This window comes from Pelodiscus sinensis, chromosome 16, assembly GCF_052426305.1.
Source record: "Pelodiscus sinensis isolate ZL-2025 chromosome 16, ASM5242630v1, whole genome shotgun sequence".
Lineage (NCBI taxonomy): Eukaryota > Metazoa > Chordata > Testudines > Trionychidae > Pelodiscus > Pelodiscus sinensis.
The window spans coordinates 24003590-24147313 of record NC_143067.1 but is presented as its reverse complement, the minus strand read 5'-3'; the positions used below and the strand labels follow the sequence as shown (position 1 = coordinate 24147313).

The following is a 143724-nucleotide window of genomic DNA, read 5'->3' as shown; positions in this document are numbered from 1 at the left end:
CATCACTTTAAAAAGCCACTTTGATATTGGTTTAAACTGCTATACAGAGTGTTTACAATATTATGTATAAGCCCCAGTGATCTCATATAAAAAAAACTTGTTTCTAGCCCTTAGAGTTGTAGCTAAACCTTTATAATGAACCCCTTAGAGTTGTAGCTAAACCTTTATAATGAACAATAAAGGTTCAAAAACCAGATGGGAAATAAAAAGAAGCAAAAATGTATTATTTTTACAGTGTCATGATTTTAAGTCAATGTTGAGGGATCCTAACTTGTGATTTTGAATACTCAGTAATGCAAAATTTTTTGGGGGGGAATGGGTTCACCACTGGCTATTTGCCAGGATGATCAGGTATGCAATTGCATGTTCTGGGTGTCCCTAGCATCTGTTGCTAGAAGCTGGGAATAGGTGAATCACTTGATGATGACTTGTTCTGTTCATTCCCTCTGAAGCACCTGGTATTGGCCACTGTTGGAAGACAGGATACTGGGCTAGATGGTCATTTGGTCTGACCCAGTAGAATCATTCCTATGCTCTTATGTTTACACTGAGTTGCAGCTCAGTCTGTGAGTACTGTACTCCATTTACATAATGGCTACGTCTACACTGGCCTCTTTTCCGGAAGGGGCATGTAAATTTCACTAGTCGTCGTAGGGAAATGCGCGGGGGATTTAAATATCCCCCGCGGCATTTAAATAAAAATGTCCGCCGCTTTTTTCCGGCTTTTAAAAAAGCCGGAAAAGAGCGTCTAGACTGGCCCCGATCCTCCGGAAAAAGTGCCCTTTTCCGGAGGCTCTTATTCTTACTTTGAAGTAAGAATAAGAGCCTCCGGAAAAGGGCACTTTTTCCGGAGGATCGGGGCCAGTCTAGACGCTCTTTTCCGGCTTTTTTAAAAGCCGGAAAAAAGCGGCGGACATTTTTATTTAAATGCCGCGGGGGATATTTAAATCCCCCGCGCATTTCCCTACGACGACTAGTGAAATTTACATGCCCCTTCCGGAAAAGGGGCCAGTGTAGACGTAGCCATATAAAGTGATGTTCAATAATAATTTTAGCTGAGGTTTCATGAAGAATAATCTTGCTCAAGGGCCTCTCTCCATGATTACGTGATTTTCTCCATAATTAAGTCTGTTGCAATTTCTGTCTTCCACTCAGGCATCCTTTTATTTTTAAACACACAATGTGAAACTGATCAGATATTATTGTTGAACTTACTTTTCTACTGAAACATCAGAACCAACTTGCATATCTCTAGCTTTTAGGCTGCCTGCTAGGGTCACAGGCTGTGGTGTTGTGATGAGAATCATTTTGCTCTGCATTTGGTGTCAGTTTCTGCATGAAAGGAAAATGCCACTCGGCTGTTCTGAGCCTTGGCTGGTGATAATGCTGCATGTGTCCCTCTGTTCCTTTGATAAGCGCCCAAAGGGCAAGCATAGAGAACGTCTCCTCAGGGATCAGTACACACCAGGCCCTATAGATAGAACCACATATATATAGAACAACATGAAAGCTTTTCACTTTCTTCTTTTCAACAGCATCATGGTTAAATATCACATTCAGTGACGCTTTTTAATCTGACCCAGAGGTCTGGTCTTTCTGTATCCACAAGTCCTCCAGTAAACATTATCCTAAATTAGGAGAGGGGGAGAGGATGCATATTTGAAAATGATATTGACATACACTGCAAATGCACTTGTTTTGTAAACTTGGTAAATGTACTTGTCAAGAGACAGTTGGGCTACGTCTAGACTGGCATGATTTTCCAGAAATGCTTTTAATGGAAAAGTTAAAAGCATTTGCGGAACAGAGCGTCTAGATTGGCACGGATGCTTTTCCGCAAAAGCACTTTTTGCGGAAAAGAGTCTGTGGCCAATCTAGACGCGCTTTTCTGCAAAAAAGCTCCGATCGCCATTTTCGCGATCAGGGCTTTTTTGCGGAAAACAAATCTCAGCTGTCTACACTGGCCCTTTTGCGCAAAAGATTTTTGCCTGAACGGGAGCTGCATAGTATTTCCACAAGAAGCACTGATTTCTTACAGTAGGAAGTCAGTGCTTTTGCGGAAATTCAAGCGGCCAGTGTCGACAGCTGGCAAGTTTTTCCGGAAAAGCGGCTGATTTTCCGGAAAAACTGGCCAGTCTAGACACAGCCCTGTAGAAGGATTTCTCTTTATCTTCAAAATGCAGTTTCTGCTAGGACTGTTGTCCTTTAAAAGACATCACAAAAGGTAGAAAATAAGCAACTAGCCTTTACTTCTATCTGTCTAGATATTTATAAAGACACTAGTCTCTGTGGTATGTAGGTGCTAATATTAGTGCAAGGTCATCCACAGTTAGCACAATCAGATCATTGAGCAATGCTTCTAAGAAAGGTGAAGGACATCATCATGAATCTGGTCTCTTGTACAGTATTGCACATTTTGTTTTGGAAAAAGGGAGAATGTTTTCCCAACCGTTGTTCCTTGAAGCTCTTTTTTTTTTTTGTCTTAGGATGTATAAGTACAAATGCTGTTAAGGGTCATAATGTTGTTATGCTTTTTAAAACTAAAGCCATAACATTTGAAAACACCGGGAGAGAAAATATGGACAGCTAAGTCTTGGCTTCTCCAGGCATTCATTGGGTAAGTTATTTCTGCCACCAGTCTGCTTGCTTGTTAACAAGAAATTTAAAAAAAATTAAAAGGGATGACAACACTTCATTTCTCTTTTCCCTTTGTTTAAAATACCTCTTGTCAGAGTTACCAATTCCTGGGGCTCTCTGGGGCAATTCCTGCACTTAGGCCTTGGTCTTACAAAAACTGACACCCTTGTTTAACGTGAAGCCTACACGGGTGAACATTTAACTCAATGGGACCATGCACACACTTAAAGTAAAGTATTGGGAATTTATACTCCCTCAGTACATGGAACTTCATTATCTTTAATATGCATAGAAGGATAGTCGGCACTGAATTTGGACCTCTGTATTTAAACAAAGTTTTAACACCCCCCTCCCCAACACCAATCTTCTCTTCCTATTCAGATATTTTCACTGTGAGATCCTGAAGAAGATTATGCAGAGATTTAAAATGCTAATAGCTAAAACAATAAGCAGAAAATCCCCAGCCAAATAAATGTTTAACTCTTGACTAATGTTTAGCTTCTGCGGCTGCAGAGACCAGGAAGGCAGTGGCGAAGTTATTTGTTGTGGATTAAAGCCAACATATACTAACAGTCCTTTTTAGAGTGGCCTATAAAACTTAGTCTCAAGACCAATAACCAGGCTATTTATTGTTCATTGAAATATCTGAATCCATTTCTTCCTATGAGACATCTTGTCCATGGCTTAGAGAGGAAGAAAGTTCCTCTGAGTAAATAAAGCTGCTTTATATTCACACAGTCCCATGACCCCTCATAGCTACAGTAGCTGCACGATGCCCTATCTGCCTGCTGGGCAGTTTAGTCCGTTAGGTAACATACATAAGGAAAATTTATGATTAGATTTGAGATCAATTCCTTTTAACCCTGCAGAATGATGGCATCGTATGAAAATTACATCAGGGATTAATTCACACGAGAGAAACATCCTTGGTAATTATTAAAATACATCAAGTGGATCCTGATATTTCACTTATCAGCAGGAGATTATCTGTCTTAATGTTAAGTGTTATTGTCATTATACAAATGTTGCCATTGCCAAACTGCTGTCAGCCATTGTCTGTCTATTCATTTATATATGAATATGTCAGTATACAATTACTAATAATACTTAGCACTTTTCATCTGTAGCTCGCAATATATTGACACAGGAAATTGAAACACAGAGTGCTGAAGTGACTCACTGACAGCGCACTTCAGGTCAGAGAAAATTAGAACTCCTGCATCTTGACTCATCGTCCTCCCTCTAATATGCCTCTGATGCTTATGAAAGATTATCTATTGCTGCTTCTGGCTGTTCTGATGTCCACTATGATGCAGGGGTTGGGGGTTGAGTATGTTGTACAGGTGCATATTAGGCAATGAGAAATATTTTGGTTTGATTACACATGTTCTTATGTTTTTCCCTCCGATGTGCAGCAACTTAAATACAGTAGTTTCCATTCTTCCCAGGCAACTCTAACCATTCACCAGATTTAGACTCGTCAAGTGGGATATTTGTATTGAGTTTTTATGTTGCGTGTATTTATTGGACAGATGATGTTCTTAGCATAGAAACCAGTAGGTGGCACTGCAAAATAAAGTTCCAAACAATCCCACAAGACATTAATACTTGACTTTAATGCTTGTCTCAGCCCATCAGAACAAAAAAGACTTGTTGGGATCTCCAAATTCCTGAATTAACATAGTGCATAGAGAAAGTACAAACATACACACATAATAAAGGACTATATTTTTATTAAACGTCCTCTAATGTTGTGTCCTTAGTTAATTGCAAAGCTGTTAATGGTAGGTGCATAAGTAACTATTCAGGAATTAGCTGTGTAAGGCCCCAATTCAACAAGGTGTTCTCAGACACCTCATATGCTCAAATACCTGTCATTTTAGCTGACAGGACACTGTGATTATAGTTGACTGCAGACACTAAATTAAAGGCAAAGTTAAGGCCTATTACATATAAATGATTAGGCTTCATGCTTTCATTCTGACATCTCATTAGTATAAATGAAATATACTGCACTGATTAATTTATTGAACAGAATTCCTATAACAAGTCGTCTTTCTCTGAGAATTGTCCATGTGGAAAGCCTCTGTTTACAGGAAGATAGTTTGATTTGGTTTGTAAACAGCGTATAGTCAAACTGATATATTCCTGTCTCACATCAGTTTTCAAATCTATTTTAGTTTCCGACGTGTATATTTGTATATAGCATCAGACTTATTCCCTGTCAGATACTTATACTTAAGGGATTTATTTTATTTCTCATTTCATTTTTATTTCTGATTTTGATTTGACTTGATCTACAAAGAAATTTGCACATTTTCAAGGCAGACTGCCCCAGTGAACTCCGTCATAAGTCGAGATAATAATGGGATTCAATGTTATGTGGAACAAAATGTTCAAAAGTAGTCACTTATCTTATGGGCCTAGGGATACTGATTTTCAGAAGTACCTGCCACCCATTGCTCCAGCGTGCAATTGTGATGCTCAATAACTAGTGACAATCAGGCTGGAATTAGGGGTGCCAGAGGTGCTGCTGCATTCCCAGGCTCAAAATATTTCTATCATATACAGGGTTTAGAGTTTGGTTTAATGCCTCTCAGCAGACAGCAGGCACATGCCCATAAAAACTGTTTCAGCCCTGATTAGGCTCAATGTATCTCATCCTGGGCACTCAGTCTCCTTGGATACTTTTGAAAAAAATAGTCTAAGTGGGGAGGCAGGAGGATAGGGTCTCAAGACATAGATTCCATTCCTGGCTCTGCCATTGACTTTCTTTATGACCTTGAGCAACAATTTCCCCATCTGGAAAAGAGTTTTGTTCATTACAAAGAGAGTGGTAAGCTTACTGGGCTACTGTTAGTATGGTGTATCGGAGGAGGGGGGGGGACACCTTAAGGAACAAAGGTGAGGTATTTGTATTAAACAATACAAATTGTTAGTCAAAATAGCTCCCAGAGAGCATTAGCCTGAAGGTCCCTGGTTCAAGCCTGGATTTTGGCAGATGAGTTTTACTTACGAAGAGAGGCTGAGGGATTTGGGCTTATTTAGTCTACAGAAGAGAAGATTGAAGGGGGGATTTGATAGCAGCCTTCAACTACCTGAAGTGGGGAGGGGGGTCCAAAGAGGATGGAGACAGCCTGTTCTCCGTGGTGACAGATGACAGAACAAGGAGCAGTAGTCTCAAGTTGCAGTGGGGGAGGTGTAGATTGGATATTAGGAAAAACTCTTTCACTAGGAGGGTGGTGAAGCACTGGAATGGGCTACTTAGGGAGGGAGTGGAATCTCTGTTCCTAGAGGTTTTTAAGTTCTGGCGTGACAAAGCCCTGGCTGGGCTGATTTAGTTGGGATTGGTCCTGCTTCAACCAGGGGTTGGACTTGATGACCTCCTGAGGTCTCTTTCAACCCCATGATTCTATAATTCTGTGTATGGGGACAAATAGCTAGTCCCCTGAAGTTACACACTATGGCTGTGTCCAGACTCAGGGGTTTTTTCGAAAAAAGTAGCCTTTTTTCGAAAAAACTTCACCTGCGTCTAGACTGCAGCCACGTTCTTTCAAAATTAAATCGAAAGAATGCGGCTTTTCTTTCGACGGTGGTAAACCTAATTCCACGAGGAAGAACACCTTCTTTCGAAAGTGCTCTTTCGAAAGAAGGCGTTCTTGAAAGCAAACAGGCTTTTTAGAAAGAGAGCATCCAGACTCACTGGGTGCTTTCTTTCGAAAAAGCGGCTTGCTTTTTCGAAATTCCGCGTGCAGTCTAGACGCTCTCTTTCGAAAGAGGCTTGCAGTCTAGACATAGCCTGAGTTATGCTGAAAGAAACTGTTATTAGACTATGTTATTTTCTACTGGCAGGATTTTAATAACTTGCTGTTTTAATCTTCTTGTATGGTTTGTAATCCTGGTTTACAGGAAATAAAGTTGTGGCATCACCTGTTGCGCTACATTTGCTTGTCAGCACTTACTGTGGTAGTCACTTTATCTTATCTAGCAACTTTTATACCATCTGCAAGTAAGTTATATGGTATTTTCATCCCCTGAGGACTTATAGTGACTTTCCAGGGGCCTTTATCATCAGATCAATACACTTCTGACACCTATAGATCAACATAAACTTGACCTCTGGTCTCAACTGATCTATCACTAGACTGCTCCTTTTGAGGAGCATGGTTTGAGATGGAAGGAAGTAGTATTAGTGGCAGGGCATGTCAGATGGCCATTTCAAGGTCAAAAGTCAAAGAGATAAAACAAAAATGCATCTGTGTCACATTGGGCTATAATTCTATTATTGATTGGTGTGGCAGGTAGATTGGCCCAGGGAGGGGAAGCACTGCCCCTTGTGGGGAGAGAATTGGTCCCCTGGTGTGTTTTCAGGACTCCTTGGAATGGACTAATGATTTATCTCATTATCTCACCAGTGATTTACAGCACTATGCAACAGCTTCACCCCTTCAGGAGATCACCTGTTTTATGATGAAAAGCAAATCTAAACTTCTCTACTGTGTATTACTTGTGGGATGTGTGGTATTTTATTAAAATATAATATTTGGTAATGTTACAGCTGATGATGGCTCAAACTAAAAACTACATGAAACATTCTATACAGTAAAAGTCGATTCTGTATTCTATTTACTACTGTCAGTTGCTTAATAAGATATTTGCTTCTTTAAAAAGTTGCAGTTGCTTCTGCTGCCACTCTCTCCTTCCTCCTTCTCATGACAGATCCACTTTCTGTTCTTTCAAAATTTCTTTTTTCTCTGAATCAGACACTAAACCACATTTACCCATCCACCACCACAAATAAAAATAGGGTGTGCTCTAACATAGACCCTATGACTGGATTGCCCAGAGCTTTTCGTTTTGTTTATGTATGTAGATTGCCTGCACCTTGGAATAGGGCTGGTGTCTACATCTGTGTTTTGTGCACTCTCAAGCACACTGCTTGTATTTAACAGAGAATAATGAATATATTAATTCCTCAACTGAAGTTACCAAACTTTGCTTGTGTCATGACAATTAAGGTTGAGTTGCCCCAAAAGTAATGACTAATTCCAAGCCAGGATTAGAACTTTGAACTTTGCACCTTCACTGAATCCATGCTGAACCCTCACTGCCTCAGGATGGACTTTCAAAAACAATACCATGACAACATCAAAATCAGAAACAGAACACAAAGAAAGTGTATTCTGTACGAGCAGGTTTGTTTTTGAATGGAATGATTTTCAAAGTTTTCCACAGGACATCAGCCACTCCTTAAAAGTATTCCAAACTGAAAATGGGCTAGTCTCTGTTACAGGCAGATTTCTTTCATGAAGGGCTTTGTGCTGGTTATGTGATTCTTCCCACCTGATTCTGAACCTGTGCTGTTAAGTATTTTCATTCTCCTCTAGAGACCAAATGGTATTCTAGTAGTTTTGTTGATACAATGGCAAAGGAAATGGTCTCAAAGGAGACCTTTGATTTGAAAACATCTGACTGTCTAATGCATTCTTAAGAGGATGATGTTCTTCAACTGGCACACACTGAAATCTGCAAAGTTTCTGATATAATGCTTTTGAACATAAAAAGGAACAAGATGGTGTAAGTGGGAACTAATTGCTTGCATGGCCTCTCCTGCCCCAGACACCTGTACCTCAGCCTAAACTTGACTCCTGTTGTTTATGCTCTCTCAACATGCCACATTGATTTCTGGATGAAAGAATAGAGTAGAGCTAATGAGTTCCAACATCTTGATTTCAGCTGCAGTTTGGAACAGCTGTATACAGAACTAACCTGCTCAGAAAATGAAAGGAATGGCCATCTGGAGTTGGGGGGATGGGAGAGAGAACAGTTATGAAGCCTTTCCTTATACAATATACTTAAGATAGGCTTTCTGCCTTTCAGGATGATTCCTTGAAGGGCCAGCTAGCTAACTTTCCTGGGAAGATTCCTTAAACATATTGTTCTTGCTTCTGTAATAAGGACAGATTTTATTATTAGAAGCAAATGAATGTCAGATTTTAACAGCATAAATTTAACTCCCTTTTTGTTGTGAGTACTCACAGGAGATCTCCTCTTCAGCAAACAGCAAAATTGGTTTTCCATGCAGTACAAGCTAATTATAGTGAATCCATTTTTCCCAGAACAGCTTCACTCTTTGCAGAGTAATCACTATAGCTAAGATTTTAGATTGCTTGCTGGTGCAAAACTAAACGTGGGTCCTCTAATTTCTTTTGTCCATGGGCAGAATAAATTTTGTTATGTGCACCAAGGCATGTGCAGATGTGCACCATCAATAAAACATATGCTGCCTGCTGTGGACAGCTGTGGGTGTGCTCAGCTGGGTGCCTCCTAAATTTCTCCTGGGTGGCTGCCCAAACACTCAACTTACAGGGAACACTGGTTCTGAATTAAAGTTCTAGGTCCAAACTCCCATTGCTTTTGAAAAAGTTAGAGCTGGATCTAAACTTCACTTGCCAGGTCCACTTGCTCTCTTTGTATCATAGACTTTTAAGGCCAGAAGAGACCATTACAATAATTCTATCTGACTTCCTATTTATCACAGGCCAAGACATCTTTCCCCTTTCTGTTCTCTTTACACTTACCTGTTACCAAGGGACTTGTAATGTGACAATCCAGAGGCCAACTGGTCTGCATTGAGGATTTTCCCCATCATGACCTATATTTGATTCCAGGCCTAACCAGAAACTAAGCAAGATTGGTATGATGCCTTTTTCTCTCAGATTATCTTATGTATTGTGATGGGGTGGAGCATCCACACTCGCCCAACTTTAGTGTAAGTACATACAGAGCGTGAATGTGACCAAATCCAACTTACTGGATGTGGCTGGCAGCACCATCAAAGAAGTATCATCACCCAAGAAAGCCTAAAAGTGGCTCTGTGCGTGCACTCATGCTTGCATGTAAGGGGCAAATGTCTGCTCCCTGTTCTCCTTTTTTTCCACCTCACCAAAGGTTTGAATTCAAAACAGTTACTTGAGTGGGGGTCCTGTTACAGGTATGTAAAATAATAACAATGAGCTCTGAAATAGACATATATTCTCTCCTGAAACACTCAGCCCAGTGGGCTCAGGGGCTAATGCTTGGACTTCTGGGTTTTATTCCTTGGTCTCTCAGAGTATGTTGACACTGCATGGCTATTTTGGGATACCAGAGGTATTTTTCAAAATAACGGGCGCTCTATTTTGCCAACCTCGTTGCACGAGGGTTAAGGGATGGCTGGAAATAGCGTGTTGTTTTGAAATTAGGCTCTATGTAGATGCGCCAAATTTCAAAATAAGCTATTTCAAAATAGATCTGAACTAAGATATGCAAGTTGCATAACGCAAATTGCATGTCTTATTTCAAGGTTAGGGTGCTGTGTAGATGCATCCTCACAGAGTAGCCTTGGGCCGGTCCTTTAGGCTCTCTCTGGCTACGGGTACATCTACACAGCTACATTATTTTGAAATAACTAGCATTGTTTCAAAATAACTTAGTCTGCATCTACACAGCTGGCAGTTATTTTGAAATAATATTGAAATACTGTCAAGCTGAGGGACTTCTTACTCCGACTCCTGCAACCCTCATTGCACGAGGAGTAAGGGAAGTTGGAGGAAGAGTGCTCTATTTCGAAATACGTGCTGTGACGTAGCTCAATTTGCATAGCTTATTTCGGGCCCTGCTGTGTAGACGCACCTTAACTTTTCCCATCTGTAAAAGGGTGATAGTGATAGTACTTCTCTACCTTCCATGGATGCTTTGGTACTCAGTTCATTAATGTTTGTCTGGTGCTTTAAGATCCCATAGTTGGAGAAGGGCAGAATACTATTGTTTTCCATTTGGGTTTGAAATAGCTGCAGTTAAACTGTTCTATGTTTGGTGGACATGGCCATTGGGTATTATGCATGTGCAGCTGACCTTACAATGCTCTACAGATTGCTGCCTCGGAGGCTGATTTAAGTGTGTGTAATCTGGACATGAAATGCCAAAAGTCATCCATCATCCCCTGGTTTGACCTTGTAACACTGCCTGTCCTGTGCAAGGCCAGCGGTTAGAATGTAAGCTAATGAAGACAGCAGGACATGAAAAGGCTTTTCATTAGCTGATCAAAGGGTGGAAAATAGTGTTTTTATAGCCAGAATATTGAGACAAATAAGACCAAAAAAGTGATTCGGTTTGAAGAAGAAAAAGAGATAATTTGAAAACTAACCTAAATTGTCTCTGAAGTTTGTATCTTACAATGTGGTGTTTTTGTACTGTGGGCTGTTAAATAGTTGATATGTTACACCCAAGAAATGGTTACATTCCATTGCTGGATGAAGTAATCCTTGTGCATATATAGGGAGGCAGTTGTGCTTAGCAATTAGAGCTGGGAACTTCATCAGGAAACTTGAGCACTATTCCTGAGTGATTCTTTGTGTAACTTGAGGCTAGGCACTTAGGTCCAAAGCTTCAGAAGTGGACACTGATTTTGGAAGCCTCTTTTTTTGGATGGATAAATTAAGACATCTTAATTGAGACCTGCTTCTCTGAGGTTCTGAGCACCCACAGCTCCCCGCTGATTTCACTGAAAGCTGCATATGTGCATCTCAAGGCAGAATTTAGTCCTTAGATCATAAATCAGTGGTGTTGAGTACCTTGTGATCGTTTGATGAAAGGAGCTGTATAAATATGATTTTCAATTGTAGTAACTGCCCATTGGTGTTTTCAAAGGCACAATTAGGCAAAACAGTTTGCTTTTATGTGACTTTAAAAGCCTGTCTAAAGAAAAGGGACATGAAGGGTGGAGCTTAACTACTGAAGTCAACAGGACTTCTGTACAAGGAATGGCTGCAGGGTTGGACCTTTTATTTACTATTCTACCACTGACAATTTTTGTATATGTGTTCAGACTTGAAATTGTTGGAGCTTCTTCATACAGAGAAACTGGAAGAAGAGTGTCAAACATAGCTAGACAAATCCAAACAGATCTCAAAATCCTCTTTTTGCCCAACAGCCAGAAATAAATAAAATGAAAATAAAGCCTCCCCCAGAAGAATGTTATAGACTGGTGTCAGGATGTCTGCCTGCTTGTCTTCCACTGATTTTTCTCTTTGATCCATAATATATTCTAACCACTGTTGGTATGAGAATATTCTCTGCAGCCCCTCCCACTTGGAACATCTCCCTATATATTTTCACTTCATCAATTCTCCATCTTATTTCAAATCTCAGATGACATCTCAGCATCTCTTGTTGCTCTGTACCACTTCATTTTTCTCCTTTTCTTCTATCATATGATTGTCTGATGCTGTAAGCCTTCTGTCAGTGGATTGATTCTAACGGGAGTTCTGAGTGCAAAGGGCTTTCAGGATCGGGAGTTAATTTCAGAACTATTATTTATTTCCACAAACTATTTTGGGATCTTGTTTGTAAGAACGCCAATATAAAAAATAAAGCCCAGACCATGGAGTTACTCTTAGGCATAAACAGCCCCATTGATTTCAGTGGAATTAGCCATGTGCACAAAGTTAGATGTGGTGTACCTGTGTGCAAGTTCTGGGCCAAAGTGTGTGTGTGTAAGGCAAGCAGTTTCACAATGTGCCTACTAATCCACTGAACCCATGTCAGGAAGAATCAAGTCCTGCTATTGTCACTCACACAATTTGTGTCATTGACATAAATCAATCATCAGGACTATCATCATGAGCTTGGTGGTCACTTTCGGCTCTAAAGTTTTGTTAATAGTTTTACACTTTCTGGCAACTTATTTGACTGAAAGTTTTTGATAGCCTGTTTCTGAAATCTTCTTAATGACAGACTCACAGCCTGGCTGGTGCACGTTTGTATTCTGCAGCCTTCTCAGACTGCAAAGGGCACTCTGAAAGCTGCTGTTATCTCTTGCAGATAAAAAGCGATATATAAAATACTGGCCAGGAAGATGGGAGTTGAGGCCAATTTCTAGGAACTGGTACTGGATCTTATTCAAAGCTTATGCTGAAACATACAAAGGATAGTGCAATCTGTTTAGGAAACATCTGCTGTTCTAAAATAAACCATGGTATATTCTTGGGATAGAAGGTCTATACATTGTTTCTGAACATCAAACTTTAAAAATGTTATAAGTATTGTTAGTGGTTAAACTGAATAGTTGGAGCTAAGACAAAAAGCATTCAAATGTATTTTTAAATTCCATTTCTCTTAATAATTAATACTTAGCACTTACTGCACTTTTCATTCACAGCACTTTTCAAACATGGTTTCCTAGCCAGATTGAATTTGCTAGCATCTCCCTTTACCAGTCTATAGCTCCACCCAAGGAGCTAAAAGTTTCGCAAATAGTAATTCAACTTCACAAAATCCCTATGGGTATGTTTACACTGCAGGCTAAAGCTGAGTTAAGATACTCAGCTTCAACTACGTTAATTGCATAACTGAAGTCGAAGTAACTCGGCTTTTGGCGCTGTCTACACAGTAGGAAATTGAAGGAAGAACTCTCTTCCTTTGACACCCCTTACTCCTCATGAAATGAGGGTTACAGAAGTCAGAGTAAGAAACCCATTATTTTGAAATTATTTTGAAATAATGGGCTTGCTGTGTAGACGCATACTCTGTTGTTTCGAAATACCGTGAGTTATTTTGAAATAAACGTGCAGTGAAATAGCCTATGCGATTGACAGTGTTATCCCCATTTTAGAGGACGGGAACTGAGGCTCTGAGCACTGGAATGACTTGGGCCACACGGCATGATCCTGACCCCGACCACACTTAGGCATCTGTTTAACTTTACACTCAAGAGCAGTTCCATTCAGCTCAGTGGGACTTCTCAGATGTGTATAGGAGCTTTAGGGGGTAGCCGAGTTAGTCTGTTACAGAAAAAAACGACAAATGGTCTGGTAGCACTTTATAGACTAACAAAACATGTAGATGGTATCATGAGCTTTCGTGGGTAACTCTAGTCATCTGAAGAAGTGGGCTGTGCCCACGAAAGCTCATGATACCATCTACATGTTTTGTTAGTCTATAAAGTGCTACTAGACCATTTGTTGTTTTTTTCAGATGTGTATAGTTAAGTTTGTGAGTAAGTTTTACAGATGTCATGTGAACAAACTCCTGCACCCATATGGAGCTCCACTGAATTCTGTGAAGATACAAGGGTTTTCCCTCACTGATCCAGTTGCAGGCATGAGGGGACCTACACAGGTAGCAAAACTGGGAAAACTACCTCGATCTCCTGAATCCTAATCCTGTACTTTAGCCATTAGCCAAGGATGGTACCAAAAACTATTATTATTTTTAAGCAAGGGTGGCCTAATAGATATTTCTCACCTGGTCCAATTCGTCATTGGTTCAGAATGTAGAGCTGCTTTGTTTCTCTGAATTTTGATTCTTTTTCTGGACCTCCATAGCTATTCACTTCACTCTGTGTTCCAGAAATAGTTTTTTTTAAAATGGAGATTGCCTATCTCCTAGAACTAGAAGGGTCCTTGAAAGGTCATCAAGTCCAGTCCCCTGCCTTCACAGCAGGGCCAAGTACCATCCCTGACAAATTTTTGCCCCAAATCCCTAAATGGCCTTTGCAAGGATTAAACTTACAACCCTGGGTTTAGCAGGCCAATGATCAAACCACTAAGCTATCCCTCTCCTTTTAAAAGTTGATTTTACAAGTTTTACTGTGTCTAAGTTCAGGAACAACCAGCATAATTTCACTCCCACAAAGTTTTCAGTTGCAGAATCCCTCTCTTTTGTCATGACAAAGATGTGCTGGTGGCCACCATCAGGAAAAATAGCGTAAGATTTGCCTTACTAGACTAGACAATTGGTTCATCAAATCTAGCACACTGTCTCTGACAATGGCCAATAGTAGGCACACACCTGATTAGAGTGAGACCAGGAAAAACTGGCCAGCTGCAGGGGCATTCTTCTCTGAAAGTCAGCCAAAAATGTGCTGGCAATATCAGGGATATTTTAAAGGTGTCTGTTATGACGGGGGCAGATGGTTCTTAGGGCAACTGTCAGAATCAGGAGTATCAATTTAATCTATTTTACAGTTGGTACCTCTGTTTGTTAAAAAAAAATCCTTGTAATACTGATTGCATTTCATAGAATCATAGAATCATAGGACTGGAAGGGACCTCAAGAGGTCATCGAGTCCAGCCCCCCGCCCTCAAGGCAGGACCAAGCTCCACCTACACCATCCCTGACAGATGTCTATCTAACCTGTTCTTAAATATCTCCAGAGAGGGAGATTCCACCACCTCCCTTGGCAATTTATTCCAATATTTGACCACCCTGACAGTTAGGAATTTTTTCCTAATGTCCAATCTAAACCTCCCCTGCTGCACTTTAAGCCCATTACTCCTTGTCCTGTCCTCAGAAACCAAGAGGAACAAATTTTCTTCTTCCTCCTTGTGACACCCTTTTAGATATTTGAAAACCGCTATCATGTCCCCCCTTAATCTTCTTTTTTCCAAACTAAACAAGCCCAGTTCATGAAGCCTGGCTTCATAGGTCATGTTCTCTAGACCTTTAATCATTCTTGTCGCTCTTCTCTGTACCCTTTCCAATTTCTCCACATCTTTCTTGAAATGTGGCGCCCAGAACTGGACACAGTACTCCAGATGAGGCCTAACTAGTGCAGAGTAGAGCGGCAGAATGACTTCACGAGTTTTGCTTACAACACACTGTTGATACAACCTAGAATCATATTTGCTTTTTTTGCAACAGCATCACACTGTTGACTCATATTCAACTTGTGGTCCACTATGACCCCTAGATCCCTTTCTGCCATGCTCCTTCCTAGACAGTCGCTTCCCATCTTGTATGTATGGAACTGATTGTTCCTTCCTAAGTGGAGCACTTTGCATTTCTCTTCATTAAACCTCATCCTGTTTACCTCTGACCATTTCTCTAACTTGCTAAGGTCATTTTGAATTATGTCCCTATCCTCCAAAGAAGTCGCAACCCCACCCAGTTTTCTCGGAGCTAATGTCGAAGCAGCAATGCAGAAGAAAATAAATGAGTTTAGTGGATCCTCAAAGATGTTTCCTTTCTTGGTGGATGGAAGGAGTAAACTGCACAGGACAACATGTCTGGCACAAGTGGTAGCAATACTGTGATCTGACTTGAATGCCTTTGTTTGCAGTCAAATAACAAGCTTTTTGATAGAAAATAATCAGTGAGACTAATTAACAATATTCAGATTCCTTTCCCTATGGAGAAAGAGAGCAAGACAGGAGACTGGGATGGAGATGCGCTTTGGATGATTGGTCCTGTGCCTGACGAGCCTGTCATTCAGCAGAGCCTGCTGATTGCGATAATGCAGGACTTAAATTTTTATGGGAGCTTGCTGGTGGCTGTTGAATAGAACATATTGTTTTATTAAACACTATTCAGTGTTCTCACACTGGGACACTTTGCTAAAACTTGGTTGACTTGATTAATTTTCACATGTCCAGTAGTAGTGTTCAATCTCTCTTCAATAGACCTCTTCATCACTCTGGCTATGTCTATACTGCTGGGGGGCGGTTTCGCAAAAAAGTGCAATTTACGTACTTTTTTCCAATCCTTTTTTCGGAAGAGGCTTTTCCAACATTTGGCCCGTCCACACAGAGCCAATGTAAGAAAAACCTTCTCCTTCAGAAGAGCCCTTGTACCTCATAAAATGAGGAATACAGGGCTTCCAAAAGTGCACATCTCTTCTTCTGAAAAGAATTTCGGAAGAGCAGACGCGTTCCCTGGATGTGGTGGAGTTTTTTCGGGATCCCTCTGGTATCCCGGATAAACTCTGGAGTGTAGATATAGCCTTCGTCTCTAAACTGTGCATGAGAGAGCATAAAAATCCTAATAGGCTCTGGATTGGCTTAGGGGATACAGCATTTTGCCTGGGGAGTTCAGGGTAGTGGGCTTGACTCCATCCCCATCCACCCACCCAGGCAGCAGCCTGGTAGCCAACACCAGTTGCCCCAGGGATGGAGCTGGCTCCCACATTAGGAAGGCAGGATAAGGGATACTCTGAAGGTAAGGAGGTGGGATGGGTGCTGGAGTGGCCCATGGGATACAGCATTGGCTGGGGAGCACAAGGTGATGGTCTGGAGTCCAGTCTCCCCTCAGCAGCGTAGGTCCTGCCCCCCACCCTCCACCCACCCTGGGAATGACCAGACAATCAACACAGGATAAGGTACCCTCTCAAAGTAGGGAGGTGGGTTGGGTCCTTGAGTGGACTACAGCATTTGTCTGGGGAAGGCAGCCAACACCAGTTGCCCCAGGGATGGAGCTGGCTCCTGCATTAGGAAGGCAGGATAAGGGACCCTCTGAAGGTAGTGAGGTGGAGAAGGAATAATCACAGCTCTAGATCTGCTGACAATGCTCCTTCTAATGCAACCTAGTATGCCATTAGCCTTCTGGGCTACAAGGGCACACTGTTGACTCATATCCAGCTTCTCGTCCACTGTAATCCCCAGGTCCTTTTCTGCAGAACTACTACTTAGCTGGTTGGTCCCCAGCCTGTAACAATGCTTCCTTGGGATTCTTTCGTCCCAAGTGCAGGACTCTGCACTTGTCCTTGTTGAACCTCATTAGATTTCTTGGGCCCAATCCTCTAATCTGTCTAGGTCAGGTCACTCTGGACCCTATCCCTGCCTTCTAACATATCTACCTCTCCCCCTAGCTTAGTGTCATCCATAAATTTGCTGAGGGTGCAATCCATCCCCTCATCCAGGTCATAAATAAAGATGTTGAATAAAACCAGCCCTAGAACTCATCCTTGAGGCACTCTGCTTGAAACCGACCGCCAACAATTCTTGGGGCACTCCGCTTGAAACCAGCAGCCATTGATCACTACCCATTGGGCTCAACAAGCTAGCCAGATTTCTATCCACCTTACAGTCCATTTATTCAATCCATACTTCCTTAACTTTCTGCAAGAATATTGTGGGAGACCATATCAAAAGGTTTCTAAAGTCAAGATATATCACATCCACCAACTTCCCCACGTCCACAGAGCCAGTTACTTCATCATAGAAACAAATCAGATTGGTCAGGCATGACTTGCCCTTGGTGAATCCATGTTGACTATTCCTGATCACATTCCCCTCTTCCAACTGTCTCAAAATGGATTCCTTGAGGATCCCCTCCATGATTTTTCTGGGGACTGAGGTAAGGCTGACTGGGCTGTAATTCCCTTCTTCACTTTTTTAAAGATGGGCACTATACTTTGCCTTTTTCCAATCATCCGGGATCTCGCCACGAGTTTTCAGAGATAATGGTCAAAGGCTTTGCAATGACATTTGCCAACTCCCTCAGTACTCTCAGATGCATTAAATCCAGACCCATGGGTTTGTGTGTGTCTAGCTTTTATAAATTGTTCCTAACCTGTTTTTTCTTCACCAAGGGCTGCCCACCTCCTTCCCATACTACATTGCCGCAGGGGCGGCCCGTGGACCTAGGCAAACTAGGCAGTTGCCTAGGGTGCTATGGGCCTGGGCGCCCAGTGATGATGTCACAGGGAGCCGGGGTGCCCCATGATTATGTCATGGCCATTGACAGCTGTGCAGGCGGCGGCGCAGATCACGCCTTCCGCCTAGGGCGCCAACTGCCACAGCCGGCCTCGGGCCGCTCCTGCATTGCCTCATGCATTTGTCTGGGAGCTGACCTTGTCTGTGAAGACAGAGGCAAAAAAATCATTGAGTACTTCAGCTTTTCCCACATCATCTGTCACTAGGTTACCTATCTCATCCACTAAGGGCCCCCACCCTTCCTGATCACCCTCTTATTGCTAACATGCCTGTAGAAACCTTTCTTGTTCCCCTTCACATCTCTTGCTAGCTGTAATTCCAATTGTGCTTTTGCCTTCCTGATTACTCCTCTGCATTCTCAAGCAATATATTCATACTCCTCCCTAGTCATCTGTCCAAGTTTCCACTTCTTATAAGCTTCCTTTTTGTGCTTAAACTCACCAAGGATTTTCCCAGTAAGCCAATCTGGTCTCCTACCATATTTGCTTTTCTTACTGTGCATCGGGATGGTTTCTTCCTGTGCCTTTAATAAGGCTCCTTTAAAATACTGCCAGCTCTCCTGGACGCCTTTCCCCTTCATGGTAGCAACCCAGGGGATCCTGCCCATCAGTTCTCTGAGGGAGTCAAAGTCTGCTTTTCTGAATTCCAGGGTGTGTATTTTGCTGATCTCCTTTCCTCCTTTGGTCAGGATCCTGAAATTTACCATCTCATGATCACTGCTTCCCAGGTTGCCACCCACATCTACTTCCTGTTTGTGAGCAGCAGGTCAAGCTGCGCATGGCCCCTGATTGGTTTCTTCAGTACTTGTACCAGGAAGTTGTCCCCAACATTCTCCAAAAACTTCCTAGATTGTCTGTGTACTGCCGTATTGGTCTCCCAGCAGATGTCAGGGTGATTAAAATCCCCCACGAGAACCAGGGCCTGTGATCTCGAAGCTTCGCTTAGTTGTCTGAAGAAAACCTTGTGTACCTCATCCACCTGATCTGGTGGTTAACCCAAAGGGTATGTCTAGACTACATGCCTCTGCCGACAGAGGCATGTAAACTAGGCTACCCGACATAGTTAAAGAAGCCGGGATTTAAATATCCCTGGCTTCATTAAAATAAACATGGCTGCCACGCTGTGATGGCTCAGCTGATCGACACAGCGCGTGAGTCAAGACGCGGATCGGTCAACAGGGGAAGCCTTTGTCGACCGCTCCTGTAAACCTTGTTTCACGAGGCATAAGGGAGCTGTCGACAAAGGCTTCCCTTGTCGACCGATCCGCGTCTTGACTCTTGCGCTGTGTCAACAATCAACTGAGCTGGCACAGCGTGGCGGCCATGTTTATTTTAATGAAGCCAGGGATATTTAAATCCCGGCTTCTTTAACTATCTCGGGTAGCCTAGTTTACATGCCTCTGTCGGCAGAGGCATGTAGTCTAGACATACCCAAAGATTCTCAACAGGCTTTTCTCCCTCTATATACTGGAGCTCTGAGCAATCATACTGCTCTCTTACATACAGTGCAACTCCTCTTCCTTTTCTCCTGTCTGTTCTTCCTGAATAGTTTATACCCTTCCATGACAGTGCTCCAGTCATGTGAGTCATCCCACCAAGTCTCCATTATTCCAATCAAATCATAGTTCTTTGACTGGGCCAGGGCTTCTAATTCTTCCTTTTTGTTTCCCAGGCTTCTACATTAGGAAGGCAGGATAAGGGACCCTCTGAAGGTAAGGAGGTGGGGTGGATCCTGGAGTGGCCTAAGGGCTACAGCATTGGCTGGGGGAGTGCACAGTGGCAGGTGGCAGCCTTGAGTCTGGTCCCCCCTCGACAGCCAAGGCCCTTCCCCCACACCATCTGCCCACCTTGTTAGTGACCAGACAGCCAACACAGGAGAAGGGACCCTCTGAAGGTGGTGAGGTGAGGTGGGCTCTGGAGTGGCCTAGGGGGTCAGGGCATTTGGCTGGGAGAGGGCAGGGTTTGTAGGTTCAAGACCCCACCCTGTAAGTGGCCAAATGGTTGCTCCAGGGATGAAGCAGTGGAGTCAAGGCAGGCTTACTAGTGCCCCTAGCCCTGCACCACTCCTGAAAGCAGCTGCCCCTCATCTATAGGCACTGGCTTCACAGCTTCTCCATTATTGAGAGCTGCAGGAGTGGACAGCGTGTGAAGACCCCCTGCTCTGACTTTCTCAGGGGATGCAGGGACATGCCAGCTAGCCACTTCCAAGAGCATAATTACTCCAACCATGACAGGCATTTTAGAACTCACCCTCAAAGAACTAAATTTAAGCATAAGAGAGAAATGAAAGTTATGAAATGCACAGTCCAGTCAAACACTAAAACTAACCCACTTTGGAAGCAGTAAAAGTAGTAACAACCCCCCATGTACGTGTTGGGTCAGGAGATGAGTGAAGGACAGAGTGTGTCTGTGAGAATGACAGAGACACACACAGTGTGTGAGAGTGACAGAGATTTGCATTGCTGAGCTCCCTCTATCCCCTTCTCTCTGATTGGAGACAGTGTACAGGAGTGGGGGGAGGAGGGACACCCTGACATCAGCACCCACCCCCATTTTCCCTTCCACATCCTGCACAGCAAGTAGGAGGCTCCCAAGGGGCAGCTCCAAGGCAGAGGTCAGGAGCAGCATGACAGTGGGTGGAGGGGCAACTGAAGTGCCAGCTCTTGAGAGCTTCCTGGCAAAACCAGTCAGGATCACCTGTCAGAGGCGCCAAGATCTACAGAGGCAGATCCTGATCTACTGGTTGATGACCACTGTCCTATGAAGTCAAGAGGTCCCTGAGAAACCCTTGGTCCTGTTGATTTCAAATTGAGAAGTGGATGCTCAGTGCCCCTGAAAATCTGGCCTGAAATGTACAATGAAAGAGGAATAGGAACTTCATATCCAAACTCCAGTCATGTCTCCACTTGTTGCATTCCTTGCCCTGCCAGCAGTCCACAACATTATTAGAGTAGCTGGAGTGTGGAAAGTCTCAGTGGAAATCTGCTACCCTTCACTCTCCTCTAAAATAGTGTATTATAGGTACAGAGGTTTGTTATAATAGGATGTAAAATGATGCTGACTCACACCAAGAAACCAGTTTATCCAGGTACATCACAATTTTCACAGCTGACTAGTCCTTACAGGGAATGGGAACTGGGTGTTGAAATACCCTAAATCCATTTTGAGAAATGCCACCATAGTCCTTGCAAGTATCAGACGGGTAGCTGGGTTAGTCTGAATCTGCATAAACAATGAGAAGTCCTGTGGCACCTTATAGACCAACACATTTATTGGAGTATAAGCTTTCGTGGGCAAAGCCCCACTTAGTCAGACGCATGTGATGACGTGGGTCTTTGCCTACAAGTGCTTATGCTCCAATAAATCTGTTGGTCGATAAGGTGCCACAGGAATTCTCATTGTTTACCATAGTTCTTGTCACAGTTCAGAGACATCCATCCAGATTGATGCTCAGTGCCATTCCACTGGCAGCAGAAGCGTGACAGTTGAGATAGGTTTGGCTTGGACCTGGCTGAACTAGAAGCAAGGTGACTCAACTCCTGGGCAGAGGGGCAGTGAAGGCTCTCTCTTGGTCCCTGCCATCTAAGAAAGAATCAAGTTTAAAAAAGAATCCCTGTAATAGATTGTGGATTACACTCTGTGGATCCCTGATCTGCTCCCAGGTTCAGTCCAGAGTACTGGAGTTGTTCCTGTCAGCTGTAGTTGTGTCCTCTGCCTAAACTGAACCCACTCCAAGGTTCCGGTCGCTTTTCCAAGTCCCTATGGGTATGTCTACACTACCCTCCTAGTTCGAACTAGGAGGGTAATGTAGGCATACCGCACTTGCAAATGAAGCCCGGGATTTGAATTTCCTGGGCTTCATTTGCATAAGCTGGGCGCCACCATTTTTAAATCCCGGCTCATTCGAACCCCGTGCCGCGCAGCTACACGCGGCACGGACTAGGTAGTTCGGACTAGGCTTCCTAGTCCGAACTACCGTTACTCCTCGTGGAATGAGGAGTAATGGTAGTTCAGACTAAGAAACCTAGTCAGAACTACCTAGTCCGTGCCGCGTGTAGCTGCGTGGCACGGGGTTCGAATGAGCCGGGATTTAAAAATGGTGGCGCCCGGCTTATGCAAATGAAGCCCAGGAAATTCAAATCCCGGGCTTCATTTGCAAGTGCGGTATGCCTACATTACCCCGCTAGTTCGAACTAGGAGGGTAGTTTAGACATACCCTGTCTTATCTCAAGTTGCATCTGTTTGTGATGCAATTCCCACAGGAGTTGGGAAGTAAGGGGAGGAGGAAGGACTGCGAGGGGCTTAGTAGGCAGAGTAGAAATACATGGCATACTGCTTCTTGCACGGATCCCTGGGGTAGGGCAGTGCTAGGAATCGGCCCCAAAGACTGGGCCAAGCATTGGCTTTGAAGAATCAGAGGGAAATGCCATTTGACTGGGTAGTAGTAGGCACCTGCTCCTGAGCAATTTACAAGCACAACCAAGAAAGCAGGAGAGAGTGAGGATCCCATGCCCTCAGTGTGTGAAGGCCATTACCCCCAGAGCACTGCTGCTGGAGTGGGACTCCCATCATGGGCTGTTGCTTTGGGAACCCTCTTCCCACTTTGCTCCCTATGGACTGTTTTTCCTGCCTTAGAGAAGAGTGTGGACCCTGGGAGACCCATTAAGGTGCAGTCTTCACTAAGTCAAACTCCTGCTGCCTTTGCCTTGGGTTCTGCAGCTCAGGCCGTGCCCTTAACACAAATGCTGAGGATTTCCCTGTGCTGGGGGTCCCCATTCTGCCTGGGCTGTGGAAGGTGCAGGAGCCCTGAGTTGGCTGCATGTGCGTTAGAGCCCGGTGCACTTGTCTGGCTGAGGAGACCCAAAAGAAACACCCAGGGACGCTTTGCAGTGGAACCCTCTGTCATTAAACTGCTGCTCCTCCCTGGGGAAAACTCCCGTGACGATTGGGGGAGTTTTGCCTGCGAAAAGCCGTCAAGCGCTGTCCTGCTGAGAATAAGTGTCCATGTGGGGTGCAGCCATGGCGGGCGGGGGAGGGCCTTGTCCCTGCCAGGAGAGGCGCATCCTTTGCTGCTTCGGCTCAGAATGGCTGGGATTGTCCTGCTCTGACCGGCTCCCCCAGGGCCAGGCGCTCTCGGCCTCTCCGCGCTCCTTACAGGCCAGGCAAGGCGGCGGCTCGCTGCAATCGGGGCAGGATTCCGAAACCGCCCTGCGCCGTCTGGGGCAATGAGAACAGACTGATGGCCCAGAGCAAGAGCGAGTCCCACGGGCGCTTTCCAAGGGGGGAGCCCCGCCCCGAGGCCCGGGCAGGTGGATGCATGAGACCACCAGGCTCTCGCGCTGCAGCGCTGATTGCAAACAGAAACCACCCCCGCTCTCCTTATCTCTGCAACCCGACCTGCGGAGGGGGGGGGGGGGACGTTGTGGGGGAGGGGAAGCAGCCCCCTTCCGAGGTGGGGGAATTAGTGACGGCGGAAGAGCTCCATTTATTGGCTGCCTCTCCTCCTGTGTCCCAGGGCCACAGCCACCCTGTCTCCATCCCTGTTTACTGATGGGGCCGATAGGCCGAGCCCGGGAGAGAGGCGGCAGGTTCCCCTAATTGCCTTAGCCACAACCGGCACAATCGCAGACACTTGGAGGATGTTTTGACTGCGCCGAATTACAAGGTTTGTTGTTTCTCGCGCCAATCAGTGACATTCGATAGCAGCGACTACTGCAAATCGCCCAGGTGGACGGCGCAGCGGCCCGCCCGAGCCGTGCGGCCCGTCGCCCTCGCCCGTCTTGAGCGCCCAGGGAAGAAGCCTCCAGGTTGCTTGCCCTGGATTCACACGCGAGCCCGGCGGCTCCCTTCTGTACCGCCAGTTTGAACAGAACGGAGCCTTGACCGCCCAATGGGGGGAGGCCGCCGCACCCTGCCGCGGTCCCACCAAAGCGCATTGCGCGTCCCTTGTACAGCTCGCCTCTGTGTCCTGGAAAGCAACCGAGCGCCAGCGAGAAGAGGGCGGGGGAGGCAGTGAATGGGAAGTGACTAGTCTGGGAGCCTTGCTAGGGATCGTGTCAGTATCCAGGCGAGACACGATGGGAGCCCCACTGGAGCTCGCTGCGTGTTATTTACAATCCCCGCCTTCGCGACACGCCGCGGCCCGAGCGGTCTGCGCGGCTCCGGTTCTGTAAAATAGATTTTTTCTTGGCTTCAATTCTCTCTCTAGTTCCCCGGGCCTACGTCATGGCTAGAAAATGGGTTAGCAACCGAAAGCCATTTGCGCGCCCGCGGAAGCTATTAGCACTTTGAATAGCGCCAGTCGCCCCAGAATGAAAAGGGGTTTAAAATGTTCCTGTAGCTACGTCCGCGGTGTGATCGCTCCGATATACCCCAGAACAGATGCGCTGTCTAGTAACGCGTCCATGTGTCACACGGAGATTTTAAGAATTGAACAGTGACATTAGATGGATTTGTATAGGGACTCAGATACTTTACATCTCTCCTGGCTTTATCTCCTGGGTCGCTGGAAACACAGATGCAGTCTTAAAACAGGTAAAGTGGAAATGGGGAAGGGAGGCACCCGGAGAACTAGTCCTGCTGAGCCCTAGGATACTCGGAGCTAAATCCGGTTGGTGTCACTCACTGATATAGCCCCTACAGCTTCGCTGGGCTAAAACTCAACCGAGCGCCACTCCACACTCCAGACGAATCTGGCCCAGTGAATTAACTGGGCAAACAGAGCACGAGTGGGCCTCAGCCTCTTTACTGGAGTGCCTGTCACTTGAGCACAGCGGGGCCCTATACTGGTGGACCCGCCCGGCTGCAGCGCCCAGCAATGTCTCTTCTGGACATCCCAGAAGTACTGAACTAGCAAAGAGAAAACCCCCTGCGAGAATAAAAGCGAAGGAGCCGTGCAACATTCAGCCACTCTCTTTAATGACAAGTCACCGCGTTCCACCGGCCTGCGCATACAATCCGGCGGCTGCACAGGGACAGTGAATTTAAATACTAAATCACGTTTTAGTGCATAACCCTCCGCGGATCGGGCATGTAACAGCATCTGACTCCCTTAGTTTCTGGGCTTTGTCTTTTGCCTTTGTGTGCTGGTGAGATCTACAGACACGATATACTTCTCCCACTCTATCTCTGGCCTAGGCCATTACATCTTAAATAAAATAGCAGATCGCCTGATCTAGGAAGGCAGCGTTTGAAGATCTAGGACTAGCGATACACTTAGTATAGCTTGAAGGACTCTTCAAAATCTGATGTCCATAGAGGAAGTGCAACATGAAACACGTATCTTGAGTTTTAAAATAAACCGAGGAATCGGCCTCGGCACTATTGTTCCGCTGGTTTAGAAAGAGCCATTTCTTTAGCGCAAACCGGGCTAAGGACGCAAGAGCTCAGAGCTGAGCTTTTCAGTGTGTAGCTTTGCAATTTTCTGGTGGGAAAAGTGCTTTCTGGAGCACCGGGCGTCTGGTCATTTCAGCATAACCCCGCCTGTAACAGAATGTGATTTTTGCGCTTTAATTTACGTGGGGCAGAGTAATTCGGAGAAGGACCTTTTGTAACTTCCAGCGGGAGATGCCGACAACCGTACTAGTGAATTTCTTGATGCCACGTACAAGAGTTTTCCTTTCCAGTCCTTCCAGCAGTCTGAAAATCTATCGGGACACTTGCTGATTAGCTTCTCTGCGGGATCCCAGGCCGAGGTGAACCCTGTCTATTCCCTTAGCCTCAAGTACCGGTCGGTCCATTGGTCGGTTTTCCGTCCCCGTGAAACGATGCCCCCATGTTATTGTTGCGGGAATACGGATGCGGGAAGTACATCTACCAGGCTCTGATCCCATGCAATGTGGAAATCCCCGCGTTCCCCTGCGGAATTGGCGTTTGCACCGAATTCAAGTCCCCAACGCTGAAGTTCATGAAATTGTTGCTGGCTGCAGCGGGCTGCATGGTCTGCATGGAAGGGTAGTTGCAATTGTAGTTGGCATTGCAGGCCGAGCCGTTGTAATTAGTGTAGGCGGGGTAGGCGTTGTAGCTATAGGGGTTAATGCTGACATTGTAAGGGGAATTGTAGGGCGAAGATTCCCCCAAGCAGGGCTTTCCATCTCTCACCAGCACAGGCACTGCTATCCGCCTGGGTGGAGGGATCCCGACCATCTCTAGGGTCTGATCCTGCCTTTGCCTTTTGCATTTATACCTTCTATTTTGGAACCAAATTTTGACCTGGGTAGAGGTGAGCTTTAGCACGTTCGCTAAATGGTCTCTCTCGGGGGCCGAAAGATATTTCTGTTGCTTGAACCTTCTCTCCAGTTCATAGACTTGAGCTTGAGAGAAGAGGACGCGAGGTTTCCTCCTTTTCCTTTGTCTGGGACGCTCCGGATCCTCCAAGCCCCCTTTCTCCTGCTCCAGGCTCTTGTGAAGGGAGCACAGCTCTGAAGCAAAACAAAGAAACCAGCACGCAACAATCAATGTTTTGAGTCGCTGTAACCCTGTAAAGGGGAGTAAGGGACTTTCTAACTAAATGTTGCTTCAGTTCGCGCTACGGACTACGAATAGCTTTCAAACTCCGGTCGTTGCCCCCAGGATGTTATTTCCATTGTAGAGTTCTCGAGGTAGCTTATTAAATGTTATCAAATTTTTTAAATGAGCAATTAAATCAATGCGTAATTACAAATAGGAAGGGAGATTTCAGTCTTTAATCTCTGTATCACGAAGAGTTGATTCGTTTTATACTTAATTTCTAGCGAGTTGTGTCCTTCGACCGCATGGAAACCTCCTCAGCTATTTCCTAATTGTGCAGAAATAATGTCTGTCGCTTCTTTTTGGTAGTAATTAAAATGGTACGGGCCTGAAAAGTAAACCACACCACTAGGGACACCCCTAACCGGTGCTGTCGACGTTAAAGAGCAGCGACCGGCTAATATTCTTTTAGCAGAAAATGTGTTGGGTGAGTGCTAGACTTTAGTTTAGACTTACTCTCCCGCATTAGTTGCCAGTTTGCAATTCAGTGTGATTCCCTTTTGAGCATTGTTTCCCGTTTGCCATCATTAACTCTGGCTCGCAATTTATACCGAGCAGTTTAATTTTTCCTGTGGTGCCAAATTTCTTCCCGTTAACGAGTTTGGAAACAAGTTACAGGTAACAGGAAACTTCTCTGCAACATCCTTTCCTCGTCCTGCTCCCCCACCCCAAAACCTCCAGCCGCTTCAGTCCTGTAGCAAACAGCTCGATCGGAGGGGTCAGCTCGCTAGCAAACGGGAGTCACTAAAGCCCTGGCGGATCCCGGGGCCGAAAGGCTCTAGCGCAATGAAACGGGGGGGCAATAGTTGTCGGGTGTTATCTTCTGGCCTCTCCTTCCCAGTTACCATCTTACAGGCCCCATCCCTCTGAGCGGCGGGGCTGGCCCTGTCCCTCCGTCCCAGCTGGGGCCTGCTGGCGGAAAGAAGTGCGGTGGGAAAACAAAAGGGTGTTTGGAGGCGCAGGGAGGACGCTCTTCCCCTTGTATCGCCTCGGAGCATGTAAAGAGCCTCCAGCGCCCCAGTCACCTTCTAGGTAACAACCCCCAAGCAGCTGCCCGGGGAGGCCCTTGAGTTGCGCTTTCCAAAGAGCCCCCCCTGCGCGCTGGCATTTAAACCGCTCCCAGCGCGCTGCCCCTTTACCTTTCTTGTCCGTCTTGGAATCCTTGGCCGAGTCCATCTGCATGTAGCTTTTAGCGTAGAAGGGGCTGGGGAAGGTGGCGGCGTTTTTGGAAGGGTGCGTCTGAGGCAGCTCCTCGCTAAGGTCAGGCAGGGCTGTGGGCTCGGCCGCGAACGCCTCCTGTTTGAAGGTTGACAGCATGCAGGAGGAGGAGGCCAGCGTGGAGAGCTCCATGGAAGGCAGGCCTGGCTGGTGCTGTTCCAGATTCAAAATATCCTTGACAGAAAAGGGCGTAGTGGTCACGGGGCTAGGAAACATTGTGGGGGCAAGTGAGGCAGCGACCAGAGCCCAGCTTCATGTAAAGGGGAATTGGAAACAACCAACCTGCGGCGGTGGTGACTCCTGGGCTCTCCAGAAGAGCACATAGCATTCCAGCAAGGAGCCTGGCCGTGTGGCCTGAAGGCAGGTAGAACCGGACCCTAAGGGGAAAAGAAGGCGGGACTAGGCAGTTTTCGGGTGACTTTAGCTTTCTATTGGCCAACAGAGCAGTGATGGAATGAGAGATGCAAAGTTCCAGGTCACCTAATATAGTAATGCAACTAAAAAAACATCCTCACTCATTTAAAGGGGCAGCATTGTATTTATCCAGCCTGCCCCCGCAGAGTTTGTTGATCCTTTAAAAAAAATCCGAAAGGCCTAATGTGTACAAACCCCCTATCGGATGCCATCTATCACACAGGCAGATTAAATAAACAGGCCTGGAGGAAACCATCAAGCAAATATGCGCTGAATTCAAGTTAAAAACGAGAAAGGACGAGTCGCATTCAGTAACCTGCACTATGGGATCCAAGTGATAATAGAAGAGCCTTCCCCATTCATTGGGACGCTTTTAAGGGGAAATGTACGTCTAAAAAGTCATGGTGTGCACAGCATATGGCCTAGAGTCGTGCAGCCAAACAGGCCAAACGTGGTTCTCTTTTTCATCTGCTCGATGATCTGCTCTGTTCAGCATAAAAGCCACCAAAACGCTGTTCCTCTTGTAAAAACGATTGTTTTAAAATTAATCTCTTGTAATGCAGGTCCCCCGGCGTCCTGCAAAGCAGGACCCAGGCAGGGAGAACATGAGAGGTCCAAAGCATTTACAGAGCGGGTTAAGAAACAAATAAGCAATCGTGTGCACGTCTGGGGGTGATTGTGGAGAAGAGAGGCAAAACCAGTTGCAGAAGCACTAAAGCCAGCAACAGTTCAGGAAAACATTTTGCTCGGCTTGGCTAACACAAACAACCGCCCATCAGCGAAAAACTGAACTATTGGCTCTTTGCAAAGACACATTGAAAAACGAATCTCTATTATCAGCCTCGGAGCCTGGCTTTCCATAAGCGGAAGGCTAGGAGTGTGGATAACCGCAGCTCCTTCTAGTCAAGGACCAGAAGTGGGAGCTCATTAATTTAACGCACTTATTGCCACGAACACAAACCCGTAGCAGCAAATCCCTCCGAAGGACTCAGCTTGGGGAAGGGGCGTTGTGATGCTTTCAATTACACACACACACACACACACACACACACACACACACACACCGAACCCCACAACTTGTAAGTAATTTATTGGGGGAGGTATTTGGTGGGGCGCCCCCAGAACTGCGTGGCGCAAGAGTAAGCTCGAAAAGGCAGCTGGGGAGTGGCTCTTCCAGGACACCATCTCCTTAATGACCGCTCAGTAAGAGATAAGGGAAGGGGCTTGTGGCTCCAGGTGGCAAGGTGGAGCGGAAAAGAGTCTTCGGGCGATCCGGTGAGTTTGCCTGGCCTTTGACAGCTCCTTCCGGGGCAGGGATGCAAGTCAAGGGGCCTTTATCTTCTAATGCAGGGCCAAAGTTTCTGGGAGGCGGCGAGGGGTAATGTGCGAGATGCTGGGCAGCGGCAGAGCCATTGGGAATATGGACCGTTTGTTTAAAACCTCACTCCCCGGCCTGACCTAGCATCGTCCCTTCTCCGGATTAGCCTGCCGGCCAGGCTAACCCGCCTGACACTTCTGGTCCTGAAGCTGCCCATGCGGAACCCACTGATGCTAATGCGGGTGCCAGGGCGCGTTAGAGGAATTCAGCTTCCCGGACGGGGTCATGGGGGACGAGCCAGAACCAGAGCCAGCTGTGCAGGCTCACGGGCGGCAAACCAAAGCGCACCCACGAGCACCTGTCCCTGTGTAAACCTGGGTTTTCTCTCCCACGAGCTAGCCTGGATCGCACAGACATTGGCAGCCTCGTTGAGTTTCAGAGGCCCTCGTTGGGTTTCCCCGCCACCTTCAGCTGCAGAGCTGCCTCGTGTCTTCTGTTTCCCGCGGGACCTTTACCGATCCTTTACCGCCTCTCCTCCTGCCCCCTTTTCTTTCGCGGCTCCGAGCCGCTTAAGCGGAAATGTAACTTTCTCTCGAATCAGAGCGTGCGGGGGAATGATTAGCTCGCTACAGCCTGCTGGGCAGCGGGCTCGCCGGGAGCTCCCGGGGCGGAGTTCGCTTTATCTCCCTAGCTGCGGCTATCCGATGAAGTAGGAACATCCGATTCAATTAAAATTCTTGCTGCAAACGACTGCTACAGGCCTGGTACCTTGCCGGTGGGGAATCGAATCTGGAGCTCGCGATGACAGTTTTAAGAGATTAGAGTGTCCAGAGAGGCCTGAAATATTGCTATTTAATGGAGGGAAGTGCAGCGATTACCCTCACTTCTTCTCAGCTCTTAGTTCTCCGAAAATGTTGGCACTTCTCTAGTAAATGCGTAGGAGAAATTAAGATCAACTCGATCGATTAGTCCAAAATTACGGTATGGGCAGTGTGTGTGTAAACAAACATACTGAGAGACTCTAGACGCCTACATCGATTGGCTGCATCTAGGATTTATAAACCGGGGCTTCCTGTGCACTGTGTGAAAAAATACCCCCGCTAGTTCACCGGATGGCGGCTTGGGAGATCATGCAAACTCCATACTCAGGGAGCGGCCATCCAAATATCTGCACATCTAGCAGCTCAACACCCGCACAGGAATACAGGAGTTGGCAGGACTAGTCTCCTATCCTAGGCTATGACTATACAATTTAGCTCGGCGATAATATCGACGCCCCCCTGCCCTTCTCCCTCTTCTGCCTGCAGCTGTGGGGGGTGAAGAGCTTCCCCACGCTAACCCCTTTTCTTATTTAGGGGGCAAAGACTCTGTACCTTCAGAACACAGCGGGCTAGGTCCGTGCAAAACTCCCCTCCCGCCCTGTCCCATGTCAGAATGAAGCATTTTGTCTTCACCTGGCCTTGCATTTCCTTTCCCATGTGCAGAAGGCTCTTCCAGGGAGCTCTCACTGAGCCCAGCTCCCCCTCTCTCCACGCGCTGCGTTAATGGCCCCGTTCCACCCATTCCTTGTATGTGTAGATGGTGAGAGATGGGGGACAGGGATCCCTGCTGAGTGTCTGTACAGCGCCTAGCACACTGGGGCTCTGCTCTGGGCTGGGCTGGCCAGATGTCATCGCCCTTTTTACACCTTCTGGGCTTCATGCCCCCTCTCTGGATCTAGTCTGTGCGCATTGCGATAGATGCTGCCTGCATATAAAATAGCATTAATTGGAAGCGGGAGGATGCCTAGCCGGGCGGAATCACACCCTCCCTCCCAATCGATAGGCCCGGCTGCAGAGGTAGCTGTGATTAATTGAAAGATAAGCCGGAGCTATCATTTGGAATGTCATTAATGCTCCGGGGAGACATTCATTGGAGACAGACAGCGTTATCCTGAGCTTTATCTTCAACAACGCGTCCCTTTTAATACGGCGGGGTAGAAACAAATGGGGGCTTTCGGCTCAGCCCTGCCCTGCCGTGTTTATATTTTTGGGAGAAGCACAAGGAGTGGGAGTCCCGGGCTCGGCCCCCTGATAAATGAACATTAGCACTTTTTAAAACTACTGTATCAACAAAAAGAGCTGCAGGGCCGCAATAATTGGTGAAAAAGCAAACACTCCGCAAAGAGAGGCCAGGTCTGCTCTGTGTCCGACTGATGGATGAATAAGCCAGGGACATACATTAGCTCATCACCCTCCCCAACACCGCCCATCCCGCTGAAATAATTACCGGGCCACTAAGAAGGCCTGCGGCAGGAGGAGAGGGTATGTTGGGGGGAGGGGGGGAGGGCAAAGCCCCCCCCCCCCGCCGTCTTGCTCCTGCCTTTCAGGAGAGCTGCCTTCAGGCAGATGGCAGCAGAGCCCAGCCCATGGCATAGCCCTGCTCTCAGCCAGGGAAGTGGGACTGGGCCTAGCCTGGCAACCAGCCCTTCCGTGGGAAAACACCCACGAGCCACTCTGCCTCAGCCAAAGCGCTCTGATACAGCAGTGGGCCTGAGGGTAGGACAGGGACCCGCATACCCCCGCCTCCAGGCAGCGGAACAGAGCGTGGGTGTGCAGTGGGCTGTTCTTGCTGTAGATTCTCTGCTATTTCCGGTGTGCCCATCCTCCCACTCCCCAGTATTTAGGCAGGAAACAGCATTGGAAGTGGCATTAATCTACCCCTAGGAGCTCCTGGTCTGCGACAGTCAGCTGCTTCCCCAGAGTGTGTTCTTCCTGGGCTTGCCGCCAGTATTTCAGGCTTGATCTTCATTCTTGCTCCATTGGAAGGACCTGGTCCTGAGGAGCTGTCCCTGCCTTGGGTAGGAGAGAGAGGACTTAAGGAACGCAGGTGGTGACCCAAATATGATTGATCTAAGATCAGTTTCCTTATTCACAGGGTCTGGTGTTCTGCCAAAGGATATGGTACTTACTGCTCCAGCTATGTCTACAAAGCAGCCTTATTTCAGAATAACAGTTACACGTCTACACAGCAAGCCCATTATTTTGAAATAAATTCTGTCAAGCCGGAGGACTTCTTACTCTGACTCCTGTGACCCTCAGGCTACGTCTACATTGCAAGGTTTTTGCACAAAAATCCCTGGTGTGTCCACACCTCAAATGCACTTTTGCGCAAGAAAATCAACAGTTAAACAGCAGAACAGAGGGCTTTTTGACCTTAAAAGTAGGTAAACCTCTTTTTAAGAGGCATAATTCCTTTTTGCGCTATAGCTATTGCGCAAAAAGGCGAGTGTGGATGCGCCTATGGGAAAAAGCACAGGTACTCTGATGGCCATTCTGTGAATGGCCATCAGAGATTTCTTGCGCAAGAGCGTCCATGCAGGTGTGGACATGCTCTTGTGCAAGAAGTTTTTGCGCAAAAACTCTTGCGCGAAAGGCTTTTTGTGCCAGAAGCATGTAGTGTAGATGCAGACTCATTGTAGGAGGAGTAAGGGAAGTAAGAGGAAGAGTGCTCTATTTCAAAGTAAGTGCTGGATAGATGCTCCCAATTTCAAAATAAGCTATTTTGAAAAAAGCTAAGCACTTGATGTAGCTCAATTTGCATAGCTTATTTTGAGTTAAGCCCTGCTGAATAGACACACCAGAAGGGAAGTCAATGGAAGAGTCCTCTATTTCAAAATCACTGCTGTGTAGACAGTGCCAAAAGTAAAAATAAGCTATTTAGACTTAAGCTACCCAATTAATGTAGCTCAAGTTGCCTAGCTTATTTCGAGGTTAGCCCTGCTTTGTAGACATCTCCTCATCACAGACTACCAGGCTATGTCTAGACTGGCATGATTTTCCGGAAATGCTTTTAATGGAAAAGTTTTCCATTAAAAGCATTTTCAGAACAGAGCATCTAGATTGGCATGGACGCTTTTCTGCAAAAGCACTTTTTGCGGAAAAGTGTCCGTGGCCAATCTAGACGTGCTTTTCCGCAAAAAAGCCCCGATCACAAAAATCTGGCCCTTTTGCGCAAATTTTTGCACAAAAGGGACTTTTGCCCAAATGGGAGCAGCATAGCATTTCCGCAAAAAGCACTGATTTCTTACTGTAGGAAGTCAGTGCTTTTGCGGAAATTCAGGGGGCCAGTGTAGACAGCTGGCAAGTTTTTCCAGAAAAGCAGCTGATTTTCCTGAAAAACTGGCCAGTCTAGACACAGCCCCAGTGTTCTTACTGCAGCCTCACAAATTGGCTTAGTTTTTACTCCTATTCAGCTTTATAACATCTGTCTACTTTGTAAAAAGCCAACAATGGGCAACATTAGCCATGGGTTCATCTACGCTGCACCCTAATTCAAGATATGCAATTTGAGCTATGGAAATTGTGTATCTGATGTCAATGCTATTTCAAAATAGCTTATTTCCAATTTAGAAATAAAGTGATATTCTGAAACATCCCTTATTCCTCATAGAATGAGGTTGATGAGGATGTCAGAATAGCCACCCTGAAATAATGGGCTTGCTGTGAAGATGTGGGATAGCTATTTTGGGATACTCCAGTATCCTGAAATAACATTGCAGAGTAGACATACCCATGCATGGTTACACCTAATCCGGATTTCTTAAAAGTCTGGTTCTGATCCCAAGTATGCAAGTTTGATCACTGCCGGGCTGACTTCACATGACAACAGAACAGTCTGTACAGAATAACTAAGAACACAGAATCTGATCAATATTCTGTAGCAGTTTCTCATTCGGAGTACAGCAGAAAGCAGCCACACAGAATCAATTCTGGGGAACTTTAGGGGGTAGGGGGAATGAGTAAAACAAAATCCGCCCCCCTCCACCAAACTAAAGCCCAACAGAATATGTGGGCTCTCATTGCTCAATCAAAGGTGTCCTTTATCGGGACCTTGGTATAAACAGGAGCCAGACCGTTCCGCCTTATAATACATATACTTAACGGTCTCACTTGTTCGTCTGCAAGCCGTCTGTGTGCCGCATAAAACAATTTCGAGGCTTGGTTTTAAATAAACTGATTTTTAAAAGCCTTCCTTTTAACTTTTTTTTACTGCGGCTAGTTTAAAAAATAAACATTTCTCTGTAGTGCTTTTTAAAGAAAAAAAAACTGCCTTCTCATTTTAGACCGTTGATTTTATTTCGGTTTTAATCCCAGTTGGTGAAAATGTCTGACGCTCGTGTTTCTCTCTCCCTTTGAATTTGCTGCTATCTGTTGGAGGGCTTTGTTTATACCTAAACAGTAAACGCTGGGGGGTTGAAACTTAATTGAGTGCTAACACTTAAAGTGCTGTATATTTATTAAGAGCTAGTATTCCAGAAATAGGCTATTAGGATTTCCTCGAGTAAACTTTTGCAAACCTCCTCCTTGTTGGCTGTAGACGCTACTGGAGAAGTTGTCCTGGGGTCTATACAGATCAACACGGCTACCTCTCTGAGACTTTCTGGCTTTCTGACTTTGTAATTAGTTTTCTATTTTACACCGTGAAAGAGTTTTCTAAAATACTGGAAAGAACTTGATATAAAGTAATAGTTTTACAATTATAACTTAAATTATCATGTCACGTGTGTGTCTTTCAATGATTAACGTATATGTTTTTCTATTAATTTCATGTTCAATTGGCAATTGAGATAGATAGGCGAAGGGGGGGTGCTAAGGTGTATTTAGGGTTTGGGAATTGGGAACATTTGCGGTCTGTTACCAACTGATTCCAGGCAGGTCTCTCTGCCTCTGTAAAATGGGGGTATTGCCATTTGAGGGTGAGGATTCATTGGTTACTATTGTGCTCAGCTTACCGAAGATGTGAAGTGCTATCTATATTAATTCAAAACGCAAATGATGAAGGTAGGACCAGTCAAAGAAAGCGGTGGAAGTTCCCCCCTTTGCAGAGGGGTTAGGTATCTAAATCTGAAATTAAGTGCCTAACCTTAGGAACCCCAACTTGAAATTTTGGCCTGCATGCTTAGAGCCAGGAAGAGAGAAACTGGCATTTTGGGGCTTCCAACGCAGACTTCCAACAGGTACAGCCACATGTATAAATCCTTAAGCTTTATGTCCCCTAACTTTGTGATCCTGACATTGACGTTAGGGCAGTGGGATCCCTCCATGGATTATGAGCTGTTGTGTGGATCCCTTTGTCCAGGGCTGCCCCCCATTCACGTGTGCACATGCTACAGTTCTACACACTCTACATAGTGCAGACTCTGCAATTCTTCCATGGACCTACCTATTCCAGAGGGTTACTAACCACATGACCCAGGCTCGTATTTTTTCACATCTGCCCTCAGCAAGGTAGGTAGGTGGATCTAATTTTTAAATATGCCAGGTTTTAAGACACAATGGAGCTGTACTCTCTCAAAATACAAACGAGGATGCTCGCAGAGATAAGCAGGACATCCGCTGCTGGGTGTAGCTGATGGCTTCATTGTAAAAGAATAGAAGTCATTGTCTACCATGGCTGGGATCAGGCCGTCAAGCTGCTTTGTGCACCATTTCTGAGGCTGATCACAGTACTCATGACAGTTGAGGCAGGACAGGAGTCAGCCCTACCCTTCCATAGCTGCCTGCAGTGCAGTGCAAACAATAACAGAAACTTGTTTTTCTTGGTGAAAGGAAATACAGCGGAGAGGGGGGTCAGCTGAGTCAAAGGCCTGGTTTTTAAATGCCATTTTCCTGACGGTCATTGCACCGCACTAGCCTCGTGTGGGGAGAATAAGGATGGGGGCAGAATGATCTTGTAACTGTCTTCCTGCATTTTTTTAAAGTGAAGTCCCAGTAAGGCACTTGCCCATCCCTGTGTTTAACAGCTATTTCAATGCATGAAATGCCCTGGAGCCTGGGCAGCTTATTAAAAAAATAATTATCAGTTTCAAATGGAAACACACAAGGGTGAGAAGAAATAGTTATTCCTGGGACCAATAAAAACCGAATAAAGGAGGGGATTCTCACAGTGGTTGGATTAAATGAAAACGGGAAGGGCAGCAACTGCTGGAAAGAAAAGTCCAACTTGTAGGATACACCTGTTTTGGTGGAGGCGGGGGGAAATGACTGGAAATGAAATACCTCTCAAAGCATCTTAGCGGGGCTCGTTTTGAAGGAGAAAGCTATAGACCCGTCAGGCTGCAAGATTATGAGGCGGGTTTCAAAACCATCCCCTCCGCTCTTGCCTGATCTAACTCCCTGCCGGGGAATGACTCCCATTAGAGTTCAGTGGGATTTAGCTCAGGCGCTTGGCTGGGAAGCCTGATGTCTGGGCAACGGGTTAGGGGGTTTGCAGCTTGTCTGTCCACACGATGTTTTCCAGAGGAGATAAAGGCCTGGCCTTTGGCTGCTTCCTTCTGGCCTTGCAAATCCGATCGGCCTGGCGATGTCACAACGGGCGCGTTTCCAGAGGAGGGACTGAGCCCGGCTCCTGAGGGTCCCTGCCGTGAGTTCCAGTCAGCAGCCCAGGAAACCGCAGGCAACTGGCCGCGCAAACCCAGGGGAGCAGCCGAGGCTGACAAGCAAGATGCCTCAGCGGCCCCGACCCTGAGAGCACAAAGCTCCCTGCGTCCGGCTCAAAGGAAGCCAGGCGCGCAGGGTGCGGCGAGGCGGACAGCCACGGCCACCACAAGCTGTTGATTAGTCTCTGCTAGTCCGGATCTTTCTCCTCCTAAAAGCGGCTCCCCACCCCGGCAGATAAAACACCCGATAGTGCTTCTTAAATAACCGCCCTCCCCCCACCCCAGCCCCGCTTGGCGGAGTTATCAGCGCCAGGGGCTGAGATCCGGGGGGCTAGGTCATGTTATCTCTCCTCTCTGCTGCTGTCCCGGACGCTGCCCTGTCACGGCAGACGCCACCCGCATTAGGACCAGACTGGAACCTTTCTGTCCTCAGTCTCTCTCAGAATCCCGGCGCGCTCCCCCAGGGTGCTAGCAGGCGGGGCTGAGCGGGGAGGGGGAAATCCGGGCGCGCGGTTACACGGGGGCCTAGACCTCGAAACACTTTTCCTGCGCGGGGGTCTCTCTGTTCCCCCCATTCCCTCCGCGCGTCTCCACGGTAGCGGGGAAAGCGAGCGGTCCCCTGAGCCAGGCTGGATCGGAGCAGCGGGAATCCGGCTGCGGAAGAGAGAGCGAAAACCTGTTCTTCGGTCCGCACAAAACAGGCACTGAAACCCCCGCCGCGCCGGGTTTGCTGCGGGGAAGCTGAAATGCAGCGACATTCCTGTGCTGGCTTCATCTCCCTCTCTGTGCGGTTGCGCCCGATGTGTTGGTACACTGGGCCAGTTTCTCTGGATGGGGAAGACATGTTCCCGCCACCATGATTAATGGTGCCAGGCAATTGTAATTAACTGCCCCTCGTTCCGTTTTGGCTGGCACGCAACCCTGCCAGGGTCCGAAGACTGAATTTGAATCAACATGTAGCTAGAAAAGCGCGTGTGGAAAGTCTTGGTTTGTGTCAGCGGAGGCGCCTGGCTGTGAATTGATTTATGACTGATTCTTCGCGGTTGCGTGCAATAAATACAGGTGTCCCTATCAGCGTGTCACAACGGGAATACGTGTTTGTATATTTGCGATTACAGCTAGGGGCATTGGATAGTGTGTGCGCGCCTAGGAAGACTCAATCTCCCGCTTGCTGGTGTCTGTGTTGGGGTCAGCATTTGGGGTTAGACTTTCCGATCCCGTTTTGAAGCGCTCGTGGTTTCCCGTAGTGTTTGTTTCCGTGGCGAACTGAACTTTGCACGGAGGACGGTGACACCACCGGGGGGAGAGGGGGAGACATCACAGCGGTTGATTAGCCCCCAATTTAAATCCGGTGCCTTTGAAAACCCTCCCTTGAGAGAAAAAAATCCAGCGCCAAGGATGTCACTGCGAGTTGTTTCCCGGGTGTAAATGGCCCTCGCTTTCCGAGCGCCGCTTCTGTGAGACCAATTGAACTGAGAGGAAATGCAGGGAGTTGGATCTTTGGGTTTTGCCCCTTCAATTTGGATAGAAAGGGTGGTTCAGGTGTCTAGCTCAACCGGAGGCCTTATTTTTTATCTCCCTTCACATTTGAAAATAGGATTAACAAAGAGGATTCTTTTGTTTTTATGGGAGGGGGGAGAGGAACAAATTATGGAAACGGAGCCTCCTAGCAAGTGGGAAAACGAGTTACACCAGGGTGGGAGACATGCCCCCCAGTGTCTGCAACTGAGCGGCAAAACCAAGCCGCCGGACAGTGCCTGGAGCCACTGGGCGCGTGTGAAACTGACCAGCGCTTTTAAGCGTCCTTGTAAAATAAAATAATAAACAACCGGGTGGGGCAAGGATCCGACCACCGGAACTGGGGCCTGGGCAGAGCTGCCTCCCCTGCCCAAGAAAGGGTCAAGTATAAAATAAACGCGATCGGTAAGCGTATATAAAGAGAAACCGGTGCCCTCTCGCCCAACCAGGTTTATAGGGCTTGCAATTAGTGCCTAACGCCGCATCTTTGAAACCCAGAGGCGTTTTATCGTGGATTTTAACAGGAGCAGGCTCAGTTAAACAATCACTGTTTGTAAAAGGGCTCAAAGAGGAAGTAGCAGGGGAGATTATTTAATGTGGACGCTGAATTGAGACCTTGAGAACTGCACAAGCATTCAGGGTTTGATGGTCTCTAATTTAGAGGACCGGCAAAGCCCCGAAGTATTCTAAGGCGTCTTTTCTTGCGTTCAGCAAACCAATTACAACGAAAACAGTTCGAAGAGAGAAGCTTACAAAAGTAAATGTTTTGGGAGAGAGTTTTCCAGGCATCCGGATCAATAAGACTATATTTTAACAAAACCCCTTGCACGCGGGGTTCGGTGAAGGTAACGTGAGAGTGAAAGGATAAAGGTGATTTTAAGAGAGTATTAAAGAGGGCGAAAAGAAACAGAACCTGCGAAAAGTCTTGTAGATGGTTGTGTTTTCTTCAGGACAGAATTTCCCAGTGACTGGGAATTTTGGCAGGTTTCTTTTTAAGATGCAGAAATGAAGTTAAGATAAATACAAGTCAAATGCATAGTTAGTTAAATGGCTTCTTAATTGTATCTGGCTTTTTTCGTGATGGATGCGGACATGCAACAGCTACATCAAGAAAAGACACAGCGGAACGGCAAACACCATCCTACAGCTGCCTTCTTTGTACTTACTTGGTGACTAACCAGCACCATGTCGTAGAATAAGCGTCCGGGACGATCTATATCTATACGGTCCTTTTTGCACATCTGTGAAAATTAAAAATCGTCTGCACTTTATAAACCTACCAACCGTTTGAAAATGAAAATAAACCAGAGCAAAATGTCTGCAAAGTCGAGCCACCTTAATTTGTGTGTGATTAATAATCCCTCTTGTAAACAGAAACGCGAGCTTCTAATTTTATTAGGAACATTGTTTTCCCTGATGTGTGTGTGTGTGTGTGGGGGGGGGGGGCGGTTACTGGAATTTTGTTTTTAATCACAAATATTCTTCTACGATTAAAAACTGAAGTGACCGGATGAGCACTTGGCAAAAGAGCACCGTGCAGATTTGGATTCTTTTATTGTCTATAGGACAGAAGGAGGGAGAGATTAATGAGGGCCAAATTAAACTCATATGCAAGCTAAACCCCGTTCAAGTCAATTGGGCACATTGTGCCGTCAGTCTTGGGACAGGACCAAAGGTGCTTGCTGTTTCCTTAACGCCTTATGTTACATTCTCGGGGACCGGGGAGTGAAGCCGGTGGGAATCTTGAGTAGTGGCTGCGGAATTTGGCTCTTCACAGAGAGAACTGAGTACAGGACGCTGGCAGCTGCCTGCACTGGCCCTGGGCTTTGAGTGCATTACCTAAACCGGGGCAGAAGAAACCTGCACGCCCGAGCCGCCAGGAACACATCACTTCGTCTCCTGGAACAAAAGAGGGGCTTCTGCCCACACCACCCGAGAGGACGCTGGAGGCGACTGGATCCTTAGACCAGGGAGTCGTGACCTTTCCCGGATTCACACCGGAAGGCGGAGATTCGGATTCAATGGGGAGTCGAGTTCTGCCAGGCTGGACGGTCCCGCGGAAGGGGGGATCTCGATACATTTACCCTTTGCCTCCCCCAAGCTGTTGCAAGCCCGGGGCCCCACAAGGCAAATGACACGAGTGACTCTTTGCTGTTGCCCGTTTGTTTCTAGCAGCCCACGGGGACTGCAGCTGCCCGCTGCCTGCTCCGCCGCTGCTGTGGGGGAGGGGAAGGGTCAGGGCGGGCAATGAGGGAGCCTGCCCCCCTTTGCAGGGCTCCTCACCCCTCGGGCACAGTCACCCCAGGCCCTGGGGTTCCTCCTGCTCTGCAGGGTGCGGGGGCGTCTCCAGCTGATTTCACGGTGACTGTCCGGGTCCGGGGGAGGCGTCTGACCTGCAGCGTCCTCAGCAAGTTGCGCCGGGCAAGCTCGGGCGGTGGCAGGGGATGGCAGGTACCAGGGGGCAGACCAAGGTCTCGGCCTCAGCCAGCACTTTCTCCTCGCTTCCCGCAGCGCGGATTTCCTTGCGGCGCAAAGTTCGGCGCAGCCTGTCAGCTGTTTGTCCCCGGGCCTGAGCGGAGGGGAGCGGGCCGGGGGCCCAACATCCCCAGGGGAGCTGTTCGCTCGGGGCTGCTGTTCTCTCTCACGCACACTCCGGGATTTCCGTCCCCTTTGTGCTAAAAGTTACAGGCGCGCTCAAGCTCCTTGCTGAATCGGGGCCACAGAAGGAGCCCTCTGTCGGGGCGGGGGTTAGAAAAGAGCGTCGGGGCAGCAGGTTAACTCGGGACTCACCTCAGTAAACTCACTGCCAGGTCCTACAGGCGCTACCATCCCTGGCCTAGGAAATAATCCCATTTGCAAAGGTGCCACTGACCTCAGCTGGGAGCAGGCGCAAGCTCACCAGGTCTGTAGTTCTGGCCTCAACCCCCCGCAGAAATACAGACGGGCCTTTGGAAGCGAATTCCTGCTGGGGAGCTAATTTCTATGGCACCGAAAGGGACCTGCAGGTGCGTACACAAACACGCGCATACCCGTGTGCTCCGACTGCTACAGCAAGGTGGACAATTCGGACCCGCGCTGGAGTCCGGGTGGTCTGGAGCCTGGGCGTCGGCAATTTCAGTGCTGGCTTTGGCACAGCCGTGTGTGACCTTAGTAAGTCAAGTTAGTGCGCCGTGCCTCAGTTTCCCAACCTGTGAAAGGGCGGTGTCAGCGTTGCAAGGGCTAACTTGTTGGCACAGAAGCGACGCGTTGTGTGTCACTACAGCAAACGGCTTTCATCGGAGGGAGGTTTTTTTTCATGTGTGAGGACAGGGCTGCCTGTTTCATTTCTTTCTGGCTATCTGGGTTCCCCCCCCCCCCCCCCCCCACTGCAGGCTGAAGTAAGAAACAACTATTAAGTAGCTAGAGAGCAACCGCGAATATTCCCTACTGGGCTCCGATGCTTTCAAGGCTGAAGTAGAAATAACAAAACCCCCTTTATTTTATTTTCTTCTGGATTTATCGGAGCCTGTCTAGCGAGGCCAGTCTCGTCCTGAAGCGCAAAGAGATTTGCTGCTCCATGTGGAGTCATTGGCCCGGCTCTGAGAAAGTGAGGGCTGCAGAGAGTTAACTGCAAAAGGAGCAGCCCTCTCTCTCATCTTATGGTCCGTCTGGGTTTTGATGTCCAGCCCTAATTAGAACTGAAGAGGATATTTCCTCTCCCCGCGCTTCTCTGGGCAAAGAGGCACCAACAGATTTTCAATAATGATGAAAACATCTGGACAGATCTTTAACTTATGCATGGAGCTGCTTCCGCGGAGCCTGCCTCTCACCTCTTCGGTCAGCTGTCACTGCCCCCTCCACCCCGGGCTGAGTCGCTAGGGAGGGGTTGGTATCTGGCCTGGGCATTAACAGCCACATAATGGCTCTTCCTACGGAGGGGAAATGTTCGAAAAATGTTGCATTGTTGCTAATTTAAACACTGGATGCACTGGATTAGAGGACAGACGTCAAAACACACGAAACTCGTCTGTGCTGGTGCTTCTGCAATTCATACAACGCAACGCAATGTAATGCAATACAAATAATATAATAAATAAAAAACAACAAATAGTCTGGTAGCACTGTATAGACTAACACAACATGTCTGGTGCACAACAGAGGTGAGGGATTTGACCAAAAACCTCTGTGTACTGTAGACAAAGTTGAATCCTGTGACACCTTAAAAACGAACAAGATTTATCTGGGCATAAACTTTTGTGGGCAAAGATCCACTTGGTCAGATGCAACCTTGTTTTTGCAAATACAGACTGACAGGGACTCCTATACTTGTGTAGACAAAACCTGTCAGGCTGGAGGGGAAACAAGTTCTAACCTATTGCCCACCCACTCTCCTTGCTCTTGTCCTGTTGTTTGTTCTCCTCTGTACTGATACAAGCAGAAATTAGGGGGAATATACTAGTAAAAGTTAGTTTCTATAATAGGTCTAGGCTTTTTATTTTACATAGTGAAAGGAAGAGGCAGTGGACATTTTCAGTGCTAGTAGAGCCAGCATCAGAGAATTTTCATGTTGTCCCCTATGTATCTATATAAAAGCGAAGATACCTTGGTAAGAGTGTGACTTCTGTTTTGGCATACCCTGACATTCGACATATAGAACTATTAAAGTGGAAAACATGCAAATACTGGCAGTGATTCAGCGGATACTGGGGTAGGAACCAAATTTTAAGCATTCCAGTATAGACATGTTGATTAGTAAAGGGAGGCATATACTTCAGTACATTGCTGAATTGGGTCCAGAACAAGCATCCTAGAATCTGGCTGAAGGCTCATGGCTGATCTGTGATTTTTTTTTTATTAAAACTGAATGATTTTTACAAAATGAAAAAAAAAATTAAAAGCAACATTTGGAAAAATGAAAAATTACTTATGCGGAAGGACACAAGTGTTCTTTATCCCAGTGTTTCTCAACCTTTTTTTTCAATAAAGTACTCCTTTTTTTAAAAAAATGTAACTGCCTCCAGTACCTACAGTTTTCAGATACACACAATTTTTTTCTACCATTGCAACACATTTGTTTAAAGAACTTAATCGTAGCTAGGCAGGCAATGACATTTTTGGGTGTAAAAAGTACAAAAATAATAAAGCACTATAAAATTTAAAACAAAAATTCAGTTTTCTTCAAATTTCAGTTGTGTTGGCATACCCCCCAGACTTCTCTCAAGTACCACTAAGGGTACTCATACCAAGGGGCAGATGACCGTTTTGCGGGGCCCCAGGCAGCATAATTCCGCGGGGCCCCCCCTTTGCCACGGCACATGCGCAGTGACGCCATGAGCATGCGTGGTGCCGCCATCACGCATGCGCGGGGCTTTTTGAAGCGCGGGGTCTGGGGCGGCTGCCCCATTCGCCCTGCCCTATATCCACCCCTGCTCATACCACTGGTTGAGAAACACTGCTTTATCCCATTAAGGATCCAATCAGTTGAAAACATTGTCAGAGCAGCCCAAGATGCATTGAGATATGTGTCAGAATTTTCAATATTTGAAAAGGAAATCAAGAAAATCTTATTATGTTTAAATTGTGATTTTTCCCAGTAAGATATAAATAAAGCAAATGGCAACCCCCCCAAATGCTTCTAGAGAAAAAAAATGTGCTTAACCACATTTCTAAACTTTCAGTCTTTCTGGTTTTGACATATAATATCTACAATGGAAACCAATGACTTATATTCAAACACCCATGGCATCTTGCATTAATGCCAAAGTCCAGCACACAACACCATAACAACAGTATTCACAAAATAAGCACCCAATCCTGCAGTCTTTACTCAGGCAAAACTCACCACTGAAATTGAGGGGAGTTTAGCCTCTGGAATGGAGGCTCAGATCCTATGAAAATGAGACACACAGTTATAACATTACATTCAAGATGGGCATGGTGTAAAAGTCACTGCTAGATCTCTATCTATCTGTGCAATTTCTGGAACAGTTTTCAAACTGTACTGGAGTTCTAACAAAGCAATATCTTACCCATCTGCATGGAGCAGGAGCTCTCTCTCTCGCTCTCTCTCATTCTTGTTCCAACTGCATTTATTTTGAAAGAATTGTTAGCATTTGCTGAATCAAAATTCTAGTGGGATAGAATGTCTTGAAATACAGATTTACATCTTCCACTCTGATGTGAGCAACTGATGTTGGCTCTGTGTATATTTGAATGAAAAGTCCCAGCATATCAGGAATAAATCTGCATTCTATACTCAACATCTGAAATGACTGGTGATTGGAGCCAATCTAGAATATAAGAACAGCCCATCTAGCTCAGTAGCCTGTCTGCCAACAATGGCCAATACCAGGTGCCTCAGAGGGAATGAAAAGAACAGGTAATCATCGAATGATCCATCCCATGTTGCCCATTCCCAGCTTCTGACAAACACAGCCCAGGGACACCATTCCTGCCCATCCTGGCTAATAGCCATCCCTGAACCCATCCTCCATGAATATATCTAGCTCTTTTTGAGCCGTGTTCTAATCTTGGACTTCACAACATCCTGTGGCAAGGAGTTCCACAGTTTGAGTCTGTGTTATGTGAAGAAATACTTCCTTTTGTTTGTTTTAAACCTACCACCTATTAATTTCATTGGATGACCCCTAGTTCTTGTGTTATGGGAAAGAATAAATAACTCTTCTTTATTCACTTTTTCCACGTCAATCATGATTTTATAGACCTCTGTTATATCCCCCCTTAATCTCTTTTCCAAGCTGAAAAATCCCCGTCTTATTAATCATTCCTTATATGGCAGCTGTTCCATACCCTTAATCATTTTTGTTGCCCTTTTTCTGAACTTTTTCCAATTCCAAGATATCTTTTTTGAGATGAGGAGACCACATCTGCATGCAGTATTTAAGATGTGGGCGTGCCATTTATCTAGTGTCAATAAGATATTTTCTGTCTTATTCTCTATTCCCTTTTTAATGATTCTTCATATTCTGTTTGCTTTTTTGACTGTCACTGCACATTGAGTGGATTTTTCAGCTAATTTAGTCCCCATCATATTATCCATATGTTTGGGATTGTATTTTCTAATGTGCATTACTTTGTATTTATCAGCATTAACATTCATCTGCCATTTTGTTGCCCAATCACTTTAGTTTGGTGAGATCTTTTTGAAATTCTAAGTGAACAATTTTGAAATTCTAAGTGAACAATCCACTTAGTTTGGTGAGATCTTTTTGAAATTCTTCACAGTCTGATTTGTTCTTAACTAACCTGAGAAATTTAATACCATCAGTAAATTTTGCCACCTCAGTGTTTACCCCTTTCTCCAGATCATTTATGAATATTTTGAATAGGTTTGATCCCAGTACAGACTCCTGGGAGACACCTCTAGTTACCTCTCTCCATTCTGAAAACTGACAGTTTATTCTTACCCTTCGCTTCCTATCGTTAACCAGTTATCAGTCAACAAGAGGAACTTCCCTCTTATCCCATGATATCTTAATCTAATTGATTACTATAATAAAATAATGATAAAAAGAATATTCAGGTTGCAGACTCAAGAAGTTAAAAGTTAGGAAGTGCTAGAATTAAGGTTGCCCTGGAAACCTTAATTTATCCCTCTCGCACATCTGCATTGTGATAGCTTTGAATTACATGGTCATATGCTGAATGTTGCCTTTAGTGATTTATAATACTTAGACACAAGGGAAGTTTGAGATTCTCTCTGAATTTCCTTTGCCCTTGTTGGCTCAAGTCAGATACTTCATATGATCAGATCTCAGTTGGTGGTTTGCTGTACAAACAGTCATTTTGGGTGCCCCGATGTAGCTGATGGTGCAGGACCCAGGCACTGTATTGCTTGCTACATGTATGCTTATAATTCAAATGTAAGTGACATGCTAAATCCCTGAAGAGCTGAGATCTTCACTCAGCTGCCTCTTTGAACATTCTGCCTCTCCACAATTTGAATAAATACTGGAAGGGCCAGGGATTAAAGCCAGAAGCAATCAAAACCATGTTTGTTGTAGGTGTAAATGACACACTGGCCCCTGGTGTGGAAACTGGACTGGGCAGTGAAAACAGATAAGGAGATCCATGGTGTAACAGCAATGAAAGCATTCCATACAACTGAGTCAAAAGCCAGATCATTTATTTCTACTATTTGACGTGAAATTTGAATACTTTATTTTGCCTGACATAATGATTTTATAATTCAGGTAACAACTGGATCTGTCTGACGGAGTGAGAGAGTTTTCAAGCCCATGCTCAGTTCTTATTTTTCCTTGCTAAGTCTAATTTCCCACTTCATAATAATTAAGATTCTCCATATCTTCTTGGAGTGAAGAGACCTTTTATAGAATTCCTTCTGCCTACTACACTGCCACAGAATAGCAGGCTGATCATATCTGCTTGTTTCAGTGTTAACTCTGTAAATACCTGCATGTAGGGCCATTCAAGGGCTAGTAGTCCATTAGGAACTTGATTGAGGCCACTACCTCATTTCATCTAGTCTATCAAAAACTTGTCAGATGGGACCAACTTTGGCTACTTACCAACCTGGTCTGGATTTGAACTGGATTACAATCTAGATGTTAATGTTTCCCTGTCCCTTCATTGATATATTCCCCCATCTCCTCTGTGCTCTAATTTTTGTGCTTAGTTTTTGAAACAAGCATAACAAAGATTTCTGCAAAGTGAGCCTGTATTGTAAGCATGAGGCTCTGCCCAAGGAGCACAGCATAATATATTTTATATAATTTTTGCCTGTGTGAAAATTTAGGGTTGACAACTTCCCTCATGCAATTGTAGAGCTCAAGCTCTATCCTATCAGGTGGCAGCTGGTTGGTAGGGTATTTATACCATTGCTGACTGGAAAGGATATGAATCTGTCATCCTCCATGTTATTGCGACACCATGCACTTAGGTTGATGATGCCAGTAGCTATTTTTGATCTTTTTTGGCAGTAGCTTAACATGCAGTTCTCAGCTGCTGAACAAATCTCGTTCACTGAGAAAGACTGATGCCAAGATAAAGGGCTGCCCGATTCTTCCTCTTCTCCCACCACAACACACTCTCTGAAGTTTGACGTGGTCAGTAGGTTGTAGACCAATTGTGGCCAAAGCATCTCCTGCAGATCCAGTGTACTCTGTAGAGTTGCAGAGTGCAACCCACAGCTTCTTACCTTCTATAATGCAGAGGTGCAGCTTGTGCAATTTTCTGTTTTGATCTTCACATCCATATTGAAGCAAAGGGTTGGAGAATGATTGGGAATTATTCTGTTTTAAACAAATTAAATGCAACTCTCTGTCTTCTGTCACCACAGAAGCCCCCATGTGGGCAAGGTTTGGCTGATATCTCTACTCCATCTGTCCATTGCTCTGTGCTGTATTTTACCCCTGAAAGAGGTTAATCTGATACCAAAACAAAGCTGCCCAGGAAAATAGTCCCTGAAATGGATGCTTGAGTTTCAGTGTCACATGGGAATCCACTGGGAAATGGAAGGCTGTTTTGGGTCAGGATTTCAAAGGTCACTGAAATGCTCCTCTGGTTTTTGGGGAGGAGTCTCAGTGCTGTGACTTAAAACCTCCAACAAAAATTTAAAGACATTTTTGGGCAATAGCTGCCTTATTTTCTTCTTTAAAACTGATTGTGATTCTCAGGAAGGTAAAGACCTAAAATCCCAGGCTGATTCAGCATGGTGTTTGCATAGGTTTCCCCCACCTCAACACTTGGAAATGCTGTGTGGGCTTGCTAAATGCCTCTACTAGCTGTCTGTTTTTTAATGGCTCAGACATAGCTAGGTAGCTAGATATAGTTGCTCATCACTATGGCATTTGAGTGCTAGGCTAACTACTGATTTTACTTTGGAGGCTCAGCAGCCTCAGCCTGGCTTCTTTCCATCTGACTTGGCTGTTTCTAACATCTGCCAGAGAACAAATGTTATTTGTGTGACAACAGTGATGTGCATGTGGCCTGAGCCTATTGGAGGCTTACCAATTCAAGCCTGGCAGGAAGAAAAGCTAATTACATTGGATTGCTCCTCTCAAGCTAACCAAGGTACCAGAGCTATCCAACTGACCCCTCCCACCAAAATTCATCCTCTTCTCTTTGCCCGTTGTCTGTATCTGGCTGCATTTCATAATCCAATCAGTACATGAATTCAGATCCACCTTCATGTTTCCACCTGATTAAGATGAACATCATGTTATCTGAATGGTCCTTTGCTTTATGCTTTAGGTTTTGCCTGAGTTAAATGTGATTTATATCAATAGCATTCCCCTATATGCTCTCTGGACTCTCTGTGTGCATCCTACATGCTACCATAGCTGAGATACCCGCTAGCTGATTTGCCATAGTTAAAACTTGAGTTCAAGAGATGCCTAAACTGATAACTCCTCTTGACGCCTTGCACCCACATGGAAGGCAGCAGTCTGCTGACCAAATGGTGTATCCCAATGTTTCTCAACCAGTGTTACAAGTACCCTTAGGGGTACTTGAGAGAAGTTTGCGGGATATGTCAACACAACTGAAATTTGGAGAAAACTGAATTTTTGTTTTAAGTCTTATAGCGCCTTATTATTTTTGTACTTTTTACACCCAAAAATTTAATTGCCCACCCAACTACAATTAAGTTGTTTAAACAAATGTGTTGCAATGGTAGAAAAAAATGTCTCTGAAAACTGTAGGTACTGCGGGTACTTACAATTTTTTTTTTAAAAAGGGGTACTTTATAAAAAAGGTTGAGAAACACTGGTATATTCTGTTAACACATAGTGGCTAACAGAAAAAGAAATGCTCCCTAACAGCTAAAATCTAGTGTTCCCATTGTGTCTCCTCTTCTGGATGCACAGAACAAGGCCTGCCCCTGCAAATCTGTGGATCTGTTGCAGAGAAAAGTTCCAGGATACTGTACCTATTGTGGTTGTTGAGGAATCTGTGATTCAATGTGATGGCATATGTGACAGTGTGAGGGAAAGAATGACTGCTAGGTAAGGCCTCTAGGAGTGCGATTAGATTACAGCCTATCTGGCAGGGAGACATAACAAGCTACTATTAATTTTGGAGAAGGGAGTAGCCTTTATTTACTCTTTGGCAGTAGATACCCACATCAGCTGCAAAAGGCAGCAGCAACCATTTAAGAAGTGGTCAGAAAGCCAACTTCACAGCCTGTTTGCTTTCTTGATGGCCAAGTCCAGCAGCTGTTTATATATATGAGTAGGTTTGCCAGGGTTAAGGGGAAAATGCAAAACTGAAACCATTAACAATTCCCCCTTTGAAGGAGGAAATTTAAATTGGGAGAAAGATTTACACTGAAAAAACACAGCCCTTTCAAGCTGCATGCATGGCTAAAATCTATACCTCTCTCTACAGGTGATGCTAGCTAGTGGGAGCAGCTGCCCTGCAAGTCAAAGCTCTGTCTCTCCAGTTTAATGCTCTGTGATTTTGCTGCTGCTATCTAGATTCTAGGTTTACTCTTGCTGCACTATAATGCTCCCTAGTGGAGAAGCAGCATCTTTCCTGCAGATCCAAGTTATTCAGCTCCCCTAGCCTTACCTAAGTTGTCTTGGTCAGGGACTCGGCAAGGCTTTTGGTCTCAGCTCATCTACATGTATAACTCATGAAGTATTATTAAAAATCACACATTTCTTCCCTCTGTGTCATGAGCATAACAGATGGAGGTGGAATTGAACCTGGCACCTCCAGAGCTTAAAACATGAACCTCTAACACATGAACTAAAAGCTTGCTAAAGAGCCAGCTCATTATTTTCTCCATAAGTGGTCCTGATGCCACTACATTGGCCAGTACAGCACATCCAGCACATGTGTGGGTTACACCACATTAGTAATTAAGGAACTAGGGTAGGTATTCAGGAGGGTTGGGTTTAGTTCCCAGCTCTGACACAGACTTTGGCAAATCGCTTCCCCTTCCTGTATCTCAGATCCCTGTTGGTAAAACAGGGGTAACAATACTTTTTTTGTCTCTCTTGCCTATTCACATTGCAGGGAATATTTCTTCATATGTGTTTGTACAGATCCTAGCACAATGGACCCCCCCAAGCCTGTAATGCCCCTAATAAATCATAAAAACATCTGGTCAAAAACTTTAACTATTCAATAGATCTGTTTGGCAAATCTTTTCAGTATTTTTCCTGAAAATATCTCACTGGTTTCCAACAGTTACAGAATGATGAGAATTTTTTAAAGTTCAGAAGATAGACAACAATATTCATGATAAATTTTGACCACCTCTGAGTTAGATGAAAACAAGCAAAATATTTTAGTGAAAAATAGTGATTTTTCATCCTTTCAAAATCCCATATTTTGACCAGCTCCAACACATAATAATAAACATTGAAATGATAACATCTGAAAAGAGTTTTAAAATGTAGACAACTTTTCACTGTTTGTGCTATTTGCTTTGCATTTCATTCAACCTTGCTACTGCAAAAGGATTCCACTTTCACTCCTCATGTACTAGCCATCGATGCATATTTTGGATAGAGATACTTGTTTAAATCCAAACAATAAAAGCCCAGATGTTTCATTGTAATTTATACATTTTGGACCTAAAAAATACAGGGCCTTAAAAAAAAAAGAGGGAGAATGTAGATTGCTTCATTGAGACCCCTCCCTGGAGAAATAGTGAGTGGCTGGTTGGTCTCCAGAGAAACTCTGCCTGTTCCTTTTCTAATCCTCTGAAGTCTTGCTGTCTAAAAGCCTGAGCACCCCCCTCTTTCCCATGCACTGTCTCTCAGTGTTTATCCTGTTATGTTGCCTACTGCCGTGCTTGTCATTTGTGCCTCCTGGTCAGACAGAAATGTGCAATTTTCAGAATTCTCCCCCAAATGCCTGGGGACGTTTGAAGAAATTTAATATGATTTGTCAAAACAGGCTTTGGATTTATCAGCCTCACTGTCATGAATTGACTCATATGAGCCCAAACAAAATGAAACAAAGACTCCAGAAAAGGCCCACAATTCTTGTTTGTGAGTCACTCCTGTGTTGCAACTAGATTATTGGTTTAGCTCTGTCTGTCTCTCTGGATCAGGGATAGGTAACCATGAACAGTAGGTTCTTCACCTCAGTGGCCTTCAGCAGCTCACGGCCTACTGGGATTCCCCCTGCGACTTCATGGCCCCCTTGTCAGCACCCCCCCCACACGTGTTTCTTGTGCACCAGAGCCCTGCACTTACCTGCTTCTCCCCCCCCCCTCGTCTCTCCCTCCCTTCTAGCACTTGTGGAGCCCATGAACTGCCTGGTTTGTGCTCTGTCCCTGCTCCTCCTCCTCTCTCCCAAACCTGCAACACTGTGAACAGCTGATTTGTGGCGTTCCAGCTCTGGGAGGGAAGGACAGCAGTGGGGAATGGAGTGCAAATTGGGTGATTCATGACTTGGAATGGAGTAGGAAATGTGGGGCTCTGGAGCCCTGGGTGTGTAAAAGGCACCTGGGGGTCTGTGGGCCACAGGTGGAACCCCGGCTGGAGGTTGCTCACCACTGCTCTAGATTCTTATACTTGTGGTTGTACAGGAGCACTTGCATTACACTGCAGTTTTCACAAAAGTGAAGCTCTCCTCTCACCAGGAGCTTCCAGACTCTCTCTTCCTTCAGCAAAGTCTCAGAGGGGTAGCCATGGTAGTGTGTAACTTTAAAAAAATGGGTAGTGCTGTAGCACCTTAGGGTATGTCTACACTACCACCCTAGTTCGAACTAGGGTGGTAATGTAGGCATACCGCACTTGCAAATGAAGCCCAGGATTTGAATTTCCCGGGCTTCATTTGCATAAGCCGGCCGGCACCATTTTTAAATGCTGGCTTGTTCGAACCCCGTGCCGCGCGGCTACATGCGGCACGGGGTTCGAACAAGCCGGCATTTAAAAATGGCGCCGGCCGGCTTATGCAAATGAAGCCCGGGAAATTCAAATCCCAGGCTTCATTTGCAAGTGCGGTATGCCTACATTACCCCGCTAGTTCGAACTAGCGGGGTAGTGTAGACATACCCTAAGAGACTAACAATATATATATATATATATATGTAGTATCATGAGCTATCGTGGGCAAAGCCCACTTCACTCATTTGACAACTCCAAAGACGACCAGATGCCTAAGACTTCGCATGAAACTTAAGTCTGGTTTTAATAATACTTATTTTAGGTAAGCTTAATTTCTCCATTTATGAGTAGTAACAGTAGCTAATGTGAGTGATTAAGTCTGCACGTGAGAGACTGAATATGGATGAAAACTTTCAGTCAAGTCTTTTTCATATGATGCATGGCATGTGCACACAGAAAACTTTATCTTGATCCAAACAATACTTCACAGCTGGATTTGGCTTCATGAATATCAATGTATCAGACAAGAACCACATTTTGCATTCCTAAAGTCACATTAACTTCTGGAGACTTTGGCACAAAATATCCCCAAACAGAAACTAGAGCAAAGGCTCCATTCCAGGAGTTTTTTCGCCAGATGGTTATTTTGAGCAAATGGAAAAGAGCAAAATGTCAAATTTGATTTGACTTTGAAAAGTAAATTAGTAAAAATGATATTGTGAGCTGCTGTGTTAATGGCTATTATTTTCAAAATGTTATGGGAGATTTAATGATGCAGCTTCCATTTAGGTTAATATTTATAGTGTAGTTGTAGCCATGTTGGTTTCACTGGAATATTAGGGGACATTGCCTCTTTAATTTAATGGAAGAAATGTGTCTCAATGACTCAGATCAGACCTGTTCACTTTACAAGGGAAAGGATGGTTTTTGAACTGTGAGCTCCATAAAAATGGAAATTGGGATCTGACAGTAAATGAAGTTTAAATCAACAATGAATTTGTCCCAAAGAGCTTTTCCTGCTGTCCTACATGCAGGATAGGCAGGAAGGGGTTTTGCTGTCCCATCAGAATTTTCAAGATACAACCCCAGGAAGCTCCGAGCCTCATCAACCCATCAATCCCATCAACCCCAAGCCTCATCAACCCATGCAAGATGGGAGCAAGGCCAAAGCTCAACCCCACCACCCCACGTGCAAGGGCCAAAACTCAAGTCCAAGGGCTTCAGCCCCAGGCATGGGATCTGTAACCTGAGCCCCCTCACCCAGAGCTGACGCTAAAGCCTGACCCCGCCATCCAGGCATGAAGCCCTTCAGCTTTGGTCCTGGACCCTAGCAAGTCAAACACCAGCCCTGGAGACCCCATTAAAACAGGGTTATGACCTACTTTGGGATGCTGCCCCCAGGTTTGAGAACGTTTGGATTAAACCACTGCTATGTTCTACCCCAGCATGGTCTGCATTTTAATGATGGATGGTTTGATTTCTGGATATGTATGGCTCAGCATGCTTTGGGGTCCTTTGGGGTGAAAGCCTGGAGATAAACATAAGATGTAATTGTTGGCTTACATGTTGTGTCCTGAATGGAAGCAGCAGAGTGAAGAAATGAATTGATCCTTTTCATGGCATGCTCCTTCCTCTCCCGCCCCCTTGCTGAATCCACTGTGTGGGTATTTTGCAGTGTTTAAGAAAGGGATTGTATGAAAAGACGGTTGCTTAGTACAATGTTATTATTATTATTATTATTATTTGAGTTGCTGGAGTGCCATTGTGCTAGGTGATGTACAAACAGACCAGAAAGACGGCCATGGCCCAAAGAGCTTATATCCTCTCCGCAAACCTGCATGTCAACTTAACACATTCCTCACAGCAGTGTGTGCTGCTGCCCTGCCCCCCTTCCCCTGCAAACTGTTTCTAGGGGCAAGGGCCAGTGGGGCTGGCCCTGGTACCACAGTCTCAGGTGAATGGCAAATCTCACACTGCTGCAATGGGAAGGGGTAGGTGGCAGATCATCCCTTATCCTGAGAGGAATGAGGAAAATTCCAAACTTTATTTCCCATTGCCTTTTGAGGAATAATTCACGTAGCAGAGCATACACCTACTATGATTAACAAGTGCCTCTCTGAATTACTCAGGGGAAGTATTGGCCAGGTCCGCCTAGTCTTAGAAGAATGGTGGCTCAGATGTGTGGCCTTGAAGCAGAGTGGCTGTAACAGGGGCCTCTTCTGTGCTAGGAACACATAGCCATTTGTCAGAGGCTGAGGTGTGTGTGTGTGTGTGTGTGGGGGGGGTGGTTGCTATTCCTATCAGTGAATTTTTCTCTCATCCCTTCCCCACCCTGCCTGAAGCTGTCTCTTTCTGCCTGCAGACGAATGGATTGGATTCTGAATAATGTGGAATAATACTCCGGGAAAGAAGTGCTGGGTGTTTTCTTTTGCCTGCCTAGTTCTCTCTAAAAATGTGTGGTGCAATGTTGCCTTCAAGTGAAAAGAGAGGAGTACTGCAGGGGAGGGAGAGCCAGAGACTGAGCTTCATAATTGATGGTGGCAGACCTGGGAACTATTTTTAGAATGAAAATGAGGACAGGCAAAATCCTGAGCAGAAGTGGGAGCCAGTGAACACAAACAAACTGGGGACCAATGATACGGACGCACTAGCTCTGGCATATCTGCAGCCCTAATAATCTCCATGCCTTTTGAGGCCTCTCGAGATCTCTCACAGAGCAGACTGAGATTAGAAGCAGTTTAGACTCCTCTCCAATCCCTTATTTATGCATTGACTGGGGCTTTGAAGGGTTGGGGTTACCAGGATGAGATCAACCATGTTTTATTGTCATCTTCCTACCCAGACCTACAACTAACGAAGTGAGATGCGATGACTCTCCACATCTCACAGATTTTTACTGAGAGCATTTTTCTTTGTGCTAACACTAGTGATTTACAGCATAGAGGAAGAAAACACATCCCAAGTAATAAGAATTACAGGAGCTTTTCTTCCAGTTACAACTGCTCATCATCCTGTTGTTCTTTCAAGACAGATATTTAAAACAAAATCAGTAATTAGAACTAAATTAGAGATAAATATTTTTATCTTTCAGAATCATTTCTCTCTTTAAAAAATATGACGTGCCTTGGAATTAATAGTTAGAATGTATCTTCACAGAACCTGCCACTTCTTAAATTAACTTTATCTTATTAAAGAGACAATTGGGAAGTTACAACCCAGTTGTTTTTTAAAAGAGATAAAAGTTATTTCAGGTCATACACTTGTCGCTCTATCTTCTGGCCACTTTTTATGGTTTTGCAATCATATTTCTCTCTTTAAAAATTTAATTTTCTCTCCCTTATTTCTGTGTGAAAAATCCACACAAAAAAGAAGGAAACTGATACTACAGGAGAAATAGTGACACTGACTATGCACAAAGTGCTGTCAAATATACACAGCAAATACATTGAAAAAAACAGGGAAACATCTTTTCTCCTCTCAGATCTCTTTCAGTCCTAAGAATGTCAGGTGCTATTTGTAGCAACAGGAAATAAAAGCATTCACACGGAAGTCAGATTTTTAAGCAGAGTGCTGTCCTTTCTAAAAGGTGATTTATTTTTGTCATGGTAACAGTAAGGAGTTGGCCATTCCCTCTGCACTTGATTTGCATGAGGGGAGGAGAGAGTGCAGATGGATTTTGACAACTAAGAAGATGGTTTATCCTAGCAGATGTGGGAGGATTTAGGGAGAAAGTGGGGGACATGACTCTTAACCCTGGGTTCTAATGTCCTGTTGATGTTTTCCCCATTGCAGCAACAGATCTCATGCCATCACACTTGGTTTCTCCCTTCATTATCCCGCCCCAACTTTTTGTCATTGGATACACCCATATGTGGGAAGTATTTGGATGCTCTGGTGGAGGTTGGAGGCAAATGTGACAGGAATGGAGCCTGTGCAAATTTTCACAGCTGGCTGGGTTCAGCTGGAGAAGCAGGACACTTTCCCTAGTGGGTGTGGAAGGGTTGTGGTAAGCTGGAAAGTTGAGTAGTGGACATAGGACATGGGATGGAAGCAAAAACAGGCTGCTAAGTTTTGCAAATTGTTACAAGCTGATCTGACTTGTCTTTAGACCTGAATTCTCTAGCACTAATCAAATGACTGCAATCATCACCCGTTCATATTACATATTTTTGCTTTATTTCAATTACCCTTCAAGCTGATATGTCCAGTAGATGCACATCTCCATGATTCTTCCTAGTCCGGAAGGTGCTTTCCTCCAGACTGCTGCAAGATGGCGTTGCAGAACAGGGAAACGAGCCATCCATGAAGATGGACTGGCCTCAAAGATACTCTTATGCAGTAGAAATTATAGCAATAAGATGGGTTCCTACAGTAATCAGAAAGTGATTGTGCCAGACATTGAGGGGGAAAGGAAAGAAGAGAAAGGAAAAGAAAGCAGTGTAACCAAAGGACGTGGGGAGACCTCAGATCTGTAATTCTGGACACTGAAGGCTACATTCAAACCTGCTGTAAGGTTACAGCTCCATGGAAGACTGAGCCAGATTCAACCCCGAGACAAGGCATGGGGCAAATTACAAGTCTGTGGTAAGCTGGTAAGAAATGAACATAACAGGCAGATTTAAATAATGAAACCTAAATCTGGAGACAGCTCCAGACATGCTGCAGAGCCCTGTTCTAGGTGGATTGTATCTGCTGCTGAAAGAGATGTGAGGTTGTTGTGTCAATGCAGTGTTGAACTGACTTGTGTAACATGCACCCCATTAGTCACATACATGCTTGGTGTAGACGGCTTTCCTCTGATCTTCTGCTTTTTCCTTGTGCTAGTTGATCTTTCTGCCATTCCCCACTTTTTGCCCTCTTAGCTTGTAAGTCTGACTTGTTTCATTCTGGTTACACCTCATTTCTGCCCCATTTACACTATTGCTGGATTTTTTGCACAGAGCCCTACTGTGGACATGTTTAGAGCCACCAGAAAGCAACAGGGGAGACACTGTTGGGAAAGCACTTTGGAGACCCTCTTAGGCAGTCGTGAGAAAGGAGCTTGTGAAGCTGGCGACCCTGGTTACAAGTTGTCCCTCAGTCCTCACTGATCGTATCTCCTGCTCAGTGTGAAATTGGCAGGGCCTCCCTGTTGGCCACGAAGCTTCTGCTCCTCTTCACAGTGCTTCTCAGTGCCGGGCAACATGGCCAGGCCTTGGCAGATCTGGCCCAGTCATTCAAGTGCATGTCTTGCCCAGCCTGTGCCCTCTCCATTGCCTGCCTGGAGAGTGGCAGGTAGCTTCTATGCTCACACTGTTGTTTGTAAAATCCTCAAGTGATGTTGGCCTTGGCTAGCTTCAAGATCCTGTTCTTGAGGCTCCTCCTGAAAGGAACCTTTGCCCTGGCACTGCTGGTCTTTGAAAGACTCTGTGCCCTTGCCTGAGCTGTGTGCCTGGGACATGAGACTCCTTCCCCTGAGCTCTCCATCCGCCTTTCCCCACTGCTACACATCCTTTGAAATCATTCCCCTGCACACCTCACTATGTGTTTTTTCTGAATGTCCTAGTGGGGAGACAGCATGGCCTAGTGGCTAGGGCACTAGCATGGGAGTCAGAAAAGCTAGATCTGGCATTCCTGAGTCTGACATTGCCCTGCTGGGTGACTCTGGGCATGTCCCTTCCCCTCTTTATGCCTCAGTTCCCCTCTTGCCCTTGGTCCCTTGTGCCTGATTGTGAGCTTTTGGAATGGCTTTTCCATGTGTGTGCAAAGGGTGTAGCACAGGGAGATTTCTATCTTGCTGGGGGACTGTAGGAGCTACTGTGACATGAACCATTCCTGTTTTTAGCAGATCAGACCTCCACCACCCTTCCCCGATGCTTTTGTGTGAAGTGCTTATCTGAATGAAGGTGGATTTTGTATCCTGTTGCTTTTGTATATTTTTTAGACTGGTTTTCATGGTGCACCTGCCCTGAGCAGCTTGGCTGGAGAAGTGTGGGATGGTGGGGAGCACTTTGGTGGTACAAGTGCCACTCCCCTCCCACCCTTTCTTCCTCCCCCCAGTCATTATGGCGGAGCCAGCAGTGCCCAGAGCTAGGCCACCTCTCTGCGCTGCACCCTGCATGCAGGCTCAACCTCATTAAACCTTATCAATCATCTCGCCTCCATTTCTTTTGCCATTAGTCTGACCCTTCCTCCCCATCTTCTGCCTGCAGTAGGGTAAGAATAATAGAATACTAGGACTGGAAGGGACCTCGAGAGGTCATTGAGTCCAGTCCCCGGCCCTCAAGGCAGGACCAAATACTGTCTAGACCATCCCTGATAGACATTTATCTAACCTACTCTTAAATATCTCCACAGATGGGGATTCCACAACCTCCCTAGACAATTTATTCCAGTGTCTGACTACCCTGACAGTTAGGAACTTTTTCCTAATGTCCAACCTAAACCTCCCTTGCTGCAGTTTAAGCTCATTGCTTCTTGTTCTATCCTCAGAGGCCAAGATGAACAAGTTTTCTCCCTCCTCCTTATGATATCTGAAAACTGCTATCATGTCCCCCTCAATCTTCTCTTTTCTAAACTAAAGAAACCCAATTCCTTCAGTCTTCCCTCATAGGTCATGTTCCCTAGACCTTTAATCATTCTCGTTGCTCTTCTCTGGACCCTCTCCAATTTCTCCACATCTTTCTTGAAATGCGGTGCCCAGAACTGGACATAATACTCCAATTGAGGCCTAACCAGTGCAGAGTAGAGCGGAAGAATGACTTCTCATGTCTTGCTCACAACACACCTGTTAATACATCCTGGAATCATGTTTGCTTTCTTTGCAACAGCATCACACTGCTGACTCATATTTAACTTGTGGTCCATTATAACCCCTAGATCCATTTCTGCTGTACTCCTTCCCAGACCGTCGCTTCCCATTCTGTATGTATGAAACTGATTGTTCTTTCCTAAGTGGAGCACTTTGCATTTGTCTTTATTAAACTTCATCCTATTTATCTTAGACCATTTCTCCAATTTGTCCAGGTCATTTTGAATTATGACCCTATCCTCCAGATTAGTCGCAATCTCTCCCAGCTTGGTATCATCTGCTAACTTAATAAGCGTACTTTCTATACTAATATCTAAATCGTTGATGAAGATATTGAATAGAGCTGGTTCCAAAACAGACCCTGCAGAACCCCACTTGTTATGCCTTTCCAGCAGGATTGTGAACCATTAATAACTACTCTCTGAGTACGGTTATCCAGCCAGTTATGCACCCACCTTATAGTAGCCCCATCTAAGTTATATTTCCCTAGTTTATTGATAAGAATATCATGTGAGACCGTATCAAACGCCTTACTAAAGTCTAGGTATACCACATCCACCACTTCTCCCTTATCTACAAGACTTGTTATCCTATTAAAGAAAGCTATCAGATTGGTTTGACATGATTTGTTCTTTACAAATCCATGCTGGCTGTTCCCTATCACCTTGCCACTTTCCAAGTGTTTACAGATGATTTCCTTAATTACTTGCTCCATTATCTTCCCTGGCACAGAAGTTAAACTAACTGGTCTGTAGTTTCCTGGGTTGTTTTTATTTCCCTTTTTATAGATGGGCACTATATTTGCCCTTTTCCAGTCTTCTGGAATCTCTCCTGTGTCCCATGATTTTCCAAATATGATAGCTAGAGGCCTAGATACCTCCTCTGTCAGCTCCTTGAGTATTCTAGAATGCATTTCATCAGGCCCAGGTTGTTATAGTGTATTTGATTAACCCATTAACCAATACTCAAAAGCTTATAGGTTAATGCTGTAGACTACACACATTTCCCTCCCCACCCTTGCAGGAAACTTTTTAGCAGGCTGGCCAGCAGGTACAGGACCTACCCCTGCTGTGGCGCTTCCTTTAAAGTGTATTAGGAGCTGGTAGGCAGGCCACTTGGCTCAGTTCTGGCTCACACCGGGTCCAGGAGCTCAGACCCTCCCAGACTGGGGCAGCTGCCACCCCGTGCTGCTGCCTCTTTATCAGTGGCAGCAGCACAGGGCGACAGGCAGCCAGTCCATGAGCAGGCTTTAAAACGGGCTCCAGAGCTGGTCTTAGGGGCGGGCGAGCTGGGCAGTTGCCTGGGGCCACCATTTTCAAGGGGTCACTGACAGAGCCTGACAGAAGCCCGTTCAGTACATGCGGCAATTAAAGGGGCCACGATGGCATTTCAGCCAACCCCAACCTTTTTTTTTTTTGCTTGACAAATTTTCCTCGATGGTTGCCTGGGGCCACCAATTGGTTAGGACCGGCCCTGACTGGCTCCCCTTGTGGCCCAGCTCCAGCCTGGCACCCAATGCTGCTGCCTCTGATACAGTCAAGTAACCAGTAAGAATTCATGAGGTTACTCGACTATTCATTTAACTGATATTTAACATCCCTAGCCTGCAGCAGGCCCCCTGTGGGAGGGAGGCCTCCTACTTCTGCTGTATCATTTCCTCCACTCCTTGTGGAGCTTGCAAAAGCCCCATGGGTGGTGAATGGGACATAGGGGTCTGTCTCCCACCATCCCACAAGGATCCTGCTCAGAAGTGAAGACTGATGGATTCAGCACTAACTTTGTGTGGCTATCCCTCACTGATAAAACTCCCCATGGAGGGGATTCTGGGGCCATGGGAGGTCCCTGCTGGGGCAGCTCCTATCCTGTCTTCTTTTTATTATTTCCTTTCTTATCGACCACCTCACTTCCCTCCCTTTTCTGTTCCCAATTATTTCTGCTTTCTTGTTCTTCATTCTCCTTTTCCTCCCTTCATTTCTCTCCTTCTCCCTTTTGTGTGCAGTTATTCTTTCCTTTCCTTTCCCCCTTCTCTTTTGCTCTCCCTCTCTCTAGCTGCTGGATATTATGAGCAGTGACAGCAGCCTCTGTGAGCTGGAATCTGGGGAGATAACAACATTGCCACAAGAAACAGTCTGCTCAGCTACAATTAGCTGCCTCACTGTTATCTTTCACCTGGACAGAACTGCCTTATCACTGCAACTTCTTGGAAAATCCGGGGTCCCAGATACTGATCGCAGATACCACGACTCTGGCATTCTCCTCCACTTCTCAAGCTGTTGGAATCTCTCCTTGGCTCCCCTCTCCATACGATTAGCTTTGCTTCCCTCTTGTGCTGCTGTCAGATGTAAAGCAGACATTCAGACTTTCCAAAAGGGGGAGGGTGGAGGCAGAGGTGCTGGGTAAGTGCAGGAGGGATGCCATGTTTACCTGGTGTCAGCAATAACATGAGTGTATGACTCAAAGACTATTTAACCCCGGACATTTCTGAAGCTCAAAACCAGATTTAAATGACATGTCAGTTCCTGTTGCTGATTTATCTCTGGGCCTGTCTGCTGGGACTTCCAGCTTCTGTGCTTGTTAACTGCTGGACTGGCACATCCCCCCTCCCAATTCATTATACAGAGGCCACTGAAAAGCTATCAACTGGTCATTGAATTCCATGAGTTTGCTTCCAAATCTTTTCTCTTCTTCTCTAGTGAGCTTTAACAACTGTTCCTCAGCCATGGACTCTGTCCAGCAAGAGACTCTTTCCATGGCAAGTCCCGGCTATCCCAGGACAAGGAGACCCAGACTGATTGCGTACATGGTACTAGACAGAACCTAGTTCAGTCCCTTTTATTTTGATTTTCATTCTCTCTCTTTTGGATGCATTTCCTCCCTGTGTTTGCATTTTAAATACAACTCTACCCTGGGAACAAACCTTGTTTTCAAACACCCTTGGACTTTGAAGAAGTTTAATTCATATCTGAACCACACAAGTTGGGTCATATCTATCCAAGGCTAGTGTGGGGGCCAGCCATCCCACAAATTACTTCCTTTCAACACTTCATCCATTCCATTTCCTTCCTTCATTTACACCCATTCCTCCTCTCGTACATTATGGCAATGGTTGCTATCTTTAGCTGCCTCACTGATCAATTTGCATACATGTATTAGGTAGAAAGACATTTAAATGAACCCAGTGGTACCTGCACATAATTGGAAGAGTAAAACTCCTGCAGTTACCAGGTGTAGAAGGAGACAGAGAATTAAAGAGCTGGCCCTAAAAGAGTGGATCCATTCTGTGGAAGTGGCTTTGTGCATTGCTACATAGGGCCAGTTTACACTTAATCATTGGATGGACCTTGCTCCCTTGCTCAAGGCTGTGAAAAAGTTCACAGTTTGATCACCACAGTTAGGCTGACCTAATCCAGGGTGTGCATGCAGCTAGGTCAATGGAAAAATTCTGTGGACCCTAGCTACCACCTTTGGGAGGAGTGGGTAAACTACATGGTTGGGGAAATGGTTGATATAGAATATAGGAATATATAGTTGATATAGAATATAGGATGTGGGTTTGGGGATTACCTGGGGGGAGGGGCTGGCGCAAGGCAGCAGCAGGGGTTGGCTCCCTCTCCCCCGCACTCCCCACAACAGCAAGAGCTGTGGGGAAGTGGAGCACACTCAGGGTATGTCTATACTAGCTTGTTAGTTCGAGCTAGGTAGAGTAATTAGGGCAAGCAGAGTTGCAAATGAAGCCCGGGATTTAAATATCCCGGGCTTCATTTGCATGTTCCCGGGCGCCGCCATTTTTAAAGCCCCCTTAGTCCGATCTCCGTGCCCGTGGCTACACACAGCACGGATTAGGTAGTTCGAATTAAAGATCCTAGTTCGAACTACCGTTACTCCTCGTGGCAAGCAGGAGGAACTTGAAGGACAGGACTGGACAGCCCCCCTGGGGCCAGATTGCGCAATTGCTTCAACTGGGCATAGCCCACAAGCCAGGAATTTGAGACCCCTGGTCTGCAGGATGGTGTTGTAGCAGCACAGTTGCAGTGCTGTAGCTGTGTTGCTGTAGTGCAGACATGGCCATGGTGTCTCCCTTCCTCTGATTCCCGTTCAAATGTGCTCAAATCAGAAGTAAAAAGATGTTTGAAGGGCAGTTTTATGTATTGGCTAGGGTACCGGAGTCTCGGTTTCTCCTCCTTTTTGTTTGTCTGATATGTTTAGACTGTAAGTTCTATGAGGCAGGAGCTGTCTTTTTCTGTGTGTTTGTTCAGAGTTTAGCATAGCCGGCTCCAGCCCCAGTAGGGGCCCTTGGCACTACTGGAATATTACTACTGCTAGTAGCGCTTGATCTAACTGCTGGCTTTGAAAACTTCACCTGAGATCAGAGAGTCAAGCTGTGTTTTCTAGCCCATGTGTCATCCACTGTAATAAAAGCATAATAAAGATGGTGCTGCCTCTTCTGATATCTGTGCAATTGCATTGCCTCCAGCAGGGTTCCACCAGTATCACTGAGGGTATGTCCACACTACAGCACTAATTTGAACTAACTTAATTCGAATTAGTTAATGCGAACTAAGCTAATTCGAATTAGTGCATCTAGACCTAAAAACTAATTCGAATTAGCGTTTTGCTAATTCGAAATAGCATGTCCACATTGAGTGAACTGAAGTTAAGGCTGGCTGGAACCAGTGCCGGCAGGGCATCAGATTAGGACTTAGGGTGTGGAGCTGCTGCCTCAGGCTAGCCGAGGGCTGTGCTTAAAGGGACCCGACCCCCACCCCGGACAGACAGTTCTCAGGGGTCCCCCGCTCGCTTGTCTGACTTGATGAGGGACAGCAAAGCAGTCCTGTCTTGGAGTGCCCTGAGTGCCCACACTCAGCACATCACAGCACTCGGCCATCAGTCTGGCTGCACTTGCTGCAGGCTGCCATCCGGGGGGGGGGGGGTGTTAATCGGGGGGCTGTCAGGATCCAGGAGGCCCTGCAGGAGAGCTTCCACCCCGAGGAGCCTGCAGAGCCAGCCCAGTCCTCCCCATCGGGGGCTCGTGCCCCATTCCTCCCTCACCTCCTTCCACTTACCCCTCCATAGCCCCCTTCCTAATGTAAAAAATAAAGGACACGTGTTCAAAAATAGAAACTCTCCTTATTTAACAAAACTGGGGGAGGGGGGATTAACCTCTGGGGAGACTGGGAAAAGGAGGTGGGAGAGGGGAAGAGAGAGGGTGGGAGAGGGGAGGTGGAAACCTGGGAGGAGGGAGCTGGAAGGGGAAAACCAGGGGAAGAAGGAGAAGGGAAGTATCAAACTATGGTATGCCATATCTTCAGTACTGTGTACAGAGGTGGTCTCCTCACCTCAAAAAAGATATTTTGGCCTTGGAAAGGATTCAGAAAAGGGCAACTAAAATGATTAGGGTTTTGGAACAGGTCCCATATGAAGAGAGGCTAAAGAGACTGGGACTTTTCAGCTTAGAAAAGAGGAAACTGAGGGGGGATATGATACAGGTATATAAAATCATGAGTGGTGTGGAGAGGGTGAATAAAGAAAAGTTCTTCATTAGTTCCCATAATATAAGGACTAGAGGACACCAAATGAAATGAATGGGTAGCAGGCTTAAAACTAATAAAAGAAAGTTCTTCTTCACACAGCACATAGTCAACCTGTGGAACTCCTTGCCACAGGAGGCTGTGAAGGATAGAACTAGAACAGAGTTTAAAGAGAAGTTAGATACATTCATGGAGGTTGGGTCCATGGAGTGCTATTATCCAGGGGGTAGGAACGGTGTCCCTGGCCTCTGTTTGTGGAAGACTGGAGATGGATGGCACGAGACAAATTGCTTGGTCATTGTCTTCAGTCCATCCCCTCTGGGGTACCTGGTGCTGGCTGCTGTCAGCAGACAGGCTACTGGACTAGATGGACCTTTGGTCTGACCCAGGACGGCCATTCTTATGTTCTAAGCTCAGGGTCGGGGGGTCTCACTGGACCAACTTGATTTTCATGCAAACCTGCTCCTGGGTTCGCATGTGGCCTTTGGTGGCCAGGCTGGCAGCTATCCTGCCCTAGACGGTCGCATTCCTGTGTCTCGTGCGGAGGTCGTGGACGTTGGAGGCCTCCCCCCGAACCTCAATGAGGTCCACGATCTCCGCATTAGCCCAAGCGGGCGCCCCCCTCTTGCGGCCCTGGGCAGGCTCCTGGGAGCCACCAGCCTGGTCCTGGAAAGAGGCGGAGGGCTGGGTGGCAGCGGGTGGCTGGCTCATGCCGTGCCAGGTGCAGGGTCTGCTGGCTGGGTGCTGGCAGGCTTGCAACTGGCACAAGCACTGTAGCCAGACTGTGCCCCTTTAAGGGCTCTGGGGCCAGGAGGGGGGCAGAAGAGTTTCCCTGGTTTGGCCCAGAGTGGCCACCAGGGCAACCTGGGGAGGGCTAGCCTCCAACTAGTTCGAATTAAGTGGCTACACAGCCCTTAATTCGAACTCCTTAATTTGAACTAGGCGTTAGTCCTCGTAGAATGAGGTTTACCTAGTTCGAATTAAGCGCTCCGCTAGTTCAATTTAAATTCGAACTAACGGTTTGTATGTATAGCCGCTATTAAAGTTAATTCCAACTAATGGCTGTTAGTTCGAATTAACTTTGTAGTGTAGACATACCCTGAGAGCGTCATTTGAAGACAGTGCAATTACACAGGTGACTCTGCTGTTGAAACTCAGTTAACAGTTCTGTTGCTGACATAGGAGACAGACTGGAATCCAGCACCCTCTTGTGTGGGTTCTGCAGGTCTGATAGCAGAAAAAACCTGCTTTGTTCACAGAGTGAATATGACTCACTCTGAATTCCGACAGCTTGGCTGAGTAACAGGCTGAGATCTCTACAGTCACTTTTCAGAACAGAACTGCACTTCAATCTTTCACTGAAGAGGATGGCCAGCTCGAGGAGACAGCTCCTAACTAGGACTGCCCCTGCTATTGGCTGCCTCATTCCAAATGATACTTTTAAGGTGTCTCCTCACTCGGTGCTTTCTGTTTTCTCCCACAAGTAATGTTCACCTGCACTGGCTGGTCTATAATTGCTTGCCACGTCTCATGACCCCTTTTCTGAAGGATGTTTAGTTTCACCTACTTTCCTGTCCTCAGGAGTTGGATTTGTCAGCACAGAGGGTCTAAATATACTCTCATTTCCCTTACAACTCAGGGATGTGTGTTGCCTAAATGTGGGATCTGTCCAACGTTATGAGTGCCCAGTCTTTTCAACACAGCCACTGCTGTTCTCTGCACTATCCCTTATCACCCTGCCAGGAAATCTGATCCTCTCCTTAGACAGCTCCACTCTGAATCCTTATTAAAGACAGAAGAAAAGATAGGTAGCTCATCAAACCTGTTTGGATGGTTGTCTGATCTTTTTCATGTGTGAACAAAATTGGCTAGGCATCTCAAAAGAGAATATTTGACCACCTTAGTCGTCAAATGGACCTTCCAGTAGATTTCCTCTTTCTGACGAGTCTGAAAACACCATAGGAACAACATTTCTAACTTAGCCTCTGAGGCTGTGTCTAGACTACATGGCTCCATCGATGGAGCCATGTAGATTAGACAGATAGGCAAAGGCAAATGAAGCGGCTATTTAAATGATCGCGGCTTCATTTAAATTTACATGGCTGCCACGCTGAGCCGACAAACAGCTGATCAGCTGTTTGCCGGCTCAGCGCACTAGTCTGGATGCTCCCGCGCCGACATCAAAGCCCTTTGTCGGCAGCCCCGTTATTCCTCGTAGGATGAGGTTTACTGGGGCTGCCGACAAAGGGCTTTGATGTCGGCAGGGGGAGCGTCCAGACTAGCGTGCTGAGCCGACAAACAGCTGATCAGCTGTTTGTCGGCTCAGCGCGGCAGCCATGTAAATTTAAATGAAGCCGCGATCATTTAAATCGCCGCTTCATTTGCCTTTGCCAAAAAAACAAATCTACATGGCTCCGACGACGGAGCCATGTAGTTTGGACGTACCCTGAGATATCCATGTGCTTACATTGGATTATTATATTCTTTCTGCTGTGCCCTGATCCTTTCTGATTCCAACTCCTCCTATTTTTTGTCACCCCACTTATTTGTCACATCAGTTCTAAAACTCTATTGAAGACTCTTCAAAGCAGTTTAAAGTGTCTTGAGCAAAGTGTCTGGATACTGTAAAAATCAATAATAATAGTTGTTTTTCCCACAGTCCTGGTCAGAATTGAGAAATTTAGAAGGTCATTCTTTTTCCTCCCCACCCAGTTTACCCAGCTCCCATCCTCTGCAGTGGGATATTTGGCATGTGTTGTTGCTTCTCTAATTTCTCTTTTGTTTGCTTTACTCTAGATATCATAGAATCACAAAAATGTAGGACTGGAAGGGACCTTGAAAGTCAGTTAGGCCAGCCCTTTCTGCTGATGCCTGACTAAGTAATAAGTATGCCCAGACCATCCCTGACAAGTGTCTAACCTATTCTTGAAGACCTCCATTGATAGGGAGGTCAGATTACACAATCTGCTTTGGAAGACTATAACAGTACTTAACTATCCTTATAGTTTGAAATTTCCCTGGCTCAGACTGTTTTCCGCTCAGACTGTTTTCATTTTACTAGCTCCAAACATCCCTGAATTGGGCAGGATTCCAATTTTGAAAAGACCTCTATGGGTATGTCTACACTACAGCGCTAATTCGAACTAACTTAGTTCGAATTAGTTAATTCGAACTAAGCTAATTCGAACTAACGCGTCTAGAACTAAAAACTAGTTCGAATTAGCGTTTTGCTAATTCGAACTAGCAAGTCCATATTGAGTGGACTCTGAACAGGGCTTACGGATGGCCGGAAGCAGTGCCGGCAGGGCATCAGAGGAGGACTTAGAGCGTGGAGATGCTGTCTCAGGCTAGCCGAGGGCTGCGCTTAAAGGGTCCCGACCCCCACCCCGGACAGACAGTTCTAAGGGGTGCCCCGCTTGCAAAGCAGTCCTGGCTTGGATTGCCCGGAGTACCCACACTGGGCACATCACACCACTCGGCCATCAGCCCGGCTGCACTTGCCGCAGGATGCCATCTGGGGAGAGGGGGCAATCGGGGGGCTGCAGGAGAGCTTCCACCCCCAGAAGCCCGCAGAGCCAGCCCAGTCCTCCCCATCGGGGGCTCGTACCCCATTCCTCCCTCACCTCCTTCCACTTACCCTTCCCTAGCCCCCCTTCTTATTGATGTACAAAATAAAGATAACGTTTCTTCCAGCATTGACTTTGTCTTTATTGAACAAAACTGGGGGAGACTGGGAAAAGGAGGTGGGAGAGGGGAAGAGAAAGGCTGGGTGAGGGGAGGGCAACTAACATGATCAGGGGTTGGGAACAGGTCCCAGATGAAGAGAGGCTACAGAGACTGGGACTGTTCAGCTTAGAAAAGAGGAGACGGAGGGGGGACAGGATAGAGGTCTCCAAAAGCAGGGGTTGGGTGGAGAGGGTGCATTCAGAAAAGTTCTTCCTGAGTTCCCATAAAGAAGGACTAGAGGACACCAAAGGAAAGGAATGGGTAGCAGGCTTGAAACTAGTAAGAGAAAGTTGTTGTTCTTGACAAAGCAAATAGTTAACCTGTGGAACTCCTTGCTGCAGGAGGCTGTGAAGGCTACAACTAGAACAGAGTTTAAAGGGAAGTGAGATCAAGTCATGGAGGTTGGGTCCATGGAGTAGTCTTAGCCAGGGGGTAGGAGTGGTGTCCCTGCCCAAGGTTTGTGGAAGGCTGGAGAGGGATGGCACAAGACAAATGTCTTCGGTCCATCCCCTCCAGGGTCCCTAGGGTTGGCCGCTGTCGGCAGACAGGCTACTGGGCTAGATGGACCTTTGGTCTGACCCAGGACGGCCATTGTAAGCTCAGGGCTCAGGGTCGGGGGTCTCAGTGGACCCCCTTGATTTTCATGCACACCTGCTCCTGGGTGGCCAGGCTGGCAGCTCTCCTGCCCTAGACGGCCACTTTCCTGTGCCTAGTGTGGAGATCGTGGACGAGGTCCACGATGTCCGCACTAGCCCAGGAAGGTGCCCGCCTCTTGCGGTCCAGGGCAAGCTCCCGGGAGCCGCCAGCCTGGTCCCGGGAAGAGGGGGTGGGCTGGGGGACATCGGGTGGCTGGCTCTGTGCCGTGCCAGGTGCAGGGTCTGCTGGCTGGGTGCTGGCAGGCTTGCACCTGGCACGGGCACCGTAGCCAGCCCGTGCCCCTTTAAGGGGTCCGGGGCCGGGAGGGGGGCATAGAGTTTCCCTGGTGTTGGCCAGAGTGGCCACCAGGGAAACCTGGGGAGGGCTAGCCTCCCACTAGTTCGAATTAAGGGGCTACACACCCCTTAATTCAAACTAGTAAGTTCGAACTAGGCTTAATCCTCGTAAAATGAGGTTTTCCTAGTTCGAACTAAGCGCTCCGCTAGTTCGATTCAAATTCGAACTAGCGGAGCGCTAGTGTAGCACCTATGAATGTTAGTTCGAACTAACGTCCGTTAGTTCGAACTAACATTGTAGTGTAGACATACCCTATCTTCCCACCCCTCTCAAACAAACAAACAAACAAACAAACGGATCTGGCATTCCTGAACTTTGCGTTTGAAATCTGGAGCAGAATTTTCTAGCAGGCCCATTTCCATCTTCTAATCTTATATCAAGCATTTAAAACCTTGTGCCAGTTGATCATGCCAGAACCTTATGTAACCCTCTGCCAAGTGGAGCCAACAACAGCCAGGACAGGGTTCAATTTCTAGGGGTCCTTCTGCATCCATCCATCACAGTATTGGTGCAAGCTTCCACCCAGTAACTTGGGAAATTCATGCACCACCTTTGGGTGCCTCGGAGAAGCAATACTTCCCCCCTTGCAAGCCCAGAATCTATTAATAGAAAAGAAACTTTTAATAAAAGGGAGGGAAGTAACTAAGCATTAATTTGGGAAAACACTGCAGGCAGAGTTCATAAACAAAACCATCAGTAACAGTCCCACCCCAAGCAGGTTGGGCGATGTCCTTTTCCTCTCAGGTTCTTAAGTCCATCCGTGTAAATGTCCCCTTCACGTGCCCAACCCTTCTCTGCACCCCACTCACAGTTGTAGAAGTTATTGAGCTGGCCTCCCTCACCTGCCTCTGCCCCTTTGAAAGGCCTCTCTCGGCAGTGCCCACCTTTCGCCAGCTGCTTTGGCGATCTCTAGAATGCTCCAAGAACTGCCAGGCAGCGTCAATCGCTCTGACTCTTCTTCCGTGCTAGCTAAAGTCTTTCTCAATGGCCTCTCCAGACTGGTTGTCATATAGCTCCCTGTAAGCCAAATGCCTCAGTTGTGGAGCTCAGGCCTATACTCTGGCCTCACCCACCCTGTTTCCAGTCTATGTAAGTCCAGTGTCTCAGGGTATGTCTACACTACAAAGTTAGTTCGAACTAACTTTCATAGGTGCTACACTAGTGCTCCGTTAGTTTGAATTAAATTCGAACTAACGGAGCGCTTAGTTCGAACTAGGTAATCCTCATTCCACGAGGATTAAGCCTAGTTCGAATTTACTAGTTCGAATTAAGGGCTGTGTAGACCCTTAATTCGAACTAGCGGGAGGCTAGCCCTTCGCAGGTTCCCCCTGGTGGCCTCTCTGGGCACAACCAGGAAAACTCTTCTCCTCTGCCCCAGCCCCGGGCCCTTAAAGGGGTAGACTCTGGCCAGATGGCACTGGAGACAGATAGCCCTGCCAGCTGTGTCTGCCCCTGACCGAGTGGCCCCACCATGAGCCAGGCAGCCAATGGCAGCGAGCCGTCCCCTGCCCAGTCCCTGAGCACCCAGGGGTCAGCCAGGGGCCGTAGACGGCACGCGGCCCCCTGGACTAGTGCGGAGGTCATGGACCTCATTGAGATTTGGGGGCAGGCCCCCAATCTCCAAGATCTCCACACTAGGAGGAGGAACGTGGCTGTCTACGGCCGCATAGCGACTACCATGGCCCTCAAGGGACACAGGCACTCCCGGGAGCAGGTGCGCATTAAAGTGAAGCAGCTGCGGCAGGGGTACGCCAGAGCCACCAGGGGCGGCGCCGCTGCAGGGGATGACACCTGCCCCTACTTCCCCGCCCTCCACCAACTCTTGGGGGGCAGGGCGGTTCGCACCAGCCCAGGAGGCAGCGAGCCGGGACCAGAGGGCCCTGACCCAGGCACACCGGAGGGGCCACCGCAGGATGTCCCAGCGTCCAGAGAGACCGTACCGGGTAAGTAGTTTGACTTAAGTAGTTCGGGGGGGAGAGGCGGGAGGGAGACCAGAGACCACACGCGTGGGCCATGCCTTCCACGGATCACGCAGACACCTGTGCACGTGCGAGCACGTGCCATGCCACCCTTGGGCAGGTGGCTCCAGCTGCGTGACACCCAGGGGCCATTGCCCAATAGGCACATGCTTGTGCAAAGAGACCTGACATGCTCCCGACCCCGGGGCGGGACCCAGCAGGATGCTTTCCCTTCACATGTCCCCTCTACATGGAGGCGGGGAGATGTTCCCCTCCCCCCCACCACCCCAGCCACACTATACATGGCACAGGGACATGGATGTGGTCTTGGGGCAGCTCCCAGTCCCGGGGAGAGCCAGACATCCTGACCATGGCCTCTTTACAAGCACAGCAGCTCTGACGGTGCAGGACATGGTCACCCTCATGTTGCGGGGTGGGGGAGGGGGCTGGGCATCATCCTCTGCGTCCCCAGGGAGAACTGACCACTTCTCTTCTTTCTCTACAGCTGCACCAGCTGCTCGTGCAGGGCGCACCACCCCGCCCAGGACATGCTCCCGCACCCATGGCCTGCTCTGGACCGCCAGCACGGAGCAGGAGTACCGGGACCAGCACCTGGGGGCCCTGTGAGCCGTGCACCGCACACTGCAGGCCTGGATGCAGGAAGACCTGCAGCTCTGCCACGAGCTGCTGGCTGAGCACAAACCTGCAGCTCCTGCTGCAGAGCACGGTGCCCCGTGCTGGTCCTGCGCCTGCTGCCCCCCCAACTGCTGTCCCTCCTCCCACTCCTGCCCCCCCTCCCACCTCTTCCTCCTCAACCCCCACACCCTCTTCCTCAATGTCCACACCCCCTACCTCAACCTCCACACCCTCCACCCCATCCCCCCGGGGACGCCGAGGCCCCCTCCCTCGCCGTGCTGGGAGGCGGTTGGCCCGGCGAGACCCCCACCCCTGATCCTTGAGTTTCCCCACCCCCTCCTTTCCCTTGCTTCCCCCTTCCAGCTCCCTCCTCCCAGTTTTCCCCCTCCCCTCTCCCAGCCTCTCTCTTCCCCTCTCCCACCTCCTTTTCCCAGTCTCCCCCAGTTTTGTTCAGTAAAGAGAGTTTCTATTTTTGACCACACGTGTCCTTTATTTTGTACATGAGGAAGGGGGGCTAGGGAAGGTTAAGTGGAAGGAGGTGAGGGTGGAATGGGGTACGAGCCCCCGATGGGGAGGACTGGGCTGGCTCTGCAGGCTCCTCGGGGTGGAAGCTCTCCTGCAGCCCCCTGATTGCCCCCTCTCCCCAAATGGCAGCCTGTGGCAAGTGCAGCTGGGCTGATGTCTGAGTGCTGTGATGTGCCGAGTGTGGGCACTCCAAGCCAGGACTGCTTTGCAAGCGGGGCACCCCTGAGAACTGTCTGTCCAGGGTGGGGGTTGGGTCCCTTTAAGCACAGCCCTCGGCTAGCCTGAGACAGCATCTCCACGCTCTAAGTCCTCCTCTGATGCCCTGCCGGCACTGCTTCCGGCCATCCTTAAGCCCGGTTCAGAGTCCACTTAATGTGGACATGCTAGTTTGAATTAGCAAAATGCTAATTCGAACTAGTTTTTTAGTCTGGATCCGTTAGTTCGAATTAGCTTAGTTCGAATTAACTAATTCAAACTAAGTTAGTTCGAATTAACATTGTAGTGTAGACGTACCCTCTGGGACCAGGCCCGGCAAATAAACAAACACCCCGTGAGCCCTTTTAAGCCAGGCCCTTAGCATAGGGCAGGTAAACAAACTCAGTCTGTGGGCTAGGCCCAAGCCCTGGGGCATAGGGTTGCCAGATGGTTTAATCAAAAATACCAAACATTCCCACCCTCCCAAAAAAACTCCAAACCACTGGGGAAAAAATTCTCTTGAGAAAAAAAGGGGGAGACCAAAGTTGCAGGGAGAAAAAAAAAGGGGGGGGGGACCCCAAGAGTTGTTAAGCAAAAAAAAAATTTAAAATATATATATATATTTTTTAGAAAATAACAGTGTTGTCCCTTTAAGAAATGCTTTTGAGGCTTTTTGTTCTTAATAGGCTGCCGGCAGCCGACTGCCATCTTGTCTTCCTGATCCGGGCCAGACAGCTCCCCTGCGGAACCAGGTAAGCACCCGGGATTTTCGCCTCCTGGCCGGAAAAAATCAGAAAATACTGGACATTTTAGGTGCCCAGTATTTTCTAAATTTTTTTACCGGACAGGAGGCGAAAAGACCAGACTGTCCGGGTCCATACCAGACACCTGGCAGCCCTACTGGGGCAGGGCTGGGCTGACCCACCAACGCAGGTAGTAGCAGTTTTAAGCCGTGGTCCTAGCGCAGGGCAGGGCAGATAAACAATTCCAGTTGGGAGTTGTTTAGTGAGCCCAGGCCCTAGCACAGGGTGGGGTAGACTGTCAAATGCAGTTAGTAGTCCCTAGGGGTATGACTACACAATGTGCTTATTTCAAAATAAGCTATTTCAGAATAACTCCCGGAATAGCTATTTTGAAATAGCACATCCACACTACAAATGCCCATTGAAATAGGGCAGATCTCTAGCAAAATAACGTGTCCATACTGATTGAAGGCTGAATTTCATTTAATTGCCCCTCCCCCCAGAAGCACTTCAGGCAGGACATCAGGACAGCTCTCACTTCCTAAGGATTGTGCTTAAAGGGACTCCCTTCTACAGTCATGTTTCAGGCTCTTTACCTTTGCCTACCTCCTCAAGAGACAGCAAACTTACCTCACTGCATGCTCTGGTTGCCCTTGCGGACACCACAGCACTTCTGCCATGGAGCTGGACCTGCTGCAAAGCACTCATCAACTCTTACACCTCCTCCCACACCCCCGGCACAGATACTGCGGGCCACCCACGTGGCACTGCAGAACTAGGACTAGCAGCTCACTGCAGGGCATCTTCTCACCTCTCTTCATGTGCTGCTCCTGTACCACATCCCCTTCTACTCTCCCCTGTACACCATGCACTGCCATGTCTGGTGCTGGGACACCAGTTCCGACTGGTGGGACTGAACTGTCATGGAGTGGAAGGACAACCAGCAGTGGCTCCAGAACTTCCGCATGTGGAAGGACACCTTTCTGGAGCTGTGTGAGTGGTTCACCTCTGTCCTGAGGTGATGGGACACCCACATGAGACCCGCCATCCCCCTCCAGAAGCGGGTCACCATTGCACTTCGGAAGCTCACTATGCCAGACATCTACCACCCCATCAGGAACCAGTTTGTGGAGAGATTGATATTCAGGGCTGTGCTCATGCAGATATGACTCACTTGCTATTGTTCCAGCAGGGTAGTGAGCTCCTGGAATGGGGTTTCCTAGGGAAGGTGGGGGTGGGTGGAAGACTCTCCCTCCCCAGGAGGTTGTACAGTCCTGGCTTCACAAAGTCCTGTCAGGGATGGGACAAGTTGAGGCTTATTTCTGGTGTGGAGGAAGGGGCGTGGGCTCAGGGAATTCTCGAGGGCTCTGACAATCCTGTGATTCTCTGTTTGTCTCCTTCTACAAGGAGTGAGGATCACTAACACCATTCTGCTGCACAGGGTCGTCATCCTGGGTGACATGGACCCCATCATAGCCGGCTATGCCACTATGGGCTTCCCCAACTGCAGGGGGCCACTAACAGCACCCACATCCCCATCCATGCCATCAACCACCAGACCTCCTATTATAGCAACAGGAAGGGGTACTTTTCATTAGCCCTGCAGGCCATTGTGGACCTCCGAGGCCACTTCATGGACATCAATGTCCGGTGACTGGAGAAGGTGCACGATGCCAGGTCTTCAGGAATTCCAGCATCTTCCAAAAGAAGCACACCAGTACATTTTTCACCATCAAGGTCAGGGAAGCGGACATGCCCATGTGCCTCATGGGGCACGCATGCTATTATCTGCTCCCCTGGCTTCTGTAGCCCTACATTGGACAACTGGACTGCAGCAAGGAACGTTTCAATGGCAGGCTCAGCAGGGCCTGCATTGTTGTGAAGGGTGCCTTCGGCCACCTCAAAGTTGTCTCATCACCTGGCTGGACCTCAGCAAACGGAACCTCCCCCAAGTGGTGGAGGCCCGATGTGTCCTGCACAATATATGTGAGAACAAGGGGGAAACATTCCTGCCAGCTTGCAAGGTCCTTTCAGCAGCTATGCGCAGCTGCCATGTGACCCCTCAGGGAGTTGTGCACATCCAGGAGGCCTTGAGGGAGAGTTTCAGCCAGACCAGCTGTGACACTCTCCCCTGGCCTCCCCAAAAGGGGCCTCTGAGGTGCCCCTCTGTGCCTTTCTTCCCACACCATTCCCTTCCCTCCCTTCCCACTTTTCCCCCTCCTCTCCTCTGCAGATACAATTAACCAGACTTTCTGTTTTGAACCAAGAAACTGTTTTTTTATTTGGGTTAAATATAACTGGGGAGGGACAGGGGAAAGAAACTGGAGGGGGGAAAGAGGGTGATGGAAGATGGAGGAGGAGGGGCTCAGGCATGGGGCTGGGACTGGTGCCTGCCATGGGTGGTCCCACCGCCTCATGTGCAGGGCCCTCAGTGGCCATGAGTGGGGATTAGGGAAAGAGGCCAGAGGAGCGGGAGCAGGGGTGGGAGCAGGAGCAGGAGGAGCAGGAGAGGGCAGGGATATCTGCTGGACTGCTCAATGGCAGCCACCAGACAGTTGACGATAGCAGTGTATACTGCACACTTGCTCCGGTCCTGCTGTTCCAGAGATTGCTTCAGGGCACGTAGGCAGACAATGTGCTCCACCACTCAAGGTCTTCCAGAGGTCACTAGCATCTGTGGGTCTCATGGGGTCGGGAGGTTGGCACAGGAGATGTGGCTCGCACCCTACTTGCAGCTGGGCCAGCTGTGAGGAAGAGTGAAAAGGGAAGTCATCACTCTTCCTCACAGTGTGCCTTAAGCCTAGCCCTCATCTCAGAGCCAACACTGAAAGGTCTTGGTTCAGACAAAGGCAATGTGCTTTGAGCAAGGCCACCTGTGTGGCACTGCAGTGTGTGTCCATGACCCCATCCTCCTTAGTGGTGGCTTGTGGTGGGAAGGTGTCCCACCACAGGGTCAGAAGTAAGGAAGGCCTCTCCAGTACCCCTGTGAGCAGGAGCGCAAGGTTCCTTTGTGGCAGCCTCACTGCGGCTGTGTGTTCCGGACTAGCACTCCATATGCCCCCATGTGCACAGGCTGCTGTGTGATCCTACAGACAGGGATAGAAAGCTCTTTAGAGCAAGCACTGTCTCTCAGTGCTTATCTCCATGGAGCCCTGAGCTGGCACGCCTCTAACTCAACAATCAAAAAATAAAACAAATACAATAATAATCTTTTGAAATAACATAATGGCAGTAACTTGCAGCTCCCCTACATTTATCTTCCCATTAATTTTTTTCTTTTCATTTCCATTTAACTAAATGCAGAGTGTGCCTTATTCTTTTTTATTTCATCAAATGGACAATCAGTTTAAGGTAGAAGTCCTGAACAATGTTCCCTCTATAAGGCAAGTGCAGATGTGCACCACCAATAGAAATATATGCTGCCAGCTATGGGCGCTCTGCAAATCAGTTGGACGACATTTGAATCTCTTCCTGGAGGCTGCCCAAGTGCTCAGCTTACAGGGAACACTGTCTCTGAATGTGTGTTTCTCCAGACCTTTCCCAGCCTTCCCCTGCCTGGCAGTTTCTCCTGAAGTCTCACTCTCTGAAGTTTACTGCTGCAAATGCAAATATCCTGGGAGATGGAGACCTTGAAAGCTGAGCAGGAATCACAAAGGAGAGGTTGGTTGACAAATGTGGCCCTACATGAGCATGGGACAGGGAGGAGAACTTTAACTGTTCTTAGAATCATAGAATTCTAGGGCTGGAAGAGACTTCAGGAGGTCACCAAGTCCAGCCCCCTGCCCAAAGCATGACCAACCCCAACTAAATCATCCCAGCCAGGGCTTTGTCAAGCCAGGACTTAAAAACTCAAAGGATGGAGATTCTATCACCTCCCTAGGTAATCCATTTCAGGCTTCACCACCTTTCCAGTAAAATAGTATTTCCTAATATCCAATCTAGACCTCCCCCACTGCAATGTGAGACCATTGCTCCTTGTTCTGCCATCCGTCACTACTGAGAACAGCCTCTCTCTGTCTTCTTTGGAACCTTCTTTCAGGAGTTAAAAGCTGCTATCAAATCCCCCCTCACTCTTCTCTTCTGTAGACTAAACGGCTGTGTCTACATTGGCACCCCTTTCCGGAAAAGGGATGCTAATGAGACCAGTCAGAATTGCAAATGCCGCGGGGGATTTAAATATCCCCCGTGGCATTTGCATGAACATGGCTGCCGCTTTTTTCCGGATCAGGGTTTTGCCGGAGAAAAGCGCCAGTCTAGACGGGATCTTGCAGAAAATAAGCCCTTTTCCGGAAGATCCCTTATTCCTACTTTCAAGGGATAAGGGATCTTTTGGAAAAGGCTTTATTTTCCACAAGATCCCGTCTAGACTGGCGCTTTTTTCCGGCAAAGCTCCGTGCTGAAAAAAAGCAGTAGCCATTTTTATGCTAATGAAGCGGGGGAGATTTAAATCCCCGCTTCATTAGCAATTGCGATACATCTAATTTGCATCCCTTTTACGAAAAAGGGATGCAATCTAGACGTAGCTCATGAGTTTTCAAAGATAATGGCCAATGGCTCCACAGTCATATCAGCTAACTCCCTCAGCACCCTCATATGCCTTAGATCTGGCTGCATGGATTTGTGTATGTCTAGCTTTTCTAAATAGTTCTTAACCTGTTCTTTCTCCACTGAGGCCTGCCTACCTCCTTCCCATACTGTGTTGCTTAGTGCAGTAGTCGGGGGCTGACCTTGTCTATGACAATAGAGGCAAAAAAAAAAAAAAGCATTGAGTACTTCAGTTTTTCCCACATCATCTGTCACTAGGTTACCTCTCTCATCCAGTCAGGGCCCCACACCTTCCCTGACCACCCTCTTACGGCTAACATGCCTGTAGAAACCTTTCTTGTTACCCTTGACAACCCTTGCTAGAGGCAATTCCAATTGTGCTTTGGTCTTCCTGATTACCCTGTATGCTCAAGCAATATATTTATTCTCCTCTCTAGTCATCTGTCCAAGTTTCCACTTCTTGTAAGCTTCCTTTTTGTTTTTAAGCTCACCAAGGATTTCGTTGTTAAGCCAAGCTGGTCACCTACCATATTTGCTTTTCTAACTTCTTGTCAAGTACAAAATGAATAGTACTTGAGAAATGGGGAATCCAATAATCTTGATTCCAGAGCTTTCATTAGCATGATACTCCTTATTTTTTCCACCATTAGAATTGGTACTGGACCTGTGTACAACAAGCTAGGCCCTGTTTTACCTACTACAAAATCATGTTCCAGCCCTGATCTTCAAAGCCTGTCTTAACAGACACTGATTGCTACATTGCATCAGAAATCCTTACACTTCCCACAGCAGCAGTGTCCTATGGGATTATCTTTCCGGCACTGGAAGGACACCAAGTGGGTTTTTTTAAGTTATTCTGTCAGGGTATGTCTACACTACCACCCTAGTTCGAACTAGGGTGGTAATGTAGGCAACCAGAGTTGCAAATGAAGCCTGGGATTTGAATTTCCTGGGCTTCATTTGCATCTCGCCAGGCGCTGCCATTTTTAAATGTCCGCTAGTGCAGACTCCGTGCCGCGCGACTACACACGGCATGGAGTCCGCACTAGCGGACATTTAAAAATGGCGGCGCCCGGCGAGATGCAAATGAAGCCGGGGAAATTCAAATCCCGGGCTTCATTTGCGACTCCGGTTGCCTACATTACCACCCTAGTTCGAACTAGGGTGGTAGGGTATACATACCCTCAGAGCCATAGCTCTCTTTGCACTGAGGCTTTCATAACACACTTTCATAAGGCTTCGTCTGTTTTAAAAGAATTCCTAAATAAACTCCAAACCACATTTTTATAGGCGAGAAAAGGTTATAATTCAAGGCAATAGCCGGCAGGTTCCTAGGAGATAGGAATTCTGTCTTCCCCATAATGTCTCTTGTCTTTGAATTCTTGAGTCAGAGTTTTACATTCTTGACCAAGAAGCCATGAGCTTTTGATTTGGACATCTGTTATGAGGGAAAATGTACAAAAATGAATAGATGTAAGTATTTTGTTAACTGTTAGCATAAGAATAGTCATATTGGGTCAGACCAATGGTCCATCTTGCCCAGGATCCTCTCTTCAGATGGTGGTTGATACCAGAGACTTTAGAGGGAATAAACTAAATAGGGCAGTTACTGAGTGATCCATCCGCTGTCATTCACTACCTAGTTCTGGCAGTTGGAAGTTTAGGGACATCTAGAGTATGGAGTTGCATCCCTGATCATCTTGGCTAATAGCCATTGATAGACCTATCCTCCATGAGTCTATCAAACTCTTTTTTAAATCTAATTATTCTTTTGGCCTTCACAACATCCCTTGGCAATGAATTCCACAGGTTGACCATGCATTGTGTGAAAAAGTACTTTCTTTTGTTTGTTTTAAACCTCCTGCTTATTGATTTAATTGGATGATCTCTGGTTCTTCAGTTATGTGAAGGGCTAAATAACACTTCCTTATCTGCTTTCTCCACAACTTTCATCGTTTATAGACCTCTATCATACCCCCTCTCCCAGGTCATCTCTTCTTAAACTCTCCTTATATGGAAGCTATTCTGTACCGCAATCATTTTTGTTGAATGTCTCTATACTTTTTCCAATTCTAATATATCTTTTTTGGAAAGGGGAAACCAGACCAGCATGCAGTATTATTATGTAGTAGATCATAATAATAACTCTATTGTGGCAGCATCAAGAGATGAAGACTCGATTCAGCTATTTGCTATACAAACACAGAACAAAACTCCCTCCCCTAAAGACCTTAATGTTGTTTCCCTGTGAAATATAGATACAGATACTTCTCCCCAACCCATCTGAAAACAACATTTTTGTTTTTAAATTAAGTTAATGCTAGGAAAAGAGGGCATTTTGGGTCAGGGACAATTTCTTAGTATGTGTTTGTACAGCACCTAGCACAATGGAACACTAATCTTACCTAGATCTCTAAGTGATAGTGTAATATAAATAAAAATAGTAAAAGCATAGTGGTGCTACCAAAGTTGCTCTGTAATTGAAGCTTGTCCTTTGTGTCAGATGAACCTGGATAACAGCACCACGAGATTGTTCCATAACTGGAATTGCTTGAGAGCTAAAGATCTGACAGGCTTTGTCCTTGCCAGCAATTCCATTTCTAACTGCCAGATACGATGGAAGTCAGAATGGAAGTTGGTGAATTTGAAGAGGAAATTCAGTGGAATTTCCATTTCTGATAGCATCTAGCATGAGATTGTTTTTAATTAGGTGAGTGCAATAATTTTTGCAGGGGAGGCCACTCCATGAATTTTGGAAAATCGTCCAGGCCCCTGGAAGGGAAAGAGCCTCAGGCAGAAGGGGCAGAGCTGGGGAAGAGGAAGAGAGAGCGAGAAAGACAAAGAGAGAGACTTTGTGTATGTGACAGAGAGACTAACAGATTGTGTGCATGAGGCAGAGTGTGTGACACAGATTGTGTGTGTGAGTGGCACAACACTGGGTATGAGACAGACTATGGGTGAGGGTGTGTGACAGTGTGAGTGCGTGTATGGGAGAGACAGCGAGAGCGAACTGGCTGCTGGAGAAAGCTTAGGAATTGCCTCTTTAAGAAGAACTCAGTCACCATTCATACCCCAGACTAGAACAGCGCTCCAGTGTGTCCCTCTCCCAGACTACTGCTCTGCAGAGATGGGGTTAGTGGGACCCTGACATCAGCGCTTCCCTCCTGTTGTCTCTCCCCTCCCCCACTCTGCACAGCCAGCTTGGCTGCAGGATGGAGCAAAGTGTGTGTGTGGGGGGGTGGGGGAGAGCAGATGAACACACACTGGCCGCTGTAAATATGCATGATCTGCTAATCAGCTGGGCAGGCCGGATACAAATGTTAAGCAGGTTGGACGCAGCCCCCGGGCTGTATTTTGCCCACTCCTGCTTTTAACAAACACTACCTAGTGGTTTTTCAGAAGTTAACTCCTCCTCAACCTAAAAAGACCATTGAGATCAATGCATCAGACATGATTCAATAGAAATGTCCCACTGTTACCTCCAGCCTTATTAAATACTCCAAGAATGCCATTGGCGTCCCAAAATCTTGCCCCTGTATAGCAGCATAAGCTTCACAATGGGTATGTTCTAATTCCACTCAGACCAATGGTTCCAGTTGTAGAACTGTAGAAATGAAAAGCAAATGAGCATCGTGTACAGATTCCTAGCATGCATATTCCGGGATGAACAAACTCTCTGTAACCTTTGGCTTACCATTGCTCCATGTGTTTGCCACTAAAATTACTACTGTCACCACCAGGCCAATGTCAGGATGACAACAAAGTGTCTTTTATTGTGTGGTCATTAAATCATGTCTGTTGCAGCCAAGTGCAGATACCTTGTAAATACCTTATAAATACTTTAATAGATCCAGCTGAACTCTCATTTTTTCCTGGGAGGAACGCTCCTATGTTATAATATATTTTCCCCTTCTAACTGCAGCATGAAAAGAGAGAGGGCACTCCTGTCCCCCAGAAGATGAGAAGATTCTATTGGAAGCTACAATGGAACATTTGTGGGGAAAATTGGCTATGTGTTTGAATTCAAAACAAATTTCAGTTCAGTCGTATTTTCTTATTGTAAATATTTGAGCACACAAACTTTTCTAGCATGAAAATTCCTGATCCCATGATTTTTTTTTTACTTCACGTATTCACTCAAGTAAATTTTGGTCAGGCAGCATGGTCTATGGAAAGAGCCCTCGGCTAGGAGTCAGACCAGCTGGGTTCTGTGACCTACTCTGCTACTGTCACTTCATCTTGGTTTCCTATTTACCTGTCTTGCCTATTTAGATTGTAAATTCTCAGGGAGAAGGGACTAATTTGTTGTATGTGTTTGCACAGCACCTACCACAATGATCTTGTGATCTTGTGTGGACCTCTAGGCGATAGTGTAATATACATAAAAATAGCAAAAAGCATAATATGTGCTGAACATCAGAGTGGGTTGAACATTTGCCAGTCAAATATAGAACATTTGCACTGTATTGTTTGGTTACATAAGTCCTCTAGTTAGGAAAAAGTAACAATGTCATGTGTCTTGTATAATGTCTAGTCAGAGTGGCATAATTTCTGGGTGTATATCCAATTGCAAACAACAGGTTACTTGCAGAACTATTTTGCTGAAGAAATTCACAAATTAACATCTACATCTGAGAATTTTATGTTCTTCCCAAGCAAATTATTAACTGGAAAAATAAGATGAAATTCACTGAATGAATTATTTGTTTTGACTGATGCACATGAAGCTATAGAGGCTGCACTCCTGCCTCATTAGAAAGCCAGGCTGCAAGGAGCTCATGCAAGAAGAGTCCACACCGGTCAGACAGCCATCACAGACTCCCTTCAATGCAACAGAGTAAGCAGCTAGTGAGGTACACAGCAAATCTAAAAGGGCTACAACCAATGTTGGAGGCTGAATCTACTGTTCCCCCTCCCTCATGTATAATAGCAGGTGACCATTGGACTATATGTCATCACAAAACTCCAGTACTCAGGCTTTGCTGTGTTTGATAAGATTAGTTGGGGTTGGTCCTGCTTTGAGCAGGGGTAGGACTAGATGACGTCCTGAGGTCCCTCCCAACCCTAATCATCTATGATTCTAAGATTGGACTCCCTCAGGAAATGCCAGGATCACATCGCCCCTCACTGACAAGAAGACACGTCAGGAGTGGAATGCGATTATACTTCAGAACATGAAAAAAAATTTCTGTATCTGAAACTTTAGGGACAATGGAAGCTGGCAGCATGTAGTTACCTGAGCTGGATTTCTGACCCACCTCTTGCAAAGAATGCAGTGAGATCTTTAACCATCATAAGTGGCCAGAATCTTGGTTTTACATCTTATCTGTAAGCCTCCTGGCACAAACTGGAGCTTGGCATAGGGCCATTTCTTGCTAAACAGTGTCACTGAACTGCTGGCAAGATGCACGTTCCCTTTGCAGAGTGGTTAAAGATAATCATTGGCAGGATTATGCATAGGCTGTTGCTAGGTGGCAATGCACCTTAAACAAAGAAATATTACAGGTCATGGATTCCTGCAAATCACATTTAAGCTTGTGAAGTCCATCTTATCCAAAGGCTTAAATTGGATTAGTTATTTTTAAACCTTGCAGAAGGAGCATTAAAAATGTGCTTTTCATGCAAGTAGCTATAGACAATTCCTGCCTTAGGGCCTGGGTTGGCTCTTTCGTAATTCTCTTCCTTCCCCAGTCCCTGCCCCATCCCAATTGAAGAAGGGAAAAAAATAGTTTCCACCTCACCAGCCTGGCCTTTTCCACATGGCATCTATAGAGACCATTCAAACTGGGCTTTGCTTGCTTTCTTAAAACCCTGAGATTTAGCTGCTCTGCTTTGCTCAGGGACCAACAAGTTTCTAAGATTTTATTTACAGCTGCTCATTCAGATCATTAGTGAAATGGCTGTAATAAAGCAACTCTTGTTGGGATGCCAACTGATTACAGATCTTCAGCAATTGTTGCATCTTTTTGTTGCCCATCTATAAAAAGGGGAATAAGAACAACCCAGGAAATTATAGACCGGTCAGTTTAACGTCTGTCCCAGGGAAGATAATGGAGCAGGTAATTAAGGAAATCGTATGCAAACACTTGGAAAGTAATAAAGTGATAGGGAATAGCCAGCATGGGTTTGTGAAGAACAAGTCATGCCAAACTAATCTGATAGCTTTCTTTGAAAAGATAACGAGCCTTGTGGATAAGGGAGAAGCGGTGGATGTCATATACCTAGACTTTAGTAAGGCATTTAATACGGTCTCGCATGATATTCTTATTGATAAACTAGGCAAATATAACTTAGATAGGGCCACGATAAGGTGGGTGCATAATTGGCTGGATAACCGTAGTCAGAGAGTTGTTGTTAACGGTTCTAAATCCTGCTGGAAAGGGATAACAAGTGGAGTTCCTCAAGGGTCTGTTTTGGGACCCGTACTATTCAATATCTTCATCAATGATGTAGATATTGGGATAGAGAGTACTCTTATTAAGTTTGCAGATGATACCAAACTGGGTGGGGTTGCAACTTCTTTGGAGGATAGGGACATAATTCAAAATGACCTTAGCAAGTTAGAGAAATGGTCAGAGGTAAACAGGATGAGGTTTAATAAGGAGAAATGCAGAGTGCTCCACTTAGGAAGGAACAATCAGTTCCATACATACAAGATGGGAAGCGACTGTCTAGGAAGGAGCATGGCGGAAAGGGATCTAGGGGTCATAGTGGACCACAAGTTGAATATGAGTCAACAGTGTGATGCTGTTGCAAAAAAAGCAAATATGATTCTAGGTTGTATCAACAGGTGTGTTGTAAGCAAAACTCGTGAAGTCATTCTGCCGCTCTATTCTGCACTAGTTAGGCCTCAGCTGGAGTACTGTGTCCAGTTCTGGGCGCCACATTTCAAGAAAGATGTGGAGAAATTGGAAAGGGTACAGAGAAGAGCGACAAGAATGATTAAAGGTTTAGAGAACATGACCTATGAAGCCAGGCTTCATGAACTGGGCTTGTTTAGTTTGGAAAAAAGAAGATTAAGGGGGGACATGATAGCGGTTTTCAAATATCTAAAAGGGTGTCACAAGGAGGAAGGCGAAAATTTGTTCCTCTTGGTTTCTGAGGACAGGACAAGGAGTAATGGGCTTAAAGTGCAGCAGGGGAGGTTTAGATTGGACATTAGGAAAAAATTCCTAACTGTCAGGGTGGTCAAATATTGGAATAAATTGCCAAGGGAGGTGGTGGAATCTCCCTCTCTGGAGATATTTAAGAACAGGTTAGATAGACATCTGTCAGGGATGGTGTAGACGGAGCTTGGTCCTGCCTTGAGGGCGGGGGGCTGGACTCGATGACCTCTCGAGGTCCCTTCCAGTCCTATTATTCTATGATTCTATGATTCTATGATCTTTAAGCAACATGCCCCATACTCAGGATTTGTGTGTTAATTTAGCAGTCATAAAAATTAAGGACTAAGCAGAGTGGCCTGGAGTCTGCCCTACACCCTGCTACCCAGTTCTGCTTATGCACCTCAATCCTGCCTGCAGCACCCCTACTATGCTAGTTTTTGGTTCCTCTGTACAACTTGGGCAACATGAGTAAATGCTACTCTGCATCCAACCTGCAGGTCCTTTGCTCTGCAGCCATCAATTAATTCTATTAAGCAGAAAGTACCAATGGTGGGGTTACCGAGGACTGGGATAAAACCATGTGCCCATTTGATCACAGCCAATATTTGACCCTAAGGCTCCAGAGGCGGACGGTAAATCTGTGAGCATCGATGCGTCGCCATATCTGCTCTCACCCTTCAACATGAAAAGTTTAAAAACAGAAATAAGACAGAGCAAGATTCTTTTATCTATACAGTAGTGTCACGTGTACTTAATTAACACAACCTTGGAGCCCTAGCTTAAGCAAAACGCCCACTGAAAACAATGGGAGCTTAGTCTAAGGACTCTAGAATCAGGCCCTTTATATATACAGGCAGTCCCCGGGTTACTACAAGATAGGGACTGTAGGTTTGTTCTTAAGATGAATCTGTATATAAGTCGGAACTGGCGTCCAGATTCAGCCGCTGCTGAAACTGATCGCCAGTTCTGACTTACATACAGATTCAACTTAAGAACCCCAAGTCAGCTGCTGCTGAAACTGATCAGCAGCTGATTCCAGGAAGCCCGGGGCAGAGCAACTGTGCCTCGGGCTTCCTGTAGTCAGCGCTGGTCAGTTTCAGCAACGGCTGACTTGGGGACGCCTGGGGCAGAGCAGCTGGGGTGCTGCTGGGTTGCTCCAGTAGCGCCGCTCCTCGGCGCTACTGGAGCAACCCAGCAGCACCCCAGCTGCTCTGCCCCAGGCATCCTGATTCAGCCGCTGCTGAAACTGACCAGCAGCGGCTGAATCAGGACGCCCGGGGCAGAGCAGCTGGGGTGCTGCCGGGTTGGTCCAGTAGTGCCCAGAGTGGCGCTGCGGGACCAACCGGCAGCACCCCAGCTGCTCTGCCCCAGGGTCCACAACAAAAGCCTGGTCTGTTGGGGGGGGGCACACTAGCTGCGCCCCCCCCCCCAGCAGACCAGGGACACGGGGAGCAAAGCCGCAGTGGCGGGGTGCCTCGCCTCTGAGGCTTTGCTCTGGCGCGGGACCCGCCGCCGCTGCAGCTTTGCTCCCGGTGCCCCTGGTCTGCTGGAGACGGTCCCCAGCAGACCACAGGCACCGGGAGCAAATCCACAGCCGCGGCGGGGTCCCGCGCTTCTGAGGCTTTGCCAGAGCAAAGCCTCAGAAGTGCGGGACCCCGCCATGGCTGCGGCTTTGCTCCCGATGCCCCTGGTCTGCTGGAGACGGTCCCCAGCAGACCAGGGGCACCGGGAGCAGCTTTTCTCGCCCCGGAGTTCGAGGTGGCTGACCGCTGCCTGTGAGCTCCGGGGCGAGAAAGCCCCGTTCGTAAGTGCGGATCCGACGTAAGTCGGATCCGTGTAAGTCGGGGACTGCCTGTAATACAACTAGAAGATTTACCTGGAATTGCTTGGGTCCTTCAGGGCAGGCGACCGGGGATATGGGAGGTGTAGGAGACAGGGTTGGGTGTGAGAATGGGCTCAGAGCAGGGTGTGGGGAGTGGGGCTCAGGTCAAAGGATAGGGGTGCAGGATTTAGGACAGGAGCTGAGCGGTAGGTGGGGACAACTGGTGGCTGAGCCCTGAGTGGCAGGGGTTATGCCATCTGGCCACTGGCTGCCTCCCATCATCATTTGGGAGTATAACTGTTTCCCCGTGCTTGCTGCCCCGTTGTCATTCAGAAGTATAACTGTCCCTGCTATCACAGCCCTCTCTTTCCATTTGATGAGAAACAATCTCATTCCACACACATCCCATTGTCCTGGCACAACCAAACCTTTACCTCGCTTTAAGTTACGATAAGAGGAAGCTGCATAACAAATTTGGTGGTCCTACCTCTGACCATTTAGGAGGAGTTCTTGAACAAACAGACTCCCAGATGGACTTATGGTCAGACAGAAGCATAAACTCAAATATATGGTAGATGATAACAACATAAAATAAAAATGGCCATGCTGGGTCAGACCAAAGGTCCATCTAGCCCAGTATCCTGTCTGCCGACAGTGGCCAATGCCAGATGCTCCAGAGGGAGTGAACACAACACGGAATCATCAACTAATTCCTCTCCTGTCACCCATTCCCAGTCTCTAACAGATGCTAGGGACACTATTCCTACCCATCCCGGCTAATAAGTATTGATAGATCTATCTTCCATGAATGTATTTAGTTCTTTCTTGAACCCTGTTAAAGTTCTGTTCTTCATAACATCTTCTGGCAAGGAGTTCTACAGGCTAACCATGTGCTGTGTGAAGAAAAACTTCCCTTTGTTTGTTTTAAACCTGCTACTTATTAATTTCATTTGATGACCCCTAGTTCTAATGTTATGGGAACAAGTCAATAACTTTTCCTTATTCACTTTTTCTACACCAGTCATTATTGTATAGACCAGGGCTGGGCAAAATATGGCCCGGGGGCCAAATCCGGCCAGCCAAGTCACAGGATCCAGCCTGTGGACCACCCTGCCAGGACTCTCAGGAACACGCAGCTGCCGCATTTAACACTGTCATTGTGTTTTTCTGCTCTTCAGGGAGGGGTAGGCTCCATGCGATCTCCCCACCCCCAGCCCAATACTCAGCTCCTATTGGCCAGAACAGCCAAAAAGAACTGACCTCAGCTAATCTCTCAGCTCCTATTGGCTAGAAACAGCCAGCCAATCGGAGCTAAGAGATTGGCCTGAGAGACTGGGGCAGCTGGACTTGAAAGCTACTTGGAGGGAGCAGCCTGTATTTTTAAGCGGGATGGGGCTGCCGGCCAGGAGACACTTAGGTAAACTCCTCCCAGCCAGCGCCTGCCTCTGGCACCCCAACCCCTCCTGCACCCCAACTCCCTCCCCCAGATCACCATCCAAACCCTCTGCGCCCTCTGCCCCAGGTGACAATTCCCTCCCAAGCCCTGTACTTCCTCCTACATCCGTCCCTCAGGCCAGTATCCTCTCCTACACCCACACCCCCTCTCTGACCCTACACCCCAATCCCTTGACCCAGGTCGCAACCCCCTCCTTCACCCAAACACCCTCTGAGACCTCACACCATCTCCTGAACCCCAGTCCCTTACCCCGTGAGCCTTTCTGCATCCAACCTCCACTGTAGACCTTCTACCCCCCTCCACAGAAAAGTGCAGCCCTTGACCATTTATGCAAAATCTTGGAGTGGCCCCTCACCAAAAATTATTGCCCACCCCTGGTGTAGACCTCTATCATATCCCCCCTTAGTCTCCTCTTTTCTAAGATGGAAAGTTCCAGTCTTTGTAATCTCTCTGCAGACGGGACCTGTTCCAAACCCCCAATAACTTTGTTGCCCTTTTCTGAACCTTTTCCAATGCCAATATATCTTTTTTGAGATGAGGCGAACACATTTGTACATGGTATTCAAGATGTGAGCGTATCATGGATTTATATAGCGGCAATAAGATGTTCTCTGTCTTATTTTCTATCCCTTTCTAAATGATTTCTAACATTTGGTTTTCTTTTTTCACATTGAGCGGATGTTTTCAGAGAACTATCCACAGTGACTCCAAGATCTCTCTTCAGTGGTTATAGCTAAATTAGTCCCTATCATTTGGTATGTATAGTTGGGATTATTTTTTCCAATGTGCATTACTTAACATTTATCAACATTAAATGTCATTTGCCATTTTGTTGCCCAATCACTGAGTTTTGTGAGCTCTTTTTGAAATTCTTCACAGTCTGCTTTGGTCTTAACTATCTTGAGCAGTTTAGTATCATTTGCAAATTTTGCCACTTCACTGTTTACCCCTTTCCAGATCATTTATAAATAGGTTCAATAAACTTGATCCCAGTACAGACCCTTGGGGGACACCCCTAGTTAAATCTCTCCATTCTGAAAACTTACCATTTATTTCTACCCTTTGTTTCCTGTCTTTTAACCGGTTATCAATCCATGAGAGGACTTCCCCTCTTATCCCATGACAACTTACTTTACTTAAGAGCCTTTTGTGAGGGACCTTGTCAAAGGCTTTCTGGAAACCTAAGTACACTATATCCACTGGATCCTCCATGTTTGTTGACCCCCTTCAAAGAATTCTAGATTAGTAAGGCATGATTTTCCTTTACAGAAACTATGTTGACTTTTCCCCAACAAATTATGTTCATCTATGTGTCTAACAGTTCTGTTCTTTATTATAGTTTTAACCAATTTGTCCAGTACTGAAGTTAGACTTCCCAGTCTATAATTGCCAGGATCACCTCTAGAGTCCTTTTAAAATATTGGTGTCACATTACCTATCTTCCAGTCATTAAGCACAGAAGCTGATTTAAAGGACAGGTTACAAACTACAGTTAATAGTTCTAAAATTTCACATTTGAGTTCTTTCAGAACTCTTCGGTGAATGCCATCTGGTCCTGGTGACTTGTTACTGTTAAATTTATCAATTGGTTTCAAAACCTCATCTAATGACATCTCAATCTGGGACAATTCCTCAGATTCGTCATCTAGAAAGAATGGCTCAGGTTTGGGAATCTCCCTAACATCCTCAGCCATTAAGACCGAAGCAAAGAATTCATTTAGTTTCTCCACAATTACCTTATTGTCTTTGAGTGCTCCTTTGGCATCTCGATTGTCCAGGGACCCCACTGGTTGTTTAGCAGGCTTCCTGCTTCTGATGTACTTAAAAAACATTTTGCTATTAATTTTCTGAGTTTTTGGCTAACTGTTCTTCAAACTCCTTTTTGGCTTATTATATTTTTATACTTAATTTGACAGAGTTTATGTTCCTGTCTATTTTTCTCACTAGAATTTAACTTCCACTTTTTAAATGATTCCTTTTTGTCTCTCACTGCTTCTTTTACTTGGTTTTTAAGCCATGGTGGCATTTTTTGGTTCTCTTACTATGTTTTTTAATTTGGGGTATACGTTTAAGTTGGGTCTTTATTATGGTGTGTTTGAAAAGTTTCCATGCTGCTGCTTGCAGGGATTTTCCTTTTGTCACTGTACCTTTTAATTTCTGTTTAACTAACTTCATTTTTGTGTAGTTCCCCTTTCTGAAATTAAATGCTGCAGTGTTGGTCTGCTGAGGTGTTTTTCCCACCACAGGATGTTGAATTTTATTACATTATGATCATTATTTCCAAGTGGTTCAGTTATATTTACTCCTTGGACCAGATCTTGTGCTCCACTTAGGACTAAGGGTACGTCTAGACTACATGCCTCTGTCACCAGAGGCATGTAGTCTAGACGTACCCTAAGATTTACCTCTCCCCTTGTGGGTTCATAGTCACTATCTCTATCCTGGTCAGATGGTCGATAATATATCCCTATTACTATATTTTTATTATTAGGGCATGGAATTACTATCCATAGAGATTGTATGCAACATTTTAGTTCATTTGAGATTTTTACTTCATTTGAGTCTACATTTTTCCACGTATAGAGTGCCATTCCCGCTCCAGCACGACCTGTTCTGCCCTTCTGATATATTTTGTAGCCTAGTATGATTGTGTCTCCTTAATTTTCCTCATTCCACCAAGTTTCTATGATACCTATTATATCAGTATCCTCCTTTAAAACTAGGCACTCTAGTTTACCCATCTTATTACAGGTTGGACTTCCAAAAACTGGGACTCCCTCGTGGTCTAGCAGGACCACAGATGTTTGTGGACCCAGGAGTCCTGGCTGGGAGCCCCAGTGGCAAACGAGTCCTGGCTGGGAGCCCCAGTGGCAAAAGGGCTTGGAATCACTGGGGCTAGGCCTGGAGCCAGAGGCAGACACAGCAGACTTGGTAGTAGAGATGGAGCGGGGATGTGGTATCCCTAGCTGCCCCAGTAGCAGGACCAGGGCTGGGGATGTGACAGCCATGATAGTCCAGGCTGCTGGGGCTCAGGGGGGAGTATCTAGGGCCAGCAGTGGAGAGGAGAGGTGAGCTGGGGGGGCCAGTAGCAGGGGACCTCTCATTGTCCGGCAAATTCCCTTGTTCGGGACCAGTCAGGTCCCAAGGGTGCCAGACCAGAGAGGTCCAACCTGTATTTAGACTTCTAGCATTTGTGTATAAGCACTTTAAAAATTTGTCGCTATTTATCTGTTTGCCATTTCCTGATGCGTTAAATTCTTTTTCATTTGATTGTTTCTCATCTGATCTCACCCATATTTTATCATCTTCAATCCTCTCCTCCTGACTAGAACATAGAGAATCTTTATTAATAGACCCTCTCCTAAGAGATGTCTCTGTCCAGTCCATGTGCTCCTCCACACTTGTCAGCTTTCTCCCAGCCCTTAGCATTAAAAAGGTTGTACAGCAGTTTTTAAACTAAGTGCCAGCAATCTTGTTCCATTTTGGTTTAGGTGGAGCCCATCCTTCTTGTATAGGCTCCCCCTATCCCAAAAGTTTCCCCAATTCATAATAAATCTAAAACCCTCCTCTCTACACCATCGTCTCACCCGCACATTGAGACTCTGATGCTCTGCCTGCCTACCTGGACCTGCATGTGGAACTGGAAGCATTTCAGAGAACACTACCATAAAGGTCCTGATTTCAATCTCTTTCCTAGAAGCCTAAATCTGGCCTCTAGAACCTCTTCCCTACCCTTCCTTATGTCACTGGTACCTACATGTGCCATGACCACCGGTTCCTCCCCAGCACTACACATAAGTCTATTAGATGTCTTGAGAGATCTGCAACCTTTGCACCAGGCAGGAAAGTCATTACAAACCCAGCCATCTTTGTTTCTAATGATCGAATCCCCCATTAATAACACCTGCTTTTTCCTAATGACTGGAGTTTCCTCCCCCAGAGAGGTATCCTCAGTGTGAGAGGATACCACAACATCATCTGGAAGGAAGGTAACAACTATAGGATGGTTTCCCTCTGCTCCAGTTGAATGTTCTCCTTCCAACACTGGCTAAATGTGCTAGTAAAAAATAAAAGTAGCAATCTCAGCAAGACTTATTCAAAAATTTATTAGTGTTTCAGGAAAAATAATAGCAGTGTGAAAAGATACAGAGCTTTGCCTAAATCCTTAGGCAATCTTTATAAGCTTATTTGGCTGTAAAGTCTACATGAGATAGAACTAGTATGTTTTTCTCCCAGAGAACTGGAATTTAAGGAAAGGTTTTTGTAATTACTGTGTTTCAGAACTTAATTTTTAAGACAGGACAGCATTTTTGTGGGGCAATGGGTTATTTATATATTTTCTAATAGGCATTTTGCTTTTCCCAGTTTCTCTTATGGGTGATTTTTTTAAAGATGCAAAGCGTAAGAGAAACATTCAGGCCTTGGTTTTTAAGTTAAGTCACCTTTGCAAACAATAGGTTTGGGAGGATTGCTGATGCAAGTATCATATGGTCTCTAAGGTGATGGTAGATTTTTTTAATGGACTTCACAAAGAATTAAGGCTATGTAGATGACTTGACAACATATTATCAGATAAACACACCTACTTGTTAGACATGAAAGAAGGTTTGACAATAAATAAATGATTTGTGCTGTCAATAACATTATGGAACTGTATAAAACTATATTTACGTTGCTTTAAACAACAAAAACATACTAGTGGCATGAATATATACAACACAGGTCATGACATACGTTTAAATTACCATAGCCAGCAGTGTTTGGTTTTTAAATGGAGACAATATAATAAATAGAAATGTTAAATATTTACAATAATAGCATATGTGGAATCAGTAGATGAACACAGAAGATCTTCACACAGAGGAAAAAAATGTTATGCCATATACAAAATCCCCCACCCCCTGAAAAAATAAAGAAATGTTCATTGAATTAACAAGATGGAGGAATATATACTTCTCCCCATGAAGAATGAATGAGTAAAAGTAAATTGTATGCATGCTGAGGTGATATGTTGACTAAGACATTCAAGAGTGTATATATCATTATATATTTGATTCTCATTATATGTTTGGTTCAACTTTAATGAGAAAGAGACCTTAATAGAGTTAGGTAAGAATATTAACTTGGTAGTCATGGCTGGGTTCTCTTTTTGGTTTGAGTTTGTCCTCAAGGCTTCGTCTACACTGCCGGTTTTGCCAGCAGTGAGTGTGCAAATGAAGCGCAGGTTAGCATATCACTGCACCCCATTTGCATAATTTATGCACACCGTTTTTGTGCAAAAAAAGTAGTATGGACATTTTTTTTGCGCAAAATCCCCGTTTTCCGCAAGATCCTAATGCCTCTTCCTGGGAATCTTGCAGAAAATGTGGTTTTTGCAGGGGAAAAAAAAAAGTCCACACTACTTTTTTTTCTGCAAAAACCCTTTGTGGAAAAACAGGGTGCATAAATTATGCAAATGAGGCACAGCAATATGCTAATCCATGCCTCATATGCATACTCACTGCCAACAAAATCGGCAGTGTAGACATAGCCTTACTATGCTTATGCATCATCTTGGGGCAGTGGGATGCTCATGAGGAGTTTGCAATGAGAGAGACTGGAGACTTTCCCTATGACATCACCAGCAGCAAGACACTTTGTTTTGGAGAAAAGAGGATGCCCTTAAAAGTAAACCTTTGGAAGTGGTATATGAGAATTGACACTAGCTGGGGCACTACAGTCCCTCTGATTGTCACCCTCTGTGTGAGCCACAGGCCACCACTGCTGGGACTTGATCAGTCATTTTGTCCATATACTAGAAGGAACTTGCCTGCTCCTCAAGGGTTCGTAGCCTGATTCGATTCTCCAATGAGGTTAGAGGAGTTTTATCAGAGGGTTTAGTGGGAGTAGGATTGGGGCCCTTTTTCTTCAAGAGGTTGATGGCTGCATAACGGTGTAACTCTTCAGATTAATGGTTGTTCCTTGTCCTCCCACCCCAACCAAGGAAATTTACCCCCATGACTTCTATTAAGAATAATGCCCAAGATATATGCACAAAGCTCCCACTGAAGACACTGGGAGCCTCCTACATGGGTCCAGAAGCGGAATGTGACTCAGCGAGATTTAGAGCTAAATCTCAGGTGAGGCTAATCACCTCCATGCCCACTAAGCAACAAAGATGTATGTCAGTTCCCTGTGGAAGTTCAGTGCACCAACTTGCCTTTGCAACACTGGTGATTTGACTCTAGGCCTCCTGCAGCAAAAGGCCAGTGCTCAGATCCTCAATGTGATACTGTCTTCCAAGAACGATCATACTTCCTTTATTGGATACTAAAGACCCTACCCATCTTTGCCTTTGGAGGTGACAGCCAATGGCTTAAGAATAACATCCCAGGATGGGTGTTTACAACTTGAGGATCACAACTGCATATAGGGATAAGAAAGGATGCTCCCTAGCATCTCACCCTAACGTTAAATCACTCCGGAAGATTCAGCTCGCCAAACCCCTTTTATCAATCTACATTTCACTTATTCTGTAGGGTTTGGAGGTCACTACCCAGTGTGCTAGTTTTAAAAAGAAAGTGAACCTCTCACGAACCCATAGTCATTTTTGGCACTTTGATAAACTATGGCCAACTTTAGAACACCAAGTCTCTACAGCCCTGAAAAAGTCCATGATGCTGCTTTCAAAGACAATAGATGGGCTAGATTTTCAATAGGCCCTAACAATACCCACAAAGCTTAAGGATACACCAGCTGTTTTTGCCTAAGCCTCAAATTTTGGGTTGCCCACAGGTGGGATGCTGCTGTAGAAAATGCTCCATTGGGAGCACAGCTGTAGGTTCTAAAAAAGAATATGCCTAGGAACTTTGGAGGGCTGTGGAAAAAGTGCTCATTCTGATGCATAATGGTCAAACTGACTTGTCTGGCAGCTGGCTACTTAGGCTCTTGACATCATGGAGTAACTGGATAAATAAAGTTAAGCAGTGGTTAAAATACATACAAGAGGGCACGTAAGTTAGGCAATGTCAGGCAGACAGGAACAATGGCTCAGGACTTATGATAAAATGACATAGCTTAACGTAGCAAGCTCCCTGTGCAATAAACTGGACATTTATTTCATTTGAGTGTCACAACAGCCCACTTTGAACTCTTTCATTCACGGCCATGGGCAGAGATAAGATGCCTTTGGAACTCCGCCATCTGCTTGGCGATTGCCCCGTAAGCTTAGTGGAGCTACTGAGCTGTGAACGGCCTAAGTAATATCTGGCTGGGCTCTCCCTGACCCCTTTCTCCAACCAAAAGAAAAATAAAATCGCAAACAATATCCACGTGTTCTGTAGTTTTGAAAGGGGGAAGGATTTAAAATTTTTGTCTCACCCACTGGTTATGTGAGTGTCAAGTTCTCTGAGTATAAGCAATAGCCCAGAACCACTGCTCTCTCTCTGCTAATCTATACGCTATCACGGAAGTCCACATATCCCACAATGCCCTGTGCTTCACATCACCCCTCTGAATGGTAAAGATTTTGGAATGTCCATAGATAAGAAGATGGACTCAATGGAGGAAGTTTGGTGGAGGGGGAGGGTAAGGTAGGTGCTTCCTTTCACCTTCGGATGTCGGAAAAGTCGGACAGTTCATCTGCCCGCTCAATGATCCCGTGTGCTCCTTTGGGGCTGTGAGCTCCAGCTTTAACACGGGGGTGGGTGTTCGAGTGAGCCCGGCTGCCTCTCTCCCCCTTGGCAGCTCGTGAGCTCTCTCTTTGGTCAGACTCGGGGTATACCAGTATGTCCCCGCGGCTGCTAGACGTTTTCGTGGCTTCACCTGGCTTCCTCTCAGGACCCAGTGTGGAGTCGCTGTGCATGGCTGAGGTGCAGAAGCTCAGGATAGAGCAGAGGCTTCCCCAGTTCTGTTCACACTGGGCCTGGATGCTTCTGGTGATAGCCTTTTTCACTTCGTCCCCGCACGTGAGCAGGATGTTCACCAAGTCGACATATGGTCTGGAGATAAATCAGACAGCAGAAGGGGAAGTTAAAAGAGAATCACGTTTTAAGATGCAAGGAGGTTATACATCAGCAAGAGTGTGTGAGATCACCACGCCTCATTCTTCCCTTGTTTACTCTACAGCACCTGCAGGGGGGCTACCTGTGTTTGCCAGCTAGTGGCCAGATGCTATGGAAAACTTAAATGGAGGACAGCAGTTCCCTCACCTGGCAGCCACACTTGCTGAGTGTTTATATCCTGCTTGTTACTACAACTGAGACATGAGTCCTTCAGCAGCACCTCCAGCAGGTGAGCACTAATGTCCCCAACATTCCCCCCGCAAGCTGCATTAGGCATGACTTCCACAGAGACACAGCTAGTTGGGTTACGACAGGCAGCAGATACAGAAGGCTGAATTATCCAGTGGACAAAACAAGGGGGTTCAATCTGGTGCTGCTATTTTCTGTGGAGACCAGCTGTGCATAGTTTAGGGTGCTGGTTGAGCCCTGTACCTGAAGCTCTTTACTTGAAACATGCAAAACAGATCAGAAGAGGTAACAAACTAGGAGAGCAAAGTGGATAAATATACTAAGATTTTACTGTGTTAAATTTAAATTTGTATGAAATCATTAATCTCTGGGGTTGCAACTTCGTTGAAGGAGAGAGTTTAAAGGAATAAAGAATCTAGCTTTGGATTTTTAACTAGGTTGGTTTGCGATTGGGACTTTTTAAAAAAGGTATTTGGTGCATAACAAGTGCTAGAAGTGCACCTGGAAATTTTGACCATTTTCACCATTGTAATATAAAACAGATCCAAACCCCAGACTGGTCCCCAAAAGGGGTCCTTACTGCCACAAGATGCTGTTTTGTTTATACGCAAAGAGAAAATGGTAAAAATAACATGACAAGTCTGCTCATTTTGGAATAGAAAAGGAGGAGATGGTGAGAATGAGCATCAATAATGTTTTTTGGTCTAAGTTTTGTCTTTTATCTGAAACAGGAATTGTGAAGAGACAGGATATGTTCTTTGGTACACACATCAAATGAGCCAGTGAGACTTTTACTCACATCCATTAAAAAAATTGGACTTTGACTCTACAAAAAACATCACCTGAAAAATAGGGATGATAGCGATTAGTCAACTATCCAATAAGCAAAAGCTTATCAGATAGTCGAGTAGCCACTTGACTAATTGCTTCCCCCGCCCCCTTGCTGCCTCTATTAGAGAGAGGCAGCAACGGGGAGGGAAGGAGCAGGAGGGAACTGGCTTAAAGCTGGTCCATTCCCCCACCATCTCTGCAGACAGCAGGAGAGGCAGAGGCACAGTGGGGAACCGGCACGAGCGGGGACTGTTTCAGTCCCTGCTGGTGCCGGTCCCCACTGCCAGCGCTTCTGGTTTTGATATGTACAAGATCCCCCAGGCCTCTTGAATATTTCAAAAGTGCTGCAGGGTGAGCAGGGACTCAAGCAGTCCCTGTTCCATGGCCTGCCCTGTCTGCTGCGAACAGGGGATGGTCCAGCATCAGCCCGTTCGTGGCACACAGAACTGTCTGCTGCAAACAAGGGCTGCTGGACTCAGCGCTGGCCGGGACCGAGCAGTCCCAGCTCACACTAATCGTTGCGCCTCATCATTTAAAATGTAATAAAAGCCCAGCTGGCTCCTGGAGCTCCTTCCATTGCAGCTCTGCACAGCAGTGCTTATCAACTGATCGTATAGTCGATACAAACTATATCGACTACACGGTTACTCAGTTAATCACATTTAAACATCCTTACTTAAAAAAGGGTGGCAAAGTTTTCCTGGTATAGCTCTGAGGAGTGCTTCTTCCCCATTCCTCCTTTACTTCCAACTCTCTTCATCCCACATGCTATCCTGCATACAGGATAGCTGCCTCGTTGTGTTTTACTCAGGTCATGAGGAGTCAAAAGGCTTGGGTGTATTCCCAGTTCTGCCACTCACTTGCAGATTGCCTCTAGGCATATCGCTACATCCAAAATTTTCAAAACTTGTCCTGATTTGAGAAGTCTCTATTTTGGGAACCTAACCTGGAATAGGCAGAGCCTGATTTTAAGAGACACTGAGTATTCACAGTGGTAAATGAGCTTAGTTCAGGCCTGCACAACGCGGAAAGCGGCGAGGGCCATATTACTCCAAAGAAAACAGCTATGGGCTGCAAGTAAGGAAAAAAAAAAAAAAAAAAAAAAGCACATGTTGGGCATACATGCTTCATACAGGCTTCAGCACGCAACCACAGGAGGCACCACCAGGCTTCCATCCAGTGGCCCAGCCGGAAATTCAGAAAATACTGGACATTGCACACATCCAATATTTTCTGAACTTTTTTAGAAAATACCACAAATACCGGATTGTCCGATAGAAAACCGGACACCTGGAAACCCTAGCTGCAAGCGTAGGTTGGAGGGGGAGGGAGGTGTGATACTTTATTAAGAATTTTTCAATTAAATCAGGCCTGTGCAACATATGGCTCCCAATGCCCTTACTCTCTCCTCTCCCAGCATCACCCTGCCCCCCTCCCACTGACACCTCCCCTCCTGCCCTTTTCCTCATTGTCTCCACTTGGCCCCCTGGCATTTGTCTCTCCTGCACCCTGTCCCTTGGTGCCGTCCCCTCTCTCCTGACCTTCCTCCCTCCCCTCAGCACAAGCCCCTTCCCTTCCCCTACCTGGCTTCTGCCTTCTACTCTGCGGGGCTTCTGGAGCCTTTTTTAATTCAGCGGTCGCCGGCTGTGATGTCACAACGCCACATCACACCAGCGTCCTGGCGTCTGCCGGTGTCCCACCCTCTGACTTGCGCTGGAGCTGCACTCAGGCAGCCCGGCGGTGAAAATCGCCACACTTCCCTCTCCCTAGCGGCGTTCCGCTCCTCCGCCCGGTCGGCGGATTCGATGGGGCCGCGCCGCCCAGAGTCATCATTGGCCGCATGTGGTCTGCATGTTGTGCATGCCTGGCTTAGCTTGACAGGCTGGAGGGGTACCAAGTTGGGGAGCCAAAAACAGGCCACTTTGGAGAGATCTGGGCTTCCCCATTTTACAGAGTGGGTATCACTGACTCACCTTGACAAAATACTCTGTTCTTATGGCACTTCTCATCTATGGGGCTCAAAAGTTTTATTTGTAGACAAGCACCTGCCAGTTTACAGCCCATTAATGCAGATCCTGAAATACCAGTGCTGGTGTGAATGTGACACATTGCTTCCCCTCACTGTCCCAGAAGAAACCCAGCACGCTGGTGCCTCCCCAATATTCTATCCCCATTACCATGATAGGGACCAGAAACGGCAATGCAAAAACTACCCCGAAGACACCAGCCATGCTGTTGATCTTAGCCGCAGGAAGGTCCATGTTCATGGAAGGAAATCTGAGCTGTGTTCACTTTAACAAAGTGTAATTAATGATGGAGTAAATTTGTGTCACAGCTGCACTCTCCTTAAATGTAACTTGGAGATAAGGGTGGGATTTTCAACAGAACATGAGACTGGAATTTTCAAATATGTTGGTGCTTAAGAGTGCAACACGGACACTTACTTTGAAAGCTGACTGGCTCATTTCACCTCACGTTTCCTCATCTGTAATGATACTGACCTCCTTGGTAAAGTACTTTGGGATCGTCTGATGAAACGTGCTATAGGAGAGCAGGGTTTACGCAGGTTGGTTATTTATACCATACCCCCAGTTCCTTACCGAAGATGAGCAGTGGTTATTTTTCTGCCTGTGGCTGTGTCCCCCTCTTTCCATCTGCAGAAAAGTGTTCTCTCATTTTTTTTTGCACCAGCAAATTAAGGGTGGGCACGGACCACAGTAATCTGAGCCTGATTTAGTCCTGCAATTTGGTAGTTTAGACGTGTTGCTACTAAGACTACACGAGTCTTTACAGTCATTGCACTACAGGTGCAAACTGTACTCCCATAAGAGGGGAAATACCAAAAATCTAGATTGTGATCTTTCATTTTGCATGCCTGTGTCCCCCTTTACACTTCCTTGGTAAGCATACAGGATTGATATGAACCAGGAGCATGGGAGCTTTTCGTCATGAAACACAAGTCAGTTTCTGTGACTAACATCAACAAGATGCTTTAGGAATCTGAATACTTTGGAATTTCATAAAGCAAGTCTGAAATTGACTGCAACTAATCTTCATGAAAGATTATGTTGTTTGGCAAGTATGACGTGTCATTTCTGTGACTATATTTACCTAATGTAAATACCATCTTAACCACTTGACTTAGGTCTTCTCTCTCTCTGTGGTCCATTTGTTTTCTTTTTAAGAATATAAGATCTTTGGGGCAAAGACTGAACCCTCTTTTGTGTTTGGAAAGTGTTTGGCACATCGTGGGTACTTCTGGAAACAAATAATGTCAAAACCATGAAAAGAATTGATCTTACTTCAACACGTGTTTCCCCTCCCATGGTCATGGCTTTGTAAAATAATACTCATCACATTTGTAACAGGTTAACTAGTTTTTCCAGCACCTCTACAAAAGAGAATTATCCTCATTTTACAGATGGGAAATTGAGGTAGAAGAGTGAAGCGATTTGCTCAATGACACAATGAGGTCACATGGAACTCAGCACTTCCTGTCTTGTGGGTTGTACATTCGTTCACCCACCTTAAGGTGAAGCTCCTCCATCACCCGACTACAATACTAGGCCCCTTGCACAGTCCCACTTACTCATGCTGCAGCAGGTCTTTGAAGTGAATCATATCCACAATGACTTGGACATTCTCCTTCGCAGCAGAGCAGAGGTCATGTTTCAGGTAGCACTCCCGCTGTAACTGGAACACCATGTCTTTAATGGCAGGACACTTGCGACTGATGCAGCTGAATTTGTGTCTCAGGGCGTGAGCCTTACACTTCAGAGCATCTTTAATGAAGGATTTTCCCTGAGGAGATCAGAAATAGAGTAGTTATGTATTTGTGTCTGTTAAGCACATCAAGTGATTTACACTCAAATAGCCTCTCCTACATGCGACAGCGTCAAGGATTATTAGACTGCTAAGGCCATTGGGTTTTTTTCTTTGCTCCTAAAGGCCATGTCAGGCTGTCCTGTCTTTCTAGAGGGGTTGGATGCTGCTTCTTGGCTGATTGTGTGAGGTTTGCTGTACGATTATGTGATGGTTTCATTGTCTCCTCGCACCACTAAGGTATATCTATGCTACTGTGAGACTGATGCTCTGAGACTGATCCACTGGGTCAAGTGAAGACCTGCCAGATTGACTGCAGATCACTCTCCAGTCAACCCTGTTACTCTACCCCAGATGAGAAGAATAAGAGAAGTCAATGGGAGTTTCTCCTGTTGACCCTCTACAGTATAGAGCTGGCAGTAACTTGACTTAAGGACTTATGTAGCTGGAGTTGCATACCTTAAGTCAACTTTCTGCTGTAATCTAGATGTAGCTTAAGTGTCCTGCTTTTAGCACAGACCTAGTCCTTGCTGGCCTAGGAGAGAAAAGTGGAGGTTTCATTTTTAAACAGACAGTCCAACTTAATGGTCTGAATTCATTCCCGGTCTGTCACCGTAGAGGACATTGGGTTCACGTTACTACTATGAGTGACCAAATACATTTGCGTCTCCAGGACCAGAAAGGGGATATTCGAAGTCAACTGCATCAAAACTGACTTTCCTTATCAGTTTGCAAAGTTCACATAGGAAATGCTTACATAAAACCAATGTCTTTAAGCAAGTCACTGGCTTCAGTGATACCCTCTTCCTTCCCCCCCTCCCCCCCGAACAAAAGGGTCCCTAAATCAAATTACCAGACACCAAACAGTAACATCTTGATATTTGTGTCTGCTGAAGGGAAACATTTCTATTTTAAAGTCCCATAAGGGATTACAGGGAACAGCAGAAAAAGAAAAAGTTAAAGACAATGAAGGCTATTTAGGCAAGGTCCCTTTAACCATCATCCATGCTCTCCTCATATTGCTTTACAAGGCATGCCCATCCCTATTTTTTCCCCCTCTTCCCACCTTTTGATATTATAGCCAGTCTTATTGTATATGCATCTCAATTCTTTTGGCAACTAGACAGCTTTTCTTTCCTTGTTGAGTGATAGCAGGATGATTGTGAACCTGTATTGCCACATTAGCCTCAGGCAGTGTTCCCTCTAATTTTTTTCCCCATTCACGTGCAGAATAAATTTTGTTATGTGCACCAATGCACATGCAGATGTGCACCACTAGTAGAAACACATGCTACCAGCTGTGGGAGCTCTGCTAGTCAGCTGGGCAGCATTTGAGCCTCTCTTGGGTAGCTGCTGGGAACACTGGCATCAGGTTATCCCAGCTGCTAGTTGTTTTGTGATCAGTGGTGCAATTTCTGCTCTCATGGACTCTAGATTTTTACCCTTGTAACTCTACTAATATCAGTTGTTATGCCATATTCTCAAAGACCTGAGAGCAAGACACACATGCTCTCCCCACTGATCAAAGTACTGCGCCAATCACCATCACTTTTCATTCCAAGTGCTAGGTTTACTTCTTTGACCTTGCATTCACTAACAAACACACATAGCTCAGCAGGCATTAACTAAATACTGTGCATATACAAGACATTTAAAAACAAAATCCCAATCTCACATTTTTTCTTTTGGAGAGAAAAATTGGAGTAAGGAAAAGAGAACCACATGTAACAAATGCTAGTCATATTGCATAATGCACTTCTGGCACTTGCTCAGATAAAGCTAGTAAAAGAAACCGAAGAGAAGAGAATCAAGTCAATGGGAATTGCACATGTATATTTCAGATGACAATTTATTTCCACAGAGCCCAGTGTCTTCACACTCCAGTAGAAACAGTTTGGATGTAAAATAGCCCTTGTTCTCTTTAAAGATGTGAGCATATCCAATGAAGCAATGATTTGCTGGTTTTAATGCAATAATTTCACGTATGTGTTTGGTTTTCCCATGGTTTTACTTCCATAAACTTTGTTAATAATATATAATTGGTAAAATAAAATCTCTAATTTTCATTCTCTGGCAACTGCCTGGAAACTAAGACCCTGATTTTCAAAGATGACCAGAGGATCTGGACACGTAGTTCCCATCAATTTTAAGGGACATCTAGATCTTTTATGTATTTTTGCAATTCTCTGCCTAAAATCTCCAGCACAGGGGAATTTGTTTTTCTGCTAGGACTGCTCCCTTGGTCCAACTAAATAGAACAGCTGGATCTGCAAAACAGCTCTGCTTTCTACCATTCTATATAAAGTGCCATGAGACTACAGCTGGGTGACTTCAGTAAAGTTATGCTATAAACTACACGCGTCAAGCCAAATGCCGCTGGCCCGTCGTAATGTTCTCTTCTCTCCACACTGAAATGGGAGAGTAGGTTTACAAGACATAATAACAGGATGCTTCAGTGATGCGTAAATGGTCTGGGGAGAAAATGAAGGAGACAAACTTAATACCGCATACTGCCTAAAGAATGTATTTTATTGTCAGTGTGAGAGCCAAAGAACTATTTGAATACAGCAGCTTCTGGAGATGCCTATCCTAGCTGTGTGTAGTTCTTAAATATTATTTAATTACACATTGGATTACATCCAATCCAGTTTATAGGACTTCGGCTCCTAAGCCACTTAGATGGTTTGGAAAAGTGTATCCATTGACCCAGTGGAATTAATTTGATCAGATTTGCACAGGGAATGTTCAAGTGTGATACTTTAGTCTACAGAGAGATTTTTAGCATCACAGATGCATATCATTTAAGTAATAAAATGATACATACAGAATAGTGTCTGCCCCAAAGAACTTACAATATTGCAACCTATTGGCAGATTGCTCATTGGTGTCAGCCAGCTCAGTCTTACAGTCCTTAATGAATGTAGCAGCTCTGAGGGGACTGCAGGATCCGTCATCACCATCTCATTTTTGTTATCACAAGTCCACTAAGAAAAAATTCTTAGGTGGAGATACAGCAGTCTATACTATAGATAATCTGTTTCCAAAGACAACTTAAACACAATGCATATATTACTCTGTTCTTGGGACCGGATACAGCACTAACCAAGTCAATGAGAGATTTTCCCATTGATCTGAATAGGAGCAGAAAGAATCAAGCTCTTGGTTGTCTGCATCCAACTCTCAATAAAGTGAAGTGGGAATTGGATATGTATAAGACCAGACCTGAGTCTTAATTAAAGCCCTATTTGAAAGATGTATTAAAAACCCATTAAATATAGCATCTTCTAATCATTTACTTCTGGGAATTTTACTTTCTTTTCTTTTTGGTTACCTGGGCATCAAATTTTCCAGCGTTGTGTAGGAAAGTCATGCAGATCTCATGTAAGCCTCGGATCTCACAAGAGTTGTTTTCAAAGCATTCAAACACTCCACATCCCACATCGCCAGCATTAACCAGGCAGTGCTGGATTTCAGCTAAAATGACCATGGATTATGGTTAATTTGTACAAATATTCATAAATGGAGTGTGGGGGAGAGGGGAGAGAAGAGAGAGAGAAGAGTTATTTTGCTAAGATCATCAATTCACAAGAAAAAGCACAAGACAACAGTTACTGTACCCACACAGCCTGTCTACTTTTTGCAGAAGTTAGATCAATATTTATATGCATTTAGTTATGACTATGAGAGCCAAAAAGTAAATGCCAAATCCCCATTCCACTTACTTCATAGCAGTATTCACTTGAAAATGTCTAATGTTTCACTCTTCTGGAGCATGCAACAGACCTCATCTATAATTCCTACTCTCCTAAAGTCAGTCCTTCATTAACTTGAATGGGAATTTTGCCTGAGAGAGAACTGCAGGTTCAGGCTAGCGGTTGTATCTGGTTCTCTGAACTAGAGTCTGATGATTAGCACAGTTTTGCTGACCACTGAGGGTCTCATTCCTGCTGTCTTTGGGTGTGTCTACACAGCAGCATTATTTCAGAATAACTGACCTTATTTTGAAATAAGAAAGCAAGTCATTATTTCAAAATAATGTCGAGCTGGAGGACTTCTTACTCTGATTCCTTTAACCCTCATTTCATGAGGGCTGCGTCTACACTGGCATGATTTTGCGCAAGAGATGTGCTTTTGCGCAAGAGCATCCATGCCAGTGTAGACACTCGCTTGCGCAAGAAAGCTCCAATGTCCATTTTAGCCATCGGGCTTTCTTGCGCAAGAAATTAACTTGTCTGTCTACACTGGCCCTCTTGCGCAAGAATACTTGTGCAAGAGGGCTTATCCTTGAGTGGGAGCATCGGAGTATTTGCGCAAGAACCACTGATTTTGTACAGTACAAAGTCAGTGTTCTTGCGCAAATACTCGCGGCCAGTGTAGACAGGCGGCAAGATTTTGCGCAAAAGTGGCCGCTTTTGTGCAAAATCTTGCCAGTCTAGACGCACCCGAGGAGTACGGGAAGTTAAAGGAAGAGTGTTCTTCCTTTGACTTCCTACTGTGTAGACAGACAAAAGTCAAGTTAAGCTATTTCGTCTTCAGCTACGCAATTGACATAGAAGTTCTGTAGCTTAATTCAACTTTTGCCCTGAAGTATAGACGTGACCTTTGAAATCAATGGTTAAACCCCCTCAAAATTTCAATGGGGGGCAGAGCCCCTTGCTGCATGAGCTCTCCTCCCACCAGCTTCCTTACTCATCCAAAAATTCAGATTATTTCAGCCATACATTTTTTCCTTCTAAATTTTGTGCTATATTGAAGCAAATAATATTTTACTTCAGACACTGCACAGATACCTTCAAATCAGAATCTTATCACTGCTGCTCCTTACCCTTCCTTAAAAAATATTGCCAAAACTAAAATAATTGCTGAGAACCATAAAGAGAAAGTCAAACTGGGGCAGGTTTTAGAGCAGGATTCTAAGAATTTGTTGTATTCAGTTTACTAGTGGCAACTTTAATTAAGCCTCCCCCCTCCCCTATTTATTTTGAGTGTACACATCCTAAACTCATAATTCCGGTCATCTAAAGAAGTGGATTGTGCCCACGAAAGATCAGGCTACCATCTACATTTTGTTAGTCTATAAAGTGCCACCAGACCATTTGGTTAGTAACAGACTAACTAGACTACCCCCTTCTTTAATTAAAGCTCACTTTGGGGATCTAGCCTAATCCCTCTCTAAATCACAACATGTTTAAGACATCCACAGCCTTTTCTCTGGACATGCAGCCCTCTGAAACCCCTTTCAGAAACTTTCGTTTTAATTCACTTAGGACAGAGAGGCAGGGGGAAAAAACGGATGTAAAGTGCTGATACTTGCTATATCATAAAATGAAAAATCATACGTGCAAAAAAGGACACAAAGTCTTAATCTTTCTTTTTACTTGACCACAGGCTCCTCTCTGATGTGGAGGGCTACGGAAAAGAGGGGGGAGGGCAGGAAAAGTCACATGGGATTTGTAACTGCAAAGCCTCAGAGAAGCTGGGAATCAGTGAATCAGGGAGACCTGGCATTGTGTTAGTCCCACGTGGAAAGCTGCACACAGAGAGGCACACAACACGAAAACGGGTCTCTTTGTCAAAGGTTGTATAACTGCATCTTGGGGTTTTTTTTGGGTCTGGAAGCCCAGCTGTAGCGCTTCTGTTGGCATTTGGATACAGACGGTTTTCGGATCACATGTCCTGGCTCCCCGTTTGCAGAGAATTGCACAGTGCCGTGATTCACATGTGGCAGCCCCTAATGGGCATTCGTGCATTCCGGCTCGTGTGCGTGTTTAAACAAGGCTCGCAGCATTGAGACAGTTAAAAAAAGAAAAAGTACGCGAGAAAGAGAAAAGTGGACCGCTCCCGCGCGCTCTTTCCATGCCTGGGAAGAGATCCAGGGAAGTGCACGCCTCGGTTCTTTCTACTAAGCAGAGAATACACGAGGAGAGACGAGAAGAGAAACCCCACGGCCAATTGCATCATTATTCGGTTCTCTGCTCAGGAGAAGCAGGCCGCAGCCCCCTCCCCCGTGTTAAATGTGTATTTAGCAAAGAGAGACCGTCTCGCCCCACTACATCTAACCCCCTGCTCCAGCAGCACCTTCGAGAGTCCAAATCGCCCGCCTCTGACCTGCTGGAGTTTCTGGTTTGCCTCCAGGAGGGCCGGATTAGTTACAATTAAAGGATTGCAGCGGGCTGATTTGCAACGTGCAGAGACGGCCATGGCACTTTCCTGGGTCGGTGCCACAAATCATTATAGTCTTAATAAAAATCGTCTCTTCACCACCGATGGTCACGTGGAATAACTTTCCAGGTGTCGTTAGACTGATATCTGGGCAGGATTTCATCGTTGGTTAGCGGAGATTAAAGGCAGCGAGAGCAAGCGACTGCTCTCTGCGAGTCCAAGGGTAGCACGTGCGTGGCGAGAAGGGACTTCAAAGGTAATTAGGAGTGAACTCTTACTTCCTCCGGATTGATGTTTGACGGTCACGCACACACAAATAAATGCCATGGTGCACGTCATGATGCACGTCTAGTTAGCCAATACTCTGTAAATACAACGCGGAGACACCTCCCTCTCACTGCAACTGCTTCCTTATTGAACAATATTTAACAGTTTGTTTGCATTTGAGTTTAACTAGACCTGCCTTTTCAAGCACCCCCCCCCTTCTCTTTTTAGATCACATACCTGTATTTTGCAAAGACAGACGCCCTTTTTGCTGAGGGGCTCGGTCCTGGGGACCTTCCGGCGGGTTGGTGGCTTCTGTGCCCAAAACTGGATCAAAACTTGCAAAGACCAACGCCAGGGTAACTACTTTACTTAACAGCTCTGCACACATGGTCCTGGTTGCAACTCCACGCTGGAAACCTGTCTGGGTTTCCCTCCTCTGGCTCTTTCCAAAGGGTGAATAAATGGAACTTACTGCTCTTCTTGCAATCTGCTTGCTGGATAGCATGTGATCAGGGCTGGTGCAAGTGCTGAAAGTGGCCAGAAAGGGAAAGGATGGTGCCTCAAATATCCCTGGAAGCTCTGGTGTCACTTGAATGAAGGAGTCGAGCAGGTGTTGTCCACCAGCCCGACCAATAGGAGTCCTGTCCCCCTGTGACTCCACGCGTAGTGGGCGGTGCTTGTTCTAAACTACTACACGCCGGAGAACAAAACGTTGAGGAAACTTGCATCAGCAGGTTGCAAACTAAACTACAATGATCACGAGCAACCAGCAGCATTTACACACACGATACATGGCACCTCAGTTAAAATGTTCCTTCGCTGGAGGACAGTCTCAGTCGCTGAAGCAGCAGCGGGACATTGGGAAGGGGGGGGGAGTTCTGAGGTCCAGTACACCCCATCTGTTCTTTCCTTTTGTAGTCATGAATGCTTTGAACGTCTAAGCACGTTGCTTGCCCAGGGAACCGGAGGAGAATTTATACTTTGTAACAATTATTAGGCTATGGAGGGAGCCAGGCAGGAAGAGGGAGGAAGGGTTCCACGTGAGCCGCTGGGATATACTCGAACTCTCCCCTCCCCCGCTTCTGCCTTAAAGCTCGCCTCGCTGCTCGGCTTAGCTCCCGAGACGGGCAGCGAGCGTCGCTCAGGATGGCTCCTACCCTGGGAATTGTGCACGTTGATGCGCGCTCAGAGTGGAGTGCAAAAAACCTGGGGTTTTGTAATCTTCCCGTGTGTGAGAAGAAGGCGGAAGCTCCAGCGATCCTCCCTCCCCGCAGTCACTGAAGGGAGCTAATCACCAGTCCAGCTTCTGGGCTGCGCACAAGATTGCAGCTTTAATCTGCGGCAAACTCACATTTCCAAATCTGCCCTCCAACTCGCTTATCTTCGCGTTCGCACTTCGTGTGTCGTGGCTGGCTTTCTTGAAGCATCACTGGGAGCCACACTGCCCCCCGCCCTCCTGCTCTCGCTAGCACCGCCAAACTCCTGGCACCTCCAGGGCTGCTTTAGTGCGGGGCTGACCAGACACTTCAGCTGCAAGAGCGGACTCAAAACATTCGGATCGCAGACTAGGCAGCTGTGAAATAAGTTTTGTGAGACGCACCCCTCCCCCCCCCGTGGGTATTTGATTTTGCATCGCTGAAGAGTCCCACAGAGTTATTGGGCCACATTCAAATTCATCCCCGGGGCATGCTCAGTAGCGGTACATGCACTCGGCTGGCTTCTTATGCATTGCGCCTGTAACCAGGGCCCGATCCGGCACTGCGCTCCTTGCGCCCCCCGAACGCCTTGCGAAACTGGGGTGCCCAAGGAGCGCGAGAGCGGCCCTAGAGAGAGAAAGAGGCGCGGCCTTTCCAGCGTCCCTCTTGCGCAACCCCCTGCGGCAACGCCGGAAGCTCGCTTGGTCTTGGCTGGGTGGCTGGAGGAGGAAGCCTCCAGCAGGTGATCGGGGAGAGGGGCGCTGGGTTATCCCCCCTTTCCACTGCGGTAATGCACATCAGATGTTTCATCAGACAGAGCTAGCCACGTGCTGCTCTTTTCTCCAGCCCTCCGAGAGGCGCGCAGCCCCTGCCTGCGGCTGCCATGCGGCCGCGGGAGGAGGAGCAGACACCTCTTGGCCGGCGTGCTCTGCTCCCCTGGAGTTGGGAGGAAGGGGTGGCGGGGCTGCACAGGGAGGAATTTCTTCAGCTGCTGCTGGTGCAATCCTTTCCCCCACAGCTGCCCAAGTGCAATTGAGGAGATCCACGCACCTGCTAAAGTCCCTCCCTGGAAGCCGGTGACACCAAACTTCCTTCCATGGTTAGGGTTGTCCTGATGTTTTGGGAAACGATACGAGGCTCTCAACTCCTTTTAACCGCAACAGGCTCATGCAGTGTCTCTGATCAGAAGGTTCATGTGTGTCCCCTGATTTGCACACTGGTGTTGCATTGTTGTGTCTGTTGGAAATGTGATTTGTTTATCGCAATGGTTATATGCTGTCTGGTGAAATCCTGTGGCTCTTTATTCCCCTTCCTTAGGGATGTAAGCCACTTTATAGAGGTAGAGGGATTGTACTGCGGTAGAATTAAATCATGATGAAAATTTGTGTGTAGATTAGACACCAGGCCCTTGGAAAGTTTGAAACCAATGGGCCAAGTTGTGAAATCACAGGCTCCTCCGACAAAGTGAGTGAGGTAAAAACTTTTATTGAACCAACTTTTCAGGTCAGACATGATGGCAAGCTCTGACCCTAGAAAACTTTTCTCTCTCCATCAGAAGGTGGTTCAGCAAAAGATACTCTATCAATCATCTGTCTCCATCTTGGAACCAGCTTAGCTACAATACCACAGCCTATAGTCAGGTTTCCAACAGTTGCAAAGGAAATCTTTATTTTTTTTGCTTCAGGGGTAGCTGAGTTAGTCTGTACAGAAAAAATAACAAATGGTCTGGTAGCACTTTATAGACTAACAAATGTAGATGGTATCATGAGCTTTCATGATGCCTTCTTCAGAACTTGGGTCATCTGAAGAGGTGGGCTGTGTTCACGAAAGCTCATGATACCATCTACATGTTTTGCTAGCACTTTATAGACTATCAGACCATTTGTTGTTGGTTTTTTTGCTGCTCCTAACTCTTATGACACCTGATGTTGGGAGTTCAAACCTTTTCCTGCTCTGCAGTTAACTTACCTAAAAACAGTCCATAGGCTACTTTGAAAAACTATTAACCTAAACCAAAATTCAGCAGTTTATTACAAGCTGATTGATATAGCAGCAGTGACTAAGGCCCCAAATTCTGTAACTTGGCCTGCATAGGCAGACCTCTAGACTTGCCTGGAGCCCTACTGATTTGGTCAGATTGCAGTGTTCAGGTGTAAGGGGATCTTCAGTCCTGCAAAAACTTACGTATTGGCACATGCCATTGATCTCACTGAATTCTAGACACATCAGAATTACTCACATGTGTATGCTATTCACAGCTGTATTTGCAGAATCAGGGTCTGGGAACTTTGTGAAGGTATGGATCTGAATCAGCAACTATAAAGTGAGTAATGTCAGTTAAAGGTTTGATGATCCTGCAGATACTTACGCATGTGAGTAAAGTTAATGTGCATAAGTGTTCACAGGATTGAGCTCTCAGTCTACAGAGAACTAGTATGTGGCAAAGAATCTGAAGAAGTCTGGTTATGTATCAGAGAGTGGGTTCTTGTAGGGACCTGAATGTGCATAAATAGATTTTCATCAATATGTTAAATAATCTGCAGATTAAGTATTTGCCAGATGTTCATGTTTAAATTCTGAAATTATCTTTGCTTTTACAATTTTTCCTAAGCGACCCCTCAAATGCACTGTTATCTCAGTGATTTCTTTAATATCAGTTATATTGTGAATATTGAACTATGACAGTTTAAAATCCAAAACAAAATACAAATCAGAAATGAAAGTTATTTTGTTGTATTAGAATTGATTATATTGTTTATGAAACACAGCTAGGCCAGTGTTTCTCAAACTGTGCTCCACGGAGCCCCAAGGCTCTGCGAGACATCTCCAGGGGCTTTGCAAGGTTGACAAACTGGAAACATCGAAAGGCACAACACATACAATCAGTGGACCGCAGGGGCTCCACATAAATTTTTACACATGTAAAGGGCTCCAGAGCCCAAAAAGTTTGAGAACCGCTGAGCTAGGCGATCCTTCATTTATTTATTTATTTATTTATTTAAGAAAATGGTAATCATCCTTCCATTCTTTCCTTCCAATGGGATTGGCTGAGTTGATGGATTTCATTGGATGTTAAAAGGTGTGTCCCTACTTTTTTGAGTACACATTTCTCATTGTAACACTTTTGCCTGCTAATGGAAGAGTTTAATTGACATGGTCCCAGCCAATATTTAACTAAGAAAATATAAAAAATTCTGTGGTTGTATTTTAAATATGAATAGTATAAAAAAGCACTTTCTAATACAAATGTAACTTTGGAGCATTTTGGGTAGCATAACAGACACCCGCAGATAGTATAATTGTAGTTCAAGGGCCAGGTAATTTTGTCAGTCCTAACAAGTTGTTAGTGGCTAGTTCCCAGAAGTCTTGTAAGTGATTGTAGGGCACTGATACTTCTGTCAGATTCATGTGGGCTGTCCCTTATTGTCCTCAGTCAGTGCTTTGAACCCATGCAAGAACCTAACTTCAGGATAGGGCAGTCTAAGACCTCCTGTAGATATTTTATTGTAATTTACAAATTATTCTTTTTTAGTTTTAAAAAACAATTCTTCATAAAGGACCTAATTGCATCCAGTTTTAATAATTTTGCATTACTATTTTTTTCAGGAAACATGGCTTTTTTTCTGTTAGCAAAAACATGCATTTTTTTCTTTTCAGAGTGTTTCATGCCCTAAATAAAACATGGAATGACTATCAAAGTTAGTTTTTGCAAGTATCGTACCATTAGTCAGGAGTCTTCCTCTTGTTGTTTTCTGAAAGGAGCAGGAGTTCGAAGGATTATTATCAGTGATCTCTGTAATCTACAAAGCTAGAGAATACATTCATGCTCCAAAGAGCTTACAGTCCAAAACAAGCACAGATATAGGTGCAATTTCAAAGCCAGAGATTTTTCCTATGGTGCCTTCCTGTAAAAGGCCTTCCTGTAAAAGACAGGCTTGAGAAATGTAGAGAAGAGCATATGGTGCTCCAAGAGAGAGAGGTCAATCCCAAGCCTAACGCATGCTAAGGAAGAAGGCTTCTAACTGATAAAGAATGATAGGTACTAAGGTGAGTCGAATGGAGGTATGTGCAGGAGTTATGGATTCTGAGAATTAGTATCTAAATGAATTTCAGTGTACTGCTAAGTAATCTATAGTTGATAGCCTGAGCTGTTGATTGTGATTCCGTCAGACACATGATGGTGGAATTGTGTGCCACTGTGTGCGCACAGAATTTATGCACCCCACAGATTTCTTGCTTCCCTGCAGAAAAAATCCCAAAACTTTCTGATGGGAAAGCAAAAGGAAGCCATGTGACCCTCCCCTCCCCAGCAGTATGTTTCAGGCACCCAGGGCAGCCAGAAAACAGGTGTAAATCACTGTGGGGCATGGGTTGGGACTGAAGAAGACTTGGCTTACTAGCTCTGATCCTAATTCAGGCTCAGGTGCTAATCCTGGTGCTGAGTTGGGAAGGAGAGGACGACTTCTTTCCTTCCACAGCATCTGGGGCCATGTCAGAACCACCCCTAAATTTCAACCCCGGATCTAGGAAGTTCTGTAAAGTCCTTCCTTCCCTCTCCCTGCGCTTCCTGGACCCATTGCTTCTCTGGTACAGAGGGAGGGATCACTATACAGGGCGATGGTCTCCCATTCTCCCAATTCCTGAGCATCCAGACCCCTTCATACCCAGACCCTATTGCCAAGCCTCACCCTTTGCACCCAGAGCCTCCCACTGTGAACCCTAATCCTTCTCTGCCTGGACTACCCCATGAGCAACCCGCACCCAGATTCCCACCATACTTAGCCCCAACTAGCAGTATCTGGACCCCCACTTAACCCAGATGCCTTCCCCCGCCCTGAGTTCTAACTTTACCCCACACTGAGACTGCCCACTGAGCCCCAACCATCTTCACCTGGACCTCTCTGCAGAGTCCCACTACTGCTATATCCAGAACCCTCCAGCTAGTCCCAGGTGCATCCAGATCTCTCCCCCCCCCAAAATCCTCCACTGCATCCAGATTAGCCCACACAGAACCCTCCCAACCACACCTGGATTCCCCCCCCCCCCCACTAAGACCCTCTAAACTTGGATCCTACCTTGTTGAGCCTGCCTGCCCATCCATGGTGCTTCTGGCACAGAGGAGCAGCATCATAGGGTATTTTTGGGGCAGGCTGGGTCCTTGTGCTGTGTCAGGGTTGGTTGCTGAGTCTATCTCCGGGATGTGGGGGGAGCTGGACTGTGATCTCCCACCTCTGTGCAGCCAGTGGCCTGTGCTCCTCAAGGCAATGCTGGAGCCTCCACATTTATCTGACAAATACAATTTGCAGAATTTTAAAATATTGTGCACAGATATTTTGTGTGTGTGTGTGTGTGCGCATGCGCGCAAAATGCCCTCAAGAGTAGGGACCTGAATAATATGTGAGATAGTGGAATTTACTACTGCAGTTTTCTCTCTGCTCTGTTGGATCTTGGAGCTTAAACCAGTGTGCTGACTGCAAATAACATGTCTCTGTGTACCCACCAGAGAGCTGCACTACTAAGAGAATTGGTCAGTGAGAGCATGAGCTGGAGCAGTGTCTAAAGCTGGCCTTGGAGTTCAGCCAGAGTCCCAGACTTTTCCCTGGGGATGGGGTCAGGGACTGGATTTAATTTCTGTAAGACAGTTCCAAGATGATGCAAATACAGTGGTCTGCAGTGAATGAAATAGGTTCATCATTAGCTTTTAGGCTTAATAAATTGAAGGCTGTAATGAGGTTTTAAGAATTCTTTTGAAGAATTGTAAGCTGCTTGCCCCCACTTTGATTTGCTGTTTTTGAGTCTTGGATATTCAAAGATTTTATTATCTGTGGTCTTAAGGTGACTATAAACTATAGAAAGTAAAATTGAAATGAAAGAAAGGCAGGGTTAATGATATTTAACATTACTTAAATGTTTTTTCTGTCCATTTTATATAAAGGTCAAATATTTGAAAAATGGTCTCAATGAGGAGTTATATTCTAGGTTTATAGAAATGCTCACTCTGTTAATAAAATACGAACTCTTTGAAAGATTTACAAGGGTCAGAAATCCTGCTAAACTTTTTAGTATTTAGAGCAGCAGGAAACCACTCTGTGATATTTTTAAAACAGGTATTTACTGAAGTAATCACTTACTTTTTATGTGGAATAAAAAACCCCTGGTGTAGCTATATTGGACTTGACATAAAAGAGAAGTATGTAATTTGCAAGCAAAACGGAGTGGAATGTACACATTGTACCTGGGGAGGTATTTCAAGAAAGACAACTCTTCGTGACCAAAAAACGAAGCATCAGCTACGCTTGTTTGCATCTAGCCGTGTTTACTCCTTAGCTAATCAGCTGTGTAATAGATATTTGGAATCAATCCTGTCTGCTCAGGTAATTTAAGTTTCAAAATCCTTAACTTTTGTGGGATTCATAAAACTGATTACATGCAAACTGGACAGAAAACACATGTTTCTGAGAACATTTTGGTTCAAATAAAAAAAAAGTGGCAATATTAGTGCCAACAATTTACTACAGAATATCTAAACCAGATGCCATTAAACCGTAATTCCAAGCAATTTGCCAGAATTATGTATTTACTTTAATATTAAAGTCTAAGTTAAGATATGCATGGTTTTTATTACTTGTGGATACAAACAAAAATATATGATTACAACTCATATGGGTCAGAAAATGATAAACAGGCATGATTTCAGCAACTACTGCTCGCTGAAGGAAAATGGGAACTTTGGCAATAATATTGACACAGAGTCTTCAAAATGTGGTCCAGGTTCACACATATCAAGCAATATAATTCTTGTCCATTAAGAGAACTGGCAAAATGCTAGCTTCCCCAACCCCTGCAGTAATGCAAATTTCTTAGGAATGATTCCTCTGTTATTTCTTAGGGAAAAGATTGGTAAGGCATGAAACATTATCCAGATTGCTAAATAATCATAAATAATACATACAGAGAAACCTGTTATAAGGTCTGACTTGGGCAATCTCTGATCTGCCTGTTACGATCCAGATGAATCACTACATCCAGCTGCTTAAAAAGAGTGACCTTCTCATGTCAAGCGATGTGTATGGAGGCAAAAGTCTCCATCTTGAAAGGACAGAGGGAGATCTTTCTGGTGTTTTATTGTCACCACAGATCAGTCAGGTTATAAGTGGCTCTAACTGGCACTCCCACAAGTTGTAACATTCTTTACCTGCAGTGAAGAGGCCCTCGAAGGTAAATAATTTCCTTTCACTTGGATCTTGCCAACTAATCACTACTGGCCTGGCCTGATGCAGAGTGGGAATGAATAACGGAATAAGCCCTGAATTTGTGTGTTGTGTGTATCTGTATCTGCAAGAAAAGTCAAACTTACAAAGGAGCCAGCAGTCTTACCTAGACACAGAGATGCTAGGCCAGAACTTGAGGTACTTTCTGGTGACATTTGAAAATAACCAGGGCTCAAAATGGGTTGGAATAAGATTTCTGATGACACTGTCCATTTCTGGAAAAAAAACTATGCTTTCATTTTAAGAAAAATGACACATGTAGGCATCAGTCCTAGGAACACCTAACTGTTTGCCTAATTGCAAGTTTGTATGTATTTCCAGTGACATCTGTGGGACTTACCACTACGGATGTGAATGGTTAACTGTTAGCGGTTATGGTTAACTGGCAGGGTTAGCTGCTCCAGTCCACCTGCAATTGTTTAATCTGTTAACTGGTTAAACTTAACGTTTAACTAATTAAATGGGATTTTACATCCCTGTTTACCACGTGCTTTAAGTTAGATACGTATTAGCAGGATCAGAGCCCTAGTTAGTGTTGCCATCTTTCTAAGCACACAAATCAAACAGCTTAGCCCTGCCCCTTTCCTGAGGCCCTACCATGCCCCTTCCTAGAGGTCCCGCCACCCGCTCACTACATTCCCCTTCCCTTGGTGGCTTACTCTCATCCACCCTCACTCAATTTCACTGGACTGTGGCAGGGTGTTGGGGTGCAGGAGGGAATGAGGGCTGTAACTGGGGATGCAGGCTCTGGGGCAGGGCCAGAAATGAGGGGTTCATGGCAGGGATGTAAAAAGGTTAAAAACGTAACCCTGTAATCGTTAAAAATCCCAACTGTTAGACGGTTATATGCTTTGTGGGTTATGCCGCAGAGCCTGTGGTGCAGCTGGCTCCCAGGAGCTGGCGTACAGGCAGTCCCCGGGTTACGTACAAGATAGGGACTATAGGTTTGTTCTTAAGTTGAATTTGTATGTAAGTCGGAACTGGCTCCAGATTCAGCTGCTGCCACTGAAACTGACCAGGGGCTCACTACAGGAAGCCAGACGCAGAGTTGTTCTGCCCCCAGCTTCCTGGAATCAGCCTGATCAGTTTCAACAGCTGCTGAATCTGGAGCCTGGGACAGAACAGCTGGGGCGCTGCCCGGTAGGTTCCCACAGGACCAACCCGGCAGCACCCCAGCTGCTCTACCCGAGGCGTCCCGCAACAAAAGCCTGGTCTGCTGGGGGGGGGGGGGGGCGCACTAGCTGCGCCCCCTCCCCCCCCAGCAGACCAGGGACACCCGAGCAAAGCCGCCGCCTGGGCGGCTTTGCTCCTGTCCCCCTGGTCTGCTGGGGGGGGTCCAGCAAAGCCACTGGTGGTGAAGCCAACCTGCTCTGGTGAAGAGCATCTCTTCAAAGACACTTTTGATAGGCCCTGTGCAGATTCTGGGGTGGTTGAGCAGCAAATAGGGCTGGGATGGGTCTGAGGAAGGGGGGGGGAGGTACGGCTGCAGTTGACCCACTGCTCCTCGGGGGATGTGGCCATAGCAGGCTGGGAGTAGGGTTGCCAGGTGTCCGGTTTTCGCCTGGACAGTCTGTTATTTCTGGCCCCTGTCCAGTAAAAAAAACCAGAAACATGTCCGATATTTTCTGTTTTTCTTGGACTGAAGGCTGTCGGGGACATTGTTCCCCTGCCGCATTTGGCGTGGGCAGGGGGAAGCAAGGAGCGCGGGGATTCTTAAAGGCACAGCAATATTTTTTGGGTTTTGTTGTTGTTTGTTTTTTTGGCTCAACCAAGTTCTTTTCCTGCCATGTTCTGGATTTTTGGTGAAAGCATCTGGCAAGCCTAGCCGGGGGTGGGAGTGGGGGTTTCTCTGGTTGAAGCAGGCAGGGGCAGATGACTGTTTTGCGGGGCCCCGGGCAGCGTAACTCTGCGGGGCCCCCCCTTGCCATGGCGCATGCACCGTGACGCCATGCGCATGCGCGGTGGCGCCACGGTGCATGCGTGGGGCTTTTTTAAGCGCGGGGCCCGGGGCGGCCGCCCCATTCGCCCTGCCCTATATCCGCCCCTGAAAGCAGGGGTACTTGGGGTTTCTCTGGCGGCAGGGGCTTTTAGATTTGGCTGTGGGAGGGAAGCAGGGAGTCCACACTGATTGTCCTGTCCTGGGGCCTGGAATTGCTGCTGGCAGGTCATGCTTTAACAATGTCTTGGTGGAGCTCCACAGTTGAAACACTCATCTGATGTGCTTCTCAAGACATGAGACATTAGCTTTCTAATTGTCAGGGTGGTTAAATGCTGGAATAAGTTGTCTAGGGAGGTTGTGGAATCTCCATCTCTGGAGATACTTAAGAGCAGGTTAGATAGACATCTATCAGGGATGGTCTAGATCAGTGTTTCTGAAAGTGTTCCACAGAATCACTCTCGGAAACACATTAACTGGCCGCCCCAGTTTGTTTATTTACTGGTGCCGCGGCCACGGAGCCTCACGGCTCCCATTGGCTCTGTTTTGTCCTTTGTAGCCAAGGGGAGCTGCTGGAAGCGGTGGCCCGGCCTATGCTGCTTCCTGCGACTCCCCTTGACTGCAAAGGATGAAACGGAGCCAAAGGAAACCGTGAGGCTCCGTGGCTGCGGTGCCGGTAAATAAACAAACCAGGGCAACCAGTTAATGTGTTTCTGAGAGTGATTCTATGGAGCACTTTCAGAAACACTGGTCTATGTGGTATTGGGTCCTGCCGTGAGGGCAGGGAACTCGACTCGATGACCTCTTGAGGTCCCTTCCAGTTCTAGTGTTCTATGATTCACTGTAACAGAAATTATTGATGGGAAAGGTATGGTAGGTCCCATCTAGTTGTTCTCCTTGCCAGTCCCAGAATGTTCCTTACAGCTGGGGCTTTCTCCAGTCTAGTTATACACTATGTTTGTGTTAGGGGAATTCCACCATTCCCCCTGAAATGTATTTACTGTCAGGAAGATGTTCTGGGCTAATTTATTCCTTTTCTTCTCTTCATGCTATTAGTCCTGTTTATATCCTTCAATTTAAAGGGAATCCCCAGGGAAGGAGAAGTGTCTGCCCCAGTAAGAGACAGAAGAGAGAGAGCTGCAACTAGAGCCTAATTAATTTCCCTGCATTTATTTTTCCCCTTCACCCTGTAATTGTGATTCCCTGTCATTTCTGTTCTGCCCATTTTTTCATGGCCCTATGTGATTGGGTGTTCACTCCTTTCACCTGGATGTGTTAATGTGGCTGGGAAGGGGCTAATTAACCTGATAGGCTGCACCTGGGGAAAAATTAGAGTGCATAGGGAAGCCCTAATAGAAGATGGAGCCCAGCTGAGCAGGAGCAGACTGAGCTGGTATAACACTAGGAAGCTGCAAATGGGGTTGTAGTGTGGAGGCCTGAAATCACTTGCAACGCTTAGAGAAAGGACGGAGGAAATGAGGGGGAGAGTAGAAGACCTGGGGTCCTGGCCAATGTTTCTCTAATGTTTTCCATTCATGTGTAGATTTTTTGCATCCAGGTACAGAGTACATTTTTTATGTGCACATGGCATGTGTGAATATGTACCACCAGTAAACTTGGGTGCTCTGCTAATCAGCTGGAAGGCATTTGAATTTCTTCTGAACAGCTGCACAAAAGCACATCTTACCAGGAATGCTGGTCCTGGTCCTGCTGTGATTTGCTAGATTTACAAAGGGCCTGCTAGAGCTGAAGTAGGACGTGACCTAGGGAAATAGTATCAAGATTTAGGACAGTGTAGACTGTGGCTGCTGGTTGTAGGGTCCCTGCGCTGAACCCTGGAGTAGGGAGTGGGTCTCAGTTTCCCTACCAGCCACTAGGGAAGTGGCACAGCCCAGGCAGTAGTACAGGAGACCACCTAGAACAGGCATTCAGGTGGACTTTAGTACGGTGGAAGCAGAGGGCTATAGTGAACTTGCATCCAGGCTAGAATAGGTGTTCTCAAATTTCACTGCACTGTGACCCCCTTCTGACAAGAAAAATTATGACATACCTCATGAAAGGGGACGGGAACCCTGCTGCTCTGGGCAGGGGACCAAAGCCCAGTGGCATCAGCCCCAGGCTGGGGGCCTATAACCTGAGCTCCATTATGCAGGACGGAAGCTCTGGGGCTTCTGCTTTTGTAGAGGGCAGTGGGGCTCAGGTTTCAGCCCAAGTCCCTAGGAAGTCTAAGTCCGCCTTGGTGACTCCCATTAAAACTGGGTCATGGCTCACAGTTTGAAAATTTCTGGGCTAGAACATACGCTGTTCAGAATGCTGAGACTGCCAAAAGCCCAGGTCAGACCTGCAAAACTTAATGTCATGGGCTCAGATTTTTTAAGGTATTTAGGTGTTGCTACACTCAGCACAGCAATGCCTAACATATTTAGAAGCCTAAATGTCATTTTGAAAATGACGCAAGTTCTTAGAGCATAAATCGTATCAACTGCCAGTGGGATTTTGGCTCCTAATGCCTAAATATATTTTAAAATGAGATCTAAACTTCTAAATCAGTTACTGGAGAGATGCATAAAGCAGTGTTATTCTCTCTCTAGCTGTTTTTCTGTGTCTGAGTTTACTGATGACTTTCCTAACGTCTTCCACTGTGATATCCCTTAATATCAAGCTCTGGTAGTAGGGATGTAAGCAAGTAGTTGAGTACTTGACTACACGATAAGACTAAGCTTATCAGGTAGTCGAGTATGCAACTACTCGCTTTGCCCCGCGCCCCACCTGCTGTCTCAATATGCCTCCTGGCTCTTACATTTAAAATGCAGAAGTGCAACGGTCCTGGAGCTGTCATGAGCTGCCTCTGCTGCGGCTCTGCAGAGCGGCCCTGCGACGGTGTGTATCAACCCTGCGCTGAAGCTGATGGAGTTGCCTTGGCCCAGCTGACTGAGAGGGCTACACCCCCACAGCACTGCTGGGCATACTCGAACTGGAGACTGACTATAAAGGCTTCTGGAGCAGCTCATCCAGGGCTGACTGCTGAAGGGGAAGGAGGTGCTGAGGGAGCTGCAGAGGAGGAAGCGTAGCCAGAATACAATGCAGCAGCTGGGCCGAGAGTGGCTACCAGAGACGCTGTGGACTGAGAGTGAGTCTATAGAGACGATATCTGCCAGATACCAGTAGGAAGTAGCCTAGGGCATGGAACTGCTAAGTGCCCAGCGTGTTGTGGCTGGATTCCCTGCTGAGCGAGCAGTGGACCATGCCACTGCCAACAGGGCCCTGAGCTGGGACCTGGTGGAATTGGAGGGCCTGGGTCCCCCCATCCCCTTGGTACCTACCTCCATGTGGGGGAGTTTTCCATATGCACGTGGACTTGGGCCATGGGACCATATTACCCTGAGTAGAAGGGACTTGCATATGGACCTGGGGCAACTGGGCCATATTATCCTGAGCAGAAGGGGCTTGAATATGGACCTAAGTGGGTCATAAATCCCAGAGAGGAGGGTCTTGTATATGGATTAGGGCCGTTGGGCCAGAAGACCTGACCAGAGGGTCGTGGGTACAGACTGAGGCTGTTGAGCCGTCCTGTAAATTGCCTTGGCAACGCTTAAGTCACTCAGTCAAAGGAGATAGGCCCGAAGGACCTCCAAGGGGTGGTCATCCCTCGACAACCCCCCCTTATCGACAAATCATGTAGTTGATACAAAGTGTATCGACTACACGATTAGCCAAATAACTGCTCTTTAACATCCTTATCTGGTAGCAGGTCTTCATCACTTATTTCTAGTAGTTTGCTTGGGCCTTTTCTATTTAAAATAGCCTGGGAATATGCAGCCCATCTTCTCCCTTGCTCTTCTGTGCTAAGAGGAAATTTATGGACAAATGATAAACCACAACTAGATGACCCCATTTCTGCAATGGAAATTGTCCTGCTTACTTCAAGACATTTCTTAATGGGAGAAAAGACCCAGCTTTTGGCAGACATTGCAAAATAAGTTGGTTTATTCATCAAGAAGAAGACAAATTATGTGGCTATCAGTATCCCAAAAGCTGTCATCAGCGTAGATGGAGAATCATTAGAAAAGCAGTGGGGAACCTCAGGCCTGGGGGCGGGGGTGGATGCGGCCCCCTGGGTTGCCTAGATCCAGCCTCCAAGGCTCAAGGCCTGCCCCCCTGCATTGGGGAGCCCATGTTGGCGCTCCAGGCCCCTCACTGTGGGGCTGGAACACAAAATCAACTAGGCTGGGCCCCCAGGCTCCAGTGTGCAAGCGGAATGGAAGGAGTGTCTTTCTCCTTCGTTGGGGCCACGTCAGTGAGGTGTTTTTTGGGTTCTATTTTTACTTGTCACTTATGTGCAGCCCCCGACTGATTTTTCTGCAGGCCAGTGGCCCCCGATCCAAAAGAGGTTCCCTCCCCTTGCACTAGAAAAAGTGAGTCTTTTTTACCTATCCAGGTCATGAGATGTGACATGTTTGGTGTAGCACTGCTAAATGTCAAGCAGTGAATATCAAAAGCAGCAGACAACTTTCATAAACTTGAAAAGATGTGGAAAAAGTAGCAGTGTTGATACTGACACACACATAACTTTTAAAACTGGCATCAACTCTGTCCACCTTTATGTATCTGTCATGACAATCTGACAGACACTGATGAGGAGATTAGTGCATTACAAGGTAAATGTCTATGAAAGATCTTCAGATTTCATTGGAAAAAGTGCCTTACAACATTAACATTGTAGAGACCAAACCAATCTAAAGCACTAAACATAAGATGACGAGGGAAACATTTAGGAAAAGCTTTAAGGATGCCACCAATATGACATCCACCTCAAGGAATAACATGGACACCACCTGGGAAAAAGAAAAAAATTGGGCACCCTAGAAAAATATTTAACAGGACAATAGAGAAAGAAGCCAGCTGCATCAATATGATGTGACTCTCAGTAACCTGAACAGACCAGTACAAAACTGAAATAAATAGTAGAAACTGGATGCCCTGGGGTGCTGAAGGTGTGGGAAGATAAAGGAAAAAAATAGACATTACAATATGCAGCACAGAAACACCTAAATACCTTTAAAAATGGGAGCATTAGTGCTTGTCTACATGGGGAAATCTACAGATATAGTTGTACTGGTATAACTCTCCTTTGTAAAAACTCATTTTCCACACACAGGGTTTTTAAGTGCAGGTCAGATCAGCTCTCTGTGCAAGGACTGCCCTCATGCCCTTGCACAGTTTCATGTTGAAAGTCACCTCTTCCCTTACTTTTTGGCCTCAAGGCAGACGCTCTGTCATGCATCACACCCTATCTGCTAAAACACTTGCATAGGTCTAACAATTACCTAGATGCAACAGTTTATTTCAGCAGTGTTGCTGTTTGCATACTGATTTACTGTTAACTAAAATCAACAAATAGACCTAGAACCAGCCACATAAGTTACATAAAAGCATGAAATCGGTAGACCATTATTTGCTAAGCACTAGCAATTTGTACTGGGGGATTCTCTTTAGTTTGATCAATTATGGTCTGGAATTGCAACCAGTATGTTGCAAAACTCAGAGCAGAATGTGGGAGCAAACAAAAATCAAGGCCCTGAATCTGCAGCTGGATCAATTGTCTTCACTGGGGCCTGCATGGATGTAGGGGGTGTGCCCCTGCTGATCCAATTATAATTAACTTAAGCTACAATCCTATAATAGACATACATGCTTTTAATAATTAAGCACAAATCAGTGTTTGGTGCCAGTGTTACAGTAGCTTGCACCTCAGATGTACCTGTTCACATTTTCTGCTTTATCCATTTCCATATGCTTTTGTAACTTACTTCATTGTGAGGCCTATTTTTATTGGGAGGCATCTGGCCATGACGGCATTTAGCTATTTATGGTAACCTTTTATTTCGGCATGCTTAAAGTGGTGGTAGTGCTAGTTAACACTGATTATACATTAGCCAAGCGCATGGCAGAGTACTTTATGCAAAGTACATCAACATACATGCATGCTTGTTTTCAGTGGGATTTAATGCCAATGAAAACACATTCTTTGAAGAGATAGGTAATTGCTAAAGGCTTTGTCTAATGTTACGGCAGGACTGATGGACAATTTGAGCTGGTTTATAAGCACAATAATACATGGTTCAGGGCTGCATAAAAGGCTATAATTCTACTGAGGGGTTCCACTGACATAATAAACCGCGAGAACTCAGCTAGTCAGCAGAAACTAGAGATTGGATTACAACTGGGCTTGTCGGCGCAGAACCATACATGGTTGTTTATCACTTCAGTAAATGAGTGTTTGAGTTATTGTAAATTACTGTAAATCCATCCCCAGAATGGGATGAGACACCATTCTGTTGTTGTTGTATTGAGAACTCTGCAAAGATCAAATCCACTCCCCTGCCTTTGCTGAAATAATGAGATTTTTATGCAGGGAAGGTGGCTTGACTGGAATTCAATCCTCCCTCCCCCAGGCATAAATAGGGTGTGGATTGCAATACAACTCCTTCTGTCCTACTCTACAAAGGGCTGTGGTTCACTGGACATGGGTAGTCACAATTCACAACGCTTATATGGAGGAAGTGCTGTTCTGTTCCTCTGCTGACAAATAGTCCAGGATGTGCAAGTGCCGCAAAGACCTCTCTTTATTGTGCTCTGCCCTGGGTCCAAACATGCACTGCTTACATGGCTTTGAAGGTGTTGGTCAATCCGCTGCCCAAGGATACATTTTATAGCCATTTGGGACAAAGATCCCAAAAGACCAACTTTGTGCCATTATTTAGATTTGGTTAATAGCACTGAACAAACTGTTCTAGCCAGACCTGGGGAATACAGATTGAACCTCTCTAGTCCGGCCCCCCTGGAACCTGAGTGGGACTAAACTAGAAAATTTTCCGGACTACAGGAGGTCAGTATTGTCTAGCAGCATTACCAACCCTGCCACTGCTTACTGGGCTGTTAGAGGACATTTAGGGGTCAGTTAGAGCTAAATAACAGCACAGAACACAGAGAGCTAGGACTGGTGGCTGTAAACAAACTTTATGGGATCATGGAAAACTTGGCCACACCCATGAAAAGTGGACATCTGGCTAACTAAAATCATGCTGGACCATGGATGTTTCCGGTCCAGAGAGTTCTGGACAAACCTGTACCTTTCCCTGCTCTACTTCAGGCGGACGTAACTGTATTGTGCCTGTTTCCCTGCCTGTACAAAGCATTCCAAAAATTCCCTCCCCTCACGGGGCAGCAGATGAACATAAGAACATAAGAACGGCCGTACTAGGTCAGACCAAAGGTCCTTCTAGCCCAGTATCCTGTCTACCGACAGTGGCCAGCACCAGGTGCCCCAGAGAGGGTGGACCGAAGACAATGATCAAGCAATTTGTCTCCTGCCATGTCTCTCTAGCCTCTGACAAACAGAGGCCATGGAAACCATTTTATCCCCTGGCTAATAGCCTTTTATGGACCTAACCTCCATGAAATTATCTAGCTTCTCTTTAAACTCTATTATAGTCCTAGCCTTCACAGCCTCCTCTGGCAAGGAGTTCCACAGGTTGACTACACGCTGTGTGAAGAAGAACTTTCTTTTATTCATTTTAAACCTGCTACCCATTAATTTTATTTGGTGAACTCTAGTTCTTCTATTTAGGGAACTAATAAATAACTTTTCTTTATTGGCCCTCTCCACACCACTCATGATTTTATAGACTTCTATCATATCCCCCCTCAGTCTCCTTTTTTCTAAACTGAAAAGTCCCAGTCGCATTAACCTCTCCTCATATGGGACCCGTTCCAAACCCCTAATCATTTTAGTTACCCTTTTCTGAACCCTTTCCAAGGCCAAAATATCTTTTTTGAGGTGAGGAGACCACATCTGTACACAGTATTCCAGATGTGGGCGTACCATAGTTTTATACAGGGGCAGTAAGATATTCTGGGTCTTATTTCCTATCCCTTTCCTAATAATTCCTAGCATCCTATTTGCCTTTGTGACCGCCGCTGCACGCTGCGTGGAAGTTTTCAGAGAACTGTCCACGATAATTCCAAGATCTTTCCTGATTTGTCGTAGCCAAATTAGCCCCTATCATACTGTACGTATAGTTGGGGTTATTTTTCCCAATGTGCATTACTTCACACTTGTCCACATTAAATTTCATTTGCCGTTTTGCTGCCCAATCACTGAGTTTGGTGAGATCATCTTGGAGTCCCTCACAGTCTGCTTCTGTCTTGACTATCCTAAACAGTTTTGTATAATATACAAACTTTACTACCTCACTGCTTACCCCTTTCTCCAGATCATTAATGAATAAGTTGAAAAGGATTGGTCCCAGGACTGACCCTTGGGGGACACCACTAGTTACCCCTCTCCAATCTGAAAATTTACCATTTATTCCTACCTTTTGTTTCCTGTCTTTTAACCAGTTCTCAATCCAAGAAAGGACCTTTCCTCTTATCCCATGGCCATGTAATTTACACAAGAGCCTTTGGTGAGGGACCTTGTCAAAGGCTTTCTGAAAATCCAAGTATACTATATCTACTGGATCCCCCTTGTCCGCATGCTTGTTAACCCCTTCAAAGAACTCTAATAGATTAGTAAGACAGGATTTCCCTTTACAGAAACCATGTTGACTTTTGTCCAACAAATTATGTTCTTCTACATGCTTCACAATTTTATTCTTTACTATTGTTTCGACTAATTTGCCCGGTACTGAAGTTAGACTTACCAGTCTGTAATTGCCAGGATCGCCTCTAGAGCTCTTTTTAAATATTGGTGTCACGTTGGCTACCTTCCAGTCATTAGGTACGTAAGCCGATTTAAAGGATAGGTTACAAACTACAGATAATAGCTCCACAATTTCCCATTTGAGTTCTTTTAGAACCCTTGGATGAATGCCATCCAGTCCCGGAGATTTGTTAACATTAAGTTTTTCTATTTGTTCCAAAACCTCCTCTAATGACACTTCAATCCGGGACAGTTCCTCAGATTCACCACCCACAAAGGACGGTGCAGATTCGAGAATCTCCCCAACGTCCTCAGCCGTGAAGACTGAAGCAAAGAAATCATTTAGTTTCTCTGCAATTGCTTTATTGTCCTTGATTGCTCCTTTTGTAGCTTGATCATCTAGGGGACCCACAGGTTTTTTAGCAGGCTTCCTGCTTCTAATGTACTTAAAAACATTTTGTTATTTCTTTTTGAGTTTTTGGCTAGCTGTTCCTCAAAATCTTTTTTTGCTTTTCTTATTACATTTTTACACTTGATTTGACAGTGTTTATGTTCCTTTCTATTTATCTCATTAGGATTGGACTTCCACTTCTTAAAAGATACCTTTTTGTCCCTCACTGCTTCTTTTACATGGTGGTTAAGCCACGGTGACACTGTTTTAGGTCTCTTGCTATGTTTTTTAATTTGGGGTATACATTTAAGTTGGGCCTCTATTATGGTGTCTTTAAAAAGTTTCCATGCAGCTTTCAGGGATTTGGCTCTAGTCACTGTGCCTTTTAATTTCTGTTTAACTAACCTCCTCATTTTTGTGTAATTCCCCTTTTTGAAATTAAATGCCAGGGTGCTGGACTGCTGAGGTGTTCTTCCCACCACAGGAATGTTGAATGTTATTATATTATGGTCACTATTCCCAAGCGGTCCTGTAACGGTTATTTCCTGGACCTGATCCTGCACTCCACTCCACTCCACCATCCAGTTTGTTCTTGTGGATTACAGTAAGTGATTTAGGCAGAGCTGACTAGAGAGGTTGAATGTATGGTATGAGAACATCAAGGCCTGTAGGCTTATCCTGTCTCCCAGGTCTTTTTTCCCTTCTCAACCTAGTTCTTCCCTGTACCTTTCAGAGTGCTGTGTAGCCAGGTCTTAGTTAGACAGATAGTTCTTAGTTCATTTTGCTGAGTCAAATCTCCATGGGGTGCCATCTCTGCCTTCGCCAGCAGCTATGCTAATAGCTCTGCGGTGTCTCTGGAAGTGTTTGCTCAGGCTGACCAATGAGATTGAAAACAGCATTCCCAGCTGGCAGGTTCAATTCAGAAAAACTCCCCTGCCTCCTAGGATACACAGGACTATAGCTACAAAATAGCAGACAACTTGCCCCTTGAGTGAAGAGCTAGAAATAATGTGCCAGATCCTGCTCCAGTAGCACAAAGCTACTGAAACCCCACCTATGAAGGGGGACTCACAAGGGGTGGAGTGCCAGAATGAGGGCTCTGGGTTAGTTCTCTTACAGCCCTTCTTTGGGAGTGTGCTGGAAGCTGAGCACAGTGCCTTGGCACCCTGGCTATCCTCAGTTGTCAAACCCCATTGTTGAGGATGGTTGTAACAGCATGCAGCTTAGAACAACTGACTAGAAACTGTTGTAAGGTGTATTATGGTTCAACCTAGTCTCTGGGTGGCCACAGGATCAGATTGCTGAGAAGTCTTGTCATGATTTCCCTTTGCTAGCAGCTTTCATCATAGGATCTCAGGGTACGTCTACACTACAGAGAAGATCGAAGCTGCCGCTGTCGATCTTCCAGGGTTTGAATTAGCGGGTCTAGTGAAGACACACTAATTTGAACTGAGAGGGGTAGTCCAGCTTCCACGAGGAGTAAGGGAAGTCGAAGGAAGTGTGTTCTCCCTTCAACTTCCTGCAGTGTAGACAGCGCCAAAAGTCGAGTTAAGATACTTCTATTTCAGCTACATAATTAATGTAGCTGATGTTGCGAATCTTAATTCGACCTCCCGTAGTGTAGACATACCCCCAAAGTGCATCAGAAACCTTCAACCAAACTCAATCCTGGTGTAAGCTGGCTCAAGTCCCACTTAAGTGAATGGGAGTTACACCCATTAAAGTTACAGATAAAGCTGCAGATCACCCCATGAGGTAGGTTAGTGATTATTTCACCCACCTAAGGCAGCCACATTCGGTGGGGGGCGGGGAAGGAGTAGCTGCTGAACAGCAGAAAGCAACACCACATAACAGTTTTAGCACAGGATGAATGGACTAACAGAGCCACTTGGAACTGTACGCTGTCTCCAAATGACATTGGAGTTAGGTAAAAAGTAACCACCCAAGTGTGAACTTTTCCATATTACTGGGTTTATGTCCCTGTGCTTTCCAAAAATGCCTCGGGATCCTTACTGGCCACCAGTGGTCAAGACTTTGATTTGATCTCTCTTTCAAGTTATGGCCACTCTAGCAGTACAGCATATCCCAGCACTGGGCCGGGAGCAGCTCTTTCTGCAGCATCCAGGTCTACTTCCCTACAGGTCTCCCATCCAAACATGAGCTCACCTCTTTAGCACGAGTCTGGTTGGGGTCAGTGCATCTGGCATGACCATTTATCTTTGTCTCTCTCGCATACATGCATGCGCACGTACTCGTGTCCTGTCTGCTGTTTTCTTTCAGAGGAGACTCTTAGGTGGCCATTCTGCTCTTTCTGGGGTGGGGCAGGATGTACATCCTCTGTGTGCTGTGGGCCATAACTCTCCAAGGAGCCTCTGTGGATTCCCTGACTACTGCTGCCCGAGGTTACAAGATTTATAGACGTTGCTGCAGCCATAGCCAGCGGGCGAGGGTTCTCCAGGGAGAACTGCAGAAGCTGGGACCCTTTCTGAGAAGGATATTTTCTCTCTTCCTACATTCTGAGTAAACTATTATTTCCCCTTCCTCTTGTAATCCAGAGTCTCCTATAAACTTTAACTTACAACCATGTGGATTATTTTATTTGGATGTAAAAACTCCCATTTCTTCTCTTTTAAAAGAGACTCATTTCCTATGAACATTTTCATGAGCTTTACCTTTTCAGTCCAGGGTTGTTATGCCTGCAGCAACTGGAGCCTGCGGTCTCATTAATCAGCACTGGTGTTAGTACAAGCAGGCCTCAGCAGTTCCTTAGGCTATGTCCACACTGCGGACCATGCAGAGGCACAGGTGTACTGATGCAGCTGCTCCACTGAGGATTTCCTGTGTAACTGCTCTCAACTGCTCTGCCATTGGTATAATTAAATCACCTCCAATGAGCAGCAGGAGCTGTCAGTTGGAGAGCATCTCCTACCTACATGGCGCTGTCCACACTGGGGCTTTTGTTGAGGAAACTCAGGTCTGTCAGGGGTGTGGATAAAAACAGCGGTGTCAGGTAAGGTCTGGAGTGTAATGTAGATACAGCCTCAGACTCTGAAATCCCCTTCTCTGCATGGAAAATCGCTACAGCTCCTTGCTTAGTGTGTGGTCCTTGCCCTTCCTCCTGTCTCAGGTCACTTTCACGCTTTGCCAGGTATGTGGATGAAGACTCTGGCCAACAGAGATTGGGGTTTGCCTAGATCAGGATCCCAGGATCTCTTCCCCAGGCTCAAATTCAAATAGCCTGTATTGGCAGAGCAAGTTACACAAGTCAGAACGTTGAGGTCTCTGCAATACAGCAGGCAACTGCCTCACAGGGAGTTGCAGAGAGCAGCTCATTCCTCCTCTCTGAGCCCACCCCGTGGGACACTCCCCTCGGATCCAGCCAATGCAGAATAAGAGGATGTGCCACTGCCCAGCACCGCACACAATGACACTTTCTTTCCACAGAGCCTCTCCTTGGGAAGGAAGTGGGAAGCGAGGTGACCAGCCAGAGCTCAGCTGCAAAGAGGGGATCACTCTGCAATGCAGCTGCTGAAGGAGAACAGCAGGGAGAGGAAAACGCAAGCCCGTGTGCCTGCTGCTCCATCTGCACCCATCCTAACCCCACAGGACACACTGCACAGGCATTGGAAAAAGCCCGCCCAGGCTGGTTTTAACAGAGCTCTGCTCCAGGCTCTGATCCCTTCCCACCCCCCTTTGCAGAGAGTCTCCACACTTTGTGCAGTCTGTAGCAGAGACGCAAACATACATAAAGCACAGCTGGGGGGAGAGTGGGATTTATTCAGAGTTCTTTGAGGTCACTTGGAGTCTAGTGATTCATTGGGCTTAACATCAAACCCAGTGTTTGTTTTCTTTCATCCTGCTTAGCCCCAGGTTAACACTTTCCACTGTAACAGGAATATATTGCAGCCTTTGTTTTGCTGTGTTAGCCCTGACTTCCTATTCTCCCATAACTGCCTGGGGGAAAACTAACTTTCATTTGGGCTTCTATCCTTAGGGCCGGGTGTATGTATTTTAAGGTTTGTGTCCATATGTCCATTAGCATCCCAAATCTGCAGCAGGAATCGATAATAAAAGTAATCTCTCTCTTTTCCATGATCTTTCCACTTTCCATTTTTATTTTGAACTGCAAGCTCAGACACTTGTGTTTTGAGAACTTTGTTTATTTTTAATTTTTTCAAGTGATTCAGATGTTTTGTGGTGAGTTGATGTTATGCACATAAAGGTGGAAGATCATGCTATTGTTGCTCTTATTCCCCAAGAATATCAGCCCAGAACCAACTCTTGCTCTGCAAGTGAAATGATCCGTGATAAATGTTCACTCAGAATAGATACTCCTGAGTTAGGTATGTACTGGACTATTTGCTGACATTATTATAGGCTACTAGAAGATTTACCTGGCATTGCTAGGGTCTGGCACGGGGGTGGGAGAAAAGGGGCATCCCACCAGCACTCTCGGGGCCTGCCCTCAGGTTGGAAGTGGGGGGACAACCTGGTGCTGGAGTGAGGCTTGGTGCTGAAAAGGGGCAGCCCATGCTAGACTCAAGGGAGGGAGAGTGGATCCTCCACTGGTGTTCCCTGGGCCCAGCCCAGGGATGGAGGGGTGGCTGCACAGGCATCCCGCTGCGCTCCCTGGGCCAGGTGTGAGGCAAGAGGGAGCATGCAGACCTCCCGCCAGTGCTCCCTGGCCCCAGCCCAGGATTGTGGGGGGTGCATAGGCGTTCTGCAAGCCCTCTCCAGGCCCAGCTCAGAGTTGGGTGGGGGGTGCAGGCTTCCCATTGGCATTCCCTGGGCCTGGCCCATGTGGGGAGAGGTTGGCTGTACAGGCCACCAATTGCAGCCACACTGGGTGGCCCAGTGGTGCTGGTGGGGGGGACCAGTGGGGGCACCACTGGTGAGTCTGGGGGGCTTGTGCTGCTTGGTCCTGATGGTGCTTCTGGGGGAGGGGGTTGTGGTGGTGGAGGTGCTGGTGGGACTTTCCCACCCATCCCCGGACCAACTTTGGGGCCAAGGGCCCAGGGGAGGGGTTTGAGCCAGGGACTTACCTGGGCCAGTGGCAGACAACATGGCAAGCCCCATCCACAGCTGGCCTCCAGCTTGGTGGTGTGGCTGCCTCCATAGGTCATTCTGCAGTATAGCTGTCCCCACTGCAGACTGTCAGTATTGCATCCTTCATCTCTCTGCCCCCTCCCTGTCCATGTTATGGAAAACAATCAAATTCCAGGCATATTCTATTTTACCACTAACCAAATTCTGACATTGCTTTAAGTTAGGATAAGTGGAAGCTGCATACCAAATTTGGTGGTCCTACCGCTTACCGTTTAAGAGTTCTTGAACAAACAGACTCACAGAGACACACAAATTTCTAAATATATGTAGAGATTTATGCCATGAATAGAGCTGCCTGTGGCTTGTTTCAGTACGGTTGTTTGTGAGTGCTCAGCTACTGACAGTGGATTTGTTTTTTTAAAAAAGCACTAAAGCGTTTGTTTAAAGGGGGAAAAAACACATTTAAAATGCATGTTGGTTTCTGTGACCTGAGGACAAAAATGTATCAGATTTGAGGCCTACTAACCTCGACAGTGTGTTTTAAGTTATCTAGGCAAGAAAAAACAAATGGTGAAGGAAGAAAGGACACAGTCTGTATCTCAGATACCTCTTCCAAATCTTTGAACAGCTAGGCATTGACTTCATAAGGAGGATTGTTCCTTTAACTGGATGGTAAGCTACATGATTAACAGTAAATGTAGCTGAATCCCTGCGCCCAATCCATCTCCCATTGAAGTCAGTTGGAGTCTTTCCACTTGCTCCAGTGGAAGTTGGATCAAATCCTACATTTGTCTAATGTGCAGGACTTAACACGCTAATTCGACACTATTGGCTTTTGTAGAGTTGATGATCGATTACATGTTAACTACGTCTGAATTATTATATAAGCCAGGCTAAAGGAATCTTCATCTCTTTGGCATGGGTGAGTTCCATCTATGTGCTGCTGTTTAAGAGGGAGCTACTGTGTGTCTCTTGAAGTATAATTTCATATCGCAACAACAGATTTCCCAAGAAGCTGACTCACAAGATACATACTGATCTCCACATCAGTACTATGCCATTCCACTGTAGATGAATTGGGAGCATTTTCACCTCTAATCAGGTGTGTATTTGTAAGCTGAAAAATCATATCAGACTTTAGGTTAACCCTCTGGTTGAAATTTTAACCCAGCTTTTCAGTCAGTGGCTGTGCAGGTGGATGGTAAAAAACAACAATGCCACCCTTATCGCACTGTTCAGAAATTATGGGGAGAAATTTCACCTGACTGACATTCCCACTCTTAAAAGCAAATGGATTATAATGCTCAAGGCAGTGTGTAAGCTACCATTCAACTTGACTGTACGCTGAAGAACCAGGATTTAAACACTCTGTAAAGCATTTACAAATGTTCATAGCTTATTCTAATTACTCCTTCAGTAGCCTGCTCTTATCAGCCAGGTCTGTACTGCCCATTCTAATGCATTATTTTAAGCAACTCAGTCCCTGTCTATTAAAATGAACATCATTTCATCCCTCTGCTGCATACTGTAAATTTTACACACATTGAATCTTGTTGGTTAGGCCTGAAACCTCTGTCCCTTATCATTTCCCTGAAACTGTAATGAGTGCCTTATCTAAGGAACAGTATAGAGATCGCTGATTTATCAAGCAAGAGGAATAAAGACAGAGCTCGTTACAGTCACTTACAGTCAGAGAGCCTTAAGGTTTCAGCCCTGAGGTCCTCACTCAGGTTTTACTCTGTCCTTATTCGACCAAAATGTCAACTGATTTTAATGGAAGTTCTGCCTAAAGAAGAGTGAGGTAAGATCTCAGTTGCTGGTTCAGTATGTACTGTAGGTGTACTTTAACCCATGACCTGTCCTATACCTTGACTTTTCCTTGTTTTTTTATCTTGTGTATCTGACACCCTCCCTTTCACTGCTTACATAAGAAAATAGTTTGTGCTGTCAACAAGTCTGTTTAACCTTTAATAAAAAAAATTAGTAACTAAAATCAAGGGACCAACTTCTGAAGCCCTTACTTGGGCAAAATTCCCATTGAAGCCAATAGTAACTTTGCATCAGTGAGGACTATAAAATTCTCTGAATTTTTCTCAAAGTTCTATAGAAAAACAACAAAGAATAACATAGGCAATAAGGAAAGAGAAACAAATAATGGGACCTCACTGTAATTTGTATTTAGTGGAGGATCTGTTTGACGAGACCAGTTTTTTTTAAGTCTCGTTTTCATGTGTGGAAATGTCAATTCTGAGCATATGTTTGCGTCCCTGGAGTCCTGTTCAGACATTAAAGAAACATTTTCTAATTCAAAAGATAAACACTTCTGTTGGAGTTGAGGGATGGAAACTGTTTTCATTGCAGCAGGTGCTGCCTATTAGTTCTACTAGAATTAAACACCCTAAGCTGGGCTTTAAATGAGATGCATAATCAAGCCCTTACATCATTGTGAGATGTACTGTACTCGAACCTCTTGCTTGTTGAGACTATATTTCCTTCATGAAGCATCCTGTTTTGCAATCCTCTGAATTCCCCATGTGCCATACAGTACTAGGGATTTCATCACATCCTGGGCACACAGGCTATATTTTCTGCAGAAGACTGAAAGTGCATGTGAATGGGGGAAAATATCAAGCCAATGATTTCCTTAGTTTTTTTGGTGGAAACTTGTTGTCTATAAAAGTTGGCTTTATTTTTTCCCTTTACTTGTTTGCACTGTTCCCAGTCTGGACTGTGGACTTGAATGTGTCTGAGTTTGATGACTGCATCCTTTTTAGGAGGAGATCATAGTTCATATATGTTCTGTTGCTTCAGGTCACATCTTGTTCTTAAATGCCCTTGGCTGTGTTATTTCTTCCTTTGCTCTCTGTTCATCTGTGTATGCCATGGACAAAATGTCTGTCTGAAATATTTTGTCACTGTGTTGTAGATTAAAATCCTTAAGGAGTTTAATCAACGTAAATGGATTTACTTAGGAATTACATGGACATAATTAAGGGAATGATAAAGTTCTTGGTATTTCTACTTAATTTTATGTCTTCCTTCTTACCTTTCTGTATTCATTCTGGTTCAGATTTTGGACTGCAGACGTCACTGGAATTGTTCTGGATTAATGTTAGGGTGACTATATTTTTCAAAGGGAAAATGTATAAGCGCCAGCTTTCTCTGGACCTGGTGCTCAACCACCTGCTCCACCCTCACTGGACCCATCCCCTAAGTTCCTGCCCCTTTCCCACCTCCTCCCACCTCTTTCTGACCCCTAAGCATGCCCCATCTCTGCTCCTCCCTATTCCTCCCAGAGCTAAACAGCTGATCATGACAGTTAGGAGTCACTGGGATAGAGGAGGAGTTGATTGGTGGGGCTGCCAGCAAATGACAGGCACTGCTGGGAGTGAGATGGCACCCAACTTCCATGGATTCTCCAGTCCCAGGATACCCATAGAGTTTATGCCTACAGGAAATTGGGACATCACATGCTGATGTTTTCCCACCTTCCTTAGGGCTAGCCTAAATCCCCTTCCCCACATAGGGTGCAGGCACTAGGGTGACCATATTTCCCCAAGGCTGAGGTGGTTGTCACTACTCGCTTGAGCCCTCCCTGCTTTCCCTGCCTGCACAAGACTGGCATTGCTGCTCACCCCCACTTCATGGTCCTCTGTACCCCTCTTGGCAAGAGCTAATGGGACAAATGTCCATTTTTGTTGAAAAAGTCAGCCCGGCTGGGACAGGGTTTAGTAAAGGAACTGTCCTGGCCAGCAGTGAAAGTAAATTCACTTTGCTTACAGGTACTGTCCTATTGCAGCCCAGCTCCCTGCCAGCTCTTTAAATAGCTCCCGGCTGGCTTTTGGCACAGTTCAGCCAGCTCTTGCTGGAACTGCGCACCTGGGCGCATCCACTTACTTTCACTTCTGATCCTTGCCAAAATGGGATGTATGGTCACCCTAATTAACGTGGATGTGGCTGAGACCAGACACTGGCCTTGATTCTGTTCAAGGCATGTTCCTTTGAAGCACAGACTGCCTGTTATGCTCTGAAACAGTTTCCATTTTCACAGAATATATTACAATCACAGTAGAATTTATGCCAGTTGAATGACAAAACTCATGTCATTTGCAAGTGCTTAAAAAAGCCCCCCCATCCCTGAAAGACAAACATTTTGCCGTGTAAATGGCTCGTTGTCGGCAGAAGCGCTCTCCTGTTGACAACCCGAACCCTGCTCATAGGGAGTGGAAGTATTTTGTTGACAAAATAGTGCTGACAAACAACGTTTACACTACCTGACTTTTAGCAACATGGCCAAGTCACTAAAAGTTGTGTAGTATAGACAAAGCTTTAGGGTTAACTTTCTGTTCTTCAGTTTCAGGAACATTAAGCTACTGAATACATCAAAGAAAAATGGGATCATTCCAACTTTTGCTGAAATTCAAAAAGGTACGGTGCCATCTTTCTTGTTTAATTGGACTGGTCACTCACTGGTTGGCAATCTTGAAATTCTGGGTAAAATCTATCTTATCTGGTCAGTGCGAGCAAAGCGGGGGAGTGATGCGTTTGCAGCAAAAGACTGCCAGCGAATGTATTTGGGCCATAACTATATTTGTTCAGAGCCTAGGATTCCTTACTGGGTGTGTGTGAGGGGGGTAGAAAAAAGGAAGGGCCTTACGACATGGTCTAATCTAAGTGAACGTGTTTCCAGTTTTAAAGTATCTTTCTGCAACAGAAAGAGGCAGTTTTTCCTAATCCCACTAGGGGGTGGGTGCAGTTTGGACAAGGCAACTTTGTGGCTGGTAACTAACTTGGCAAAAAATACAACACACAGGAGCCTGAATGCTAATTAATCACCTAAAAAGAATGGTGTAGTTGCCAGAAGGGCAGTTTGGTGCTTAAAGTGTTTTAACTTTGAGATGGACACACTTTCTCTCTCTCTCTTTCTTAAGCAATCCAAACTCCTTAATTTTTAGCTATGATGGATCTTAAAAATAAATAAGCTAAAAGTTTTCCTATTCCAGTGACTTAAAACAAAGAAAAAGAGGGGGGAAAAATCCCATACTAACTGACTAATGGAAAATCATGGGTTCCCACGTTCCATCAGGGTCAGAGCTGTAGAGCTTATAGAATGGGTGTTAAACGCGGATGGCAGAAATTGGACAAATTGTAGATTTGATTATATTTTTTTTTATCAGGTGAAATGTTGCAAAATCACTGTTGGTTTAAAAAAAAAGAATCAAGCACAAACAAACAAAAAACCCTAACAGCCCTTGATTGTGAATTCCACTTTGGATGATGGAAAGTGACATGTCCATAAAATAAATATCTACAGGTTAGAGAGAATCTGATTAATCACTTTAGTTTCAGTAGCCTTGGGAGCTAACTTTCCCCAGACCCTTTTCAAAGACAGGGAGTCAAAGGTTATCATTCTACTCTTATTATTTTCCCTGATCTACTGGTTTGGGGGCTACTAACTTTAATGCGCTATAACAATTAATGATGAGGAGTTGATTACAGAATCTTGGTTTAAAGCAAAGCTTCCTGATTCAGTTCCTTGATCCCTTAACATTTATCCAAGAAGACAGGGGAGAAAGATGGAAGAGACAATAAACACAAAGGTTACGTCTAGACTGGCATGATTTTCCTGAAATGCTTTTAACGGAAAAGTTTTCCGTTAAAAGCATTTTTGGAACAGAGCGTCTAGATTGGCACAGACGCTTTTCCGCAAAAGCACTTTTTGCGGAAAAGCATCCGTGCCAATCTAGTCGCACTTTTCCGCAAAAAAACCCCGATTGCCATTTTCGCGATCGGGGCTTTTTTGCGGAAAACAAATCTGAGCTTTCTACACTGGCCCTTTTGCGCAAAAGTTTTGCACAAAAGGACTTTTGCCTGAACGGGAGCAGCATAGTATTTCCGCAAGAACACTGACAATCTTACATGCTAGCTGGCAAGTTTTTCCGGAAAAGCGGCTGATTTTCCGGAAAAACTGGCCAGTCTAGACACAGCCAAAAAGACTAAAGGTCTCAGAATGAGAGATTCTTTAGGAAGAAATTAAACAGATTAGGGTTATTGAACGAAATTAAAAGGATCAGGATTATTTTAGAAATGAATATGAGAAGGAAAGAGGGACAGAGCTCTGTGAAATAATGAATAACTCAGGGAAAGAACCCTGTGTGACTTCTTCCATAATAAAAGAAGATACCAAATTAAATCTGAAAAGCAACACATTTAAGAAGAGAAATAAAAGGAGCTTTCATTTAATTAAATGTTAAATTAATTTGGTGAACCCAGTGCTGCAGGCTACAGTAAGGATCCTGAGATATGATTTGTTAATAAACATATTACTGGAAGTTACATTAGTCAGGATACAAAGGCAATGACACGGGATATCAATCCTCAGGCTTCAGGACATGAGCAGATCACCAGCTGGTATCAAGGAAACATTTCTCTGCAACAGTTTTAATTAAAATGGGATAATATTAGTAATTCTGGTATAGTTTTGCAGAACTGTCCAGGTACAGGATATAATAGTGCAGTTGACCCAGATGCATTATGGTTGAGGAGGTTTAACCTTCCTTTTTTTCAAGCATCCTGGATTGCCCACGTCTGGAGACAGAATATAAGAGTAAGTAGCTTGTTGGGTCTCTTCCAGCACAGCAGTTTCTATAACCAGTGCTAATCTAGATCCTTGGCAATTTATGAGTGACGGAAGAGCTTTGCTGCTTATGTAGCCATGACTATTGAAATTTTACATAGCATTGTCCTACGGCTTTGTGGAATCTCACATATGGTGTTCAATCCACACCCGCTACAACCCTGCTGAAGTCAGTGGAGCTGCATCAAGCATGACTTTGGTCTGCTGTCTCTAATAAACATTTGTGTTCTCCATTGTCATGATTAAAGCTTGATGTAAGAGCTGTGAAAAGCTTTCTCCCGAGTTGTGGGTTGTGCTCTTTCTCAGAGAAGAGTGCCCCATAGCATTGTCAACCAGTTTTCTCAGTTGTTAGGTCTAATGGAGTTTGTATCTTTAAAAAAATTATAAAAAAAGGAAGACAATGTGCAGAATAGACAGTTGAAGAGGCAAACATGATTGGCACGCTACTGTCAATAACTAGGGTAATGTACAAGGTATATGGGTATGGGATATGTGGCATTATGGATAAAGAACTAATTGGGTGGTGGAAAGCATATTGCAATGGTGCAAGATAGGAGGAGAAGTGGCATATGATAGATACTTTTATATGCACAGTTTAATTTCATCCTGCACTTAAATGATGTAGAAAAAGACACAATTGCTAATATGGTCAACACTAAACTAACAGGATGAGCAAATGACATAGGGCAAAGGAATTCAAATATGAAAGATCTGTGGAGGCATGAAGAAGGGTAGACAAAAGGCTCATACCTATACATCTGAGGCCTGAATTACAGGAATTTATGGGTGGTCTGACCCGACTGAAGTCTGTTGAGTTGCAGCTGCCAACACTAAGCTTAGGATGTCTACCCTTAAGATGCGATAGCGATGAAGCTGTATTGCTGCTGCTGTAATGCATCAGTGCAGACCTTATCTACACACACCAATGAGAGGGATTCTCCCAGAAGCCTAGGTAACCCGCTTCTCTGAGAGGTTGTAGCTAGGCCAATAGAAGAATTCTTCTGTCAACTTAGCTCTGTCTGCATGGCGGTTTCAGTCTCTCAGGATTGTGGGATTTTCATACCCCGTGAGATGCAGCTATGCTGAAGTAAATTCCCTAAAGATAGACTAGGCCTTAGTCTGAAGTACCCCAAGAGGTGGACCTAGCAGTGTAGCTGGAACCCTTAAACTGCAGTCCAAATGACTTATGACCATGGTTCAAAAGACATATTGGGAGAGATCAGACAGGGTACGCTGGTAAAACACATGCCAAAATATATTATTCTAAACATTCGTAGTCTCAACTACACTACCTGTCCACTACTGGGCTCTATTTCAGGTATATATGTCAGAAAGGACAGCAAGAGGAAAGGGAAGGTCTAGAAGACATGTAACAAGGTGGCTTGTAGCTTTAAGGGACAAAGATATCTTGAGCTAGTCAGCCATGTTCAGTTAGCATGTGTGCATGCTTGACAGCTGCTTGCAGCTGGGGCTTGGGGCTTGGAGGTCCTGACTTGGAGGTCTCTCATTCCAGCTCCCCCCTTGACCCAGACAGCCAGCAGGCTAAATTCTCACCTAGTAGCCCTTTTGGTTGGGCCCTATAGCCTCATGGTCCATGGTGCCATTGCCCCATTGTGGTTATGCCACTCTTCTGGATCATGGCCTTAGTCTGTACATTGCATATGGGTAAAATCAACATGTACATATATATCTGAGAGAAAATAAATTCAATGATCAGGCAGAAGGTCTTATGTGGAGACTGCCTGGAAGTTAACAAATAGCTCCTGCTTTTCACACTGAAAAAGGATGTGAAGCTAGGGCAGGTAGTCCATCAGCACCAGGAAGCGTGTGGGTCAAGGTGTAGTGTCTCAGAGGGAAGGCCTTGTCTACGTCAGTGGTGACAACCAAACCTTGTAGGTCAGGAGCTTCAGTGGCATGAGTGTGGGGGAAGACTTACTCTCCAACTCCCCACCCCACAAGTGGCACCTCCTCTCTTTGTCACAGTGTTTGTGGGTGCAGGGTGCAACCAGACCTCCCATACCATCCAGATCTTCCACCTCAAGATCAGGGCCTTCCCTATGTTTTAAATAGCACTCTGCCCCTCCCCCAATACCCTCAAAAACGGTACAATATTTTCTGGAAACTGGCAAAACCTGTTAATATTGTATGCAATAGGAGGAAATGAAAATGCATCATAATATCAAAGATGTACTCTTTTGGGGAACTTTATTGTACGCTTGCTGGTAAATGGATTCTGAAAGCCAATAGGCTTCTCCCATCCCATGTTTTAATTGATGGCTCAACATGCACATGAATGAATGATGAATACAGGCAGATATTTTAGTTTCGAAGAAGGAAGAGAGGTTCTGAATAGAGAGAGCTATCATCATAAGGGTGACCGTTAAAGTTGTAATCTGTTGTAGAGGGAGAAGGCGAGAGGATGTTGGTCTGAGTGACTTCCATCAAAAGGGCACATGAAGGAGGAAGACCCACCAAAAGAGACTGGAGCTGTGCCTGAAAGGTAGGAGGAGACATAAAAGATGATGTCATGAAAACCCAGGGAAGACAGCATTTCAAGGAGAGCATGGTTGGCAGTGTCAAAGGCATCAAAAAGGCTGAGGAAGATGAGTCTGGAGGGTAAAGATGGAAAACTTCATGATGCTCAGTGTCTCCTATTCTTTTTATTTGTGAGGTTATCTTTTTTTCTTCCTGTGGTACTTGCATAAGGCTGGATTCTGCGGCCCTTCCACAGAGTAATATCTTACTCTTGAAGCGGTCCTGTTTATTTGAACTGGATTCTACACAGACTAAGGGTCAGGGATTTTTTGTTAAGGTATTTAGATTGAAATGAGTGGGAGTTAGCTATCTAAGTAGCTTTAAAAATCTGTCCCTAAAGTACAACTCCTTGTGAGTGTGGGTGGCAGAATTTGGCCTTAATGAAGTGAAAAATCTGGATGGCTTAACTCACATTGCAGATGATACTGCTTTTAGGGCCTAATCCTTAACATAGCATCAATCAAGCAGTTGGAACTACACAAAGTTGGCCCACGGAGTTTGCATGCATGTGCAGTGTGCTTGCCCTGCATCTTGAAAGAAAGAGACTGTTTTCTCCCTTTTAATATCTTGTCATATAATTCGCCCACAGGCAAGTCTTTTCTTGATCTGGCGATATATATGTGAAACTGAAACTATGGTTTACAAAGAACCGTCTCAACCAGTCACCAAGTTAAGAGCTGTAAAAACAAGAAAAACAGTAATCCAACTCTTCTTGGAAGCCAAATCAAACCATAGTGAAATACAGATCTCTTGACAGCTGCCCAAGAAATTGAAAACAATCTGTCATGAAACAAATGCCTTTAAATCAACAAATCAAGAACCAAATAAATATCAAGTGAGATTAATCACTTTCAATTGTTCCAAGTTATTTTTTTTAAAGAGGTAGGGTAAGGGGGAATTAATCTTGCAGACTTTACGTACGTTTTTTTCCAAGGGCAGCAGTTATCCAAGTCAGTAAAAATGAGGTAATTTATATTGCAAAACTCTTTGGATGAGAACAAGACTCACAAACTATAATCCTAACCTACATCTACCCACAGCAGAAAATTGGGAGAATAGCAGCTTGTGTGTTTATTCTTCCTAGCAGAAAACAATTGACTTTTCAGGACTTATTTCATAATGACTGACTGAAAGCAGAGGACTTTGGAGATGATTTACAGGCCAGAAACATCAGGGTGGTTGTGGATTCCTGGGGGCTTGTGTTGTATTTTCTTACCTCACACTTAAACTGAATGACACGCTGAACTGGGAACTAAAAAACTTTGTGATGCAGGAGCTCTAAAGCACTGATTTGTGATACAGAGAGAATGGGAAGATAGCTGTCATCTTTTTTTTCTGTTAAGATTCTTTATTATTTTATGATGGTAGCATCTAGGGGCCATGGCCTGACTGCGGTAGGCAGTTTATGCAATGAACATTCCCTTCTCCAAATAATTTATAGTTTATATTTAATTCCAGTTCAAGAAGTCAATTAGCAGAAAGCTGTGGGAGATTCTAAGTGGAAGCTGCATAGTAAAATGGGGAGAGACACAGACTGGTGCTAAGGATGCTACTGTCATCTATAACAGAATAAATAAAGTGCCTTGCTCAGTGTTTGAAGAATGTGATGCTTTCTGTCATATTTTCCCATTTTCCCATGATAGGATTGGGAATGAGACGATCCAGGGAGTGGAAATAAAGCGGGATTTTGTTACAATGCAGAGATTTAATAAGACTTTCATAAATCTCAATCTTTGGGACCTTTTTCCAAACAAACTAGATAAATTGCAGAGCAACTTAAATAATAAGTACCCCATAATCGTCACTTGCTAAAACATGAAAACTGACCTCATTATTTGTATTCCAGACTATTGAGAACAAATATACAAAATAAATTCAATTCCCATGTCTTTATACATATATTGTGCACTTGTGTATATATGAAGACACAGGAATTGATTTTATTTAATATATTCTTACTAGTTTTGTAAAATAGACATGTATATTTGATATATGTTTACATGAAGTTGGTTGCTAATAATTGTTCCATACTGTACTTGATTTTTACCACTCTGCCAAAGCAGATATTCCCAACATCTAGTTAAGGATTCTGAGTCGCATAATTCATAAGGAACTTCCAGTGCTAAGTACTTCTTTAATTAGAAGTACAATTAGAGGGCATTCACAACACCATTACTATGATCCAGGAATGTCCCTTGCAAGTCAATGGGAGTACTCAGGTATTTAGAGATGAACATGTGTTTCAGCATTTTATTGGGTAGAGACCCATGTGCACTTAAAAAAAAAGTGTTAATTATAAAAGTAACTTGTTAAAATTACATCATAACACGATTCCAGATCAGAATGTTCCGTTTGCAGGTCA

At 45.7% G+C, this 143724-nt stretch overlaps 2 protein-coding genes and 1 long non-coding RNA gene across 3 annotated transcripts; 1 reads left to right on the top strand and 2 right to left on the bottom strand.

Moving 5' to 3' along the window:
• Window positions 1–22300: 22300 nt before the first annotated feature.
• NKX2-5 (NK2 homeobox 5) lies at window positions 22301–28831 on the bottom strand. Its single transcript, XM_006138139.5, has 2 exons — window positions 27757–28831; window positions 22301–26529 (listed from the first exon to the last, which is right to left on the bottom strand). Exons 1-2 carry the CDS (start codon window positions 28049–28051, stop codon window positions 25922–25924), a joined length of 903 nt encoding a protein of 300 aa, XP_006138201.2. The 5' UTR covers window positions 28052–28831; the 3' UTR covers window positions 22301–25921.
• Window positions 28832–92420: 63589 nt separating this feature from the next.
• Window positions 92421–109179, bottom strand: STC2 (stanniocalcin 2). Its single transcript, XM_006138140.5, has 4 exons — window positions 107884–109179; window positions 104549–104691; window positions 100985–101196; window positions 92421–96312 (listed from the first exon to the last, which is right to left on the bottom strand). Exons 1-4 carry the CDS (start codon window positions 108149–108151, stop codon window positions 95919–95921), a joined length of 1017 nt encoding a protein of 338 aa, XP_006138202.1. The 5' UTR covers window positions 108152–109179; the 3' UTR covers window positions 92421–95918.
• Window positions 96311–143157, top strand: LOC142818717 (uncharacterized). Its single transcript, XR_016346956.1, has 3 exons — window positions 96311–96604; window positions 136545–136618; window positions 141230–143157. It is a non-coding gene; the product is annotated as an uncharacterized LOC142818717 (long non-coding RNA).
• Window positions 143158–143724: the final 567 nt, after the last annotated feature.

What these genes read in the sequence shown, in the direction of transcription:
- NKX2-5 (XM_006138139.5), bottom strand. Translation starts at nt 28,051, where the DNA reads ATGTTTCCTAGCCCCGTGACCACTACGCCCTTTTCTGTCAAGGATATT. An exon ending in TTCCAAGACGGACAAGAAAG is followed by an intron (nt 26,530 to 27,756) that starts GTAAAGGGGCAG and finishes GTTTTGCTTCAG; the next exon opens with AGCTGTGCTCCCTTCACAAG.
- STC2 (XM_006138140.5), bottom strand. Translation starts at nt 108,151, where the DNA reads ATGCTATCCAGCAAGCAGATTGCAAGAAGAGCAGTAAGTTCCATTTAT. An exon ending in CTGGAAAATTTGATGCCCAG is followed by an intron (nt 101,197 to 104,548) that starts GTAACCAAAAAG and finishes TGATCTCCTCAG; the next exon opens with GGAAAATCCTTCATTAAAGA. An exon ending in AAAGACCTGCTGCAGCATGA is followed by an intron (nt 96,313 to 100,984) that starts GTAAGTGGGACT and finishes ATTTATCTCCAG; the next exon opens with ACCATATGTCGACTTGGTGA.